The 143,073-nt window shown below is 33.9% G+C and overlaps 13 protein-coding genes, 1 long non-coding RNA gene and 1 other non-coding gene across 17 annotated transcripts in view; 7 read left to right on the top strand and 8 right to left on the bottom strand.

Moving 5' to 3' along the window:
- Nucleotides 1-16,709: 16,709 nt before the first annotated feature.
- On the top strand, nucleotides 16,710-19,681 carry LOC127901864 (uncharacterized). Its single transcript, XM_052439891.1, has 3 exons — nucleotides 16,710-17,289; nucleotides 17,644-18,653; nucleotides 19,622-19,681. Exons 1-3 carry the CDS (start codon nucleotides 16,710-16,712, stop codon nucleotides 19,679-19,681), a joined length of 1,650 nt encoding a protein of 549 aa, XP_052295851.1.
- Nucleotides 19,682-30,162: 10,481 nt separating this feature from the next.
- LOC102629645 (uncharacterized) lies at nucleotides 30,163-31,947 on the bottom strand. The gene is made up of 2 exons (XR_372392.4): nucleotides 31,319-31,947; nucleotides 30,163-30,452 (listed from the first exon to the last, which is right to left on the bottom strand). It is a non-coding gene; the product is annotated as an uncharacterized LOC102629645 (long non-coding RNA).
- A 1,551-nt stretch (nucleotides 31,948-33,498) lies between these two features.
- LOC102629829 (mitochondrial import inner membrane translocase subunit TIM8) lies at nucleotides 33,499-35,181 on the top strand. Its single transcript, XM_006493192.4, has 2 exons — nucleotides 33,499-33,685; nucleotides 34,819-35,181. Exons 1-2 carry the CDS (start codon nucleotides 33,638-33,640, stop codon nucleotides 35,005-35,007), a joined length of 237 nt encoding a protein of 78 aa, XP_006493255.1. The 5' UTR covers nucleotides 33,499-33,637; the 3' UTR covers nucleotides 35,008-35,181.
- Nucleotides 35,182-35,532: 351 nt separating this feature from the next.
- On the bottom strand, nucleotides 35,533-39,046 carry LOC102629360 (probable protein S-acyltransferase 7). Its single transcript, XM_006493191.4, has 5 exons — nucleotides 38,843-39,046; nucleotides 37,962-38,144; nucleotides 37,433-37,726; nucleotides 36,705-36,938; nucleotides 35,533-36,432 (listed from the first exon to the last, which is right to left on the bottom strand). Exons 1-5 carry the CDS (start codon nucleotides 38,933-38,935, stop codon nucleotides 35,890-35,892), a joined length of 1,347 nt encoding a protein of 448 aa, XP_006493254.1. The 5' UTR covers nucleotides 38,936-39,046; the 3' UTR covers nucleotides 35,533-35,889.
- A 7,991-nt stretch (nucleotides 39,047-47,037) lies between these two features.
- TRNAQ-UUG (transfer RNA glutamine (anticodon UUG)) lies at nucleotides 47,038-47,109 on the bottom strand. The gene has a single exon. It is a non-coding gene; the product is annotated as a tRNA-Gln (tRNA).
- A 4,909-nt stretch (nucleotides 47,110-52,018) lies between these two features.
- LOC102628890 (bidirectional sugar transporter SWEET12-like) lies at nucleotides 52,019-54,021 on the top strand. The gene is made up of 6 exons (XM_006493190.4): nucleotides 52,019-52,174; nucleotides 52,286-52,322; nucleotides 52,426-52,636; nucleotides 52,821-52,985; nucleotides 53,122-53,241; nucleotides 53,452-54,021. The coding sequence occupies exons 1-6, from the start codon at nucleotides 52,123-52,125 to the stop codon at nucleotides 53,722-53,724; spliced, it is 858 nt and encodes a 285-aa protein (XP_006493253.1). The 5' UTR covers nucleotides 52,019-52,122; the 3' UTR covers nucleotides 53,725-54,021.
- Nucleotides 54,022-57,557: 3,536 nt separating this feature from the next.
- Nucleotides 57,558-59,464, top strand: LOC102628604 (bidirectional sugar transporter SWEET10-like). Its single transcript, XM_006493188.4, has 6 exons — nucleotides 57,558-57,696; nucleotides 57,806-57,842; nucleotides 57,957-58,167; nucleotides 58,398-58,559; nucleotides 58,667-58,786; nucleotides 58,874-59,464. The coding sequence occupies exons 1-6, from the start codon at nucleotides 57,654-57,656 to the stop codon at nucleotides 59,114-59,116; spliced, it is 816 nt and encodes a 271-aa protein (XP_006493251.1). The 5' UTR covers nucleotides 57,558-57,653; the 3' UTR covers nucleotides 59,117-59,464.
- Nucleotides 59,465-67,782: 8,318 nt separating this feature from the next.
- Nucleotides 67,783-74,576, bottom strand: LOC102628313 (RNA pseudouridine synthase 7). The gene is made up of 12 exons (XM_006493187.4): nucleotides 74,277-74,576; nucleotides 74,102-74,145; nucleotides 73,896-73,973; nucleotides 73,633-73,733; nucleotides 73,439-73,526; nucleotides 72,559-72,637; nucleotides 72,294-72,376; nucleotides 71,613-71,678; nucleotides 70,636-70,692; nucleotides 69,701-69,826; nucleotides 68,984-69,201; nucleotides 67,783-68,188 (listed from the first exon to the last, which is right to left on the bottom strand). The coding sequence occupies exons 1-12, from the start codon at nucleotides 74,446-74,448 to the stop codon at nucleotides 68,083-68,085; spliced, it is 1,218 nt and encodes a 405-aa protein (XP_006493250.1). The 5' UTR covers nucleotides 74,449-74,576; the 3' UTR covers nucleotides 67,783-68,082.
- Nucleotides 74,577-74,656: 80 nt separating this feature from the next.
- Nucleotides 74,657-77,927, top strand: LOC102628024 (membrane-anchored ubiquitin-fold protein 3). The gene is made up of 4 exons (XM_006493186.4): nucleotides 74,657-74,819; nucleotides 74,912-75,128; nucleotides 75,885-76,055; nucleotides 77,608-77,927. The coding sequence occupies exons 2-4, from the start codon at nucleotides 74,999-75,001 to the stop codon at nucleotides 77,661-77,663; spliced, it is 357 nt and encodes a 118-aa protein (XP_006493249.1). The 5' UTR covers nucleotides 74,657-74,819; nucleotides 74,912-74,998; the 3' UTR covers nucleotides 77,664-77,927.
- Nucleotides 77,928-78,093: 166 nt separating this feature from the next.
- LOC102627733 (glutamate-1-semialdehyde 2,1-aminomutase 2, chloroplastic) lies at nucleotides 78,094-80,763 on the bottom strand. The gene is made up of 3 exons (XM_006493185.4): nucleotides 80,494-80,763; nucleotides 79,795-79,968; nucleotides 78,094-79,383 (listed from the first exon to the last, which is right to left on the bottom strand). Exons 1-3 carry the CDS (start codon nucleotides 80,674-80,676, stop codon nucleotides 78,316-78,318), a joined length of 1,425 nt encoding a protein of 474 aa, XP_006493248.1. The 5' UTR covers nucleotides 80,677-80,763; the 3' UTR covers nucleotides 78,094-78,315.
- Nucleotides 80,764-85,976: 5,213 nt separating this feature from the next.
- LOC102627427 (protein TAPETUM DETERMINANT 1-like) lies at nucleotides 85,977-88,837 on the top strand. Of its 2 annotated transcripts, XM_025093427.2 has the most exons (4): nucleotides 85,977-86,049; nucleotides 86,718-86,964; nucleotides 87,132-87,245; nucleotides 88,182-88,837. In XM_025093427.2, the coding sequence occupies exons 2-4, from the start codon at nucleotides 86,862-86,864 to the stop codon at nucleotides 88,529-88,531; spliced, it is 567 nt and encodes a 188-aa protein (XP_024949195.1). In that variant the 5' UTR covers nucleotides 85,977-86,049; nucleotides 86,718-86,861; the 3' UTR covers nucleotides 88,532-88,837. The 2 variants fall into 2 exon arrangements, with proteins under 2 accessions (XP_024949195.1, XP_052295175.1); XM_052439215.1 differs by lacking the exon at nucleotides 85,977-86,049 and having other exon boundaries at nucleotides 86,066-86,964; nucleotides 88,197-88,837.
- A 2,198-nt stretch (nucleotides 88,838-91,035) lies between these two features.
- LOC102608497 (protein MICRORCHIDIA 7) lies at nucleotides 91,036-102,577 on the bottom strand. Its single transcript, XM_015525554.3, has 20 exons — nucleotides 101,831-102,577; nucleotides 100,874-100,948; nucleotides 100,721-100,755; nucleotides 100,555-100,633; nucleotides 98,468-98,560; nucleotides 98,282-98,366; nucleotides 97,802-97,877; nucleotides 96,993-97,121; nucleotides 95,411-95,509; nucleotides 95,182-95,283; nucleotides 94,593-94,754; nucleotides 94,419-94,514; nucleotides 93,290-93,341; nucleotides 93,092-93,203; nucleotides 92,934-93,007; nucleotides 92,395-92,843; nucleotides 92,130-92,227; nucleotides 91,966-92,029; nucleotides 91,526-91,648; nucleotides 91,036-91,436 (listed from the first exon to the last, which is right to left on the bottom strand). Exons 1-20 carry the CDS (start codon nucleotides 102,219-102,221, stop codon nucleotides 91,350-91,352), a joined length of 2,481 nt encoding a protein of 826 aa, XP_015381040.1. The 5' UTR covers nucleotides 102,222-102,577; the 3' UTR covers nucleotides 91,036-91,349.
- Nucleotides 102,578-114,292: 11,715 nt separating this feature from the next.
- On the top strand, nucleotides 114,293-114,886 carry LOC102627134 (uncharacterized). Its single transcript, XM_006493183.3, has one exon. It carries the CDS (start codon nucleotides 114,293-114,295, stop codon nucleotides 114,884-114,886), a length of 594 nt encoding a protein of 197 aa, XP_006493246.1.
- Nucleotides 114,887-132,977: 18,091 nt separating this feature from the next.
- On the bottom strand, nucleotides 132,978-136,105 carry LOC102626861 (omega-hydroxypalmitate O-feruloyl transferase). 2 transcript variants are annotated; one of them, XM_025093422.2, is made up of 3 exons: nucleotides 135,723-136,105; nucleotides 134,263-134,741; nucleotides 132,978-134,080 (listed from the first exon to the last, which is right to left on the bottom strand). In XM_025093422.2, the coding sequence occupies exons 2-3, from the start codon at nucleotides 134,701-134,703 to the stop codon at nucleotides 133,223-133,225; spliced, it is 1,299 nt and encodes a 432-aa protein (XP_024949190.1). In that variant the 5' UTR covers nucleotides 134,704-134,741; nucleotides 135,723-136,105; the 3' UTR covers nucleotides 132,978-133,222. The 2 variants fall into 2 exon arrangements, with proteins under 2 accessions (XP_024949190.1, XP_006493245.1); XM_006493182.4 differs by having other exon boundaries at nucleotides 134,263-134,729.
- Nucleotides 136,106-137,356: 1,251 nt separating this feature from the next.
- Nucleotides 137,357-143,073, bottom strand: part of LOC102626375 (DEK domain-containing chromatin-associated protein 1) — a 7,467-nt gene continuing 1,750 nt past the window's right edge. The window contains exons 3-11 of the mRNA XM_006493180.4: nucleotides 142,574-142,653; nucleotides 142,376-142,435; nucleotides 142,029-142,139; nucleotides 141,866-141,946; nucleotides 141,703-141,768; nucleotides 138,688-139,234; nucleotides 138,168-138,265; nucleotides 138,039-138,069; nucleotides 137,357-137,951 (exon numbers count right to left, since the gene is read on the bottom strand). Coding sequence (XP_006493243.1) covers nucleotides 137,782-137,951; nucleotides 138,039-138,069; nucleotides 138,168-138,265; nucleotides 138,688-139,234; nucleotides 141,703-141,768; nucleotides 141,866-141,946; nucleotides 142,029-142,139; nucleotides 142,376-142,435; nucleotides 142,574-142,653 — 1,244 coding nt within the window. The 3' untranslated portion in view covers nucleotides 137,357-137,781. The remainder of the gene's footprint in view (nucleotides 137,952-138,038; nucleotides 138,070-138,167; nucleotides 138,266-138,687; nucleotides 139,235-141,702; nucleotides 141,769-141,865; nucleotides 141,947-142,028; nucleotides 142,140-142,375; nucleotides 142,436-142,573; nucleotides 142,654-143,073) is intronic.

Genomic DNA, 143,073 nt, shown 5'->3' with positions numbered 1-143,073 from the left:
GAAGTTGTTTGGACATATACATTTGTAATAATTGTCTAAATATCTATTGCAGTTCTTCAGTGATATTTTGATGTTAATACTTTTGTGTTTCTGTGTTATAATGTTTATATATTAATATTTCTCTTTGCAGAAAGCTTCAAGAGAGCCTGACAGATGAAATGGTTGGGTTGGCACGACAACTCAAAGAGAGTAGTCTCCTAATAAGCCAATCTGTGCAAAATACTGAAAAAGTAAGATTCAACAGTATGTTACCTACTCTTATATTACGTTGTTAATTGAAAATGATAATAAATTAGATTTAAACTTCATAAGTAATTTGTTTAAAGAGAGACGAGCAACTGTAACTGAGGAGAAAGTTGTACACGAGGACACTTCTATGGTACCATTCTAGTAGAATCTTATCACGCACTTTTAAGTTCTAGCTCACTTACATAATCGCTGTCAGGATTGGTTGATTACAACGAATGTGTACGAGGTAAAAAATTAATTGGATAGGCTTACAGATGGTGTTTAGGGGCATCCCGATACACGACGTTCTCAAAACTGAGACATATGAGTATATATGTTGGGCATACCTGATGCATCATGTGAAAATCTGATAAACATCAGATTTAATCCTAATATTCATGCAAGTGTCTATTCTCTACATTTAGTTTGACTACTACAATTGTGATTGTTCATCAGATATAGGAATTTAGTACTTGAACATGTGCAAGTTACAACTGGGTCAGAAAGCTTCTATTTCTCTTGTTTTACACACTTCTATGGTACAAGTGATAATGGTTGATAATGGTTTGGGTGCAGGTGCTTGATTCAACCGAGAAGGCTATTGAGCAAAGCCTGGCAAGCACTGGCCACACTAATATGCGGGCTATGAAGATATACTCAGAGAGTTCTAAGACTACATGTTTTACATGGCTACTAATGCTTGTAATGACTTGTATTTTTATCATGGTTGTGCTTCTCATTCGTGTCACCTAAAGTGATGATTATCTCATGCTTTCTTTCTGAGATCTGGCCACAAGGTAACTGTAGAATCACTGTACATATTAGCATTTAGATTTTATTTATTTATTATTTTATTACCTAATAAGGAGATTTAGTTGTTGACTAATTCTAATTTTAGTTAGTCTCCTAATTTAGTGGGATTCCTGATTTGAAGGAATTTGCTTCTGATTTAGTGAGCTCGAATACCGGCTACCTTAATATATATGTATCCTCGTGTAGTTCATTGGAATTAGACTAAATGAGAATAACTATTTTTCTCTGAAACTCACATGGTATCAGAGTCTCATACGATCCTCCTCTGAAAACCTAATCTTGTGAATTTCATTCCCTATTCTCATTCTAATCAATACCCTACAGATCTTCTATCCTTCAAGCCTCATCTACAATATTTTTTTTTTCTCGATTCCTCTGAACCAAAACATGACAAAAATAGGAGCAGCGTTGCAAACCTCCTCCTCTGAGGTCACGTCTAAATCAGATTCAACCCCGATGACAGCCACCCATGGTAACTCTGAATCTGGATCCATTCTCATTATCAGCCATAAATTAAATGGACAAAACTACCTCCAATGGTCCCAATATGTGTTAATGTTTATTTCCGAGGAAGGTAAAGATGAATATCTCACCGATGAGATTGAAATTCTTGAGAAAGGATATCTAAAACACATGCTGTGGAAGAGTGACAACAACATGATTATGTCATGGCTGATAAATTCCATGAACAATGATATAGGTGAAAACTTTCTTCTTTATGGCACAGCGAAGGAAATATGGGACGCAGCAAAGGAGACATACTCAAGTTCTAAGAACACAGCAGAACTATTCTAAATTGAAACTATCTTGCACGATTTCTGTCAAGAGAATCTCTCTGTCACACAGTATTTCAACACTCTAACAAGGCATTGGCAGCAACTTGATATGTTTGATACCCATACATGGAAGTGTGCAGATGATGCAGTCACTTATAGAAAAATCGTAGACCAAAAGAGGATCTTCAAATTCCTGTTAGGATTAAACAAGGAGTTGGATGAAGTAAGGGGACGAATTATGGGGACTAAACCACTGTCCAGCATTAGAAACGTGTTCTCTGAGGTTAGGCGTGAAGAAAGCAGGCGCAAGGTGATGATGGGATCTCAAGAAGTTACAACTAATCCATCACTGCTTGACAGTTCTGCGCTTGCTGTCCGAGGAACCAACACTAGCTCCAATGACAACCGTCAACAACAAGGAAGGCCCTGGTGCGACCACTGCCGCAAGTTTGGACACTGGAAGGAAAGTTGCTGGAAACTTCACGGGAAACCAGCTGATTGGAAGTCAAACAAGCCTAACCGTGCTAAAGAAAGTCGTGCTAATGCAGCTTCATCAACGGAGGAGAAAACTTCAAGTGAATCAAGTGGATTCAGCAAAGAACAAATGGAAATTCTACAGAAAATGATCTGCCTTAGTCTTTCGCAATCTACTAGCCAACTTCAAGCAACCAGTATGAAGGCACAACGAAGTAGTTTTCCTGTTGCTCTTAATACTAGCAGTGACCAAGGTGAATCATGGATTGTAGACTCTGGCGCATCCGACCATATGACAGGGGATGTAACACTCTTGCACAATCACTGTTCTCAAACGGGTAATTCTTCTATTCGTATAGCAGATGGTTCTCTCTCCATGGTCTTAGGAATAGGATCTGCTCATCTAACAGAAGATATAATTCTCACCCCTGTTTTTCACGTTCAAAATCTAGACTGTAATTTATTTTCAGTTAGAAAATTTAGCCAAGATCTTAATTGTGTTGCTAAATTTTTCCCACGCTTGTGTGAATTTCAGGGAATGGAATTGGGAAAGACGATTGGCAGTGCTGAGTTGGTGTCAGGTCTCTATCTATTTAGAGCCAATAATCCTCCAAGTAGACAAGCTGGTTACTCAAGTTGCAACATGTCCGCTAGTGTATCAAAGAGTCTGTCGTCACTTCATTCTTCTATTTTCCATTCTAGTGTCAATAATGTGGATGAAATCATAATGTGGTACTTTCGCCTCGGCCATCCCAACTTTGTGTATCTAGGAAAAATATTTCCTAAATTGTTCATCAATAAAAAACCAAATTCATTTCATTGTGAAATATGTCAATTTGCTAAACATACACGTGCAAATTTTCCTTCAATTCCTCACTTACCTACCTGTCCATTCACCATGATCATAGTGATGTATGGGGTCCATTAAGAATTAAAAGCCTCACAGGGGCTCGCTGGTTTGTGTCTTTTGTGGATGATCTCACTCATCTGACTTAGATATTTCTCATGAAAAAAAAATATGAAGTTAACCATATCTTCCAGAAATTTCATATGATGGTCCAAAATCAGTTCAATGCTCAAATCCAAGTCTTTAAAACCGACAATGCTAGAGAATACTTCAAGTCTCATCTTGAGTCATATCTTTCACATCATGGCATAATACATACCAGCTCATGTGTAGATACCCCTCAGCAGAACAGAGTGGCTGAAAGAAAAAATCGCCACCTTCTTGAGGTAGCTCGGGCACTCTTATTTACATCCAATATGCCGAAGTATTTCTGGGGTGAGGCAGTCCTTACTGCGGCTTACCTAATCAATCGAATGTCTTCTAGGGTTTATAAATTTCAAAGTCCTCATCAAGTTCTCCTCAAAACCTATCCTCACACCAAATTTATCTCCTCAAATGTTCCTATAAGAGTTTTTGGGTGCTCAGCCTTTGTTCATAATCATTTCCTAGATAGATCCAAATTAGATCCTAAATCCATCAAATGTGTCTTCCTAAGTTATTCATCAAACCAAAAGGGTTACAGATGCTACTCTCCCATTACCAAAAGGGTCTACAATTCAATGGATGTCACTTTTTTTGAACATGAACCTTATTACCCAAAATCTGACATTCAAGGGGAGAATGTAAGGGAATCTCAATTTTGGGATGAACTTCTCATCAAAGAATCCTCTGAAATTCAGCATGCATCTCCACCTTTTGTCATTCCCTCGGATTCAAACTACACACCAAACCCCAACCTTGAAATTCCATCGTCTAATAATCCATCATCCTCAAAACATAGGTCTACACAACTTGAATCTTCCCAGCTCCGTGTCTATACTAGGAGGAAAAATGAAAACAAGGAGAGTGAGAACCTTGCACCTCTCATGCAATGCCATGACTCCAACCCGAATTCTAATCCTGCTCAAGTTCACTCAAGTGAGGCCGATCATTCTCCTGAGTTAATTTTGCCGGTGATTGATGATGCAGATGTTCCTATTGCTCTAAGGAAGGGTGTAAGATCATGTTCGAGTCATCTGATTGGAAATTTTGTGAGCTATAACTCTCTTTCTCCAGCATACAGGGCATTACTTCCCTTGACAGTGTACAAATTCCGAGAACTATTCATGAGGCTCTTAAACATCCAGGATGGCAAAAAGCTGTACAGGATGAGGTCACTGCGCTTAAAAAGAATAAAACATGGGTAATCACAGATCTACCAGCTGGAAAAAGACCAGTAGGTTGCAGGTGAATATTTACCATCAAACACAAAGCAGATGGAAGCATTGAAAGACTCAAAGCTCGATTAGTTGCTAAGGGATTTACACAATCATATGGTATTGACTATCAAGAAACTTTTGCTCCAGTTGCCAAACTTAATACCATCCGAATACTCCTTTCACTTGCTGTTAATTTTGATTGGTCATTACATCAACTAGACATTAAAAATGTTTTTCTAAATGGCGACCTTGAAGAAGAAGTCTATATGGAAGTGCCACCTGGAATAGAAAGTTCTCACACTAAAAGTAAGGTATGTAAACTGCTAAAGTCTCTCTATGGACTCAAGCAGTCTCCCGTGCATGGTTTGGTAAGTTTGCCAAGTTTGTGACCAAATGTGGGTATAAACAGTGCCAATCAGATCATACCTCAATTGTTAAGTTCTCAACAGAGAAGAAAATTACAATTTTGATCGTCTATGTTAATGATATCATTCTTACTGGTGATTTTGAGGAAGAATTACAGTTTTTGAAACAACATTTAGCTCAGGAATTTGATATTAAGGACCTCGGTAATTTAAAGTACTTCCTTGGCATGGAGATAGCAAGGTCAAGAGAAGGCATTGCAGTGACCCAATGGAAATATGTATTGGATTTGTTGATGGAAACAGGGATGCTCGGCTGTAAACCAGCAGATACACCAATGGACTCAAGCAAAAAGTTTGGCACAGAATCAAAGAGTGTTCCTGTGGACAGGGGGAGATACCAGAGACTTGTTGGAAGGCTAATCTATCTCTCCCATACACACTCAGACATTGGATTTGCTGTCAGTTCAGTGAGTCAATTCATGAACAATCCAAGGGAAGAGCATATGGAGGCCGTGTATAAGATCCTAAGGTACCTTAAGTTGACACCTGGAAAGGGATTAATGTTCAGGAAAAACAACAAACGGGAGATTGATGTATACACTGATGCAGACCACGCAGGGAACATAATGGACATGCGCTCTACTTCTGGCTATTGTTCATATGTTTGGGGAAATCTTGTTACATTGAGAAGTAAGAAACAATCAGTTGTCTCTCGGAGCAGTGCAGAATCTGAGTTCAGATCATTGGCAATGGGTATTTGTGAAGGTATTTGGATTCATCGATTACTTAGAGAGCTGGGAATGATAGATAAGCAACCTATCAGGCTATTCTGTGATAACCAGGCAGCAATCAGCATTGCTAAAAACCCAATGCACCATGATAAGATGAAACATGTTGAGATTGATCGCCACTTCATCTTAGAGAAGATTGAAAATAGCACTGTCCATATTGTCTACATTCCTACTCAACATCAAACTGCAGACATCCTTACTAAAGCTCTTCCAAGAACTAGATTTGAATAATTGAGTTGCAAGCTAGGCATGTACAATTTGTACAACCCAGCTTGAGGGGGAGTGTAGAATCACTGTACATATTAGCATTTAGATTTTATTTATTTATTATTTTATTAACTAATAAGGAGATTTAGTTGTTGACTAATTCTAATTTTAGTTAGTCTCCTAATTTAGTGGGATTCCTGATTTGAAGGAATTTGCTTCTGATTTAGTGAGCTCGAATACCGGCCACCTTAATATATATGTATCCTTGTGTAGTTCATTGGAATTAGACTAAATGAGAATAACTCTTTTCCTCTTAAACTCACAGTAACAGAGGCCAACTTTTGCCACGTGGCTCTCATGGCTCTATGGCTCTCCTCGCTCTTAATTGAAGAATGAAGACTGCTTTGTTTTGGCTCTATATACCTGTAATTGAAGATTTTCTTTTTTATGGTGTTATGTGTAAAGATAGGGGTGGGTACGGTTCGATCCGGTTCGGTTCGGATCGAAATTAAATAGAACCGATTTAAATCGATTATTTGATAAAAAGAACCAAATAAGAACCGAACTCAATAAAAATCGAACATAAACGGATCTTTTCAGATCGGTTAGGTTCGGGTCGATTTTTTCAGTTTTGGACTTATTTTGAATTTCTAAATTTTAGCTCATTAGGCCTTATGAATGTAATAATTTTTTTCAATAATTAATTTATCCTAATTTCATTACAAATATTAACAATAAATACAAAGTATTCAAAACACATTTTATCACTAATTTCTGAAATTATAACATATATATATACCTGTAATCGTGTGTGTGCATGTCTATTTTAGTTATCTTATGCAACCAATTAAAATTTAACACGTGTCTATTTAAATAAAATTCTAAGAATAATCCGATTTTTCGGTTCAGCTGAGTGAACCAAATACCGAACCTGCATTTCGGTTTTTTTTTACAAACTATATATTTCAGTTATTTTTTAAAATTAAAACCGCTTCGAACGGTACGGTTCGAATCGGTTCGGTTCAGTTTTCTCTAATGCCAATTTTTTTGCCCATGTAAACACATGCTAAAGCAGAAGTAAAAGTGTATTGGCTAGATGTTTCTAGCAAATAACACGTATCCTTGATTATTTTTTATGAAAAGCTTTTACTAAAACACTGCCATACACCACCTGACTTCTTTGTCTTCTTGCAATCACATTTGTTGGCCAGCTGTCAAAATAATTCACTTTCCCTTCGAGGATACATTAATTTCGAGCATACTTAGGTTCGAGAATTGAAAACATAGTTAAATTTGACTGCAAAATTACTATGTCTGTTATCTGTGAACTTGGATATTTTAATTGGGCTTAACTAACTGCGTGAGTTGGGCCCATAGGCCATCAAAGTTAGGGATAGTAAAATGTGGGCTTGAAAAAGTTCAGGTCCAAACTCATTAGCAGAAAAGAAAAAAGGTCGGGTCCATCACTAACCTAGGCCAGACTTGAGCATTCACTTAATTTAATAATTTTTTTAAATTATTGTAAACTTAAAATGAGGTAACAATCAATAAATTATTATAATCAATAATAAATTAAAGAAAATGAATATTTAAAATAAAATAATAAATAAAAAAATGAAGCAAATAAAAATTTAGAAAATTAATTTTTTTAATACTTGATTCTTTAATTCAAACACTCGATTAATCAATTAACACTTAAAAGATGGATTAATATCATAAGTTTAGGTTTTTTTATTCATTATTAATATATAAATTATGAATTTAAATTTTCTTTTTTTATTTTCTATTATTTTTAAATTTTAATTTATTATTCTAATTTATAATTTATTTTTAAAAAATAGAACATTTTGGCCTAGCTTGGACTTTTTTTTCTTTAAGCTCTTATTCAGGCTCTTCATGTGAAGACTCGGGCCAAAGCCCATAGAAATAATCTAGGCTTAGATCGGCTCAAACTTTTTTACCATTCCTAATCAAAGTATTTGACATTCTAAATGGATTTCTACAGCCACCACAGGCCGACCCAGTCTTTTTTACCATTTCTAATCAAATTATTTGACATTCTAACCGGGTTTCTATAGCCACCTGCTTCTCATCTCGTGTACGAAGTAGTAAGTTCTCGTGTGTGTGTGTGTGAGGCCTGATCTGGTATGGCGCGCATGGCAAGCTCCCATTGGCAAAGCTATGAGACCCATAATTCAGCTCCGCCAATGGGATTGAGCTTATGTATGCATATACTCTTCATGATCGGTTGAGAGTTGCATGATGACATAAATTCAACGAGAGGAAGTGTATATATCGAAAGTGAAGCGTACTCTATCATTTGGAGAAAGGCATAACATGGTAACTTAATTCTTTGCACCTAAATCATTCAGTGCTCCGGTACTGATGAATGTGCCAACAAAATATAAGAGCTCTATTTTAGATCAGGGTCAAACTAAAAACAATTCATGCAAAATTACAGGTACCTTCCAAAGCCTTATTGAATTCTGTGTGTTATCTATCTATACAGTTCAATTGTTGTCTTTGTTTCTTCAAACCACATTCTCAAATTCATTTTTCTAATTTAAAAACTCGTTTTGTTCTAAATTAAAATTTTTTTATTAGGGTCTTCAATGATATACCATGTACCATATGGAAAAAAATCTTCAGTCATTCGTTCGTAGACCCACCTCTCTATATCAAATTAACATTTAGTTAGTTATGGAGAAAAACAACATGTAATGTGGGTTTAACAGGTGGTCATATTGTGATGATAAGTCTACCCATTCCTCTTATAACACATTTGCTAATTAGTAATCAGAATGAACTGAAACGATAATAGAGTGGAATCCATATGTGTTAGAATCCAACACGTAATGTGAGTTTAACACGTGGAATGCTTTCTTTAGTTACAGGAATCGAAATCGAATAAATTGTATTGTCATTTATGTGTTTACTTTATCTTAAAATCATAATGAATTGTTACGAGTTACTAAACTGACCTTAGTTGATTATTATCATTATTTATTATGATAATTGTGGTGGTGGCGGTGATGATCGGTGGTGGTGATGATGATGATGATGATTATTATTATTATTATTATTAATCTCGTCTTTAAAAGCAAGGCGAAGGATCTCTGGATTGTAGGGCAAGTTTTAATTAATGCAAACAATCAGATTACAATGACTTGAGAATGTAAGTTGTAATTGTTAGAAAAATATTATAAAGTGTCTATTTTGAGGCTAATTTTGAGCAAGATGAATATTGGAAAAATAAACTTACATAATTGATTTGAAACCTCATTTGTGAGCTCTTTGCAAAGAACTATAGAATGTTCAAATCGGTATTTGGGTAAATGAGAAATTGGATCTCAAAAAGCACCCATTTAGTGTGAAAAAAATGAATCAAATCCCCACATGGGATTTTAACTTGAATCCTATAAATTAGCTTCCAGTTCATTTGCAAAATACACCAAAATCCAAGTGATTTTATAATCTTCTTTCTTAAGCAAATATTCTCTAGTTTTAAGCTTCAGTGTGATAGAGTTTAAACATTTATATGAAGTTCTTTAGAATAGTGAGGTTATGCTGTCAATACTATTCGAATTTGTTTTATCTTGGGAGATAGATGCTAATACAATTTAAACACCATTGTGAAGGTGGTGAATCTATTTTAAGGACACAATATCTTTACAAGCCTCGAGTTAGTGTATTTTTGTTTTATTTCATATTGTTAAATTATATGTTATATCTTTGTTGTTTCAATTTAATTTTATTATTATTACAAAATTGTGATAAGTGTTTAAGAGGCTTATTAATAAGCTCAAGTGCACTAAAATGGTTAAGCGAGATCATTGTGACCCTCCAATTTTTCTTAGAAACCTAATTAGTGTATTTTTACATACAAAGTAGAGTGTCTTATATCACTTACTAATTTATAATAATATGCGAACAATTATAATTTTTCATATGAAATATTTCATCTTATATTCTTAAAAAAATTTCAAATCCCTTACCTTCAACGGCTGGAAGGGATACTGTTGATCCACAATATATAAAAGCTCCTTGTGCTCTTTATTAACCGCGTCAAAAATATCAATGAATAGCTTTTCTACAAGGTCCATCACCTACATGAACAAACTGAAGTTAGATAAGAGTAATAAATTCGAGCCAAATTAAAACAACAAAGAAATTTGATATATCTCAAAATAGTGCTTCTCAAGCTCCATTTCTGCTACCAGCCCTGTGAACCCCCACAAATGGCGATGAGTGTTCGACTTTTCTGCTCTACAAGCAAGGCCAACAGTAAAGACTCTCTTCAAATCACCATTGATAGTTATTCGCTTATGGAGCTATGGAAACTGAGCAAGGCAAGCAAATTTTTCGTGGTACTAAAGAGTAAAAACTGCAGAACCTCCCTCAACTGAAAATCAAGATGGATTTGTCTATGTCAATGAACTTTTTAAGCAACGGGTTCATATCTTTGCACAGTGATGTAGAAGATTAAGTCCACACTTCACATCTCCAGCATGTAATTACCAATTGGGATGAAGCGAACTTCAATTTGCAAAAATTGAATTATTTACTGAAGACTTCCAAGTCCAAGCACCGATGTTTAAGTCTCGTATCCAGGTTGACACGAAGACCTACATGTCTTCATTCCTGCACCATTCAAATAATTAAAAAGTATCTCTCTTGCGCCAAGTTACCTGATTGAGCACGAATATATAACAAATGAACTTAATTAAAAGCTTCACAATTGCAATTTGGAATAATTATATAGACGAAATCAATTCTTCGAATTTCAGCTAACTTGGCAAATCCCATGGATCATAATTACAACTATTAATGTGGGAATGATTGGGACAGGCAAAGGGGAGGAGAAGACCTTGCATTTTAGGTACTGGAAGACCAGTTCTTCATCTGTTGGCTGGAATCTAAAGCCAGGGGCAATCTGGTTACTCCATCTATAACAAATTGGAATTTGTCCATGCTCTGATTCGACCCCGAATGTTTCTTCAACAATTATTCTATGTTTGCTAAAACAAGCAACTAATGTTAAATATTTACAGTGCTCAGACAAGCAAGTTAAGTACTTATATGAAAAGTACGAATAAAGAGATGAAGAGAGCAAATCAATTAAAGAAGAAAAAAGAGACGGTTATTTATGGTAATGTTGACACACTGAAGTAGGGATATTATAGACAATATTATCTTTATTTAAGAGAGTGAATGGCTGACACTTAATACAATGAGTTTAGGGGCATGCATAGATTTTGTGGGTGGAAATTGTGCTATCAAGTTAAAACGAGAGAATGGCCCGCGGTGATGGTTTACGGAGTGATTTTCAAAACTGCGGTGATGGTTTACGGAGTTATTTTTAAACAATTTTATTTAATTAGTCATCTGAATTTGAGTTTTCGTAGACGTATAGACTAAAAAATTGATTTGAACTTTATTCAATCTCCTGTCTTTAATAATTAAAAATAAATAAAATAAAAACGAGAGAATGATTGATGAATATTAGTTGTAAGTAAAAATTAGTCTCTATAAAAAATGTTAGTCACTATACTTAAAAAGTGAACATAAAGAACAATAGTTACATATCTCCCTTTGATTACTATGTAATAGATATTAAAACATAGATGATTACTAATTAAATTAATTAATCTTCTCCTTGTGCCATACCATGCTTAAGGAAAAAAAAACATGATAAACTTTTTTAAAAAAAAAAATTAAGAGGGCATGCCAAGTTGTTGGCGTATTTTTTTCAAGTTATGTACTTTTTTTTGTCCATATGCGTTTAGTCAAATTTAATAAAATCAAAATTTCGAAACTCAAGTCCATATCCAATAATAATAAATAAATAATAGTAAGAAAATATAATATTAATTACTAAGTTAGAACTTACAACATAATTTTTTTTAATACTTAACAACAACAACAATAATAATAATAATTTTTTCTTAATGTTAACTTAATTGTTAACGTGAACTTAAATAGAGTCATAGATTATAGTTCATAATAACATTAATGCATTTTTATAAAATCATGATATTTATAATTTTATTTATTAAAATCATGATATCAATTATTCAATTAATAAATTATAAACATAAATCACTTAGATTTTTTAAATTAAAAATTAAATGAATTTAAAAAAATTGCGCTAATAAAATATATTAAAAGATTCAATTTCAAGTTATTTGTAAAATCATAAAATTTTAAGTTTACTTTTATTAAAAAGTAAAACATGTTTATTACGAGCCTTTTCACGTGCCGTGTTTTAACCCATCTCTAATCGTGTTATACTTCTAAAGCACATGTGCCTAAAATTCTAAGCATGAGCTAACCGCATGCCTTGCCGTGTGTCCTACCAAAACATGCTCTTACCATGCCATGCTGTACAGACATGTGCCATGCCATGTGCTATCCCACCCATTGTCCATCTCTAGGGATGGCAAGGAGAAAAAAAGATAGAGCAGTTGAGAGATACGATACAGTATGTAAAAATCAGTGTCATACCTACAATAGAAAATTTTCATTTCAATAACAAGCACTAATATGAAACTACAAAAGCAGAAACTAATTAGGAAATGTGGAATTGCTTCTCCAAGAAAAGTTAGCCCAATTTTCTCTCAGGTTTCGTACTTAAGTCTCCCATGAGATAAATCTCAAACTTGGCATCCTAACCTGAACCATCAAGACAGAATATCACAATACAAATAAATTAAGGAAATTATACCAATTATTGACAAATTTACAACACAGATAAATGAGAAGTCTATCGATCATTGATACAGTGATGCCAATGGGGCGGATTTTGAGCGAGGATTACTTGAACCTGAACTTGAAGCAATCCCTGAACTCATCCAATATCCAAAAAATTTTAATTGGCGGTAACTTGGGGATGTCCTCAAATATCTCCGAATTGGGCGGAGATTAAAACATGGACCTTTATTAAAAAAAATTAATAATTTTGAATATTTGTCTCTTTTATAAAAAATAATAATTTTAAATGTACATATTTGAAAAAAAAATTACAAACGATCAAATTTTAACAACCTTCAAATAACCAAATGAACTATGTGTCAAACATGCTTATTCCCTATTTATAAGACAAATCAAAATAATTTTAAGCCTTCAACACAAACTTACAGTAGTTTCTCATGAACCATCACGATTTATATGCATTCTTCATACAAGAATTCAGATGGTGTTGAGAAGTATATGTACAAGAACAGTGGCGGACCCAGAAACTAAAATGAGGGGGGGGCTTAGTTTAAAAATTTTTTATTTAATTTAGATTTTTTTTAATGTTCACTTGAATACATTTTAAGTCTTATAAACTCAAATTTTATTACTTTTTTTTTAAATTCTAAATAATAATAGTAATAAATTATTTTTTTAAATGCGTGAAAATATCATTTTTCGAAGTAGTTTCCACAAAATATTTAAAAAAATAAAATAATGTGGCTAATGGAATTTGAACCAAAGTTTTGAAACCATTAAATAGCATTCTTACTATTGAACTACAAGTCTTTTAATATATGAAAAATGTGTCCAAATTCATTTATCTAACTTTTTCAGAAAGGGCTTGACGTACATTTAAAAGAAAATTTAATGGCGCAGGGGGAGCTGAAGCCCCTCCTGGGCCTTAATTGGATCCGCCCATGTACAAGAATGCAGTAACACTCCAGAACATAATAGACTCATTTTCTTGATTACGCTTCGTTTGCAACTTTTAGTTCCAACGGTGCAATGTGGAGTTGCAAACTGTTAAAATTTGACATACTTTTCCTAATAAAATATCATTTAAATGGATACACCCAAGACTACCTGAAACTTGATTGTTTAAAAAATTATGCAATTTCTCCATTAATTTCTCGAAAGTCAAAGTGAACACATATTCTTTTTCGTTTCACATCATAAATCAGGACTTAACTATGGTGCAATTGTGGTATCATACCACAATTGCTTTCAGCTATTAAATATAACCATTAGATTTAAAAGTAAGAGATTTAATGGCTAAAAACAACTCTGGTATGGTACTACAGTTGCACCATAACTGGATCTCATAAATCAATAACAATAATAGCTGTGTTGTTGGACTCTTATAAGTTAAACTAGAACTCTTTGACCTAGTGATCGTTGAAGCGAATATAGAGTTTGTGTATCGAAAATAGTCTATTAAAGTAAAAACATATTTTTATTTTATTTTTTAGTATTCATTTTCGAGTTGGGTACAAGGGTCTAATAAAATCCCCGAACCTGAACCAATTTTTTTTTTTAAGTATTGGGCTCATCCAAAAATGAAACTGAAATTATTTTTAAGGTTTTTTGGGGACCCACCCACCCCGAATTAATCAAGGACCTGCCGGTTCGAAAGCCCACATGTATTGCTGCTGTCCCTATTTCGTATTTTGCACTTACCTCGTAAAAATTTAAAAAAAAAATGATTTGGAGATTACGAAAAATTCATAGATACAAGAATTACAAAATGCCATTTACATAGGCTGTTGAGAGCTAATTTAACAGCAAAACTGAGTTAAAAATTTACTCTTAATAGTTCTAACAAATTCGTTATGTGGCACATAATAGTCAGGCAAATAACTAACCAACCTCCAGCATTGTAAATAGGAAAAAAAATGTTATTCTCACGTGCAGCTTTTTAGTCCCATCTTCAAAAGCAAGGCAAAGAGTCTCTCGGCTATACTGCAATATTCAGTAAATGCAAACAACCAAATTTCAATAATGTAGGAATGTGAGTTGTTGTAACTTTTCATACGAAATATTTCATCTTATATTTCCCCGCAAATTTTCACATTACTAACCTTTAGTGACTGGAAGAGATACTGTTGATCCACAATATCCAAAGAGGAGTGCTAGATGTCAAGCACGCCGAGAGAATGCCGAGAGTCTCTCGGCAGAAAAAAAAAAAAAGATTTTTTTAAACTTAAAAAGTTAAAAGGCCCGTATAAAAGGAAAAAAAAAAAAAGCTCTCTCTCTCTCTCCCTCCTCTCCCACGCTCGCTGGTACTCCTTCTCTTCCCCTCCTTTCGCGCACTACTCTTCTCCTTCACTCGCTCTTTACCACTCCTCGTCTCCTCCTCTCGCTCGCTAATACTCCTGATCTACTCGGTGGTCACTGGTCGTCGGTGGTCGCTGCTCGCAGTGCTTGCGGTGCTCGGTGCTCGGTGGTGCTGCTCGCTCTCATCGTCTCTCTCCGTTTCCCTCCTCTCCCTCGCTCGCTGCCACTCCAGATCTGCTCGGTGGTCGCTGCTCGGTGGTCGCTGCTCGGTGGTGCTGCTCGTCTCTCTTTATTGACCATGTTCTCACCTGCTGCAAATTTGCAATCCCTCAGCCCTTGTAAATTTTAGTTGCCAGCCCATCCACATGCTCCTATAGTGAGATCTGCGCTTCGCGCTCTTATTTTATTTATTTTTTTTTTTACCTATCTTATTCGGTAACTTTTCAATTTCATGCATTCTGCCGATGGCTGTACAACTTTAAATTCAATTTTAATATATATTTTAAACGGTTGTTGGATTATTTTTGTCCGGAACTATAACCATTAGTTGAATACATGTGGTGGTGCCTTATTTGTTGATGCGGGATTCTGGTTCTCCTCTGCCTACGATCAGGATCTCTGCTCGATCAACTTCACCACGACCAGGAGGTCTCCGCGTAAGGCTTCTTCCCCGGAGGTTCCTGCGCACACAGACAAGTCAGAGTACGCCGGTTGTTTTCCCGGCGCAAACCCTCCGACGCTCAAGTCAGATATGAAGGTTCGGGGAACGCTCGCCACCAATCTTATAGCTCTTAGATTGTTTTCTCTCTTTTAGAATCGAAATTGCTAACCCTTTTACCTTCGTTGGCTACCTTTTTATAGGCTTCCTCTGAATCCCAGTTTTCCGCTTTTTCCGAGACGGTCTGGGGCTCTGACTGCTGCGTTATGAGCAAACGGGGGATCTTGCGTGTTACGCCATGGTTCAGGGGAAGGCGTGGCTGTCGTGGTTCTGCGAGATCTTGCGTGTTACGTCACGGTTCAGGGGAAAGCGTGGCTGTCGTGGTTCTGCGAGATCTTGCGTGTTACGCCACGGTTCAGGGGAAAGCGTGGCCGTCGTGCCTAGATTCTCGGGCTGGAGAGCATGTCTTGCCAACTGCCGTCGACCGGGTCTCCTCGCCTATCGACCTCTAGCCGGAATGGCCGTATACCTCTTATAGGGAATTGGCCTCGCGGATGACATCATCGTGGACGAGCAGGATATTTCTGCTCCTGTTCCTCCGCGCACCAGGCTTTTACGGAACACACCGGTTCGCAGGACTCTGCCATCGGATATCTGCTCGTCATATCTGCTCGTCATTCCTGGTCTCGTCGACGTATTCCTCCCAAACAGTATCTCTCCCAAACACCGGTCCCCCAGTTTCTGGTGTTGGGTAATGTAGTGGACCAGCAGTGGAAACTCGATGGTTTTTGCTCGCGTGGGACTGGAAAAGGCTGCCAAGAGTCGTGTCGCATTTAATTGCGGATGCGGTGATGTGGCGGAAATCTACCCTTCCATTTGAATTTCAAACCTACGGTTGCGAGATTCTCGGAATATGCGTCATTAAATGCTGACAGCCCAAGAGTTTGCTTCTCAGTAAGAAAACCCAAAATCTTCAAACACGAACTCGTCATTTTCTCCATTCTTGTCTCTCCGGCGAATGAACCTCGGCACCAAAGCTGTCATCCCTATCTCTCCCTGACCGAGTCCCTGCTTCAGGTATTTCTTCTATTTTCTCGGCACTGGTTAGTTGTAGGTAATTTCCTTTCTCTCTGCTTTGCTTGAGGTTGTAGTTGGCGGTGGTGTTTTGGGTAGAACTTAGGATATGTCGAAGGGTAAGGAGAAGGTCGTTGAGGTTGGTGACGACGAACTAGGTTTTTTGCCTAGTCTGCCCGCTGATTCTGCTTTTGACCCCGGGGCCCCCTTAGAACCCACTAGGTCTAGTGTCGGGACTAGCGCTAGGAGGATGTCCCCCCAAACGACCTCCACGAGCGGAAGTAGTGGTGAAGAGGGATCTTCTGGCTCTGGAGGCACCTTGAGTGAGAAGGGGGAAGGTGATTCTGGTGAGGTGTCTCCATCTGGAACATCACGACCAAAAGAACGGGGTACAGTAGGAGGTAGAGCCTTGTCGCGTGATTATGCCATTGATTACATGTCGTGTACGACCACGTTTGACGAGCTCAATGACCTCCGACTTAGGTATAGTATTCCTGGTGAGATACCTCTCAAGGTCCCGGGAAAGAAGGATGCTCCCAGCCGGCCTCCTAGGGGGTATGTTACCCTGTACTTGGACAGCTTTAATTACGGGCTGAGGTGTCCCTTGCAACCTTACTTTGCCCGGATACTTAACGGGCTAAATCTAGCTCCTGGTCAGCTGAATCCCAATGGGTGGAGAGTGCTCTCTGGTCTGTTCATATTGTGGGACAGATGTTGCCAAAGCGAGCCCACGGTTGATGAGGTGAAGCACCTGTACCAGCTAAAGAGCAGCCCCAAAGATGCCGGCTGGTACTACTTCCAATCTAGCGCCAAGACAAGGAAACCTATAACCGACCTCCCTACTGGTGGTGGTGGGAATTGGAAGAGAAAGTTCTTTTTTGCTGGGGGTCCTTGGGGTCAGGTCGCACAAATGGACGAGAAGGATTATCGGGTCCCACCCCGTTTCACGGTCCCAGGTTGCCTGCTTGCTCCGGATGCCTTGTATCCATAGTTGTTCTTGTTTTATTGGCTTGTTTCTAACCAAGTGTCTGTTTGTGTTGTAGTTTCTTGGGGCGTTCATTTCCCACTCCGACCTGGCCAGCTCAAACGGGTTGAGGCTGTGCTAGTCAATTCCTGCTCGAGCCGGGAACTGTTAACCACATACAACTTGCTCGAGTCTCGCTTGATACTTCCTGGCCATAGGATGGAGGACGCTGTGATTGGGGCTCTGACCCGAAAACGTTCTCGACCTCCAACCACGAAGAGGGACGAGAGTAAGGATGCCCCTACCGCAAAGCGGGCCAACATCGTGCAGCAGGCCCCACTCTTGAAGATTTTACCTCCGGCTCCTGTAAAAGTCGGGGAAGCTAGTGGAGTAGCCACAGATCCTGCTACCTCTTCTCCTCCTGTCGGGCCTCGATCTCGCTTACCTGACAGCCGAGCAGAACAACTGGTCCCTTACCTCAATGAGTTTACTAAATCCGTGAGCAATAAGGACCTGGAGGACTTTGACGGCCGCACCTTGGGTGAGCTGGTGGGGGCCATGCAGCATAGCGCTTTCCACCTCAGCTGCATGACCACCTATTACAAGGCTAAGGTTGGCCGCTACGACCGGAAGATGAAGGAGGATATTCAATTGGCGACGAGCAGAGCTGACGTTGCCGAGAAGAAAGCAGCGGAGCTGAATCTCGAGAATCTGAAGTTGATAGAGCAAGAATCACTTGCTCAAGCAAAAGCCATTACCCTCGAGGAGGAGCTTACCAAGGTCCAGGAGGATCTGCAAAGGCAGAAGGCTATGTATGAGGCTCAGCTCGAATCTCTCCGTGACTCCCACCGGGCTCAGGTCGAGAACTTGGAGAGGGAGGCCGACAACCAGTACGACCAGGGACTTCGGCATTTCTATCGTTGCATCATGGCCGTCCTCGGGAAGCAACACCCTGACCTGAAGGTGGATGACCTTGCAGCTGGTGTCGCTCGGCATATAGATGAGGAGGCGGCCAAGGAAGATGCCGAGGGGGTAGAGCCGATCGTGATTGAGGAGGAAAACTCACATCTTCGTGCAGTCCCTGCTGAAGTGGGCGAGGCGAACACCCCCCCGGACGCAACTGGCGATCCCCCCCCCCCCCCGCACCTGAGGAGGTTCAGCCAACCGATGCTGCTCGGCTCACTAATCTGCCGTCTTTTTGATATATTTCTTTTATTGTAGTGGACAATGTTTATGAAGATTATCCCCTCTGTTAATTATTAACAAATTAATAAAATATTTTTTGATTACTTTCTTGTGTTGTAATTACGAATTAATTTTCGCTTGAGAATCTGCTTGTCCTCGTCTAGACGAGCAAGTTCCGGCTTGGCTCAGGGTTTGGCCGCATGCCTTTGAAGATTTTCCAATGCCTGGGATTCGGTTTGCCTTCGCGCGGTCGAGCAGATCCTGGCACGCTTGGCTTCTGTCTCGCCATAAGATAGGCTTTGAGACTTGGCGAGCCTTTGCATGCCTTGGGAATTTCTTCGAATGTTTTGGGAGTCTGCTCGCCTTCGAATGTTTTGGGAGTCTGCTCGCCTTCTCGTGGTCGAGCAGATCCTGGCATGCTTGGCTTCTGTCTCGCCATAAGATAGGCTTTGAGACTTGGCGAGCCTTTGCATGCCTTGGGAATTTCTTCGAATGTTTTGGGAATCTGCTCGCCTTCTCGTGGTCGAGCAGATCCTGGCATGCTTGGCTTCTGTCTCGCCATAAGATAGGCTTTGAGACTTGGCGAGCCTTTGCGTGCCTTGGATTTTTCGAGGATTGGGATTCTGCTGCCTTCTCGTGGCCGAGCAGATCCTGGCACGCTTGGCTTCTGTCTCGCCATAAGACAGGCTTTGAGACTTGGTGAGCCTTTGCGTGCCTTGAATTTTTCGAGGATTGGGATTCTGCTGCCTTCTCGTGGCCGAGCAGATCCTGGCACGCTTGGCTTCTGTCTCGCCATAAGACAGGCTTTGAGACTTGGTGAGCCTTTGCATGCCTTTGATTTTTCTTACAGTTTCAAGTTCCATCAATTGCAGGTTTTGGGGGTTGTTCTGTATGAACTTGCTTTGACAATAAGGGTGAAAGATAAACGGTAATGAACATGAGCGAAAATAGCTTTCACATGTGTACAAATCTTACTGGAAGTATTTCCGGAGGTGTGCTGCGTTCCATGGGCGTTTCACCCCGTGGCCGTCTGCGCGAACCAGCTTGTAAGCTCCGGGTCCTGCTATCTGCTTGACTCTATATGGCCCTTCCCAATTCGGTCCCAGCACTCCTTGAGTCGAATCTTTGGTGCTCTGATTCACTCTTCTCAATACCCAGTCTCCGACCCTGAATTGCCGTATGTTCACCTTCTGGTTGTAATACCGAGCAACCCTCTGTTGGTAAATGCCTGATCGCTTGGCTGCTTGCTCCCTCCTCTCCGTTAGCAGATCAAGATTCAAACATATCTGCTCGTCGTTCTCCTGCTCATTGAAATGATTTGTCCGGTGTGTGGTCGTTCCTATCTCAGCCGGCACGACCGCTTCATGTCCGAAAGCCAAAGCGAAAGGTGTCTCCCCAGTTGCGGTTTTGTGGGTTGTTCTGTATGCCCATAGCACACCTGGCAGCTCGTCAACCCACGCACCCTTTTTTGCTCCAAGCATGGTTTTCAAAAGCCTCTTGATGGTCTTGTTGGCTGCTTCTACTTGTCCGTTCGATTGAGGGTGAGCAGGCGAGCAATACTTCAGCTCTATCCCGAGGTTCTGGCAGAAATCCCTGAAGCTGTGATTATCGAACTGCCTGCCATTATCCGTTACCAAGGCATAAGGGATCCCGTATCGGCAGACCAGGTTTCTCCACACGAAGTCTGTTGTTTTCTTCTCTGTGATCCTGCTAAGGGCTTCCACCTCTATCCATTTCGTGAAGTAATCTATAGCAACTATTGCATGCGTTGCTGCTCCTCGTCCTTTTGGCAGTGGGCCGATCAGATCAATTCCCCATTGAGCAAATGGCCAAGGGGAGGCCATGGAGGTGAGCTTCTCTGGTGGTTGGTTGGAGAAATTTGCAAAACTCTGGCAGCTTGCACAACTCCTGGTCTTCTTTTGCGCATCCTGGTGCATTGTCGGCCAGAAATATCCCTGCCTTAGAACCTTGTGGGCCAGGGACCTCCCGCCAGAATGATTTTCGCAAATTCTTTCATGTACTTCTCTCAGCACGTAATCCGCGTCGTCCTCATCCAAACACCGAAGGAACGGTAGTGTATATCCTCGCCGATACAGTACCCCATCGATCATCGTGTATCTCGAGGCCTGGGCTCTAATCTTCCAAGCTCGCAGCTTATCTGGTGGTAATATCCCGTCCCTAAGGTATGAAACTATCGGGTCCCTCCACGAGCATTTTTGTTCTATCCGTAACACCCCCAAATTCTGCTCGATACTTGGACTGGACTTCACCTCCAGAGGGACCGACTTTGGCATTTTTGGGTCGGCTACTGCCGCCATCCTCGCCAAAATGTCTGCTCGACTATTCTGCTCCCTGGGGATTTGTATCACCTCCACTGCCTCGAACTTCCCCATCATCCGTCTGACTATCTTCAGGTACTGTTCCATCTTCTCCTCTCTTGGTTGGAATCTTTCACTGACATGATTCGCGACCAGCTGGGAATCGGTTCTGATCTTAACTCTGTCTGCTTTCACGGCCTTAGCCAATTCCAGACCTGCTATCAAGGCTTCATACTCTGCCTGGTTATTTGTGGCTGCAAATTCCAACTTTACAGCATAAGAGATCTCCTCCCCCTCTGGGCCTTCCAGGACGATCCCTGCTCCTGAACCCCGCTCCCCTGATGACCCATCCACAGACACCTGCCATACTTGAGTTTCGTCACCGCCTGTAGCTGCATCTTGTTGATCTAAGCATACTTCGGGCTCTGTGAATTCAGCTACGAAATCGGCCATTGCCTGGGCCTTTATCGCTGCGCGGGGTTTATAGTCAATGTCGAGCTCGCTCAGCTCCACAGCCCACTTGACGAGCCGACCAGAAGCATCTGGCTTGTGCAGAGTTTGACGCAATGGCTGGTTTGTTATTACCGAGACCGGGAAGGCTTGAAAATATGGCCTCAACTTCCGAGCAGCAACCACAAGGGCAAGCGCCCATTTCTCCAACGGTGGGTATCTGGTCTCAGCGTCGAGCAGGGCCTTGCTGGTGTAGTATATCGGATACTGAACTCCTTCTTCTTCTCTCACCAGAACAGAACTGGCGGCCCGATCCGATACCGCCAAATACAGATACAACTTGTCCCCATCCCTCGGTGTGGACAGCAGCGGAGCTTGCTGTAAGTATTGCTTCAAGTTTCGGAAGGCTTCCTCGCATTCTGGGGTCCATTCTGTTTTCTTTCCCCTCCTTATCACTTGAAAGAATGGCTGACACTTATCTGTAGCCTTGGATATGAATTTGCTCAGCGCCGCCAACCTCCCCGTGAGGCTCTGCATCTCCTTCAGGTTACGAGGAGACGTCATTTGCACAATCGCCTGAATTTTCTCGGGATTTGCTTCAATCCCCCTATGGCTCACCATGAATCCCAGGAATTTCCCTGACTCGACCCCAAAAGCACACTTCTCCGGGTTGAGCTTCATCTTATACTTCCTCAGAAGCTCGAATGTCTCCTCGAGGTGTCTGACGTGTTCCTTCGGGATTTTGGACTTGGTAATCATGTCATCCACGTACACCTCCATGGTTTTCCCGATCAACGACTTAAAGACTTTGTTCACCAGACTTTGATAGGTGGCCCCAGCATTCTTGAGACCGAATGGCATCACCCTGTAACAGAACAAACCTTGGTTAGTGATGAAAGCCGTGCTCTCCTCATCCTGCTCGTACATGGGGATCTGGTTGTATCCCGAGAATGCGTCCATGAAGCTAAGCAGACCATGTCCAGCCGTTGAATCAACTAGCTGGTCGATCCTTGGTAAAGGGAAGCTGTCTTTTGGGCACGCCTTGTTGAGGTCTGTGAAATCCACACACATCCTCCATTTGCCGTTTGCCTTCTTTACCAGCACCACGTTTGATATCCATTCTGGGTAACTGACTTCCCGAATGAACCCTGCTCTCAAGAGCTTCTCCACCTCATCATTTACAGCCTCATACCTCTCCTGGTTGAAGCACCTCCTCTTCTGCCTTACTGCCCGAGCACCCTTCTTTATTGCCAGCTTATGACACGCTACCTCAGGGTCAATCCCTGGCATGTCTTCATGTGTCCAGGCAAACACATCAGCATGAGCTTGTAAGCATTTCACCAACTCCTACTTTTGCTCTCTCTTAAGTCTCGACCCGATTCTGATCGTCTTTCCCGGGTTCTCTGGTCCCATGCTCACTGTTTCCAGATCCTCTACAGGTTCTTGTCTGCCAGTCTTGTTTTCCACTCGGGTATCGAGGGATGTTATCTGCATTGCCTCCCTTGCTGCCGAGTAGTAGCAGCTTCTTGCGATCCTCTGGTCTCCTCGTACCACTCCTACTACCCCATTCACCCGGTACTTCAGAGCCAGATAATGGTTGGACAACACCGCTTTGCTCATCCTCAAAAATGGCCGACCTAAGATCATCTGGTAAGGGCCTTCCTCATCCACTACGACAAAGTCCAGTATCACTGTTCTTTCTGTCGGGGGGCTCCCAATTGTGATGGGCAGTTCGACCACGCCCAGAGGAACCAGCTTCCCTCCCCCGAACCCCTTCAAGGAGGTGTTGGTGTATTCCAGCTTTCGGTCGGCTATTCCCATCTCTTCCAGGGTTGACTTAAACAACACATCAACTGAGCTCCCTGTATCAACCAGTATCCGGTCAAACTTCTTGCTAGCGACCGTAGCCCTGATGACTAAGGCATCCTCGTGGGGGTATAGAATCCCTTCCTCATCTTCATCCGTCCACATGATTGGCACTTGCCTGACCCTTGCTCGTTTGGCTGTTGGGGTGTTGAGGAGTACCTCTTTACTGGTCATGGCGTACCTAGCATAATTTTTTCTCGATCTGTTCGAATCTCCGGCCAACGTTGGGCCCCCGGCTATCACTCTTACTGCGGGCTGCTCGCGCCTCAAGATTCTATCGCTCTGCTCCCCTTCATCTGTCGTGGCCACCATCGGAAAAGTCCCATCCATAAACTCGTCCAGGTACCGATTTCTCACCAAATCTTCGACCTGGGTCTTGAGATCTCTACACTCTGTTGTGGTATGGCCATGGGTGCCATGGAACTTACAATAACGCCCTCTATCCCTCCTGTTGGGTAGCTTTGTTATTGGTGTAGGGGGGTGCAGCAGCCCTCGATCCTTTATGGCCTCGTATACCTCATCCAGGGACATCTTCAAGGGAGTGTACAGCCCATAGTCCTGGTTCTGGTCAATCAGATGCACCGCTCTTTTTCTGTTTGCCCCGCTCTGAGTTGGGGGCGGTGGAAGTACTTCTAGTCTGCTCGTCCTGCCACCGTGGGAATGTTGATGAAGACCACCAGATACCGGATCATTTCTCGTCCAAGGTTCCCTAGCTGGGGGACGAGGAGGTTGCGCCCTGCTGTGCTGATACTGTGGTGGCCTCTGATGAGGCTGGTAAGCGGTGACCCTACCTCCTGCTCCACTACCGGAGGCCTGGTGGTCCCTTCTCCTGATCGGCCCATTCCCTGGTAATGCTTTCTTCTCTTTCCTCCCCAACCCTTCTAACTGATCTGTCTTGATCCGTGCAGCCTTCTCCTCTTCGATCTCGATGTCTCTTTTAGCCTGCTCGTATGCGGCCGCATACGTTTGAATAGCTGGGCTTCTCAAATTGTACCACAGCCTTCCTATCTTCACCCCTTCTTTCAATCCCCTTAACGCCTGAGGGTGGTTGAAGGCTCCCAAGTCGAGGACAGCCCGATGAAACCTCTTGATGAATTCCCGAAGGGTTTCTTGCTCCCCCTGTTTCATGCTTTTCAGCTCCATCATGTCATCTTCCGGTGACATCGCCCCACTGAACTGCTCTGCGAATTCCTGGCACATCTGCTCGAAGGTTTTAATGCTGCCCCGAGGAAGTTTCCTGTACCATTCTCGTGCACGTCCCTCGAGGGATAGTGGGAACACCCTGCACCTTTGGGGTTGAGATAGTCCTTGTACCCCAGTTATGTCGTTGAAGCGCTCTATGTGCATCAGCGGATCAGTTCTTCCCGAGTATCTGAGGTCGGGGAGGCGGAAATCTCTCAGAATAACTGCCCTCATGATCTCCGCTGCGAGCGGCGATTCTCCGTCCAGCATTATCCTCCAACCAGGGGCTCTGTTCCTCCCTTGCATGTCGTCAATTATCTGCGCTAGTCTGCGCACTTCCTCCTCCAGCTGCCCTGCACGACCAGGGTCACGTGCTGCAACTTGATCCCACTCTTGCTCTACATCTTGCAAGTGTTGCCTCAACTCTGTTTCCTCTGCATTCACCACCCCGTCGTCCGCGTCATAAGTCTGTCTTGCCGGGGACCGCTCCCTTTCTCTATGAAATTCTCCCCGTAGAGGTACGCTACCCCTCTCACCACCGAGTCTCCCTGTGGTTTGACTTCTCCCCGCACTATCGGGACCTGGTGCCACTCCACCACCTCTCACCCTTCCCTCTTGGGTTACCCTTCGCTCGCTCCACAGCTCATGCAGGATGGTTGTCAAGGTCTCCATCTGCTTTTCCATCCGTTCCATCCGGTCGAACATGACTTTTTCCCGTGCTTCGCTGACTATCTCCCTCAGCGTCACGGAATCGTTAAGCCTCATATCACCCCCTTGTGTACTACTTCCTCCTGTCTCCATTGCTTTTCGCTTACTTCAACCCTCTTCTTGCTATCAACAGAAGCTTTTTGCTCTGGATCCCCACAGACGGCGCCAAAATGTTGATGCGGGATTCTGGTTCTCCTCTGCCTACGACCAGGATCTCTGCTCGATCAACTTCACCACGACCAGGAGGTCTCCGCGTAAGGCTTCTTCCCCGGAGGTTCCTGCGCACACAGACAAGTCAGAGTACGCCGGTTGTTTTCCCGGCGCAAACCCTCCGACGCTCAAGTCAGATATGAAGGTTCGGGGAACGCTCGCCACCAATCTTATGGCTCTTAGATTGTTTTCTCTCTTTTAGAATCGAAATTGCTAACCCTTTTACCTTCGTTGGCTACCTTTTTATAGGCTTCCTCTGAATCCCAGTTTTCCGCTTTTTCCGAGACGGTCTGGGGCTCTGACTGCTGCGTTATGGGCAAACGGGGGATCTTGCGTGTTACGCCATGGTTCAGGGGAAGGCGTGGCTGTCGTGGTTCTGCAAGATCTTGCGTGTTACGTCACGGTTCAGGGGAAAGCGTGGCTGTCGTGGTTCTGCGAGATCTTGCGTGTTACGCCACGGTTCAGGGGAAAGCGTGGCCGTCGTGCCTAGATTCTCGGGCTGGAGAGCATGTCTTGCCAACTGCCGTCGACCGGGTCTCCTCGCCTATCGACCTCTAGCCGGAATGGCCGTATACCTCTTATAGGGAATTGGCCTCGCGGATGACATCATCGTGGACGAGCAGGATATTTCTGCTCCTGTTCCTCCGCGCACCAGGCTTTTACGGAACACACCGGTTCGCAGGACTCTGCCATCGGATATCTGCTCGTCATATCTGCTCGTCATTCCTGGTCTCGTCGACGTATTCCTCCCAAACAGTATCTCTCCCAAACATTATTGACAACTGAGGTTTGATTCGCCTTCAAAATTTGATCTTTATCAGAAATTTCCGAACTTTGAACCTAGATTTGCACACTGGATGGTGGTTTATTGACAGTTGAGGTTTGATTTGCATGTAAAATTGCAGATTTACCGGCATTCTAGGTCTGGTTTTTTGTGCTGGGTGGTTCTGAAAAATTTTTGGTATATTGCCGATTGGGTATAAATTTTTGTTGGTAATTACTTGGTGAAAATTGTCGGTATATGTATTACACTTGGTAATTATTTGGTGAAAATTACTGGTTGGGTATAAATTTTTGTTTGTAATTACTTGTGAAAAAACATGTTCATCATTGAAAATACAATCGTGCAATTACATGTTCATCACTGTAATTAGTTCGGTTTAGCCAAATATAAGCGAAATGTTAGAAAAACTTGTTCGAACAAAATATAAGTCAAACATCAATCACATTCATTGTTGTCTTTGTTACTATGTTGATGTAGCAAATGTTGGAAACTTCCACTTCCAGATCCTTCGTACGTCATTGAATAAGAAGGATAATATGGTTGTAAAGCATACGGCGGGAGTGGTTGCTGTAATATATAAAAAATTAAAACATGATATGAGATTTTAGAAATTAAAAAATATAAGTATAACAAATATTTAATATTTGTATTAAGAATAAATTATTATAAATTTTTACAAAATTTTGATCCATCAATAATTTAATCCATCATATTCTAAAAATTTAAATTAAAAAATAATAAATTGAACACAAAATTTAAATTAAAAAATTCTAAATCGAAACAAAATTTAAATTAAAAATTTCTAAATCCCACCCATCATTTAAATTAAAAAAACTTTTAAATAAAAAAATTTCTAAATCAAACACAACATTTATATTAAAAGAAATTCTAAATCCAACACAAATTTTAAATTAAAAATTTCTAAATCAAATTTATCATTATTTGATTTCTAAATAAAAATTTCATTATCATATAACAAAAAATAATAGAATAAATAAAAAATAATAGAATAAATAAAAAATCACTCTTTACCAGCTGGGTGTTTTACTTCAAGCTGGTGATAAGCTACTCCTGCTAGGCTGCTAATGTCGATTTCCTGCTTCTAAAATGAGAAAAAAAAAACCCAACTCAATCCTTTCACGTGAATGAGCAAATACTCCTGCCCTAATGCCGTTCTCTTTACTTGTGAAATGAGAGAAAAACCTCAACTCAATTAGTGCTTTTCGACAGCTAGAATCAAATGTGGGGGAAAAAGAGTAAAAAACGTGAAAAAAGCAAAAGTAGCAAGAAAAAACAAAAGGGGCAAAAGTTCACGTGGTGGGGCGTGGGGCTGAGAGAAACGGCATTACTGTATGACGTTTCTCTCAGCATTCTCTCAGCATTCTCGCTGAGAAGCATTTTCCATATCCAAAAGCTCCTTGCACTCCTTATTAACTGTGTCGAAAGCATCAATGAACAATTTGTCCACAAGATCCATCACTCCTATGAACAAGCTGAAGTTAGGTAAGTAATATCTTCATGCCAAATTAAAACATCAAAGAAAATTGAAACAGTAAAGAAATTTGATATACCTCAAAATAATGTTTCTCAAGCTCCGTTTCTACTACCACTAAGGGTGGCAAAACGAATAATTGAATCAAATTCGAATCGAATCCTAAACGAATTGGGTCAAAATTCTGTACATTTAGATTCGATTCATTTATTAAACAAATTGAAATCTCAAGATTCGAATTCGATTCGTTTATTAAATGAATATTCGGTTCAATTTGTTTAATAGAATTAATAAACCAATTGAATCAAATTCAAATTCGTTCATTATTCATTTATCCTAATAATAAACAAATCCATAACAGATCGAATTGAATATGAATTTATTTACAAAAATTAAATAAATAATCCAAACCATAAGATTTTTCATATCATTTATATATTGCCTTATTATTATTTATAATTACTAGATCAACCTTCAAATCTTAAAATTTTTCATAAATATTTAAGAATAAATAAGTAATTTAATTAAACGAATAGTAAATAAATTTTAAACGAATAGATTGTATTCGGTTCGTTTATATCTCATTTATTAAACGAATCTTAAACGAATAAACAAATCAATGTCTTCAAATCTAAATTCAATTCGTTTAATAAAATAATCAAATCGAATTTACCCACTTATTAAATTAATTAATTTTTTCAAATTCAAACTCATTTAATTTGCTTCAAATCGAATCGAATAATCGACCGACTCAAATTGCCACGCCTACTACCAGCCCAATGAACCCACACAAATGGCGACAAGTGTTCGAATTTTCTATTCTACAAACAGGGCCAACAATAAATACTCTCTTCAAAGTTCAAATCACCATTAATAGCTCTTTGCTTATGGAGCTATGGAGACTGAGCAAGGCAAGCAAATTTTCCGTGGCTTTGAAGAGTAAAAATCGCAAAATCTCCCGCAGCTTGACCAAAAATCAATGTTGGTTTGTGTATGTTAATTAAGGGTGCGTTTGGAATTGAAGTTGGGCAGCTATAGCTTAAAAGTTACAGCACTAAAGTGTTTGATAAACACTAACTGTTGTAATTTTTAAGCTACGTTGATATGATTTTTCACTTGTATAATATAAAATTTATTATATCTTTAATAATTTTATCAAAATTATTATTTAAAATTTATATTTACTATATATTATTAACTTTTGTTTCATAATCATAACTTTTTTTTCACAACAACTGTAACTTAAAAGCTACGGCACCTCAATTCTAAATGCACTCTAATTCTTTGAGCAATAAGTTCTTGTTTGTGAAGGCCAATACGGTGACGTAAAAGATTTAGTCAACACTTCATATCTTTAGGAATTTTTTTAATTTTAATTTGCAAAAAGATAACCATCGTGATATGATGGTATGCTAATATACTACTATGTCAACTTTATTATATTTATCTTTTATCTTTTTTATTTCTTTGTATTTTTTTTTAATTGTCAAACATTTGTCATTTAGTCATGAGTTTAGCCTTAATTCTTAGATTGGTGAAGGTAGATGTTAGTTTTAATTATATTTGTCTTGTACCAATAAAATATTCTCTTAACATTTTATATTATTTTGTCAGTGTTGATTTTTATAGTTTCGTATGTCTATAAGTGGTCAATTGATGATGTCTGCCAATAGTGACCATGTTATCAGATCATACACCCACGTATAGAATTGACTTACTTGGTGAGCTGGTAAGCTATGATTTTTTTTTTTTTTAAAAAAAAAAAACAACTTCAATCTTTTTGCTTAATAACTTTGCTTTCATGCTTAAATTTAGATTTAATATGGGATGAACTGTCATGTCTAATATATCGATCCAATGTGTGAGGGTTTAGCTGTTAGAGATCTATGAAGTAGAGTTGTCTTCAAGAATTGTCTTCAAGAATCGAGAATTTAGGGGCCTATTTGGTATTGTTTCTGAATTTGTATTTTTTGAAAATCAAAATGAAAATCAAAATGATGTTTTGTAGTTACCGTATTTTAAATTTAAATATGCGTCTTATATCATTTTCTGTATCCTGTATTTTAAAATTGAAAACAGTAATATGCGTTTGGTAGACAAAGTTAAAAATGATAAAAAACAGAGAATATGTGTTTGGTAATATTTATTTCAAAAACAATTTTTACTAAACATTTACATTATATTTATAGTTATAAAATAATTATTTAGCTAATACATACACAAATACAACAAAATAATTTAAACAAATTTATTATAAAATAATTACATGATGATTGAAAAAGATAAAAACTAAGAATATGTGTTCGATAGTACTATTTTCAGAAATAATTTTTACTAAACATTTAAGTTATAGTTAAAGAATAATTGTTTAATTAATTAATACATGCACAAACATACCATTAATAATTTAAACAAAAATAATAATAATCAACTACGAGCCTACACTTTCGCCGTGTAGTAAAATAATTACAGTATGTCAATAGAGTTTGACAAAATTTCAGCATGTAGTTTCTTTACCAACACAAAGCATAAAACTGCTACTACAGAAATAGAGAACAAAAAAGATGGATAGAAGAAAAGCAAGTGCCATGCCAAAGAAAGGATGAACTATATTTGTTTGTCCTTGAAGCTGACTGATCCCAAACGAAATTGCGAAAACCATAAGTCCAAGTTAAGCCATGAATCCATATTTCCTGCATGTGAGTTATTAAAAATGAAATTAAATACATATATATGAATCATCAAAATTAACTGAGATTGCTCCCCTAAACTTAATAACCAGCAAACCCAACAATGAAACTGGTAAGCTAATAATGTGTACATTGATAATTGATGCTACTTTTCAATTTGGTGACCAGTAGTATATTTTCAATAAGGAAGTTCAAATGTGTGACCTATCTAAGCAAGTAAAGTAGTAATCTAGTGAGGGTTATTCACCCAGCTAAACAAACATAATTTTGTTAACAAGCTATCATTTTGAATTGCTAATTCAAATTCGACACATGAATGCACAGATGCACAAGAACAAACAGAATTTTGCACACCATTTATTATAATAATTGAGCAGATTATTTTGCTTTTATTATTATAATTATTTTTTCATATGACCAAACACTTCTCAATCAAATTCATACGATTGTAGTCAATGCGAATATAAGTAAGAGAGCTCATACAAGAAATAAGAATTAGGATCTAAGGACTTTTGAGTCAAAAAAATAATAAAAACTCTAGGAAAAAGGTTCTTTCCTTTGTCGCACAATTCTCATAAAAGGCTTTCCAATCAAATTTCAATTTGAACTACTTTCATTGAGCCACCAAGCACAGAATTTAACTCATTGGATAGGTATCCTAATTTCTTTTATTCTCATATTTCTCATATGGGCATCTAAATAGATATGTGTTTCGTTTCTCACAAATCCAGCCAACATCAAATCGTTCTTTTTCTAACAATCCTTAAATAAGATACAAATGCAGAGCTCAAGAGACAAACATTCTATTTGTCTAAAAAATTGAACGAATATGATTTGGGTTTAAAATAAACAAAAAAAACAACACTCACAATTTACTCAAATCAAAAAATTGAAGACTAGTACAAGCGAGCAGAGATGGAGCATAAATGAAGCAAAGAGCAGCAGAAGCAATAGTCGAGACTGGGCAGAGACGAAGTAGCAACAGCGGAGACGGGGCAACAGTAGCAACAGAGATGGAACAGCAGCCAATTTAGGGCACAGAGAGAGAGAGTTGTGACGGTGGATTGCGGTCGATGAACGAGTAACAGCCACCGAGGGGAGAGAGCTGTGAAGTAGACCGAGATAAAGAGGAAGGAGAGAGAGAGATTTGTGCACGATCCAAGTGGATTGTGGTCGAAGGAGAGGTTTCAACCACGAAGGGAGAGCTGTGACGAGATAACCAGAGGGAGGGGATAAGATTTTGGGGGAGGAAGATAACTTTTAGATTTTGTTTTGGGATTTATTTTTTAATTTAATTTGTAATTCGTTTGAAAACATGTTTAGGACGTTCTCAATTTTATAACTGCAAACGTCAAAATGAATTCTTTGTTTTATAATTTATTTTTTGGATTCAAGCCACCAAACATATGTTATGTTTGTACTCCCAAAACAAAAACGAAAATAAGGCCTAAAAAACGGTACCAAACGGGCCCTATAATTCTACAAATAACACACACAGCAACTATTACAACGGCTGAAAAATGCAATGCTATAAGCTATGTTTGAAGCAAATCTATAATTGTTGTAGTTAAAGGAAATTTGGTTATGAAGCAACATCTTACAACACCACATCCCAACTATTTTTCTTTTCTTTATTTAATTCATTTTTTAATAATATTAATTTAATAAATTTACAAAAATATTATTGTTTTATCATGCGATCATAGTTTGACAATATAGCATAACAAGCACAACACCTTGTTACTAAAAAGGAGCTAAATTACTATAAAATTTTGAGAGCCTTTATAATACATATTACATTCAATGAAATCATACTACATATTCAAAACTCTATGCTTGTTGTAAGATAATGACTTATTATAAAAGTCGTAGATGCAAACATAACCTGACCTATGAAATAAGAAAATGGACACTGCAAAATGTAAATAGCTCAACCCATTGTATTCTTGAGTCTAATATTTGCTTAGCATTATAAAACTAAAGATGTGCAATAAGATATGCAGCGGAACAAGACACGCATCCGTATAGCACGACACGGGATGAGCATGCTTCGTTTAAGGCACTTGATATAGCATGGCCTATAGACAGATCAGATCGGTCTAGATTTTTAGGGTGTCACGATGTTAGATGGGCTAAAGCACGATACATCAAAATGTCCACAAGAACTACAATGTAAATTTTATTTGAATTACACTACGAGTAAATACTCATTTAATACTTATATTTTGAGTTAATTAGTCGTTTAATCTCTATATTAAAAAAAAAAACTCAAGACAACCTGCTATTAAACATGTTATATTCCTACCCTTATTTTTATTTACTTTTACAATATATCCTTGCAATAATTTTTTTGGGGATATTAATGAAAAAGTGTTAACTTACTAAATCAACATTAAAAGAAAATAGAAATTAGAGTAGATTTTTTTGTTATTATTGTTCTTTGAGGATTAATTTTGTAAATTAATTTGTTTATAAAATAATTATTGTAAGGATATTAAACATTGCTTGAAGCTGACTGATATTAATTTATTTATAAATAATAAATTAATAATTAGCAAAATCATTGCAAGGACACAAAAAATACTAGTTCTTTTAGATAGACATTTATTGGTTAATCTACTAATTAACAATAGATAAATTGATTAATTTCAAGAATATTGTAATAAAGGTAATATTGTAAAATCAAAGAAAAAGTAAGGGTAAGAGTATTATATACTTAAGAATAAGGTTGTCTTAAGGTGTTTTAAAAAATGTAGAGATTAAGTACACTTAAATCGAAATATAAGTAATAAACGCGAATTTACCTTGTACTATTATACAACATTAAATTCATTTCAATTAAATAGAATTTTTATTATTAATTAATATTGAATATTTTTATTATTAATTAATATTGTGTCATTTTAAATTATAAATTAATTTATTAATTAAATTTGAATTGAATCTCTATTATTTTTAGTGAAATGTTGTTTGTCAAGTTTTATTATTGCTGATTTTATTTTGCCTAGATGTAAAAATATTTTTAAATATGTTTCAACTGATTCATTAATAATTTAAAAGCTAATTGATAATATTGTCATTATTTTAGGGTTTTTAAAGGTGCTCTGGGCGGCTTTCTTTGAGGGATTTAAAAGAGGGTTTAAGCGAACAGCAAGCGGTGTCAAATAATCCAGTCGTGACTGAAGCCAATGGATAATTCCGCTCTAAATTCAGCTCAAATGCAGCAATTTCTTAATGTAAGTTCTCTCTGTTTTGAGTTTGATTAATTGTTCAATTGAATTTTAGTCCAATGAATTTGGCTACATACATGTATGGAAATTTATTTTATTCATAAATTGATTCCGATTTTTATGCATTCAGTGCGAAAAAGAGAGGGATTGGTGACATAAAAAGCCTTTGAATTTGAGGGTTTTAGGGTTAGCTAGGTTTTTAGTTTAGATAGCGTTTCGGCGTTTAATGCGACACCAAATGTTGTATTTTTTTTTGTGAAGAGAACTGGGTATTGCCTTATCTGGAAAAAGAAATAATAATCAGAAAATAAAATCAAGATGTTGATAATTGGAAGTGCTTAGGTTGTGTAATTTTAGCAGACGTGTGAATATTAGTAACTATAATTGGTGCTGAATCGAGCTGTTTCTGTGTTATACCTATCGGTTTTATTTTGCTTTAGCTTGATTTTCGTATCAGCATTTCAATTCCAGAATCCTGTTTTACTACTTTTTGGGGTCTAGCTGCTAGAAATGAAGTTTGAGTTTAAACACCCATTGATTTGTTGGCTGTATAATTTGATTCAGTTTGAATAGTATAATAGTGGATTTAATGCGAGTGATTAAACCTCTGATTGCTGGATGCTATTGAAATCTAAGGTAGCAAATTATAGTATAACTTATTTGAATTGCATTCAGTCTATGTCTGTATCATTTTGTGGATTGAGCCATTTTTTAGCTTTAGTGTCAGCTTCTTATTCCTTGGCTTAGGCTGCATTTGGAGTGCAGCCCTCTGAAAAGGAGATTAAAGCTAAAAATCTTGTTTTGAAGCTGCGTTGTAGCAGCGAAGCTGCTTGACTCCCACAGTGCAACACTCGTAAATGGGCCTTTAGGATGCTGATTGGTCAAGTCTCCAACTTATTTTACTTAAATTAGCTTGGTTTGTCTATGTTTTAGACTCTCATCTAATCTTTATTGCCAAAAACACAATCCTAGTAAATTGGGTCATATGAAGTGAATGGGATTGATGCTGATTGGTCAGTCTCCATCTTCTGCATCAAATTGTTTTATAAGTCTTATTGTTATTTTGTATGATTAATTCTCAATAGCTTCACCATTTTGTAGTATTTTGGGATTACATCTAACTAGTTGTGGTTTTACAGCAAGAAAAGGAAAAGGCCATGCTTAATGAGATGGTGGCAAAGCTAACAAATGTCTGCTGGGACAAATGCATCACGAGTACGCCTGGGAGTAAATTCAGCTCAAGTGAATCAGCTTGCCTCGCCAACTGTGCTCAGCGTTACTTAGATATGAGCGTTATCATCATGAAACGATTTCAGTCTATGCAGTGAAGTTCATGGAAGCATTGACCTTCGATCCTGCTTACAAGATTTTATTTCTCCGACATCAGTATCTAAAAGAGAAAGAAACTTAGTATTGTTGAACTGATTCACATTGCATCCCTGTAAACTTTTAAATTAATATGGTTTTTGTACTTTCGCTACTTATAATCATTTTTCTGGATACTTTTTTTTTTATGGTACTTTTAATTGTTATGAGTTATACTTTTTGCTTGTATATGCAAATTGATGTGATGTGTGCCGGTTTGCGGGACAATGCTGATAAGGCAAACCTAGTTGATAATTCCAGTAACGAGGAGACTGAAATGTGAATAGATTGTCCCCAATCCAAAAGTTTCCGGTTGAAAAGGCTCCGTAGGATTTCATTATTACAACAGAATTTCGATATTAACCATAGAAAGAGGTAGAAATTTGCTAATTGTGTTTGTACGAGAAAGAAGAGGCGCCTGGTATTGACAGTTTTTGAGCTCTAAACACCTGGAAATGTGTTTGTGGATTGGGAAGAACATGGGAGCATTCAATCTCAATTTCTTGCTTCCTCTTAGGAACATTAAAGCATACACATTGTTTTAGAAATCACAGTAATACCAAACAGATGCTGAAACTATACACAAGCAAACAGGAGGGGAGGGGACAGGAGGAAAGTGACGAGGGCTATAGAAAATTCATGGAGCCACAGCAGCCACACTCCATTCCATTCACTGAAAACCTTCACATTCCATGAAAACCAATCTTCAACCATTTCAGTATTTTACATAGTTCAGTTAACTGCCAAAGTGCACTAGCTCTAGTCATCTCCAATTCAAATCCACACCAATTTTCTTTCATTTTTTTCCAGAATACATCTTTATCTTCTTCCTGTTTTTTGAGTTTTTACACTTTCAAGTTTGTCTGCACTTGTTGATTCTCTCGTGTCAAGTTGCCATTGCTGCTGCCAGGAACCTGCTTTGATGCCTCAACAGCTGAAGCAAAAGTTTCAGATGATATATCCCAGCTCCCGCTTTTAATTCCCCAACTAGAACGCCTATGATGTGAGATACTTCGGCCCTCCATGCCCTCTGGGGGAAGGATCCTACTTAAATCAGCGGTGACATGATCAGCTGATCCCCCAAGCTTATCTACATTGTCATCATTGTTGGTTCTTCCTTCACTTCCGTCTGCTTCTCGGACAGCCTCACCCCAAGCTAGCTTCCTTCCCATCTCTATGTCACTGACAGGTTTCCTGATGTTTGGACTAGTAAATCCACCACTTATTCTTCTAGAAGTAATTGCTGGCTCCTTAGGAATCTTTGCCCTGAAATTGTTCTTAGATGTAGGGATACTGGTGCAGAATACCTCCATGAAGTTCTTTATAACCCCTTTGTTGTATGGGTTGACATGTTCATCATATCGATTTCTGAAGTTTTCATAAGTAGACTGCCAAAACAATTATAAACAAGATTTCAGGCATAACGAGCAAGAAGAAAATTCAATTTGCAGGGTTCGGGTAATATTCCAGGACTTCACTTGTAACTGTAAAAAGACATTAATTCTTGATTTTTCTATTTGAGGGAGAAGTCTCATTGATTTACTGTAAATCATGCACATTTCCCAAATAGATGCAGGGTAGTGCAATTGGTGATGGGAGGACAATAAAGCAAGAAAGGAAATTCAAATAGGATTTCAAGTATCATGAATGAATGTCTCACCTGATTTCTGCTGATGAGATATGAATGGAAGACAGTTAGTCCACCCACAAACCAGACAGAAATGAAAGTGTAGATTATGAGCGCAATAGAAGCAGGACTCTTGGTCATTGCTTTCCATATTGATACATTCTCTCCGTTCATGATCTTCCTGATGCGGATCCAGCAAAATGCATGCACATATATGCAAAGAAGAGTTGTAGAGAAGACAAACATAAAGAAGAATCTGTAATTGCGCTGCAAACATAATCAGAAGAAAATTTCTAGTCAGACATCTATCCGGCGTGTATACTCAAATTTCAATAGTGGTAACAAATGCTTGTGATTGATCAAGTGCAAGTAATAGCTGGATAACAAACGAAGAATATTTGGCAGTTAAGTACTAATTATGTGCATCCCTAAAATATTTTACAATTATTATACTGAACATTTCATTATCAGCAATACTATTATCCTTAGAGATACGATGGATAGCCTGCCAATTACCTAAATATGGACTAACATAACATTTTCCTGGATTGATTGCAGTTGCAGTTACAAGTGTAAAAGGTGGCTTTTGTTTTTCTTCCGCTTCATCTTTGGATGAGGTATCTTGTTTTAGATAATCTCATAAAAAGTGAAACACTCCACCAAGAGGGTGTCTGTGAAAATAAAACTAAGAACCAGATGAAACAGCTAATTCAGGTTTCCCTAGAGCAGACCTCAGGACAATTTCAAGACAGAAAACTTACTAATCCTATGCACTGTCCAACCCAAGGGCAGTGATGATCGAATTTTTGCACACAGTTATTACATATTGAACAGTGAGAGCAACGAGGAGGTCTATAATGCATGCAGGTGTCACAATACTTGATCTTCACAACCACTCCATTGACAACAACATCTTTTGTTCGTGGCAAACATAATTGTGGAGTTTGGCCGGGTCCAACTTCAGTCCCTTCATAACCTTCCAGCTCTGGAGGATTGGCATTACGAGCTATTACACCAGGGTCTCTTCCTGAGGTTAGCAGAAGAAGAATTAAAGCCTGGAAAAACAAGTATATCCATTAATTCAAAAGATTAGCATTAAATATGCAAAATAAGCAATATGATACTTGAATCAGAAAATGGGGCAACTTTATTTCACTGATGAATATCAGAACTTCAGTACAGATTCTTAATTGTTGGCAGTGACGATGATAGCCAAATTCAGAACATAAGCCAGCAGCAGAATAAAAGATGACAAAGGAAAATGCATTTCTAAAAAAGAAAAGAACTTACAAATAATGTGAGAGCAATAACAATGACCATTATTGATATTCCCAGGTGATGTGGAAAATTATCCATCAACTTTCGGGCCACAAAGACGCAGAAAACAGCAACAGGTGCAACAATTAGGAAGATGGTAAGGAAGAGCGATCTGACATCAGGTCCAAAAATAAGCCTCCCCCCAAGAAAGAATACCTGAAAAATGGAATAACCAAGATTCAAAAAACATGAGCATAATTAGTGTATCCATGCGCACAGACGTCGGAGAACATTTCAATGTGAGATTATATGCATTGATGTTTTAATTGATTGAAACTGCAAAGGGATTCCCCCAAGTCAAACATTAAGTTGCTTAATACCGTGCTTGCACTGCCGATTACAGTCATGCCATTTGGGAATGCTCTCCCAGTAGCAAATACATCTATAATAAATTCACGATTACTACGTCCTAGTTCCACTGCATTTCAATGTCCCAAATTCGTTTCTATTAAAGTTACTAAAACCGATTGCAGTGTGAGAACAAAACCCTGATTTTTTAAGCTGATGAGTACAAAAAAGCAACAAATTGATTTAAATGCCTGTATTGAGATTAAGTACATAACCAAGAAAACTAATTATAATAGAGAAATTATCAGATCAACTAAGCTTTAAAAAGAAAAAAAAAAGTTCCAATCAAGAACAACAAGTCAACCACTAAGCCAATTCAATAACAAACTGATTGACTCACTCACAGCAAGATCAAAGCCACAAACATTTTTTCTTTTCCCAAACTAAATTTAAATGCCATTTAGCTTAACACAAAAAAATAAATAAATAAAAAATCAGATCTTAAAACCAAGAACAAATAATAAAATCCAAGATAAAAGAATGTTAAAAGAGTAACAAAAACTTACATTGCTGCCTTTCCAGGCTTGATAAGTTCTGACCAAACCGGACTCACCACCGGAATCCGGAGCCAGAGAAGAAAGAGATGGGCCCACGTACATACCTTCTTCAGTTTCTCTCTCTAAAACAACCCCCCTCCCTCTCTCTCTCTATACAGCAAGGTCAAAAAAGTACTCAAAATTGAAAAGGCACGCGCAACAGCAAGCATTAGCAAAGCAAAGAAAGGCGGCTCCTTTTCTACTCTTTTAAAAAAATAATAATAATAATAATTAAAGGGGGCCATTGACTTTCTTTTTTTTACTTTTTAATTTACACATATGTTAAACCCCCCACAAAATAATTAAGGTGGTTAATTTAGAAAATTAATTAAGGTGATTAAACTATATATATGTATACATACACATGCGTACAGGTATATTCTTTAGACCTTAGTTTCAGTTCCGACAGAGTCAGTTGGCGAGCTTAGATTGACTGATTCCATTGACAAGGCAATACAAACATTTGATTACCACGTACCCCGTCCTTCTTCTTCACGTGTCAGCAACTCAAAAGCATGCGAGCAGACACGATTACAAAACAATGCTTAAAATTTGTTCGTGGCTCATGATTAAAATTTAAAAAAAAAAAAATTATCAGTCATATATTTTTAAATGACACTCATATCAAACATGTGTAAATATTTTTTAAGTGTATCACACGTATACTCTAAGTTGACAAAATACTTCTGCCGTCCACCAATCTGTTAACTTCTGTTAAAAAATTAACAGAATTATGATAAATTGACTATTTTGCTCTTAAAACTCAAAATAAAGTAAAAATATAATTTTACCCAAAAAATTAACGTAAATTTTTAATACATAATTTTTTTATTTTGTTATTAACAATACATTTTTTTATTAAAAAATGAATTATTAATGGTACATATTATTAACAATTATCTATAAAAAAATATCCATATTATACCATAAAAAATTATTAACAATATATTATTTACAATTATACATATTATACCATAAAAATTTTCAGTTGGAGTTTGGAGGAGTAGACTTTCAAAAATTTAGGTTAAATTTTGGAGGAGTAGATTCGGTTGTAAAGTAGTTTTTTTTTAGCAATTATTAACAATTATCCGATAAATAGGATGACATGCCATTTTTATAAATATATATCATATAACATGTCATTTTTTACTAGGTAAATGGGATGACATGTCGTTTTTTTAAATCAAAGTTTTGTCAATCTTAAAAGACTAAATTACCGTTATGATGTCAACGCTTGCAAACGGAAGTTAACGGATTGGTGGACGACAGAAGTGTTTTATCAACTTAGGATATACGAGTGATACACTTAAAAAGTGTTCACATACATTTGATACGAGTGTCATTTAAGAGCATATGGCTGATAATTTCCCTTTAAAAGATTTATGTACACATCTATATATAGGCATTTGTTGAAAAAGATTCTTTTATGCAAAGAAATTACCTATCAATCGTGTATAGTTTTTGTTTGTATGATATACTTTTTGTTTTGGTTGGAAAAATGTGTATTTTGATAAAATTATAAAAGATCCAGCTTCTTTATTTTTATGTCTCAAATTTTATTGTAAGACATTTTTATACGAATGAAAAAGAAAAAAAAATCTTGACTTTTATACGAATGATAAAATGTCTTGAATGGAAAATCATTTTTTTCTCACAAATACCCTCATCAAATGTATTTATTTCCTACCTATTTTGTAAAACCTAATAACCCTTTGTTTTGTTTTCCCCTCCAATCAAAATGATTTTTTTTAAATTAACTATAACGTAATTTACTAATTTCGATGTCAAATTAGAATTTCTCAAGATCTTAACTTTTACTTAGTATTAAGTTCTTAACATAATATTCAATTTGAATTTTAAGCAAATTCTTTTATAAGTATATAACATTTTTTTATGTATATAAATATATAAATACATATAACATATAAATACTATAATACTAGATAATATCGTAAATATATACCTATTTAAAATTCTAAGTATATTACACTTTTCAAGAATGTAAGCGTAAAAATGTCAAATTTAAGATATTTTGAGTTTATAAAAACAAAATAACTTATCACTTACACTAATGCATTAAAAATAAAAATAAAAACACATATTACTTAGACATATATATTCAGACTCATTCAGATTTCTGCAACATTAGAATCATTCAAATTTCAAACAAAAAAATAAATGCTACATAAACGACAATGTTAAATTTCTTCCATCAACAACATTCTAATCCCTTTAATAATAAAAAATAGCACTATCTAATTTATTACCTTAGAAGAAAATTAAAAATTTTGCTATATACCCCTTTTTTTTAAGGGATTATCATGAACAAGAGATCAATATTAATACTTTTCTATTTTTTTATTATAATATAAGAGATCAGTTAGATACATAATTCGCTCCTATAAGATTGTTAGATTTGATGTTATTTTATTCACTAAAAAATGTGATATGATAATTTTTTTGTTTGAATTTTGTTAGGGTAGCTCATTATGGAGAAAGAAGCAAGGAAAAACAGAGGAAGGAAAAGCTTAAGCTAAAGAATAATACAGACTGTTGCAGACGTGTAGCTGTCAGCTCAGATGCCAGCTTAGTTTAGTTAGTTACAGTTTGTTAGAAACACAAAACGTATTGTGATGAAAATTAGTTGATTAATTCTTTGATTAGTTACACTGCTTGAAATTAAGAAATGTAAGTATAAATATCCACAGTTTGTAACATTATGAGTTTAAGAAATAACGAATTTAGTTTCACAACTCTTCTAGAATTTTCTTAATACTTTCTCAAGAAACAAACAACTCTTTTCATAATTCTTTCATGGTATCAGACCCACTCATGACTAGTTCGAGTAGTACAACCGCTAATCCAAGTCACATTATTACAAATCAATCAACTCAAATCTCATTTTCTTTCAGCACTCCAGTCAAACTTGATAGATTAAACTTTATGCTATGGCGCAAGCAGGTTCTTACCTCGATTAGAGGAAATCGACTTGAACATCTTATTTATGATGATCAAATGATACCAGATCGATACATTACTCACATAGAAGCTGATGGATCAATACAGAAAATTGAAAATCCAGCTTACATCCATTGGAGAGCATAAGATCAGGATCAAACTCTTCTTAGCTGGATCTTATCTTCAATTAGCGAAGATATTTTGAGCTTTATTCTCAACTGTGATAATTCTTTTGAGGCTTGAAAATGTATTGAGAAACGGTTTGGTGTTCAATCTGAAGCTAAGCTCATGTAACTCTGATATGAATTGAATATTCTTAGAAAAGAAAATATGACTGTTGAAGAATACTGTCTAAAGGTCAAAGCACTAGCTGATAAACTTGCATGTGCTAGAAGTCTTATTTCTAAAAAAGATCTATTGATAAAAATCTTGAATTGATTAGGACCTAGATACTTAGATCTTGCATCAATAATCACTGTTAATAAAATGTCATATGATGATGCATATGCATTGCTCTTAACACATGAAGCTAGGTTAGAAAAAAGCCAAAATGCTAAAAATGTGTTTAATGCCAATTATGGAATGATGAATGTGAATTACCCTCAAACTAAGGGATATAACAAAAGAGGAGGCTATAATGGATATCAGGGACACTTAGGAAGGGGAATGATGTTTAATGCAAATCCAAGAGGTTTTGCCAATGGTGCTCATGGTTTTGGCAGGGGACAATTAATGCACATACAGTCTTATAGGCCAACATCATATAATAGAAGCATTTCTAATGCAATCATTTGTCAAAATTTATTGTCCACGAAAAATGAATTTGGAGAAAACATACCAGTATATTAGATTTGTCACAAATCTGGACACACTGCAGATGCTTGTTGGCATAGATTTGTTGAAAACTATGTGCCTCAACTTAGAAATTTTGGAAGAGGAATAAGTCAAAGGTCTGCATATATGGCAAGTTTTGAACCACATTTGAGTGTTATTGGACCTTTTGAAACACAATAATGTACAGACTATTCTAGTCACCAGATGCCTGATATGGATTCAATGAATCATTATATAGACTCTTTCTCTACTCCTAACGCTGTCTATGTTGCAGATTTGGCCATCAAGTGATGTCACACATGCTCAAAAATATCAAATTTATTTCCATTCCTACATATCAAATGCATCAGTTGCATCAAACAACATGTGAAGCATGTCAAATGGGCAAAGTTCATAAACTTCATTTTCCCTCCACAAATACTAAAACCACTCAAGTACTTGAGCTTATACATACAGACTTATGGGGATCCTCTCCTTCTTTATCTAGAGATGGTTATCACTATCATATAAGCTTTGTTGATAATTTTCAGCAGATACACCTGGATATATCCTTTAAAATGCAAGTCAAATGCATTAGAAGTTTTCAAACTCTTTAAATTGCAGATGGAAAATCAATTTAGCACCACTATTAAAACACTGCAATCTGATTGGAGTGGGGAGTATAAACCTTTTATAGAATTTTTAAACCAATCAAGCATTATCTTTAGACATTCATGCCCTTTTATACATCATCAAAATGGGTTGGTTAAGAGAAAACACAGACATATTGTAGAATTAGGACTAACTCTCCTTTCTCAAGCTCGGTTGCCATTTCAATTCTAGTGAGATGCTTTCCATATAGTAGTATACCATATTAATAGATTGTCATCACCTGTCCTAAAACTCTTGACCCCATATGAAAAGATTTTCAAGCATAAACCCGACTATGACATGCTCATATGCTTTGGCTGCATATGTTATCCTTATTTGATGGATTTTAACAAACACAAATTTACTTATCATTCTAGCAAATGTATATTCATTGGTTATAGTCCATCACACAAGGGATATAAATGCTTGCATGCTTCAGGCAAAATCTATAATCTCAGACATGTTGTCTTTAATGAGTTCACATTTCCATATGCTACAGATTCTGCATTTCTTAATCATACAACCTCTGATTCTCAGTCTTCACATTCTATTACTTCTCAACAAGTACATCATCTTTCTACTTTACCTATCATACCAATTCTTCTTAGTGACAGCACTAATAATCCAACCTCAGTGAGTTCAGAAAGTAGTGGTACAAGCACTTCAGTTTATCCTGTACATCAAGAAATTAATCAAGAGCTACAGCAAGGTACAATCAGCAATACTTCACCCTTACACACATATCCATCATCCAATGAACTTATACACAATTCATCACTACCTCAAACTCTTAACTCCCCTCAACGACAGTCAAATAATCCCACTATACCTTCCCATCCACCACAAAACACACACCAGATGATAACCACGGGCAAATCAGGTATCTTGAAGCCAAAAGTGTATATTGCTACTCTTATTCACAAAGAACCAAACATTGTACAAAAGGCATTAAGTAATTCAAGGTGGCTGCAAGCAATGAAGGAGAAGTATGATGCTTTAATCAGAAATGGTACATGGACATTAGTTCCAAGACAAGCTAATCATCAAGTGGTTGAGAACAAATGGATATACATAATCAAGTACAATACTAATGGAAGTGTGGCTAAATACAAGGCAAGGCTAGTTGCTAAGGGATTTCAACAAGCAGCAGGTGTGAACTATTTTGAAACCTTTAGTCCAATAATTAAACCAGCACTGTCAGAGTAGTGATAAGTTTAGTAGTAATGAATCAGTGGAAAGTAAGGCAAGTTGATGTCAATAATGTCTTTCTTAATAGAGAATTAACAGAAGAGGTTTTCATGTGTCAACCTAAATGATTTATTGATAATTAAAAACTCAGTTATGTGTGCAAGCTAAATAAATCCTTATATGGACTCAAACAACCTCCAAGAGCTTGGTATGATAAGCTCAAAAGTTGTCTGCTGCATTGGGGCTTTGTTAACACTAGTTCAGATTCTTCCTTGTTTATTAGAAGAAGTTCAACATCACTGATTCTAATACTCATATATGTTGATGACATCTTGATTACAGGATCAAACACTGCAGAATTGGAAAGATTTATAGTTCAGTTCAATACGACATTTGCTCTGAAAGACCTTGGAATTTTGTCTTAGGCTCCGTTTGGTACAGCTTATTAAATAGAGCTTATAACAGTAGAGCTTATAGCAGTAGAGCTTATACCAATAGAGCTTTTGGACAAAAAGTCATTGGGTGTTTGGTTGTCAATAAAAAAAACACTTTTGAACCATTAAACTGTATGATATTTTTTATATTATATATTTTTAGAAAAGCTCTATAGCCTCTACTCCCAAAAGCTCAAATTTTGGGCTTTTACTAGTAGAGGTAAATTAGCTTATTTAAGCTAAAAAAACTCTATTAAAAAAATAACCAAACACCATAAAAAATTTTAAAAAGTGCTTATACGATTAAATAAGCACTTATGACTCTTAAATAAGCCATACCAAATAGGCACTTACTTTTTTGGAGTTGAAGTGTTGTATGATGCAGACTGTATCTATTTGTCACAAAAGAAATATGTGAGAGATTTGTTGTCCAAGGTTGAAATGACAGACTGCAAAGGAATTAATACTCTTATGAGCACTGAAACAAGGTTGCAGAAAGTTGTTCAATGAGAGCTTGGATGTTATCTTGAAGATCCTTCACACTATAGAAGTATAGTTGGGGGAATGCAATATCTAATATTAACCAGGCCAGAAATTGCTTTTGCTGTGAATAAACTTAGTCAATATGTTTCTACTCCTACTCTACAACATTTAATGGCTTGTAAAAGAGTATTAAGGTACCTAAAAGACACTTAAGACTATGGTTTGAAATTTATAAGATAATGAAGCATGAAGCTCACTAGTTTTACAGATGCAGATTGGACATGTGATTTAGATGATAGGAAATCGATTGGAGCTTATTGTATCTATTTGGGCAATAATTTGATATCATGGTCCTCAAAGAAGTAGGCTATTATAACAAGATCCAGTGTAGAAAGTGAGTATAGAGCATTGGCAGCAGCAAGTGCTGAATTAACTTGGCTGCAGTCCTTGTTTATAGAACTGGGGATAGATTGCAAAGAGAAACCAATAATTTGGTGTGAAAATGTCAGTGCTACAGAGTTGGCAAGAAATCTGGTTTACCATTCAAGAACAAAGCATATATATGCATTTTATTCGAAATAAAGTAATTGCAGGAGAGCTAAGCATTCAATATGTGCCAAGTGAAGAACAAGTTCTTGATATAATGACCAAGCCTTTATCATTTGTAAAGTTTAATTACTTAAAAGCCAAACTCAACGTTCATCTTTGTCCGCTGAGTTTGAGGGAGACTGTTAGAGTAGCTCATTATGGAGAAAGAAGCAAGGAAAAACAGAGGAATGAAAAGCTTAAGTTAAAGCATAATACAGAGTGTTGCAAACGTGTAGCTGCCAGCTTAGATGCCAGCTCAGTTTAGTTAGTTACAGTTTGTTAGAAACACAAAATGTATTGTGATGAAAGTTAGTGGATTAATTCTTTGATTAGTTACACTAATTGAAATTGAGAAATGTAAGTATAAATATCCACAGTTTGTAACATTCTGAGTTTAAGAAATAACGAATTGAGTTTCACAACTCTTCTAGAATTTTCTTAATACTTTCTCAAGATACAAACAACCATTTTCATAATTCTTTCAAATTTAATAAAGTTGAATTATCAATAGATTATTTGAGCATGCATTCTAAGCATATATTTATAAGTTTGTAATTTATGTATGGAAGGGGTTTTGGGAATTGAAAAGGAAAAATCTTGAGGACAACAAATCTTAATAAATGAATCTTAGAGAGGGGATTTGGATAGACAACCAACTACTAAGTTGTTTAAATTTTGAAATAGACTCCTTTTTTTTTTAATGAGAAATAGACACCATTTGGTTCACCTAGTAAATCCCAAATAATTGACTGTACTTATCTTTGGGTGATTTTATTATTTAAATAAAAATTGTGTGACTAAATTAAAATCTTCATGAGAAGGGGAAAAAAAGTCTTAAAAAAAAAAACTTACCATTTTTCCCAGTCACATTATCCAGTGCAGTTTAAATTCTAGGACTTGATTTACAATTTGAAAATTGGGCCCAGTTCAATTCTAGGGACTTGATTTACAAGTCTCTTGGCCCAATTGAACACGCTAATGCCCAAAAGAGCCCACATTCTAACGAGTAGGGGGTCGCCATTTTCCAAGGATTTGATTTGCCAGTTCAAAAGGTCCTACCGGGAGTCGAACCCAGGTCGCTGGATTCAAAGTCCAGAGTGCTAACCACTACACCATAGAACCATTTATGCTTAAATTTACACCTAAAATTTCAAATTTGTTAGACATTTTTCACGATGGACGTTCCATTGAGAATAATTTTTAACTTTTTACTCCCACAGTATAGTGAGGGTCGAACCCTAAGTAATAAGTTACTAAATAATTCAAGTTAAGAGTTGTTGACTTTTAACTATTTTAACTTGTTTATTATTAATTAGAAATTACACACACCAACTCGTTCTACTTTAGTATCCAATTAAAAATAATAATAAAAAAAGAAACATGCCGAAAATGTGTACAAATATATTTAAGTCTCAAAAAAAATGAGAAAATGTTGAGGGCTGCGATTAAAAAAGAACAAGAGCATTGATACTTGACGCAAACAGTGACATAAGGGTGACAGAGACAAAGGGGAAATGACATGGTTTTATCTCTATTTTGTTTTGTTTTAATTTTCAGACATCACTTTACACCCTTACGTCACCACTTGGGTCGTATAATATTTTCTAAAACACAACTGTTTAAATTGATTTGTATTATGGGTATCTACTTTGTTATGCTTATATTAAGGCTCTTTGATTGCGCAAAATCAACATGAAATAACTAGTTACGCAATCATATTGATGTTTAATTGCCATCAATTATATACTATCTTTGTATCATATTTCAAAGGAACTATATCAGACCACGTATCCACTCTTCTATATATATATATATATTATATATAGGCGAAGTTAAGAGTTGGCAGCCTGAGTAAGTTTTTGAAAAAAAAAAGTTAATTATATTTTATAAATTTACCTTTATTAATACTTAAAAAAATAAAAATAAATCTAATAACCCACCCCCAAAAAATATACTAATTTCGCCACCGTATATATATATGGGGAAATAACACCCAATATAGAATTCTTCAGGAACTTATAAAAAATGATAACAAGAGAAATTAGACTAGTACTGATTCCAAAATTTATGATATGAGAAAAATATGTCCAATTTCATATAGAATACATATGTATATTTTCCCACAAGCAAATTTATATCCATGTGTATAGTAATGACACATGACATGTGTCCTTAAGAATAAGGTTCAAGACAAAACCTTAATTCACATCACTGGTCATCTACAAACAAAGGCCTAAAAAAAGGGGTCTTTGGCCTTTGAGAACAATGTTCACTTTTAGAAAGAGAAAACTCTTTTTTATTTATTCCTTTAATCTTAATCAAACACTAATTTGAGTGTTAGAGTGTTTTTTTCAAGTATTCACCGGCCATATTCAAGTCTACCTAATCATTACAAGTTCTCCACAAATTTTAAATACGCGTAAAGATAAAAATCTAACCCCTTAACTCTTCAATTTCATGAACGAGAATGTTCTCAATTATTAGCTTATATGACGTTCAATTTGCACATGCCTTATTAAAAAAAAAAAAAGCAAAGATCGTATCTTGATCTACACATATATTTCAAAAAAAGAAGCTACTATCGTGCATTAATGTGATTCACATAACTTGCGAAAGAATTAAAGGAAAGAAAACCCAAGAAGTTTGGATATAAAGTTTTATTCACTTTTTTTTTTCGTTTCTTCCTTTTTATCTTGTTGCTAGCCATATAATATCTTTGATTTGAGGGGACGTTGGATCAGCATTGCGCCACCGCCTAAATTTTTAAATGATACGATGCATTAAAGATGGATGAGGTAGCCACATGAATGTGCAAGCATTTGCACTCCAGATTAGCAATCATTGATGAATCAATAAGGCAGCTGTCGGGTGAATTCGATAAACTTGTTGCTTATTTTGACTCCATTGTAATTTTTTTATATGACATATATACATATGGAGAGAGAGAGCTTAGCTAGTAGCTACCGTTTCATTAAAGTTCCCACTTGATCTTTGCCATTTTGAAAGGTCCAAATATATTTAAGTATTTAACATTATATAATAATTAATAAAAGGGACATTTATTTTAATTATTTCATGCATGCATGCCATTTGAATTGCTTTTTTTTTGTCAAAAAAAAAATTGACTTGTAATATTCTTTATGTAAATGGAAATAAGTGAAATTACTAAAACATTCTCTCTTTAATATTGATGAAGTTCCTTTCGAATAGTGAGGTTAGGTAAAGTAAAAGACCTAATATGGATTAAATTCAAAGATTGGTATAGATTTTTCATATTTGAATATGTATATTTTTCTCTAAAAATCAACACCTTTGTTAACTTTAATACTGAAATTGCAATATTAACTTACTAAAAGATTTATTAGTGGATTTGGTATATTAACATTTTCCTTACCTGCTTAATTATATATATATATATATATATATATATATATATATATACAACATAGATGGCAGACGTACTTTAAATACATACATATATATATATATATATATATATATATATATATATATATATATATATATATATATATATATATATATTTCAACATTTTTTTAAAAGATAGCATTGTGCCTTAAAACATATCCATCCATCTATTAATTTTAAATTTTATGTAACAAATTTCGTTTTATTTTGTAGCTAGCTAGAAATTAATCTTACCTAATCAAGTCTTCTAATAATGGATCAATACACAAACAGATCGATGAGTACTTCATTAATTTTAAGAAAAGCAACACAACATTTTAACATTTTAACAAATTAAAGTTGCGTGGTGCCTTAAAACATATCCACCGACATCTCTATTTGATATTTTATAATCAAAATTTTGTTTAATTTTGTACATATCTTATCTATGCCAATTAATTATATTTTCTCCAACAGCAAAAAGGCTTATATTATTTTTTATCTTGCAATTTATGAACACGATTATTTTCTTCTGCTCTATCCTCAGTATTTAAAGTGATGTCCAGCTGGTGGCCAATTCCATTATGTCAGCTTCTAAAGCATTGATAAAATGGCGTATGAACTTTAAGATTGAATTATTACAAAGCACAATAACGGTCATATGATCATATGAAATATTGACCAGTGAATTTAAAGTAAACTAAATAAGCATGATATAAAGGTAATACAAAATCATTAACTACTTTTTGGCCTCAAGTGGTAGACTAAACATCTCTTCATCTCATTCTTAGGGTCATACAAGAGTCCTGTATCTTTTTATATGTATTGCGGAGGTTGATTTTTGACTTATTTTGATATTAATTAGATCTATGAATCATGTTATAACATAACTAATTTAAAAAGTTCTTATAGAACTTATGATTTTAAAATATCCTAATGTAATGTAACTAAAAAAATACAAAAAAGAAAATTTTGTTTCCGTGATTTTTTTTTTTCTTCAACAATCTAATTACTCTACTAGAGTCAAAGCCTCAAAAGTAGGAAGGCAAATCAGTTTAAACAAGGCATTCCACATTTATAGTTAATAAAGAACTTTAAATAGTACGGCATAATGTAATTATGATTATATTAGCAGAAAAAAACATGGGAATAATTATTGTGGTTTAGATGGTTGAATACGGAGAGATGCAAATTAAGTAAAATTCTCCCTCCAAATTTCGTGTTAGCTAGTCAACTAAAATAATTGCTTGGACATGCAAGTAACTAAACAAAGACCTCGATCGTATCAATTACATGCATATATAAACTTCACACGTGCACACCACAATCAATTGTAGTAACCTTATGTGTTAATTAAATTAAAAAAATATCTAGCATTAAAAGTAGTTAAAATAATGAATAATGATGATACTAATCATAGAAGATATGCTAAGCTATTCGGATCATGAGAGATATACTTAGTAAATCTTATCCTTTCAGGTGCTCTACATTATTCTACTCTTCACCTACCACTTCAACAAAAACCCACTAAAAACGACTAAAGCCAATTTTCAAAAATTACATATTAATTAAATTGCCCTCATCTTTTTTATTCCTTCAATTCTCTAATCCAACAAAGACTTAAAATTAGTATTAATGCTGCAACAGATTAAATGAAATTTGCTGATATATCTTTTTTATGTCTAAGATAGAGGTGTCGTCTCTAATTAGTATAGATTTTTAAGTCATAATTGATAATTTTTTGAATCAGGAGAGGAGCTAGTCCATAATAAACAGGTGCTTTGATCCCATGAGCGCAAAAAAAAAAAAAATCTTAGAAAAAATTTCTAAAATTATAATTTTAACATTTAAAATAGACACTTTGTTGATTTTAAAATGGTATTTTTCGTAACATTTGGGACTCTTGAACTTTTTATTTTAACTCTGCCCCTATTCTGAGCAGGTGAGGAGCATATGAATTCATACTCTCAATAGACCCGAAACAAATCATATAAAAAATAATAAATAAAGGAAAGGTCTTGCTAGGGTATATGAAATATTATTATTATTATAATATTTTGTAGAAACAGGTAGGCAGACACGTATAACTATCACTATATCGAGCGATGCCACTTGTAACAATCAGCTGCTAACTTTGAACCTCCTGTTCACGCGTGAGACTCAAAAGCCTCCACGAGATAGAACGCAATAATGATTACTTGCGTATAAAATTATACATTTATAAAAATAAACAAGGGTTTATAATCACACAAAAAATACTTATCACAACTCTGTTACATAACACCTGTCGGGGCATGCGAAATCTGTGCACTAATAGGTGATTAACTAGTGGAGTGATTAGGGTAGTAAGACTAGATTAATAGTACTTCTGACGGTTGTCTTGTCGCTTGCAAAAGCATCGATCCTTTAGGGTTTACGCTTTATAATAAAGGTGAACACTTTTAGTTCCTGGTATTTAACGTAAAAGTCTGGCCAAACAGATACGTCAAGTTTTGGGTGCACAGGTTCTCTGTACTACCCATATCAATAATTTAACTATATTCTGTCCAATAACATAAAAGTTTCTCTTTTCGTGCAATAATGCGCAGCATTTCTCCCTATATATATTGCGATACCCTCATCGCTTGTTTGTGTCATAGGTTGAATGTGAGTGAAAGAAAAAAAAAAACAAGGCATCATTTCTCCTTTAAGCCTTGACTTTGTTTTTTTCTCATATTCATCTAAGAGCCATGACTATGTTTTCTACTCATGATCCCTCGGTTTTTGCCTTTGGCCTGCTAGGTATTTTACAAATACAAAAATGTCATTGCCTTAATATTATTTTCATGTTACATGCATATGTGTATGTATTTGTTGCTAATATTTTCATTTGTTTTCATGTAACAATAATAGGCAACATCGTCTCCTTCATTGTTTTTCTAGCCCCAATGTAAGTTAATCAATTTAATTTTTTTATATTTTTGTTTCTACTTTTCTTCTATTTATTAACTTTTATTCTAATGACAGTATATATACTTTGCATGCACTTGCAGGCCGACGTTTTATAGAGTGTGCAAGAAGAAATCAACAGAAGGGTTCCAATCACTTCCATATGTGGTGGCTCTGTTCAGTGCAATGCTTTGGATATATTACGCAATGATGAAGAAAGATGCTTTCCTTCTCATTACCATCAACGCTTTTGGATGTGTCATTGAGACCATTTACCTAGCTCTTTACATCACTTTTGCACCAAAGCAAGCTAGGGTATGATATTCAAATACGTTTTATCATCCATCTGCACTTTATAAATCCCCCGTTTACAGTTCTGTAAAATGGGTGGTCAGTTTGCAATTTAAAAAGTTTCGGCGCCCGAGAATTATTTATGATATTGATTAATATTGATACTTTATTACCATTTAATAATTAATAGTAATATAATTCCATACAGTTGTACACTTTGAGGCTGCTTCTGTTGTTGAATTTTGGAGGATTTGGCTCGATTCTACTTTTGTCTCACTTTTTGGCCAAAGGATCGGCGGCACGTCTTCGTCTTCTCGGATGGATTTGTGTTGTATTCAGCGTCAGTGTTTTTGCCGCACCTTTAAGTATTATGGTAAGTCTATATATATATATATATATATATGGAAAGGTGTTACTTTAATTTATTTTTCATTATTTTTTTGAATAGTAAAATATATGAATAAATAATTAACAATTTTGTGCATATTTTATTGTCACTTTATTTGCAGAGGCTGGTCGTACGCACCAAGAGCGTGGAGTTTATGCCTTTTTATTTATCTCTGTTCCTCACACTGAATGCCGTCATGTGGTTCTTTTACGGCTTATTCTTAAAGGACGTCTATGTTGCAGTAAGTTCTTTTCTTGCACAAATTTACATATATACATGTTAGTTCTCATTCATGCTTAGGTCTAGAATTATTTTTTACTAGCATGGAATCCTGATGGTAATCCAAATTCAAAATTTGTAAAATCGTGACGTCCGGATGTGAGCACCATTTTATTAATATATAAATCTCGTTTTAATTAATTATATTTTTATTTTTGTTCTTTTGTGGTAGGTTCCGAATGTATTGGGTTTTATCTTTGGAGTTGTTCAGATGATACTCTATGCAATCTACAGGAATTACAGAAGGGTTGTTGTAGAGGATGTGAATAAGGTACCCGAACACACAGTGGATGTTGTGAAATTGAGCACAAATAATATGACTGCTTCTGAGGAGCAAACTAACAGTAGGAATAATTTTGATGATAAGAATGAGCATGAGCAAGCTAATGATCAGCATGAGAAGGCCCGCGAATCATGCAATCAAGATCCATTAAACAAGTGTTAAGAGTATAGTACGTGTGAGATCATATGGGCTTGTACGTAAATTAATCAATTCCTCCTTTGCCCTGTGTGTGTGTGTGTGTGTGTCTATCTGTGCTTTAATTTTATCATCTTTATCTTTCTCTTTCACTTTATAATGATGATGTAAAAGTTTCTGTAGAAGGGGGGATTATAACGTGACATATGTGCAAATGATGCTCCAATTTCTCGTTCTCGTGTTTTTTTTTTTTTTTTTTCTGTCATGTAAACCCTTACTGGGGCCTATTTGGGTATATATAATAATTTCATATTTCCACTTTCATGGCTAGACATAATCTGATGAAGAATATTTTTCTCTTTTTTTTTTTGTGATTTTGTATTGGGTTTACTGTGAGAATTGATCTTCTTGCAAAGACTCGTCATTATACTTTTTCACAAATATTAATTTATATGATCCTCTCATCAGCCGCAAAAAGATTTACTATACAAGCCAACCAAAATTGAAAATTATATAATATATTTTTCCCCCTAATAATGTATGCATTAGATTTAAGTTAATTAAGCTCATCAAGATTTTGCTAATGGGCTTACATATATGTGACATGATATAAAATTGACAAAAGTACTATAATTTACATTAATGGATGACTTACATAAGCTGAAAGGGCTTCCTCATATCTTTGAAATTAACTCCCGACTCTTAACACCTATACTATTTATAATTGCTTACATCACTTTTACATTATCTATAGAACTTTTTAAGAAGAAAAGATAAAAGGAAATTTCGTCATACCATGAAGTGGTAGGGCTAAGGGCTTCTTTGATAAATAATTATAAGATCACTCTTAAATATCGGAACTGTATATGCTCATGCTTTGTCCCATATTGCTTTCCATTTTTAGAAAAGATATATAATTAAATATCAAGTGTTGAAGCCCCAGCCCCTAAAGTATAGTTACATCCCAATTAATTGCACTTTTGCGACTTAAATTATCAGAATTTATGTATATATATATATGGATATACATCTGCTCGATCGGTCCTCTTACATGCCGTACATAAACTATCTCAACGTGCACATCCACTATGCAAGCTCTATTGTAAAATAGAAATTCTTTTCCACTCTCAAAAAGTTATATTAATTATTTCGTTTTATAAGGATCAAAATCTGCAACATATCAAACCTGTACATGGAAATCATAAAAAGTTTCTGTATCCTGAAATACATTAAGATTTTGCTTTTAGCAGTAATTACGTTCAAATGTGTACTTTTAATTTCTTAGTGGATGGCGGTGTTTGGTGTTTCCTTTACACATTACGTTATGTAATTGGTGTTCTCAGAAACAATTCTATTTTCTACATTAGCTAAAAATAATTATATTAAGTTAAATATAAAGTAAAGGTTTAGTTCTAGTAGTACGGGCAGTCTTCGTAGGACACAAATCCTAGGCTCGAACTTCAATAATTATGAGAGTTAATAAAAAAATAATTAAATATAAAAGTTTGGTATCACTCTCATCTCATGAGCTAGATTATCAATATCAGTTAAAACTTATGAACTTCTTCTGTTATTCGGGGCAACTCTAAGCTTATGAGCGAGATAGATCCGTGGGCTTTAATAGTAAAAAAATACTAGTTTGCACGTTTGTGTGTTAGTTATGTAACCAGTTAGGCACTTAGGCTCGGGAGTTTTTATTATAAAATAGACAAGGTTGATCAATAGTAAAAAAAATACCATCTTCATAGGACTTAAGTCTTATGTTTGAACAGAAACTGTCAATTTCTTCTCTACTGTTATCAATATATATCATTTACCTCCCTATTATTTTTATAATAGTCAATAAGTGCTCCGACAACGTAAGTTTACAATATTATTTTTATTTTCAAATATACTTTTATTTATATTTATTATAGATTAAATAAATCACATAAATGGAAATTAAAATAAAAAAATAAGTATTAAAAACAAGAAATTTACGTTTTGATGTTAACAAAAAAATTAATAATAAATTTTTTTCTTGTACATTTTTATTTTGTAAATATTTTCTTATAATAAATATTTTTAATATTTTTAAAATTAAATGTAAAAAGTACAAGAAAAATATGTTATTATTAATTTTTTTACATCAAAAAATATATTTCTTACTTTTAATACTTAATTTTTTATTTTAATTTCCAATCATGTCATTTATTTAATTTATAATAAATATAAATAAAAGTGTATTTGAAAATAAGAGTAATATTGTAAACTTATACTGTCAGGGGTGTTATTAACTATTAGAAAAACAGTAAGAATAAATTGTATATATTGATTAGAGTACGGAAAAATTGACAATCTCCCTTCGAACTTCAACAAATGTGTTAGTTGATTGAAAAAAAAAATGAAAGAAAATTAAATATATAAATTTGGGATAACTCTCCTTTAAATGAGTTAGATTATCAATATAATTTAAGCCTATGGGCTTCTTCAGTCTTTCAAGGCAACTCTAAGCTTATGAGCGAGTTAGACTCATGAACTTCAATTGTAAAAAATACCGCCTTTCACGTGTGAGTGTGTTAATATAACGAGTTAGGCTCGGGGATTTTTATTGGAAAAAGAGATAAGGTTGATCTTGATCAGGTTGCAAACGACAAGAGTTTTAAAGAGATAATCCCATCTTTGCAGTTCCTGTAGGCTTTTATACTTAAAAGGATCAAATATACGGGCTTGCACATGATGAGAGGTGTTAAAGAAATAATCTCATCCTATGGTTCTGGCCTTCTTGGTTAACGAAGTTCGAAAGCTAGCACATGCGAGCATGGCACGTGAGAATGACTGCATGTAAGTAATTACAGGATTAGGTTTTTGGCATGACGGCTACAGGGTCAACTGAAAAAAGGTGTTTCTTTTTTGGGAAATACGGAATAAATTTTATCACGATGCTGGGCTCGTTCGTCCATCGTCTGATTGAATCTTTAACCTAGCTAGATCAGCAAACTACGATCAAGTGGCATGCACGTCACAAAGTTACTTAGTGGGACTCAGAACAAAGTTTGAGACTCGATCCTCTGAAACCCTGCAAGTGGATTTTAGTTGCTCGCATGATTGCAGCTACAATTTGTTCATAGATCAGCTCTAGCAGTTGAAGCTTACAATTAATAATAAAAGGTCTGAACATGATTTGACGGATTGAATTTAATTATGATATATTTTCCGTTTGTTTATCAAATCTTAATAAATAAAAACGGAATTCTAATTGAAATTTGATATATATATGAAGATGGGAAAAGAATGAGTAATGATACACGGTCATGCCTCATCAAGTAATTAGTTATACGTATAAACTTTTTAGGCTTGACCCTTGTTAGGTGGAACCAATCAGCTAGGGCAGGCTTTCGTTTGATCAATGATTTTATTTATTATCGATGCCGAGAAGCTTAGATTTGATTGGCCACATGTAACATACAAGTGGGAGTGGAATTTTATGAACCATATAGAAGAGAGAAAGAGTGCAAGGTGGGAGTATCGTCAAGTTCCCTCGAGAACTGAAATATGAGTTGTAAGCCTCAAACTTTGAAAGCCACTTGTTGGGGTGGGTGACACATCATAAAGAACAAAGTGGGGCCCTGAATGTACTACGAATGGTACTATCAACTAGGGCGCGGCTGGTTAATGCTGAAGAGTTAACGACCAAATCCGGATAAATATAGCATTAGGGCTAGAAAAAGCTTTTTGGATTATGTTTTAACCTAAAGTCGCTAGCTAACAACTGGAAAGCAAAGCGTAAAAGAGAATTCAGTCTCCTTAACACTCGTATTGTTGCTTGCAACTTGACTAATGCTCATGGCTTTTTCTTCCTATATAAATGCTTCCTACTTCATGCTTATGAGTCATAGCTTGAAAGAAAGAAGAGATAAGAGAGAGAGAGAGAGAGTGATCTTAGCAGTAACTCGTTTAATATCATCCTTGTAGAGATGGCCATTCACCACTCTTGGGCCACTGCTTTTGGCCTTTTAGGTACAAAATATGTTCATGCATTATAGGCACGTTATTACTAAGTTATAAAAAAAATTTCAATACACTCATTGTATACCTTTGTTTTTTGTTTTTGTTGTCAATGTTTTAGGAAATATCACCTCCTTCTTGGTCTGCCTAGCTCCCATGTAAGTTCATGTTTCGGTTATATATTTTTGTTCTTGCTTTATTCATTTAAACCTTCAACATTCGTTATTACTAAAAACGCAATGTGCATGCATGCATGCATGGTGTTGTTGCAGGCCGACATTTTATAAAATTTACAAGAAGAAATCAACGGAAGGGTTTCAATCGGTTCCTTATGTGATATCACTGTTCAGTGCTATGATATGGATATACTATGCTCTCCTTAAACAAAATGCTATCTTTCTCATGACCATCAACACTTTCTGCTGCGTCATGCAGACCATCTACATTGCTGTTTATGTCTTTTATGCACCAAAGAAAGTTAGGGTACGTATCTTCACAAACACACTATTAAATCTTTTCCGCCCATGTATACATATACATATACAGAGTCATGTTCAGGCCCAGATGTCCAGATTATTTTACAAATCCAGATTTCAACTAGATTTAGAGTTGTACTGCGACGTACTCTTATTAAATCTCTTTCGCATACATATACATACTTATAGTTAATTTTTCTAAATTGACAATCGTTAAGGGCTAAAAATTTCATGCAGATCCAGACTGTGAAGCTGCTCCTGCTGCTCAATATATTTGGGTTTGGTGCAATCTGCCTCTTAACTTTCTTCCTCTCAAAAGGAGCAATCCGCGAGAAGATTCTTGGGTATATATGCATGACATTTGCCCTCAGTGTGTTTGCTGCACCTCTTTTCATCGTGGTAATTAAAACTCACTCTTTCATTTTTGCTAAACGTGTAATTCATAGAAATGATTTTGAAGTTCATATTTTTGCTTATTTTGAATCTTTTTTTTTTCTTTTTCACAGAGAAAGGTTATTAAAACCAAGAGCGTTGAGTATATGCCGTTTACTTTATCATTTTTCCTCACAATAGGCGCAGTCGCGTGGTTCTTCTATGGCCTTCTGATCAAGGACTTGAACGTTGCTGTAAGTTCATCAATTAATATTTGCGCCCAGTGCTATCATCTATTTTTTATTTACTAATATTAATTTGCTTTTCTTTTGCATTGACAGATTCCGAATGTTCTAGGGTTTATCTTCGGGGTTCTTCAGATGATACTTTATGTAATCTACAAAAACCCTAATAAGAAAATTGTGGAACAGACAAAGCTTCAAGAATTATCAGAACACGTCGTGGATGTTGTCAAATTGAGCACAATGGTGTGTTCAGAATTAAACTCAGTGGTTCCTCAGTTGAGTGCTATCCAAAATGAAGATAATGAAATCGTGATGAAGAAACAAACTGATCATGTCTAATAATTTTTGTAACTTTCAGTAGCCAGCTAGTTGACTGAATCCACGTGTGATTAATTTAGCTAGCGAGCTATTGGATGCAATGATGTAATTGTTAAATGGACGGAGTGGTCGAGTCTTTGTTAGTCTCTTTTGGGTATCATCTCTGCGTGTAGTTTTATTGATTAATTTGCATGTAATTGAATTGTATGGGAGTCATGTAATAAGCGTTTGTTGTTGGGTCAGTCAGTCAGTCAAAGAGAGCTCTCTCGCTTGTTTCTCTATTCTCTCCAGTCTCTTGTAATTTGTAATAATTGTGATTATGTGATGAATTATTATATGTCCAAAAAAAAATGTATTAATTGCACGTTATGTTCCTTTTCTTCACGTTATAATACCGAATTAAAGGGAATACTCTATATGAATAGATGATGGCAAAACTCCATTTAGGTTGATAACATCTTATCCTTTAATGGTTTCTATGCACATGGCGATAGAGATCATATCAAGTGGGATTGTACGGCCCACTTTGTTAGCATACGTATCATGTTATATCAAAATTTTTAATATGTTAACGGGAGAGATTGTGAGTTTTTTCAATAAAAATATATCTAATATTTACTCTCTTATTGATTTTATAAAACATAATAAATTTAGGTAGTGTTTGGGGAAGAAATAGAATATTAAAAATGAACCGTCACGTGTCAATGTGAAGATTTTATGACTATAAGTAGTCCTCGTGGGGTACTCAACCTATACCAGGTACATCTGATAGTTGAGCTGACACACAGGGTATGCCATGAAAAAATTTAGGTATTAAAGAAAACATCCAAAAATATTACCACAAGTGCTATCTCTATCGCTCAAAGAAAATATTAGATTTGTCAAAATCAAATAAGGAATATCTTGTTGGAAAAAAAAAAAAAAAAGACAGTTGGTTGTCATACCTACAAAAAGCAAAAAGTAGCACGCCAATGACAGTGGTCCTAAACTGTCAACCCTGCAACTGTCCAGACAACTTCTGCAGAGGCATCCTGGACCACGTGCAGCCTATGCCTTGTACACAAAACAACAAACCTTGCTAAATAACTGCATTCTTGCTCTCCAAACATGCTTCTAACGGAACAAAAATAATCATAAAGGTAAAGGATGAGAGAATATCAAAAAGGACAGAAATCACCACTAGAGATGTGCCACATGGCAGGGTACCCAAGATATATTATATAAAGCCAATGAGGTTCCATCTTTCTCATACTCATCACAAACACACACACAAAAAGAGTTGAAGTCTTCTTCAACCTCCACCCACCATTTCAAAGAGCTTGCAAGCTCTCATCACCTAATAAAGTTCAAGTGGTTGACTTGAGAGTTAGAGTGTGGTCGCTGGCTCAACCTCTAACCTCGATTTGTTGTTTTGCAGGTCGAAAGGCATTCTTTCAAACTCTCTCCCCTCACATTTGATCTCTCACCATTATCAGCCTCTCTCCCACTCTTTTTCATCTCCTTCAAAGCCCTAAAATAGCCCACATACCGCGGTTAAGTGAGGTACCCTGGATCCCTAAAAAAATAAATTCATTGTTCTGGTGAGCTTTTGTCCCTTTTTCTTGCACCCAAAGTCCACTTAAAATAGATTGCATTCTTTTACAATATTATTCTTATTTTAAATACATTTTTATTCATATTTATTACAAATTAAATAAATCATATAAATAAAAATTAAGATAAAATAAGTTAAGTATTAAAAAATAAGAAATATGTGTTTCGATGTTAATAAAAATTAATAATAAGATATTATTTTGTACTTTTTTATTTAAACATTTTTCTTATAATGAATATATATTTAATATTCCTAAGATGAATTGTCAAGTAGATGACCTACATCCTTTAAATTTTTGGTACTAGAGGAATTCTTGGATATTATGAAAACAATAGGGATATAAATAATAAATATTGATTTCAATAAGGAGAAATTAGCAATCTCTTACGTTATTGTTACCGGCTTCAACTTGGCCTAATCTTTTATAAAGTTAACTATTCATGATATATAAAGTAGTTGATGAATCACTTGGTTAAAAATTAAAGTTTAATTAAGAAGCTATTAGTTAGATAAGTATTCAACCATTAATTAGGGGTGGGCGTTTGGATCGGTTTGACCCGATCCGAGCTGAACCATAAATTTATTTCGGGTTCAGTTCGGTTCAGGTTGAAGCTTACAACCCGTTGGCGTTGAAAATCTAAACCCGGTCGGGTTGTATTTCGGTTCGGGTTGAACCCAAACCGAATAATCAACCCGATTGGGTCAAAAAAATTAAAAAAAAAAGTTTAAAAACATTAACCTAACCCTAACCTAACAACTCCCAAACACACACTTCTCACTTTCTTAGCCGCCACTTGACTTCTCCACTTCTTCTTCTTCTTCTTCTTCTCATTTTCTTCCTCCACTGCCAACTATCATCATCTTCATTTCTTCTTCTCCTTTTCTTCTTCTTCTTTCCTTACACCGCTGCCAAACATCTTCTTCTTCTTCAATTCTTCTTCTCTTCTTCTTCTTCTTCTTCTTATTTTCTTCCTCCATTGCCAAATAATTCTTCTGCTTTTTGTGATCTCCATTAATTAATCGTTTAATAATTTATTTTTTAATTGTTAGTTAATTTCTTAGTTTTCTTTTGTTAATTGTTGTTATTTTTTTGGTTAATTGTTAAATATAGAATTCTATACGTTAATCAATTAATTTATAAATAAGATTATAGGAAATTTGTGTGATATTTAGTTAATTTTTTCTGTTTTTGGATGAGATAAAATTATGGTTTCATAATATAAACGAACCCAAATTTATAACCCGAACCGAACCGAATAAAATTCAGTTTGGTTTGGTTTGGGTTTGTAGTTTGAACCAGATTGGGTTGAATCTTCCAAAATTAATGGGTTGAAACCCAAACCGAAACCCGAACAACCCGAACCAAAATCCAATTTGGCCACCCCTACCGTTAATAGAAACTATCAAGCAAGGATTCTGGTACAACATTGTTAAAAGTCTATTTTGTACTTACTAAAGTACAATTGAAAAAGAACTCCAATCGTTAGTATATAAAGATAAGTCTAAAGAACACACAGGGCTAAGTAAGATAAAGATAGTACCAATAAAAATGATGGCCCTTGCATTCATTGTTTCTATTTCATTGTGACAAATAGGAATAATTTTCTAATCAAGTTCCCTTACCATACTGAAGTAGGGATGGCAATGGGGTGGGGTGGGGGTGGGGAGGCCTACCCCATTCCCCACCCCGTTAAAATTTTTTGCCTCCATTCCCCAATAAATTTAGTGGGGTGGGGATGGAGAATCCCCATGTGGGGAATGATTTCCCCATCCCCACCCCATTCCCCATTTATCTATTTTATAATATGTATAAATACATTAGTTTAGTAAGTTAAAAATTAGAAACTTAAAATAAAACCATCATCATATTATAAAGTATTTAAATTCTTTTAAAAAAATATTTAAAAGTTTGAAACAATATCTTAAAATGATATTAAAAGTGAAAAATATTTAAAGAGCGTAGCACCTTAAAAGAGAAAAGAAAATATAATAATGTTTCAGAGTTGAAAAATATTATATGATTTTCTTTCATTCATATCTTATTTATATTGCATAAAAATTATAAAAAAATTATTAATTGACATTATAATTGATAAAATAAAAATTATTAAATAAGAATTAAAAATATATTTATATATAATGGGGATTGGGGTGGGGGTGGGGTGGGGAGTACAAAACCAAATCCCACCCCATTAAGAATTTGGGGATTATTTTCCTCCCACTCCCCACCCCATTCTCCAAAAATTATTCAAAATTTTTCCCATTTGGGGTGGAGCTCCATGGGGCCCCAAACCCGTGGAGGATTTTGCCATCCCTATACTGAAGCGAGGAACATGTTAAAATTAAAAAAAAAAATCAATTCAATATATTTTATTTTATAGTATATTAAAATTTATATTTTTTATTTTTATATTGTCCCTAACTTTATATAGTCCGAGATTCTTTATAAAGCTCACATTGATAATCCTAATCCGAAAATAAAAGCACTGGTGGAGCTTGTATTCGACCAGCTGTGGCAGGGGCTCAGCTAGTTTTGGAAAAATTTGAAGAGTAATTTTAAATCAGTCCATAATTACTTTGAATTCGTGATAGTGCTTCAAGTCAATATTAAAATTATTAAAATTGCCTAGATAATTTTGAAGAGTTTCAAATTTTAACCCTCGTTATTTTTTTTTAATTTATTAGTTATTTTGATTCTACAAACATGAATTAGCGTAACCTAAATGAATACAAAAGAAATCTAACAAAATAAGGAAATAATTAAAAAAAAAAACTTAAAACTATAAAAAGAAATAGTTTCTCTATTTTATCTCTCATTTTGTTCTTCTTTTTCTTAGTTGTATATATGCAAATGTTGTATATTATTGTATTGACCATGAACCCATGATATATCGTGGCCTATACAGTCAGTTAAGATACATTCATTGCCTGTATTATAAGTTGAATGTGCCCTAATTGAAAATATTTTTTTACTACGTCGAAAAAGCTATTTATTACTCTTTTGATTAACTAATAGAAGGTTACAAACCCCAACTTATACTTTGTAAATCTACTGATTCATGCCAAAAAAACGAGCATGTCTGCCCCTAGAAACTCTATATTGCTTTCTGAAGAATCCTGATGAATAATAGATCGGCCAGTTATGTACCCTGGCATGTTTTTGTTGTCATTCGATCGTTAAAAGTAACATAACTATGTATTATAATAATAATGATGATGATGATGATGATGATGATAATAATAATAATATCGAAGAGGACAAATTAAGCTAATAAAATGAGTTAGATCTTGATTGAATTGAAGCCAATCCAATTTAGATACATTTAAATATAAGCAGATTCAGCTTTTGATCTTTTGGAATTATTTATTTCTCTCCATGGTGGAATTTATGTCCCACAACCGGTTCTCTGGGTATCTTGTCCTCCATACCGCAAATAATTAATTAATTAGCACATTCACGCTGGAGTCCCTGCTTCTGGTTCTTAGGCTAACCTACGACCATATTAACAACTCCCACTCAGTATCCCGCTCTCCAGTCAAAAAGTTGATCTGCCAAAGTTAAGGCACCGTTCGATATTTTTGTCCAGCAATTGTGACTTGAAAGTCACAATTATATAAGTATTTCATTTAATAAATATTTTCAATTGTGATTTCAAAATTAAGTTCAATTTTTTCCCCCCAACACTTGTTTGATGAACAAAAGCCCGTTTAACTTTTTTTCCTCATAGAAATTTATTAATTTTAAAATTCATAATTACTAAACACAATTAACTTTTATTTTACGATTAAAGTTGCATTTAAGAGTATTTGTGGTTTAAATGCAACAGCGCCATCGTGTGAAACACAACTTTAACCCTAAAAATGTGTTGGAGTAAATATTTTTAGGACAAAAGTCCTCTCATGATTTTTATTTTTTATTTTTTTATCCTAGCCTCTTTTGGTGAAATGAGTGGTTAAAATTGAGTCTTAAATTTTGATGTTAACAATCAAGTTGGCTTTATTCACTTTAGAAGGATTGCAGATTTTTCCCTATTGAAATCAATATATACCAACTATCTCCTACTGTTTTCATAATAGCCACAAACTCCCTTGACAACATAATTTTACAGTATTTTCCTTGTTTTCAAAACACTTTTATTCATATTTATTATAAATTAAATAAATCATAAATTATAAAATTAAAATGAAAAAATTAAGTATTAAAAATAAGAAATATATGTTTTGACATGAATAAAAAATTAATAATAAGAAATTTTTCTTATATTTTTTGTTATTTTATAATTTATGATATAAATAAAAATGTATTTGAAAATGAGGGTAATACTGTAACATTATGCTACAAGGGGGTTCTTGGTTATTATGTAAATAATAGATGGTAAGTGATATATCTTGATTTCAGTAAGGGGAAAATTGCCAATCTCCTTTCACTTTATTTACGATTAAACTAGCTTTTTTCATTAGCTTTGAAATACTATGAGAGATTAGGAGAGAAAAAGACTAAAAGAAGATCCTAATCCATATCTTTATGTGACATTCAAAATTTAAACTTCCAAAGCTTTAAGATAATTATTAACTAATTACACGAAAATGATCTAGTGGGCACCAGTATCCACCATATGATCAGCACCTGGACACGTGGTAAAATTTTATGAATTCCTGTGAATATTAAGTTACAGACTAACCAGACAGCATCATGTGACACTATCCTATCATGTGGAACTATTGCTCACCATAAGATAAGTATCATTAGCCACTAACACAATTCCAAAATTCAATTGATAATTAATTTCTCAATTTTTATAATAACAAAGTTAGAGATACTTTTTTTTTTTTAACTATGAAATTCTTGCTCTTAGATGTTGGTGTGCGGAGGATTCAAATTCTTAACCCCTTGCTTTCACAGCAAGAAACCAATCTTATTCGGCAATTTTTAACTGCATCTAATTCGAGGTTTGGAAGATTCAGCTCTCTCTCATTGATAGGACATATTTAGGCTTGAGTGAGACTAGAACGTAGTAAATCATGCTATTGAAAGAATTTTATGATTCTATGTTTTGGGGATTATACTACTGTGTAAAGCAAATTGATAAAACTCAGTATTGAAATTAATTTACATTGTGGGTGGTCAATAGCTTACTAATATCAAATTTTTAACTACCATATCAACCCTAATTAGGACAAGTCAAAAGATACAAAGGTAAAGTGCCTCGATATATTCTTGAAACAAGCCAATCAACTTTGTGAATTTACCAAATTTGAGGAAAATTTCATTCACAATTGAATCGTCAAGTTGTTAATGAGTTTTATCTAGTGTTGCCAATAGGTGCAGACCGTTCCATAGTCGTAGCCAATATCAAACAAAATTTGGCTCCATTCTAAATCTAAATAGTGGAGAATCCAAGATTCTATATAATTTGCATAGTGTCAAATGACTCGAAAGTGGGTATCAAGTCATATCTAAAATGGCCCACCAAGATAAATGGATGGTGGTACTTCAATCCAAAAGATTATGTACGCTAAATATATGATTTAATTTAGATTTTACTTGCGAATATTCCCCATTAATCAAAGTCCAAAACCAAATAGCTACATATTATTAGCCTCCTTTGTTTTCACTTACCATAGAAGCAAAGGAAAAATCTTGGAAGGGATTTCCACTCTGCAATAATTTATTGCATGTATTGATGAAACAAAATCCTGCCCACATCAACATTTGGAGATGCATGCGGTTAAATAATGTGGAGAGAAGTATCTGAAACTTTTTATAAGTGGATTCCATTACCACTTTTTACATACAATGAAAGCTTGGTGATATTCGTGCTTCTTTCATTCATAATAATGTTCTGCCCCGTTCAATAGAAGCAAATAATTAACTGTATACTCAAATTCTTAGACGATCTCTAAAGAATTTCAACCCTACAAGTTTGTATTCTCATACGGTTGCAACCATGGTGAATGATGAATGTATGGTATGAAAATGCTTAGATGTGGACATCTGCAGTTCACAAAATGTGGACTCATCTTTTTACAACACCGAAAAGAATCTTTATATCTGTACAAAGGGTGAGTCAAAGCTTTTAAATCAATGAAAAAGGATGAATCCACACGTTTGCACACGAGCATGAATCATAATTTATATCAATGTCGATACCAAATCGAGAGTGACTGGTTACTGAAAGTTGCTTTTAAATCAATGAAAAAGGATGAATCCACACGTTTGCACCCGAGCATGAATCATAATTTATATCAATGTCGATAACAAATCGAGAGTGACTGGTAACTGAAAGTTGTGCGTTTGAAGATAATCATTGGTGCACTTACTAATCACAGAGAGGGTTAATAATACACAAATGCGTCATTGTCAAGGAATTCCAACAATCTAACTATGTACGTGGGTACTCTATCACGATGCATAAACAGTGTAAGATTAGGCACCTTTGCAACATAGACTTACAGAACGTGAAAGTTTTGATGTCACTGTTCATCTCTGGCAAATGGCACACATCAAATAAAACAAAGGCATTTTCCAGGAAAGATATTTTTGAAGAGTAAGCATGCAGGCCAAAACCAAATAATAATAATATTTCACCACTAAAGGAGATATTTTCAACTTGCCCAATCGCATGCCTTAGGTAACACACAAATTTACCTCCCACCCAAATACCCAATGGCTCTTTCCATGAGTGAAGTGAGCTTTCGATTAGAGGTCAGTTTATTTTGAAAAGTCCCCGGTTAGTCTCCATCAAAGTGTCAATCACCGCATCAAAGTGTCAATAGCTGTTCCCTGTCATCTTCTAATATGCATTTGTTAGTGGAGTTGAATATCAAACCCAGTTGGTCTCCATCAAGCACAAATTGCTGTCATCCTCTTAAGCTTTTGTTACCGCACTTGAAACCTAAATTACTCGACAACTCAATGTAAAAAGCATTAAAGCAATAGTATAAGAAGCACGAAAGCAATGCTGTTTGTCTGTCTGTCTGTCTGTCATTCTAGAAAATCATTGTTATGTAATGTTGATTCTTCTGTTCCCAAAGTGCAGAGAACGGGACACACTAACTACATTTGTTGTGCTTATGAAAAAAGACGGGAAAATGACATAAAAGTAATTGTATTGTCGTCCTTTAATGTTCATTAAAAAGCAACGGCGACTAAATCCGCCGCATGCATCTAGTTGAACAAGCTATAGAAGACAATTTGCAGACCACCTTCAAGAGAATGAAAAATTGTGCATAAAACCGTACCTTTCAACTGCAAATTTACAACTGAAAAAATGTTCTCAAGCAAAATCCTTTGGCCCTTGGCCTTGGCATGAGACCTATTACCCCGCTAAACAGAGAACTGTAGAATTTTTCTTTTTCCCAGAAGGAAATAAATTAAAAGAACGGGAGAAAATTATAAGCTAAGTGTTGCCCAATCAGGATAAGGGCATTCATATGTCCATCCAGGTCCAGAGTATCGAACACAATGTAACCACAAGCCCTCTTCATGTCCTTCGTATCTACAGTTACAAAAGCAATGGTCAAGAGGCGGCTGAAAATACATCTACCAAAATAGACATGAGATAAAAACAGTCAGCAAGAGAAATCATATCATATCATATCCATATAGCTCGATTGGGGTACAAAATCTTTGGATTCTGCAACTGAACAATAAAGAGTTAAAGCAAGCAAACTAAAATCTCCAGAGAAAGCTTGCCACGTTGCTTCTAGTAACATGATTGAAATGCATCAACTTTCCAGTGTTGTGTAGAGGAGACTTTTTATGATTCTATACACAGATCTTCACCCTTGATCCAAGCAAAACCACTACAGGTCGTACCTTGCAATATTAAAAATGTGATTATGTTTCCTACTTACAATACGAACACACGGTGTTCAACAAGCAAACCCAAACATATGCTCTGTGATGGGCATGTGACATTGGATTAGGTTTCCAGTAAGTATTAATGACAGATTTCCAGAAGTTGCTCATAGATTCACTTGCATTTCATTCCCCAGGTATTTTTATTACCCAAGGAGAACCACAAACTTCCCTCTTGTCGAGATCAAAACTGAAAGAAATAACAGAATACCGATCCTGCTTGAATCAGCCCAATTTTGTCAAGAAAATGTGTAGAAAACTCATCTGATCTGGGGGAAGTAGGGAACCATAATACAAAGTAAATTCTATCTTAACAAATCAATTCTCATTTGGTTTGCTTTATCCTATGATAGCATTACTAATGAAGTTTGGTACTGTCTCATATGGCCATAACACAAATCTTCTAATGAGTTGGAACTTAAAAGCCTCTTACCCTTTTGGAGCCAAATTTGGACAATTTGTACACATAGGATCAATGCTGAAATCTTCACTAGAGCTCTCAGACTTATCAGAAGAAACAGGTGGTGGAGAATGGTGTGAATAAGCAGCAGCTCTATCAGCACTCATTCCTTCGCGATGAGTAACGTGTTCACAGAGGTAAAGCATGTCATTGGCTATTGGATAGCCTGTATATTGCAAATGCACACGTATCTACAAAGCGAGAAAGTTTGAAGTCAGAAAAATTATGCATTTATTGCAACCTAATCAATTCAAAGCTTCATCATTTATTTTCATAACTAAATAAGTTCATTATATTTCACAACTAACAGCTTAAATAAAAAATTCAAGTTATCTAAAAATCAAAGTATGCAAAACTTGTAATCATTGCAGACAATAATATTAAGAAACTACAGAAAAAATGTACAACTACTTCAGTACATCACTGTAACACTGAAGAGTATGCAAAATTACTAAAATTATCAGAAAAATAGCATGCAAGTGATCTATTAAGACAAATAATGCTACAAAAGGTTTAATGAAACTCAGCGACCAATGTTAACAAAAAGGTACAAGTATATAGTGAAGTATGACATATTTTAAATGTGCTACAGAGAATCTGAAAGGAGCAACAAAATCCAGCCAGAGACTTCATTCTATAAGGTGTTACAAATAATATAACACAACACATATAAATTGTAAGTTATCTTACTTGATGAGTTCGGCCAGTGATTGGTTCGCACAAAACAATGCTATGAGTTCCGTTGGTACTAATCCTGGTAAACTTTGTACAAGCAGCCTTTCCCTTCAAAGGCGTATCACCAAGGGAGTCACCAGACTGGAAAAAGCAAAAGACACTTATAGAATCAATAAAAGCAAATACAGTTCTCTTTGACAAAACTCTGATGCCTGATTAGACCATTAAGCAATTGATGAAAATGCATGACGGGAAAATTTTTGGGTGTATTAGAAATTTTTCATGAAAAATTGCTTTCAAAAGCACTAAAAACTTATGCTACAACCAGAACTTTATTTCAGAGTTGCAACTACAAGCATCATGCTAAAAAATTGCATTGTGTGCTGACTGCTGGAGTTTGCATACTTCAAATGCTGATTTCTACCTCAAGCGAAAGAGAAAAAATAAAACAAAATAAAATGTGCATCACATAGAATAACTTGGTTTTAGCAGCCGGAAACAATAACTTTTCGAGAAAAGAAGACAAATCATGTAACTTTTCAAGTACAATTTTTCGGTAACTGCTATGCAATCTTATAGCAAAATGGCAACTTTCAGATCTGAACCACATTCTGCAAGAATTATCAATGACCTACTCATTTGTTACTACCTGTAAATATGAACAGACAAATGCATCGACTTCTTCCCTAGCTGCTTATTGGAAAAAAGTTTCAAGGTCCGGACTCAATATTACATTTGAACTTTCATTTAAAGGAAAATAAATAAACCGTAAGACTAAATACCTACCAGTAGAAAACTCAAAATCAAGCATACACTTAATGTCAATAGTGAAGAAAGCACACAAGTAGAAATCCATCCCTCAATCCCTCTTCTAGTCCTATCTCTATTCAGTCCCATTGTCAACAGAAACTATACCACTACAATTACAAGGGACGAACAAAAATCCTCACCTCTGCAGTGCTCCTTCCTGCACTAGCATTATAATTTATGTTTACATCAACAACTTGCTGAAAAGAATTAAAAAAAAAATTGAAAAGAAAAAAATGTCAGATGGGGCATGAATCTCAATCATAACATGACTAAAAGGATAATTAGCAACAAATTCTACTAATGTAGTGTATTGTTTATATGAAACCTTAACAAATTATCAGCACTACAAATGGCAGATTATAGATTATATAGGTTTGTCTGAATCTTATCCTGCCAATCAATTGCAGCCAAAAACGAAACTTCTATAATTAGGCTGCAATTGTAACATCCATCTTTTGCCTTACACTTATTATGGATTCATCTCTTCCATCAGTCAGAATTCAAACATGTAATTGTGAAAAACAAAATGAAAAAGTTACAATTTTCAAACATGTAAATCTAGTTTATGATGTTTTAAATAAATGTATAATTCCAAATGACGATGTCTAAACAAAAAGTTATGCAGAATAAAGCTTCCTACTCATACAATTAAAAGTTTAAAGGACATTTTCAAAGGGGATAAAACATCTATCGCATATTATGTGAAGCAAGGGTCGAGCACAAAAATGCAAAAATTCACAAGGAGAGCTCAAGCAAAAATAGTGCAAAAGGTTACAAGGGGATCATGCTAGGAAGAAGCAAAAGTAAACAGTTTTAACACCAAAATGAATACTATATTGCTGGTATATAAATGGATACAAGAGTGCTGGAATATAAATTACTAGACTTCCATTGAAAATCGAAAACTTATAGAAGAGCTTTTCCATAACTTTAATCTATTTTTGCATTCTATTAATTAGAGCAAGCTCTAACCACACTTCATGTAAGCATCTTACGTCTACTTTACCCTCCTTAACTTTTATTGGAGGAAAATAACATGCTGTTCACATGTGGGTTGAATCACCATTGAAAATTCAATGTGGATTACATTAAACGCCTAACAAAATCAAGAAATTACCTCACCCTCTGGAAATACCCCATTGACCCTTGCAATATAACGTTTTATCACCTTCCCGGCTTCAATCTGCAGCGATTACAGTAAAGTCTCACATAGTACGAAAAACACTTATTTTTGCAAAATATAACAAGAAAACACTGATTCTATTACCTAAAGACAGCTCTAACAACTATAGCACGAGGATAAAGTATTGAAAATAAAAATTAAAAAAAAATAAAGAGAAAAAAAAATAGTTGATGCTCCAAATCACATTCTATTATATTCCAGTCAAGGACTATGCAGTGTGCACTACATGCCATAATCTCAAGGTCATCTAGGCTCTCTATAGACTGTGCATTAAGACCCTCTAGCTGTATTGTTAATACATTCAAGATTCTTAACTTTGAGCTGTCACCTATGCATTCCTAAAATTTGGCATACATAGTCAGAGATATTATACGTGCAAATTAACAAGCTTCAGTATTAGAACAACTGGAGTTGGAGGACATCTTTACAGTGGATAGACCAGCTTCACATTAATCATGCTAGATAAAACTCAAGATATGATGAACGTGCTGAAGCACATTCATGTATAAAGTAAAAGACATGTAAGACCATATATCTTGATACGCTTCTTATTGTAAGCGATTCAAAGCAAAAGCAAACTAGTTTCTCAGTGAAGCTCCTTCACACAGTGCATACCTGTTGTCTAAAAAGGTCAGCTTTAGAAGCATTTCTAGCCAAGATAAGGAGTCCTGAGACAAGACGATCTAGTCGATGAACCGCTAACACATTTGTGTCAAGGAAAAGATAGAAAACCTAATTGCAGTATTCTTTATAATTAAAAGGGAAACAGATTGAGATAAACAAAAAGTAATTCATTTCCAATCAAAGTAGAAAAAACCAGATGACATGATACGTGTATGGTTTCAATATTTACTTCCATACGTAATACATCTTTGGATACGAAATAGGGGTGCGAAGTCATGCTCTGCCTGAAGAATTCCCACAACCGTGTTCTTCCGATATTGACCACATGGATGCACCTATATAACATTTAAAACTCACAATATAATACATGAAAGAGCAAACGAGGCTAATACATATCAGATATAGGAACTGGAGTGAACTTAATGCTACCTCCTTACATAACAGATAAGGCACAAATGTAGAGTTTCAGAACTTTTGCGCACAATGGACTAGATGTAAAAAATCCCATCCTAAGAAAATTTGATCATCCAATTAATCATGGTTATCTGGATCAATGAAAAGGTAAAACTTTAAGAATTTAGAAGAACCGAAAAGGTAGAATTTCTTGTCATAAAGTTAACGGATAAATTCAAAGCTCGCTTAATAAAAAAATCTTTGAAAAAGTTTCTCCTAGACATCAATGATATAATTAAAAATTCATGACAAGCAAAATCACAAATAATTTAAGAGTCCCTCCAACTCTCTATCCAGTGGATGGGATTTCTAATTGCAACCCTATGCATGCAATAAATATAGATGAAGATGTATGGGTAAAGCTACATTGCTACATCCAGTGATATACAAAAGTAAGATTTCAATAATTTTAGCACTAGTCCATGCTAAAAATCAATAGACATAAACCATGGGTCAAACAGGGTTCCCCAAAGTCACCAAACTTTAATTTGAGAAAGGCCAAACAGTAGCTATTAAGTGAAAAGTGCATCCAAGCACATGGAAACAAAGAAAGAGAGAGGTTGAGTGTTAGTGAAGTTAAACAAGTTATGAATGTTTAACTACAATGTCAAGTTCCAAGATTAATGCTTACGGTGAAAGCAGAACATCAAAAGAAGCACATCAACAAATTATAACCGACTTACAGGAACAGATGGCGGTTTGCAAACAGTCAATACATCTGGTTCTTTCTGAAGAATTGAAACATCCCAAGCCATCACTGGTGGTTCATGCCTACAACCTTTGTAACATCAATGCAGGTTTTACAATTTTTAAATAAATAAACCCCTTTATCAAGCAAACAAAATAATTCTCAACCTACTTAATGAGCCAAACAAACCTGTGTAAGAAGTGGCTAATTTTTTGCGACGATTTTACTGTGTATGAAACCGGCACCATCTCTTCATCAACTTGTATCCGTCCACATTTGACAGCACTTACCTGCAGTGTTCATCATATTCATAAGCTTAACTGCTAGAATTAAAAGACGAATAATAAGACACTAAAACACACAAGAAAATACAAATAAAAATTGCATAGCCTGATGCGTTCAATGTGCCAGGCTTAATATCTATTCACGAAAAGGGATCAAAGTAAGCATACATAGTAATCATAAGGTCGGCCTTTGAACTCCTCCGCGAACAAATCAACAATTGTTTTTCCAGCCCAGCGATTCTTTACCTGGAAACGACCTTAACAAACTTAATCAACTCAAACCATCGCTAGGGTTTAAGACCAAAATTACACATTCAAGAATTGCATATATTTTTAAAGGAAGTACTTCAACGCAACTCAAAGAGAGAACTAACATGAGAAATGAACTCGAAGTAGTACGGTTTGACGTTGCGCCTCCCTGCACAACTCCCGCCAAAATTTGAGTTATTCTTTTAATTTTTTAATTAATTTTTTATTTTCTTAAATAAAAAAAATTAGAAACAGTCTAAATGAAACAAAATTGACTATTTCAATTAAAATTTAATTTACCGTCGCGAAAAATGTAGTCCTCTTTCACTGGTGGATTTGCTGGCGTTTGCCAAACAATCTCCATGTTGTTACTACTGTTGCCGTTGCCGTTGCCGTTGCCGTTGCCGTTGCCGTTGCCGTTGCTGTTGCTGTCGTTAGCCTTACTCTTTTCTTCTTCTCTCTTCCTCTTCATTTTTTTTCCTTTTTTATATTTTCGGATTGTATTTTTGAATAGTCACTCGATAACGGCCGGAGCTAGATGTAGACAACGAAAAATGAAACGCTATCGTTTAAAGGGAAGAAAGAAAAAACATCATCATAATAATAATAATAATATAAAACGACGTCGGCTCAATGGTTTCCAAATCCCGTAAAAAGTGTCGTTTTTAATTATTATTGTGTCGGTTTGCTTTGTGAACACTTTGTCTTCTTCAGCTCACCAGCAACAACAAGCGCCGATCCTTTCAGAACAACCATAAGAGGAAAAAAAGTATATTTAAATTAAATATTACTTAAATTAAAAAAGGAAAGTTTTAGCTCGATCGTCAGCTAAACAGATACAAGGTAAGGTATACTGTACTTTTTTCCGGAATTTTTAAGAAATCTTTTTGGATAAATAATAATAATTATTATTTATTGAATTTTACCTAATTCAGAGGCGGGCAAGATCTGATGAGCTGGATCGAAGAGGGTTCAGTGACTTGGAAGTGATTGATTCGAGAATTTGAAGTCAAGTGAATCAAATGCCGGACGAGGAATTGATTGATATAAAGTTCAGGTTGTATGATGGGTCCGATATCGGTCCTTTCCGTTACTCGTCGGCGTCAACGGTCGACATGCTTAAGCAGCGAATCGTCTCTGATTGGCCCAAAGGTTTAATCTTTAATTCAATTGTCTTTAATTAGTGAGCTGATCAAAATTTTGAAAGAAAATGCAATGATATAGTACAAGAATGTTTCAGTACAATTTCATACGTTCACTAGTTTTGATCAATAATTGGTTAAATTTCAAAGCCATGCTAGTTAATACGTTCACTAGTTTTGATCAATAATTGGTTAAATTTCAAAGCCATGCTAGAAGTTCGTTACGAAACATTCTTGTACTATATCATTGCATTTAATTCGTTCACTAGTTTTGATCAATAATTGGTTAAATTTCAAAGCCATGCTAGAAGTTCGTTACGAAATCTTTGTGAATGTAAATGTTGTTGTTCTTTGTTGGAATGGCACTTTTAGTTGTGCGCGTACACAGAGAAAAATAAGCGGGTTTTGTTAGAACTGTGTGTATGATGCATTGATAAGAGTGTAACTTAGTGGAAACTTGACAAAAGTTCCTGATTAGCAAGTCGAAATTATTTAGGCTGGGTCAATTATATGTTGTCTTCTTGAAATTGTGAACCTTCCATTTGATGAATGGTGTGATTATATTACTCGAAGCATTAAATTTTGATTATATAGTGTTGGCTTTGAATTGATATAGGCATGTTATTGACGCAGAAGATGGAGCGCAAGCAGTTGAATTGATTTAGAAGAACTCTTTTCAATTTCATTTCGTTTTTAAATTTGCTTGTGTAATAATCTTCTTGTGTGTTCTTTCTTCTCATTTTTTTACCTATTTTAATTTCCTTAGGCAAGACAATTGTGCCAAAAGCAGTGACTGAAATCAAATTGATAAACTCTGGTAAAATCTTGGAGAATAACAAGACTGTTGGTCAGTGTAAAATACCCTATGGTGAGGTACCAGGTGGTGTTATTATAATGCATGTTGTTGTACAGCCTTCTCTAGCAAAGACTAAAACAGGTAATTACATCTTCATCTTAACAAATTGTTCTATTTGTATGAATGTACCTTTTTGTTCGTCATTGGCCTGAAGTTTAGCTTAAAAGATAGACAACTACAATGATGCATGAATAATATTTGAAAACCAAAGCAACTATGTGATGTCATGAATAATATTTGAAAACCAATTTGAACCTATATAAGTAGTATGTGGACCTTATCTGCGGATAATTGCTACGAATGTTACGGTACCCATATTTTGGGTGCATTTGGGATTGAGGTTGGGCAGCTGTAGCTTAAAAGCTACAGCACTAAAGTGTTTGGTAAACACTAGCTGCTGTAACTTGTAAGCTATGTTGATATGATTTTTCACTTGTATAATGAAAAATCTATTATATCTTTAATAATTTTGTCAAAATTATTATTTAAAATTTATATTTACTACATATTATTAACTTTTGTTTGATAGTTACAACTTTTTTTTCACAGCAGCTGTAGCTTAAAAACTACAGCTCCTCAATTCCAAACGGGACCTTTATATTACATCTCCAATGTTTAATTGCTAGCCTGTTTTACTGTGAAGGTTTTATATTATTCTGTGATTGTTTCTAGTTAGAGTACTCTTTGCAACTTGATGATAACATTAACGGTTTACTTGAACTGTAACAAGGAAGAAGAGAAGATAAAATCATATTGCAATGTGATGTAACAGGAGTTATTTGAATGGTTTAAACCAACAGAGGGTTTAGTTACTTTTTATACCCCTTCTTTATTGTGGTCAAAAGGTCCTTCAGCCCCTTTTTTCCTCTTTAATCCACAGATTTGTTTAATGTAAGAAGATAAGTACCCAAATACACATGTTAGACTTATCCTGCATATAATAAGTAGTCAAAACAAAATCAGTTTATGTGTTGCTGACCTGACCTAAGAAATGGTAGATAGCACTAAAGGTGGATGCTTTTTGGCTTCTTGTTCTCTCTTTACCTTTTGGCTTTACCTTGTGGGCACTGATTAGTCCATTTTGGAGTAATGTTGGAGCTTGATTGGACAATACTAATCCAGATATACACGTGACGCAGCAGGTTGCCAATTTCAGGTGTTCTTTCATTAAATACTTTGTACTTCATGGAGAATTTGAACTTATACAAATCAACCAATTGATGTTTCATGCGTCTGGAATAGATTATGAATTGATACAAGTTACTAGCAATCGTTCTTACCAATGTAAACTATATATGTACTTGTATGAGTACTTTTTAGTTTTCTGCGTGGACTGCATAATTGTTCCATGACTTCGTAAATCTGCCCCACCTGTTCATCACCTGCAAACATTAGAATCTGCTTGTCTTTAGATTGGCCAGCACCTATTGCATGGTTGGACTGACTTTTAGACTATAACTTATTTGCTGAGGGCCAAATGCCCTATCAAATCAAAGTTTATTATTAACCAGTCTGCTGGATCTGTATATGTTTTAAGGACATCGATTGGGTTGCCAAATTTATCTTGCAATTTCATTAGGCATTTTGCTGAGAATTCTTATCTGAAATATTTGCCATGGTTTTGTCTGAACAGAAAAGAAGATCGATGATTCGCCCAGGAAAATTGTCTGCTCTTGTTCTATATTGTGAAGGAATGAATTTTAGTTGGAAAATTTGTTTATCTTGGTTGAATGTTAATACAAGCCTTTCCTCGAGGTGTCATGTCTTCATTGTTGCTGTATTCTTGTGTACAAGTGCCCAATGGAATCTGATGATTTGCTCTTTTTTTTTTTTCTTTTCTTTTTCCCCCTCATTATCCTGAATTATTGTGACAGTTATCGTAGCTGTATGGGCTACCATATGTAAAGACATTCTGCAATCATTGTTCAAAGAAATGGCTCTGTAGTTGAATTACTTGTATAATGAATTAGTATTGTCACAGACAGTATTGCCATGGCCTATGAGACCAGCTGACTAGTTGATCAAGGATCATAATTTTCTGTGCATATACTAAATCCGAGCACATTATGGAAGTGACAATAATGTTTGGTCTAGCAAGAGAATGCGGAAACAGATAAAGGAAGAAAAAAGCACCAGCTGAAACACATCCTGGCTTCAACTGCAGATAATTCACTCATCAGCTGCAGAAATACAAGAGGTTTCCTAAAATTCACACATTCGTGTACTGGGGGGGAAATTTTTTCAAAAGAGGAACCGCATCTTCACCTACAAAACGGGCAGCTGTGAAATGTTAAAGAGAAGGGGTGGGTGAAGGGTGGCATCAACTGCATGAATACACACTCTAAATTTGCCTGAGAACCTTCTCAGCGGCTGTTATTGTGTGTTGAATATCATCAGATGAATGCGCCAAGCTTGTGAACCCAGCCTCAAACTGTGAAGGTGCGAAGTATACACCTTCCTCCAGCATTCCCCTGTAAAATCTTGCAAACTTTGTGGTATCACTCTTCTTTGCATCCTCGAAGTTGTAAACAGGCCCTTCGGTAAAGAAAAATCCAAACATCCCACTTATATACCCTCCACAAATGGCATGCCCAGCTTTCTTTCCAGCATCAATGATGCCTTGAGTAAGTTCACCTGTGATCTTATTCAAGTATTCATAAGTTCCTGGCTCCTTCAATCGTTTAAGGGTGTGTATCCCAGCAGTCATTGCCAATGGATTCCCACTTAAGGTCCCAGCCTGGTACATTGGGCCTGCCGGTGCCACCATCTCCATAATATCCCTTCTTCCTCCATAAGCACCAACTGGCAGCCCACCTCCAATGATTTTACCAAGAGTTGTCAAATCAGGAGTTACCCCAAAATACTCCTGAGCTCCACCATAAGCTAAACGAAATCCAGTCATGACTTCATCAAAGATCAGGAGAGCACCATTCTCTTTGGTGATACGGCGGATGGCATTAAGAAAGTCAGGCTTAGGAGCAATGAAGCCAGAATTCCCAACAACAGGTTCAAGGATAATTGCAGCAATTTCTCCTTTGTTGTTCTCAAACAGATTTTCCAAAGCCGAGACATCATTGAAGGGGGCTGTCAAAGTTTCATAGGTGGCTCCTTTAGGAACACCAGGGGAGTCGGGAAGCCCTAGGGTGGCAACTCCACTACCAGCCTTGACAAGAAATGGATCAGCATGGCCATGATAACAACCCTCAAATTTGATGATCCTCTCTCTCCCAGTGAAGGCACGGGCAAGGCGAAGCACACCCATGCATGCTTCTGTGCCTGAGTTAACAAAACGAACCATTTCTATGCTTGGAACAGCTGAGATTACCATTTCTGCAAGAACATTCTCTAGAAGACAAGGAGCACCAAAGCTGGTTCCTTTCTTCATTGTTTCACCCAAGGCTGCTAGTACCTGCAGATAACTTGGAAATACGATTATAAGCTGTGGCATACACAATTGCTAATAACTGAAACAGTTAAATGACAAATCATGAGAAAAGAAAAAAAAATGGTTGATCCACCTTTTAACAGTTCAAGGTTGCTGCACAGATTTATGCCATTAAAATAAATGATAATCTCAATTATCAAGGTCAAGTATTTCTCATTTCCTCCTAATGAAATGTATAAAAGATAAAGAATACCTCAACACTCATCAGAAACCATTTCTATATTAGAGCAAGATATGAAAAACTTTACTTTCCCTAAGAAATGCAGTGAACTCAAGGCAGCAGGGCAAATCAAGAATCACAGAAATTGCAAATTCTTGAAGCGAAAAAACAAAACCAGGCACAAATAATTAGATACCTAGGAAGAAGAAAAGAACCTGATCATCTGCGTGACCAATAATTGCCGGCCCCCAAGAACCTACATAGTCAATGTACTCGTTGCCATCGATATCCCACATGTGTGAGCCCTTGACGGAATCAAACACAATAGGTTGACCACCAACAGATTTGAAGGCACGTACAGGTGAATTTACACCTCCAGGCATCAATTCCTACCAAAAATGTTAAATGAGTTCATCATCAGAATACAAAACAACTTCTTGAACATTAAGAATATGAAAGAACTAATGCATTCTAATAGGGAAAAAAAAAATTTGAATTACACCACTGGTGGACTGCAAAAACAAGCCTGACCAACCACTTCCCATATGTTCAAAGCAAATTTTCAAAATCAAGCCACGCGGTTCAATTTTGTTACACAAATGAGCACCAGAAACAGATTTCTTGCATTAACAACATTTTAAATCTCAAGGCAAAGAGAACTTTTGATGGTAGCAACCCAAAATTTTCAAATTTCCCAGCTTGATTATTTAGTAAAAACATGAAACTGATTTGAACTTCAAGTGAACCCATATCTTAAAATCAATCAAATAACAACATCACAAACTTAATTCTCTCCTGTACCAATTCATCACACATCAATAATAAAATGTTAGAATTAGCAAGTCAGAACCCAATTACAATGAAATTAAAACTACATCAAATCTAAAAATACTAAGTGAAAGAAAATCTAAGACCTTGGCGACATTGAAAGCTTCTTCAGAGTTTTTTAAAGTGAAATTTTTCTTCTGCTCCTCAACAGAGACCGACATTTTAACACTACAGCGAGAGGATCCAGCAGAAGAAGAAAATCTCTTGGTGAGCTTTGATGAACATGAAAGCCCTAACCCAACTCCTACCCCTGTAATTGTAGCTGCCATTTTTGTGTCACTCTCTCTGATGTCTCTTTCTCTTTTCCTCGGTCAATCAAGATAAGAAACTGTAATTGTAAGAAAGCATAGCCATCTTACAGCCTGCCTTGGCCGCTTATATAGGACAGTGGCTGAAACGGGTCGGGTTCAAAATTCAAATTCTGTCTGGGCTGGACGCCTGCATCCGGTTTCTGTTGATGAAATTATTTCAATTTATAAGCAAAATTCGTAAGCCTTGTTTGTCTTACACTTAGAAGTCTTTTTACTTAAAAGTCTTTTTAAAATTTATTTTTTTTAACTTATATCTGAATTGCAGATAATTATATCTGAATAAAAAAAGTAAACTTTGAAGACTTTTTTGTATGAAAAAAGTCTGAATAAGAAGTAAATATTATACTTCAAACCTATTTATACGAAATATACTTATTGTTTTCATTTACAAGAACATAAATGTCAAATAACTAAATTTTAGATGTTTGTTATTTATAAAAACAATAAGATATCACTTACATTTAGATATGAAAAAAAAAATGTCATTCAGTCTCATTTAAACTTTAAAAAAATTCAGACTCATTCAAATTTCAAACAAAAAAAAAAATGTTACCTTAGTTGTTGTTTTCTTTCTTTTTAAATTGTTACAATTACATACATACCCTTGTAGTATTAGCTTGACAATCTACTCTCACAAATATATAAGGAAATACTCTTATTAAAATTTGAGAAAATAAATCTTGTGAGCACTTAAACCCACACCATTAGAGCAGTTTAAATATGTGGATTATCATTGAGCTACATTTATTAATTGATATTCTCAACAATTTTATTTTAAGTAATTAAAATTATTAAATGATAAAATTCTATTATTTATAAATGATTTATTTACTTTTCTCATTATTTATTTCATTCAATAAATAAATTTCACATAATTTGAAAAGAAAATTTTTAGAATACTATTGGACAAGTGTAACATTTCTTATCTACTTATATCAAAGAATGTTGGTCAAGTTTCTTGGGCCAGCAAAATAGCACCAATCTAATATGTAAACTATATCAGCCTACTCTATGACAAAGCAGACCCAACTAACCCAACTTTCAAAAGCAACAAATAGAAGAATCCATTATTATTTTAGACCACTCCTTGTCATGGTGAATTTGGCCATCACTAATTTTATAATTTGTAGTCTCCTATGCTTATAGTGATGGGAGACTTGAGCTGAGTTAATTTGTCCATGAGTGTTTGGTGACCAATAAAGTAAAAGAAATTAACAATGAAATGAGAGGAGTTTTTACCCAGAATTCGATCCAAGCCGTTTTCTTGGCCATTGACTTTTCTTTCAATAAATATTGGACCTTTCTTTCATTAAGAGTGATTTGATACCTGTAAATTTAATAATTTGGGCGTCTCACATTGATGATTAATTTCTCCTATCAATATTTATAGTTTTTTTTTTCTTTAGGTGATTGAATAGGTTATTTCAACTATTACTTTCATTAAACACGTGCTTGTTCATTTTTACAATAGTTACTATTTTGGGGTAAGGTTTTGATGTTTCTTAGTTAGGGATTGTAAATTGTAGACTTGGGTAGGGCTTTTACCCAAGCCCATAGTCAGGTCCTCTAAAAACTCTATAAACTTGGATGGGTTGAGCTTGAGCTGCGTCTGGAAGAGCTTGAACCAAGCTAAGGCTTTCATTAAATTTTTAAGAGTCAGACTATTAGCACCCCTTCAAAATCCGATTGAAACCACTCTTTCAATTATATTTTATTTAATACTAAAAATACCTTCTTTTTTTTCTAAATGAACACTCTTTTCATTTATGAATTTTTTAGTTTCTAATATTTTCCTCACTCTTTCAGTTTTAATATTTATATTTCTCTTTTCAAACTTTATTTATTATTTAATTTTTAAAGAAAAAATCTAAAAAAAGTAAGACAAACATTATACTTATAAAATAATGAATATTTTAAGGGTCTAATACAATTTTATTCCACTTATAAATTTTTTGTTTAGCAATTAGTTTGAGAATCCTTAAAAAATTATTTGCAGTGGAATAAAATTTTATTTAACTTATTTTTCCACTATATTGTATCTTAATTAACTTGTTATGTTTATTACAAGAATTTTGTTTTGGGTTAGAGGATTACTTCTTAAATTCAGATTATTTTACTGATAATAAAAGATATTTATATTGTGCAAGCAAAGTAAAATTGAAGAGAGAAAGAAAATATAAATGGTTTAATTCTGTTTATATTTGTCTTTAAATGTAATTGTAATAGAATAGGGGTTTTATAAGATCAATGAAGGGGTGCCAATAGTCTAACTCAATTTTTAATGAAGCTAAAAATTAAAAATAAAACACTTCAATTAAAGATGATTATCTAATACATAATGGACTAATAGTCCAAAACACCAAATACTAACAACACAATATAATAAACCACAAACAATGTTCATAAAATATAAAATGTAAATTAATTTTTTTTATAAATCGGCTCGGGCTTCTTATATAAGTCCTTAATCATACCCCTTCACAGTGGGTTTTAAAAATTTTAGCCCATGCTTAGAGCCTCGTAATGAGGGTCGGGTCAGCCCAGACTTTTCTTGCCCACTCCACTCCTAGAGTTTGTAATATATATATATATATTGAGTGATGATACAGCCATAAATTCTTGTATAAATTTATCTTGTATAAATTGATGTGCCATTAATTCATTGGTTAAATAAAAATATAAATTAATAGAAATAAATCATGTATACCAAGAGATATTTAACTCAACTAATGAATTAATGTCACATCAATTTGTACAAAATAAATTCGTACAAGAGTTTGTGGCTATATTATTACTCTATATTTTTATCCTAATGGAGTTTCAATTAGTTCAAATAATAAATAAGTTTTTTTTTATAATATTTCATATTTGCTCTAAACTTGTATGTTTATGTGAAATTTCAAGAATTTTTTTTTAAAATTTTAGTCATAAGATAAGACAAATTCTCCCCTATATATATTGCCACAACATTTGATATATTCTTATTACTAATAATATTATTTCAACAACAATATTTACACAAAAGAATTTTACAGAATGACGACAGAATCAACTTTACACCCTGTCCAGGTTAATGTTAATTGAAAGGATAATGAAAAAGTTGACCTCGGTTGGAGTTATGATTAATTGAAATAAAAAATAAAAAGGATTATCAACTAAATTTTCCTAACATATCAATTCACCATCAAAGTTTATGATAATTGTATTTTACTATATAATATTTCGACTATTATTATTTTATCACTAAAACCTTAACAATATTAAAATTGCCAAGGTAATAAGAATATTTGCGAAAGTTCAAGCTGAAGTTATTTTTTTATTTTTCTAGTTCCTTTTCAAATATTTATTTATTTTCTCGAGATATGATTTATGAGTTTTCTTTTCGTTCTCTTTATTTCACTTATTAAAATTTGTTTATATTAAAAAATTCCCAAAATAAAATTTTAGATTTTTTGACGAAGTGACAATAATTGAAAATTTTTTATTCTTCCTTAAACAAACTAATTCATGATATTATTTTTACTTTATGCTTCCATGAAGAAACTAACTCATGGTATTATTTTTACTTGTACAAACAAATCTCTCCTAAGTTGTAATCTCCTCCCTTGAATTATTTAAATATCAATATAAAAAAGAATACATGCATGTCACGAGCTCATAGCATTTGACATATTCATATATTTATTATTATTATTATTATTGAATTTGGTCAAACAAATTCATGTAATATCATAGAAAGCGAGGATTCAGAATTCCAATGACATTTGTCTTTGGTCAGCTCCCGATTGCCCAATTCACTGATTTAGTAAGGAGGAAACACGAGTCATCCTTACTGTAGCTGTAGGCCTAAATTCGGCAACATTCAATTTGTTGCAGTGCCTGCGGGCTGCGGCCTCATCACTGACCTCTCTGCCCCAGCACGCCCCCACATTAACACCCTTTGTTTTTTATTCATCACACAGCACACACAAACAGCACATTTGCTTTTACCGTGTAGTGTGCTCAAATAGAAATTGCTTTCGGTATCATTCTTCTCCGGTGACAATTTTGGATTTTTTCAAATTATTTGTTCATAATTTCAAGCCTTGTATGGATACAAAAGTTGGCAAGATTTTTCCAATCTTTCAATTTTTTTTGAATTGGATTTGTAACATGGGCCAAGTTTGCATATAAAATAGTGAAAATCAATTAAGAGGCCATACTTTTGACATAAAAAAAAAAAAACTAATCATCACTCAATTCTTATCACAACATTGGTCAATATGAGATTCACGTAACGAAAATATCTTTCTTCCACTCATTTACATTGAGAAAATAGAGAGATGTTTCTTAACCTTACCACAAATGTTGCATTAGCAAAATCTTTTAAACTACTTACAATCTTTTATATTAATTGTATGTAAAATTATGAAAAAAATTAACGATCCAGCCAAGTATCATAGCCACTAGATCCAACCAGTTCAACGGTTATAATTAAATAAGGATTAAAAATACGAAGGAATAAAGAGATGATGACATTCACAATGCTGTATATTAAAAATATGGTGATAAATTTGCGAATCATCACCAAGAATGATTTTTACAGTTACGTGATCTAATTAATAAAAGGTTGACCCTCCATTTTCACCAATTGATTCTTCCCCGGCATAGAAAGCAAACATTGATATAATAAAATGATATGTTAGAATTTATTATTTAATAAAATAATAATAACCCAACAATTAATTGATACATTTACATGCTCTGAAGGACATTCCAATGGAGCCTGCGGATTTTGACTAGAAAGCATTCGAGTATCAAGAATAACTATAAAAGGTAAAATGGATGAACATCGATAAGTCAAGTTAAGAAAAGGTAATTTTCATCAATGCGGTAAAAATGCCCTAGTTTACGGTAAAAATTTATTGCATAAGCTAAAACGAAGCACTGGTCCCAATTCTTGCTTGAATGAATGCAAATGAAAAAAATTGAGAAAGCAACATCCCCAGGCCCAGGCGTTTCCTATTTCCATGTTAATAATAATATAATATTACGTTCAAATTTCCCTAATTTTTAATCTCAAAAAAAAAATTTAATTAATTAATTACATCAACATCATTCCTGTCCACACCGCAGCCGCACGTGACGTGCTGTCTCTAATCATACTACTCATTATTATTTAATAATAAGCCAGTAAAAACTCGCCACGTGCGCAATACAACCATCGTTACCGCCAACGCAATTCCTTTTCTGATCCATAAATCAACACTTTCTCTCTCCTTAAAGGCACGGGCCTCGGTGTTGATTGATTGAATCTTCTGTTAGATCGATCGCTTTGCTCAACATTTACAGGTGATTTGTCTTGCCCTCTCTCTCTCTTATTGTTATAATAATAATTATTATTATTTTTATTATATGTTTAAGTTTATTAAAAGAATATTTAGATTAAATTAACTGGATAATAATAATTGCGTATCGATACTTTTTACGGTTCAGTGTTTAAAGTTGTCCATTTTTGGCCTTTACAAAATTTGCTCTGCCGTTTTTGTCTCTGTAGCGTTCTTTTGTTATACGTTTTACTGTTGCGTTCCTGGTTTGTCGACTCGACTCGACTGTAAATTCGGCTTAATTTATGATTATTTTATTTTTGTTTTTTTAAGCATTTCGAATTTTATAAAAAAAACGCATCGTTTTTGGCGGAGCGAAAACTGATGGAGACCTGAGACTTTGAAACTCTGTGTTTACGCCTTACACAAATGGTGAATGTTTGTTTCCTCGCGTGTGCTTGATGATCATTTCTAGGTCTAGTTCGCAAAATCGCCGTCGTTTTATCGTTTTAGCAAATTCTTTTTTCAGCTTAAAAGCTTTTTGTCCCACTCGTGAGTGAACTTTCTACTTTTCTAAGTCAAATCCACACCGCTAGTCTCTCATCTGACGGCATCTAAGCTTTTCTTTTTGACCGATGTTTGATTTGATGGTATAAATGCTCACTCCTCACTTGACTCTTCTTCGATGCACAGAGAGAGAGAGAGAAGAGCTCGTGAGTGAGAAACGTTGATTCAAAGGCGTGTGAGTTGCTTTTTTTTTTCCACCGGGTCGGACTCAGTATTGTTTTTCTTTATCTCCGAGTTATCGTCGCTTTTCGACTCACTTTTTTGAAAAAAATGAGAGGCTCTTTTATTATGAACCGGCGGTTGTTCGTCGTTGCGCTGGCTCTGTTCGTTGGAATGCTTCTCGCTCTCGCTCTTGCTTTTCTCTCAATCTCAGGTTCGTAAACTTTTCATGAACATGAGGGTTTGCATGTTTCTTCTTCTTCTTCTTTTTTAAATAATTATTATTCTTTGTCCGTTTGCGTTAATTAAAAAAATAAATATATTTTAAACGGATTAAAATACCTTTATTTATTTATTTCAATATTTTGTTGTTTGTTGCAGGAGATGATGATGACATGGGTATTATCAAGCGCGGTCGTTTCATTAGCTCGAGCTCAGAGGGAGGGAGCTTCCCGCTTCTTCATGGTTCTCATCGCAAGCTTCTTCTACGCAGTGGTAAAACGAAATAAATAAATAAAAATAAGACCAACAAACTCCATTTTTGATCTTTTAAGTTTTCTTTTTCTTCTGTGGGTCATGAAACAAGACGAATTTTGTTATGAAACGTTGCTGAGATGATGCGTACGATTTGCTGTTGTGTGTTTTGTGGTCGGATTGGCCCACGTCTTTTTTTTTTTACTTCTCTTATGCTTGAGTCTAAAGTGCGCCGTTAGGGTTTTAGATATTGAATGAGGATAGCTATTAACTAGTTGTACTAGTAGTGGTTCTGCTGCTATTTTTTGTTTGGCAAAAGTGCTGCTGCTATTGAGAGAGTATCTTTTTTCCTTTTTTTGGATGGGATCGGCGGATCGCCGATCATTATAATAATATATCCTATCAGCAGCTTTCATCGCCTGCTTTTTGTGTGACCTTTCTGCTTGATTCCTGTGACTGATTTGCGCACCGGGTCTCATGCGTGCATTAGCAAATTCTCATTTTTCTTGATACCTTGCATCTGGGTTGGGTTCTGCATGAGTGACTTTGAATGTGAAATGAAGAAAAAGTGATTGAATTTTCATTGTTAATTAATAAAAAAAAATAAGAGAGGAGCAAAAGGCATTTTCCTTCAATCGTATTAGCCTTTTTTGTGTTGCTTGTGTCGCTTTCTTTGCATCCCAATAATTCCTGTGAATCACCTCCTAAAAGTGTATTTTGTCTGTAAATGCTTCCTGCATTGGTGGGTTTTGTGCTTGTGGGTCTTTTTCTTTAGCATTGGAAATGTTTCTCTTTTATGCAAAAGTGTCACATGTATTCAAAAGCCATAATAGTAGCTGGCTATAACCTTTTAAGCCTTTCACTATCTCTCAATTCATTATAATGTCCCTGTTCTTTTGTTTTTTTGCTAATGTGCCTAGTGCCTAGTGCCTAGTTTAATTAATTAAACATTAACAGCCAAAACCAAAGCAGCAAAGAAGAAAGAACCAGAGAGATGGGGAGAGAGATGCACTAAAGAGGACATTGTGATCACCCAGGGACCCACTGGGATTATGCCAAATGGCATACCAACGTACACCGTTGAGATCATGAACGCTTGTGAAACTGGGTGTAATATATCTGAGATTCACCTCAACTGTGGCTGGTTCAGCTCTGCTCATCTCATCAACCATAAGATCCTGAAGCGCCTCAGCTACAACGACTGTCTTGTTAATGAAGGCAAGCCTTTGGTCAGTGGCGGCACTCTCAAATTTCAGTACGCCAATACTTTCCTTTACCCTCTGACCGTTTCATCCGTAGTTTGTTAAATTCTTAGTAATTGAAGCAGCAGCAAATTAAAGAAACCTTATTATAGATAGATGATCGGTTGGTATATAATACTCAAATTGCCCATGTGTAGTTTTGTTGTTATGCTCTTGTTACATTGCTGTAAAGGGTACGGACTATGGTCACAAGATAGAGATTTTGAATTTTGGGTGTCAGCTATATGCCTATATCTGTTGTATATAGAGAGAATTAGATTTTGTTAACTGTGATTAGGAGAGCAATAGAATTTGCTTCTATTGTTGTTAACTGCTGTTTGGTTTATAATGTTCATTTTATTTTCATTTTAATTCCTGCAATTTTGTGAACTTTTCTATACAGCCCTTGAGCTGAGTTGACTGCCCCTTATCTGTGTAATGAATCAGTCACTAAAATTGGTCAATTATGGCATTAAACAACTATTTTAAATTGACAAATGACACTAATTAAAATGGACAATAAGTAAGCAATCTAATCTTTTTCTAGCTCTGCTATATTTTTGTTGTTAACTTGATGGACACAAAGATAACAAGCAAATTACAAGTGATTAGTTTTATTAAAAAAATTATATTCTTTATTTCCTCTCTCCTTGGTTTCAACAATTTTCCTTACACATACGTGTCCAGACATATGATCCTCACAAATGAGGGATGTCTCTACTCTATTCAAATTTCGCAAGTGACAAAAACTTATAAATTAATTCTACACAATTTTTTACTCAATTGAGAGAAGTTGAATTTATGAAAACTCGAACCACAGCTCTCATAGTCCTTAACTTTAAGAGTAATGATTTACCACTGAGCTAAAATCCTAGTGGCACTAAACTTTAATGCTTAATTTCCTTTTTAAAAAATAAAAATGCGTCACATATAATTTAACATTGAGGATGCACTTTTCTTTTTTACATTTAAAGTGTAGAGGTGTATAATCCTTTTAAAAAGGATTTCATTCATTATAAGGCTTATGAAAGTATCAGAAAATAATTGTTGAATAGTCCTCCAACCTAACTGTAAAAGAGCGGATATTGGTTGTTGTGTATTTGTCTTTGTTGTTTCTAAAGGAAACTTGTGTGAGCAGTTGCACGGTGACACCTGTTCTAGTCATATAAAATTTCATTAAAACAATTTACAGTACAATTGGCATTTCAATGTACAATACAAATGGCACTATTGAATAGGAGCTAAAGAATTGCACGATTGGTGCAAATGACGAATCACAAAATTTTGACGACCGATCAATTTTGAAGAATATCCTGAATTACCCAATATACTCCTTGCATCTACGTGCTTGCTTATTAACCAAACGAACGATTTTGAATGCGTCAACTTTTTAAGTAACATAAGAGTGCTTTTCACGGGTTAAAAAAATTACAATCATTTTACACTTCATTAACTGTTAATTTTAAATGGTTACAATCTACTTACATTGATGTACACCGTAAAGTAGTGTTTAAAGATAAGGTAAATATTCCTATTAATCATTATATTTTGGTTTAAATATCTATTTAGCGTTTATATTTGAAAAAATATCTCAAAATACTCTAATTCTTAAATATCCTGTATTCTTATCTTTATTTTTTCTTTACTTTTACAATAATATCTTTATTATAATATTCTTGACATCAATTAATTTACCAAAAAAAAAGTGAACTATTTATTAGTAAATTAATCAATAAATATCAATTTAAAAGAATCAGTATTTCCCACACCATCACAACTATCTTACTAATTATTATTTATAAATAAATTAATACTAGTAAACTTTTAAGTAATATTACATACCCATACAAAAATCTTACTAATTAGTTATTTATACAAAAATTAATTTACAAAATTAATCCTAAAAAAATAATAACAAAAAATATTTTACACTAATTTTTAGTAATTTTTATTTTACTTTTAAGGCAGATTTGATAAGTTTATTTTTTTTTCTTTTCACTAATATCCCTATGAATATTATTGTAAAAGCTAAAAAAATAAATAAGAACATGAGTATAATACAATTAATAGTAAGGATGTCTAAACATTTTTTTTTTAATATAAGGACTAAACGACCACTTTAACTCAAAGTATAAAAACTAAACGGTTAGTAAAGATGTCTAAATATTTTTTTTAAAATATAAGGACTAAACAACCACTTTAACTCAAAGTATCTTTATCCTTAAAGGCACACTTAGTAAAATTTTTTCTCATGAAAAATTAAGACGAGACGAGTTCCCTTGTTGTAATATGCCATATGCTAATTTTTAAATTATTGATGAAGAGTTTTAGTAAACAAGATATGTGAGTAAAATTACAGGAATCATTAATAAATTTAGTAAACATCTCGTTAATTAATTGGGGGCAGGTTTAATTGCAGATTCTAAAAATGCCATTTGTATTTTTAGATTATAAAAAACACCCGCGTTTTAATAGTAAGTTTTGTATTATTAGAATAGATGCCACTGCGAAAACTGATCATACAAGTTTCCTTGGCAATAGCAAAGACATATATACAACACATTTACTAGTTTTGGAAGATAATCCTAGCTACTGTAATTAAATGGACAGAATGCAGAATTACAACATTGACACAAAATTTGGCAATGGTGCCAACCAGCTAAAAGTTAATTATTTACCAGCTAAAGCCTCCATCAGTCATTCACATTTTCACATAACCTATTCTAGAATTCTACACCGAGTTAAATGGTAGCATACATACAACAAAAAGACATTTGGTAACCTAGCATGCTTAAGTTACCTTTTATATTAGAGTCATGAGGATCGAAGATAACAACAAAATCACGATGCAGGAACTCACAAGTGGATGAAGATGGCACTGTCCTCAGTGTCCAGCTCTGATACTGGGAGTCTTCATCTTTTCAAGCAACTTAATCTTGTCTAGTAAATCTTGAATGGTATCAGAGGCATCCTACAAGTAATAATAGTAGTATTCACACAGTTTGTCCCATTTAGAGTTTCGGAGAGAATTATAAAGTGCATGAAGGAGAGAGAACTAACCTTTATCTTCTTTCTCAAATTCTCCTCCTCCCTCTCTCGTCGGTCCCTCTCCTCCGCAAATATATCAATTAGACTCTCCTGTTCTTTGTTCAATTCCTCAATTGTTTGTTGCATCACTTTGAGCTGCCAATTGACCAGGCAGAAATTCAAAAAAAAAAAAAGGAGAAACAACAAATTTATTAGCTTCTTCCATATGAAAAACCGACTACAAGTGCAAAGCAGCTAAATATATTTCTATGTTGATCACTACTTTTGGCCCAAGCAACCCCAACTCAAAATATCACAAAATTAGATAGAAACAGCAACAGCCAAATGCAGATCCTATAGTATGTCCACGATACCAAGGACAAACAAAAAATACCTACACGGTACAAGTCATTGCTGACAAAAGGTCTAAATAGATACAGCATGATAAAATTTGAAAGAGTAATGGCACATACCTGAGCTTCAAGTGATCTACACCTTTCTCGTTCTTCTTGAAGCTCTCCTTCCTTCTTCTCTAACCTAGAAATAGAAAGATAAAAATGCACGTGACATGCAGCCATGAACTACAAGGACAAACATTAGACAAATCTCAAAGTTTCAGAAAGGCAGAATAACCCACCTTTTCTTTAATTCGTGATTCTCTTGCTTCAACTGACCTAGATTAGCACCTAAACTACAGTCTGAAAGGAAATGCTCAGGGTAGTTCACTTCACTTCCCTGTGAGTTAGACAAGAGCGATCAGAAACCTATCTACAGCCATGTTACCCTTCAATTTAGTGACACATTGTCACACTGACAGACAATCCACAGAACAAAAAGCACCCCTACAGACACACGGGCGAAGAGAGGAGAGACACTGAAGAGGAATAAAGTTTGAAGATAACCTTTGACTGTGATGGCATGAATGGTCGAACAGAACTTCCACCAGAAGCACCATCTTGCTGAGATTCACTGTCTACCAAGCATGCAGACGGATGAGTCCTATGCAATCCATCTTTCCCAAAAGATTTTTCAGCAGCTAATATCTTTTGACTACTGCCATTAGCCCCTCTAGCAGTTACCATAACATGCATGTCATCATCACTGGCATCCTCTGCAGAAGGCGACAGTGGCTCAGAAACACTTGCCCCTTCTCTATATTTCACAGGAGTCTTCATCTTATATTTGCCTTTGCTGGACTCATGTCCCTTCCGATCTCCATAATTTGATGCTTCAGGTAATCTTTTAGAGTCTTTTCCTTCCCATCTCTGATTTGAGTGCAACTGATGTTTGTCCGAATGTGATGAATCTGTTATCTTGTGCCTTGAGGGATAACTCTTCTTAGAAGAGATTTCTACAGATCGAGATATGTTAGTATGGCTTAGAAACTGCAAGAACTGATTTTATCAAGTGCAGCAGTAATCTACACTGTATAAAAATATACCTCTGTCATAAGAATCTTTTATATATTTCTTATAACGTCTTGGAGCATATCCAATTTCATGACAGTTATTGTTCCTATATAAAGTAGGAGTAAAACCTCAAAAACAACCCAGGAACTCAGAACAAACAGCTACTACTAAAAACTAAAGCACCACAGACCAGTAGTCCTTTTGCATTTGTATTAAACGTGCCTCAAGTCTTGCAAGAACAGTAGTTCGTTCAAACCCCTGCTTATCATGGGCTGGTTCAACAAAATTAGCTTCCAAGACACCTATTAGCAGTGATGAAATGCATCAGGGGTGAAAATTCAAGTAAGATTATTAAGAGGAACTTGAGACTTTAGTGCAAACATAGTACCTATAACCCCACGACCATCACTTCCCGAAGCATTCCAAAGCCTCCAAAACGGCTGAAACCACATCACAGCTTCCAGTAAGAACAATTGAAAAACATTTTGGAAAACCAAATAGTTTGTCAGGTAAACTACAAAACTTTCCAAATTCTAAGGATGTTTAAATTTATGGCAAACTTTTCTAGGAGTATCAACCGCTGAAGTCCCAAGAGATTATTCAATGTTGCATTCCCCCTGCTAATACAACAAATAGTAACTCCTATATGCAGGCAGCTAATGAGTAATGAGAAAGATGTCATCTAATAGGATGCAAAGAGAAGTCTTCTAAAACATCTGCTTCTAATAAGAAAAAGAAATATTAAAAAGTACAGATTTTCCACTCAGCAGAATTTGAGTTTTTAACCTATCCCTAGTTTGAAAAAAATTGGGATAAAAGATTGGTGTGAAAATGTCAAGGATAGTCTTAGAAAAGAAAAGTATGTGATGTTTTTGAAAGATAAAAATTAAGTAACATCCCAGTATTGAAAGATGAGAGCTTAGAGGAAATGCACCCTAACACTACTAGATGAACAGCGCATATTACTTTCTTGGGAAGAGAGTACATAATTACATTTGAAAACAAGTCAAATACATCAAAATCTTGAAAAATATTGGCCATTCATCTCCACCATCACAATCATACAAAAGCAACATAAGAACCCGGTTCAAATATATTAGTAAATTTAACTCAAATAAACAACGTAGACAACCTTATAACAGATTATAACCACCACAAAGACTACTAAATCTTTGGAACCAAAAAAAAACAAAAGTACAAATCAGTTTAAGTTATCTAACCAAAAATGATAACAAGTTTGAAAAATTATCTCAATCAAACTCAGTTTGTTTTTATGTCAATAGCCCATCAAATGATAACTCCAAAACACTCAAAGCAGAATCAACAGTGCAGAGAACAACCGGATAATCATAACTTTTTATTCATCATACTGTAAACCATGACCCGAACACACACAATCACATGCATGCATAGCAAGGAATTAGTTCTAATTGGAACTCTTCATGGGTAAAAAATGCTACATTACCAAGAAGCTAACAGTTCATTTCATACCAAATAGAAATCAAAGCACAACAAACCTTAATGAGTCGATTCTTGTGATAAACATTGAAACCCTGAACATCAATGTGATGCTTTGCATCCTTCACAAACCCAATAGTGACATCTACAGCCATCTGATGAAAACAGCTGCAGTAGTCAATATCAAATTAACACATCCAATAGCAACACAAAAATCTACACTAAAGCATTACATGTAAATCTGTCGGGATCCCAGAAGCTCCAGGCTGTGGCCGATATGTAACCTTCTTAGACAACATCATATCATTCACTATATTGTGGTGCTCAACATCTTTTCCCCGGATAATGATCCGAAATCCAGGAGGAAGTCTTAGATAAAGAATCGAAGCATAACTCTGAGAATTGACAGAGGAACATGTTATAAGAATACGAATCAAAGAACTGAAATCCCTTTTTTGTTTCATATCATTGATTTCCTTGTTCATATTCATTCTTAATCCAGTGCAGTTCTACTTAATTTTTGAAGCACAGCAGCTTAACTGTTCAGTACACATCCAACATTACTTGAAAGCTGTTATTTATTAACTACCCAACCATTTATATTCCACAAGTAGTAATTTCATTCTACAACAGCTGTCGATTAAAAGCCATAGCACCTTGATTCCAAACATACCCCTAGTCAAATGTAGTGACTAGAATTAAACAAAAATATTAAGGAATTATACAGGAAAACTATCAAACAGTCGTGTTATTTACTTCCGCTTTTAAGTTTAGAAAATTTTATCATATTGATAAAGCAAAAGCATAAACTGGAATGGTCACCCTTAATGAATGTCTATAAGTCAGGAAATGTCTAGAATTGGGATAATGCTGTGCCATTTTTATATTCTGCTCATCTCGATTAACCCCCCTGAGTTGGATATCCTGCCAAATCATACATCATGGAAATTAACTCTCACAAGAAAAGTTCAGAAAATAATTCAAATCTAGCTACCAAAAAAAAAAAAAAAAAAAAGCAATCAAAATTAGACAAAGGAGATAGCCCACTCACATGTTTGTCAGAGTCAAAATCAAGTTCCAAAAGTCCCTGATCATCCTCCCAAAGGTTGTATATAATTATGCGTGTCCCATGATCTTTCATCAGATTAAACTACAAAGTAAAGAAAGAAACAACCAAGTCAGAAATAATCATATTTCGACAACAATAGAGGGCAAGAAAACCCAAAAAAAGAAAAATAAAAACCAGCAATTATGTAACCTAGCTCTAAACCACAATGAAGCAATGGCAAATTGGCAACACTTACAAACCATACCAGAGGCAAAGTGCAAACTTAATGGCAATGTATTAAAACATGCGACACTTTGCATGTGCGCACATGTGTTATTTAAGCTACATGGTCAAAGTTTAATAATTAACCAGCAATCCAAACACGAGAACATTTTAAGCTTGGCCATACGAGCACAAGGATTGACTCAATTAGAAAGTGCAGGATAAAAAAAGAATTTATACCGACATCTTTCTAGAAGAGTCATATAGACATGTCCTCAGCAGAAACCCCACAAATTAGATTACAGCAGAAATTTAAAGGAATAAACTTGATTTGGAAAATCAAAATGAAACTTAACATTGGACATTACACAAATATAGTTTATGGGAAATTTTGAAAAATAAATAAAACCAATGCATTTCATGATCAGGAGATTGCCAGGGAATCAACAATTACAATCACAGCATCATAATCACAAACCTGTAGTTGGCAAACTACTTGCAGAAAAACTTGCCAAACACATTAGACATCAGAAACCTACTAACCCTCAGAACTAAAAAAATAATATAAGTGAAAACGGATCTCTGTAAAGCTGTTTAATAAACCCAAAATGATAGGTACTATAAATGTGCTAGGCAATTCATATAACCTCATTACTCTGCAGAATTTCCGAGAAAAGTTAGCATGCGAATTTCATTTCCTATTTTTCTTAGCTATTTCTCAATATTGAAGTATTTATGAATCAATCTATAAGAATATTTACAAAAAAATGAACAAGTTGTTCACAAAAACCAAACTGCTCCTATGGTTACAACTACAGAGCTTGAGATCAAGATAAATCATAGAATCAAAAGCGCATGTCCAACTGACGTGGGCATTTGAAGTTTACACATTAAAATATATTCCTAACGTTTTTAAATATATTCTTGTTGTGTTTATTCAAATATATTTCGTGCTGATAAAACTTATATACTATTTCTGGGTCCTTAAATATCATCTTAAACTTTTGGGTCAAGTAATAACTTCACGTAATATTATAGCGGGTTGACCAAGTGCCATTGTGTTTGATTTCCACTATTGTATTGGTTAAATTAAAACTTTGAGTTTTTTTTTATATTAAAAAAAATTGTGTTTGTCATTATGTTTATGGTTGGGTTAGGTTGGGTTGTGTTTGATCCATACATGAGGAGACATGAAAGCTTAAATACTTTCGTCGGCTCTTGCCTATCAACTTAAGCTCAAGTCAAAAGTTAACACATATTCACCAACCAAAAAACAATAGCTTGAAACTGATTAAGAAGAGGAATTAAGAAGACATTTACATATCATAACATGTACTTTGTTCTACACAAAATAGTAAATCACCTGATGAAGCAGGTCTGCTTCACTGGAGAATGGAGACCATTGGACTATCGTTTCCACATTTCTGTTCCAATCATCGAGAGAAGACCGAATTATCTTCTTCCACTCTTGCTGACTCCCTTCATAGTCCAGCTATTCATTTCAATTTATAAAGAAAGAGTCAATAGCACTAAATGTGAACACAGATTCTGTAGGAACTTAAAACTAAATGAACCTCATTCCAAAATCAACCCAATAAAAAGTTTAGTAATAGGGATATGGTATATGAGCAGAAAAATGGTTACTACTCATTATTATGTGCCATGAAATCATGTAAACTATGAATTTTCAGAAAGTATACCATACAACCCAAATAGTGAATTTAACAATCAAGCACCAGCAGACAGTGATGAATAGATCCCAAAATCAGGTGCTTCACGGTTTTTCCTTTTCAAAGGAAAACACCAAAGATGGTTTAATATCACGAACAACAAAAATGTAGACGGTGTGGCATCACAGGCTAACAACCAATGTCAACCATAAACACACATGGTACAACATCCCACATTATCACTGAAAAGTAAAACTCCAATGCCAAAATAAATAAATAAATAGTCACTAGAACACCCAGAAAACAGATAATTTTTTTTTTTCATTAACAGACAAAAGAGATTAATAACGCATATATGTCATATTTGCAAGCATTAAAACCTTGCAGGCATTGATTGTATAAAACTAATTGATTAATCCAAATAGAAAACAAGAACTTGCACATAGATGATGAATATGTGAGACCTACTCCAATACACATTAAAACTTTCAATTGTCATTACCATAGGCACTACAATATCTTCCTTTCCCGTGCTCCTCAAGAACGTGTAAGACAGCAATCCAATACTCCGTGTAGGGCTAAAAGCAACAGCAAAAAGTTCAATTAGTTCAGAACAAACAAAAAAGAAAATGCAAATGGTTTAGCAAATAAAATATGAAACAGTTGAAACTTAGAATAAACAATTAGAACCCAGAGTTTACTTCGTGAAAGTCTCACAAAATAAAAATTTTCCAGAAATTATAAACCATTTTCTGGTCTCAGTAACATCTTAAAACATAAAACGGTACATAAACAGTAGTTCATTCACACAATACCTTCATCTTCTTTTTCACATGATTGAAGATCTTTCAATGTTTGTCTATTAGAAACACAGTTTCCACTAGCCATGCTGACAATTCACAAAGGTGGGACAGACTTGCCTTTGTATAAGGCACTCAAAGAGCAGCATAGAAGACATAATATAAACAGACCAAAGACAAACCTTTTTCCATCTTTTCCGCAGCAACATGAGAATACAATAACATCTGCCCCAAGTCTCATGGTGCTTGTCTTAAATCCGTTGCCATCTGATTAAAGGATATATATAATTTCTACAACTAAGAAATAAACAGGTTTGAAAAAACAAAAAAAATTAAAATAAAATTCCACCAAAGGAGTAGAAGTTTACATTGTCCAATAGTGTTAGCTGCTTTGCTTTTCGCAGAATAACCAAGGGACATGCAGTGCCGCATTTTATCAGGATTCATGCCACCACCATTATCTGCAAAGCAAATACAATGAAAACTCCAAAGAGATGGCAAATTAGAACACAACTGCAACATCTTTGAATTGGAAAATAAACCGTCCAAAAATAAAAACATTTCTAGCACCCTTGAAAGCTAGCAATCCATATGACCATACAGTTGACATGAAATGTTAAACTCTAAAATACATATGCAGATAAAGATTAACCATCGCAATCTCAAAATAGTTGACAAGAAATTTTGTGACACAATCAGATTTTAATATTCACATATAACCATGCTCATATACACACACACGCGTACATATGAAAAGACCAAGAAAATTGATAATTTTGAAAAAAATAAAAATAAATAAAAGAAAAAGAGCAATATTAGATCTTATTTGAGTAGCAATATTAGATTCTCTTATTCGTCTTTTACTTTTGCAGCAGTCTCTTAGTTCACAAAGCAGTTCTTTTAGCAATCTGAAATCACCGCAGCCAGTATGCTTTGTATTGTGGAAACAAAACAATATTACCTTCTTATACAAATAACTCAGAAAAGCAGTTTAAAAATCACATGGAACAAAAGGTAATCATGAAAGACACATGGTTGATGTTTGACAAGACAGTCCCTAGAAAGCATCATGCCCGCTACCCTTAGAAAGTTCACATATCACAGAGAGAATTGGAAAATATAAAGCCTCAGACAAAATAGAGTTTGTTGATGTTTAACAAGGCAATCCCTAGAAAGCATCATGCGCATTACCCTTAAGAAGTTCAAATGTCACAGAGAGAGTTGGAAACTATAAACCTCAGAAGATCTATTTAATGACACACAGAAGTTGCTAGCTGAAGAACTTAAATGTTTTAAGTGGTAAAACATCAATATGCTTATCACTACACCATATACAAAGACATTGAGGTAGTTGGATATACTCCATCCACCTCCGTCCATCCTCACCTTGTCTTAATTTCCTTTTCACACTGGTATGTGAGCTTTCTGATAAAAGTTGACCGGTGTTTACTTACAGCCACCAATGAATATCACACAAACCAATCCCTAAGGTTTCAGAAGCATTTAGGATCTTGGTGAAGTGGGTTAGAAGTAGAACAGATTACAGTAGTAATAACTTGAAACATTCTTTGATAAGAAGCTGAACCTATTTATTGAAAAAGTGGAATAATGAACTGGCTCAGGAATACATAAAGCACCTAAACGAATCACCCTAAAGGGGCAACCTAAAGCAATAAAAAGCAATCAGAATATCTGTGTATTTTAAAAAATAAAAAATAAAAAACACACTGTCCTGAAAACTGAACTGCCCTCTGCTGATATTGCAGATATCCGGAGTCAGAATAAGGCAAATAAGTGTCATTGAAGTTGCTTCAGTAAGGGATCGAAAGAAACAACATTAGATTTTGGTCAAATTCCATTATTTTGGCCTTCAAATTCAAATTTTTGCCACCTAGTGTACTTTTGTAGGAAACGTGGATTTCAATGCCGTTTGTTTCAATTTGTTTGCTTAGCAAAGTAATTTTTATCTTTGCGAATACCTCAAGACTGTAGGAATTGGTTTGTTTTAGAGTACTTAAACAGTTGTAAACATAAACGCGTTATCATCTTCATCTTAAAAAAATTGTCCAAGTTTTCTCCTTGAAACTTTGTGCTTCTTTTTTTCTCTTGTGTTTCCACTATCATCTACCCATATCAACTAGCTTGAAACCCCTTCCGAATTCAAACAAATAAAAAGAAAGAATTACCTTTGAAATCCTTAGAATCAAAGGCCCATAGAGATGTCAAAAGGTGAATTTGAATTTAATGCAACTAGGCCCTCAATCTTATCTTCGAAAAGATAACTATTCTGTTCTATGCAAATGACCCCAACAAAGAGATAGGGCAGCACAGTTATATAACAATTTGGTGTTCTTTCCCATTTCAAAAGCGCAAAAATGATATTGCAATATGACAGACTACATGGTTATAGTAATAAGCCTGGATTCAAGATTAAAAAGGAGGGAATGCTAAATACCTTCTATCAGCAACATTCTGCTTCCATCCTTCCTATTTATAAGCATATCTATATTACTATATGTAGCTCCATTGCATACCTGCCACCAAAAGCAAGAAAAACTATTGGCACAGGAGAAAGAAAATGCACATCCTCCATCACATGTAAAGTATTTAACACAAAATACCTCATCCAATGAATTGTCCAATAGTTCAGCAAATGCTGCAACGAAACACAAAAAGTCAGTCGAAGAATAAGAAACCGGTAATGACTCCAAGAATAACGTATTGAATAAAAACACATATATAATCAAGATTTGTACACAGATTGATAAACTCACCTCCAAGAGCCCATTTATGACTGGTTGCATTGGAATGCAGAAATTTGGGATGAACCCTGACATGATCCATGCCACCTGCTCATTCAGAAGAGATATGAGATAATGGCCGCAATATGTACCAAAGAAAAACATACGATCTCTAATTTCATGGCCAATCTTCATAGTAGAGAAAGTTGGTAGCAACATGATGAAAATGCCAAAGATGGTAGCAACATGATGCAGGGCGTACAACTTAATTATAAATACGACACTAAAGGAATGAAATTCTTTTAGTTAATTCCTTCGAGCAAGCATTGTTGCTAATGTGTCCAAAATAGAAGTTTGGAGATGCATTAGGTGGAACAACCGTTCTTCTAGCAGCATTGTAAGTAATCCCTACACGTTTCATGTTTTGGCATAATTGGAGGAGAAAAACAAATCCTCCTTGTATTACTACTATTGTTTATTTAGTGAAGAAGCATGTGCTGTTGCCTCATGGATATATTTTTATTCCCAAACCACGTAAATCCTAGTTTCCTCATCTTGTATCCCTTGGTAAGTTTTTGTTGAACAACAAAATGACCATAATCTAACACTTGATAAAAGTTTCATGCTTAAATTTTTTTTTTTCACTTTACTTTTCATTTCCGCACTTTTCTACTACCAAGAAAAAACAGAACACTTAACAGATAGTTAATTCACCGATTTGTTGTGTCACATATGCCCACCTACCAACACAACATGATTCACACTATTACTACTCAACTCATCAAGCACATTTTGAGCATCAAATCATGTTATCTTGTCTTATCGGTTCAAGCACAAACTGAACTTGTTTTACTACAATTTCTAGCTCTTGGTCAAACCGACTGCTGTACTTCGCTAACATTTACCAAGTTTAATAGCTTAACATAAACAAGTAGCAAGCAATAAACATTACGCTAAACATAAGAAGAGAAACATTGATGATGAAATTACCAGTGGAGAACTCCCAACCACCAGACGGAGCTCCTTCATAATCCCCAGCCTTCCAAAACTGCTTACAACTCTGCAATCCCACGCTCACCGCCTTATCGTTCCCCGCCGCCCCTGGAAGACGTTCAGGCGCCGGAAGTGGCTCCAGAAACCCTACTGGCAACACCACTTCCAAATCTTGCGGCATCTTTCTTCTCTTATTCGGCCGACCACTCTTATCCCCCGCTCCCTCAGCATCCTCGTTGACATCGTCCGAGTCGGAGCCCGAGTTCGACTCACTACTGCTACTAAGTTCGATAAACGGAACAAGTTTGTTCGAAACGCTGTCGTTTTGCTTTGGCTCCGCTGTGGTTAAACAAGTTTCTAGAATTTCGCGCTTCACATTCACATTCATGATTTTTAATTTTCAAAGAAGAAAGTAGAAAATAGAAAGTCGGAGAGAGATTCAATTTTTTACGAAAGGGAGGAGAGTTTGATTTTCAATCAATTTATAAAAAGGAGAGAGAGCTCTTTTGCTTCTAGTTGTATGGACAAATGTGCAAGTGTCATGCGTGGTTACTGGTTTTGTAGTTTCGGTGCGCACCAAATTTTCGTAATATTACTGCTCAGAGTGTTTTGGTTAAGAGTGTAGGTAGCGCGGTGAGAGCGGAAGCCGAAGCACAAGCGGCGCGTCGTGAAAACTGCTATCAAATCAAAGCGGAAGCAGGGAGGGGCGAGAGAGAGAAAGAGAAAGAGAGACGATGGTGTATAGAATTTATTGATTTAATAGTTGTATTTATTTCGCTTTCAGGGGCGCGTGGCTTTTTAACTTGGTGAAAACTGAAAAGGTACCAACAACTGTATTTGCACTTGTAACGACAACAATCACTGCGTTTTTTTTTTGTCAAAAGACATATATAGCCACTCTAAAGGACAAATTATTCCTTCAGAAAGGCATTTTTCAATCTTCACACCAACTTTTCATGAAATCATTATTGGCTGAGGGTGTAAAGGTCAAAGCATGTGCCCTCACGTTGTCACGTATTAGGATTTGCACGGCATGAATCTTGTTCCTAAATGGTAATTACCAATCCGTCAAACGAGCGATCTTAAAGGGAAGAAAACAAAATAGCTTGCGATTTCTAACTTAATTAAAATTCTATAAAGAGTCTGAAACTGCATTATTTAATTATTATTCTATTTACGTTACCTTCTATTTTGGGAAATATAACTGTGTTAATCAAACTGCATCACTGGTAATTAAGTTCATCATTACCAATAATTGAGTTTGAAACATGGTTCATTTATTTTTTTTCAAAAGGTTGCTATGGGTGGACGTTAGGTAAAGTTCAGATATGAATTTTTTAGTTCCATACCTACCACAACCTTTGAGTACATATGCTCGCAAAAGAAAATTATTTAAAAACTGCCAATCCTAGAGGGCAATGTAATTTAAATACATTAAAATTTATTTTAAATAATAATATTAATAATAGTATTAGAATCATTTTAGTAGAAGTACATGATAATTTTGTTGAGATCAAGCAATGTTTTCTAGAGAGGGGAAAGGTGCTCTTAGAAGAAGTGTGTAACAATTCTGTTCACAAATATCTACTTGAAGCACATATTAATTTTTCCACTTTGCTTATGGAATACAGTTAGGGATATCAATAGGAAGGAGACCAACATTCCTGTACCCATTCTCGATATTTTGCATTTATTTATGTTCTCTCCCATCATTGTCAAAATCACTTGGGAGGGGATGAACCCCGAATAATAATAAGAGATCCCTCGAATAATAATAAGGGATCTCTGATTCCTGAATAACTAATAAGTTTTTTGTTTTCGAACTTAATTATTCATATTAAAATTAAGTTTGAGAATATATATTTCATTAACATTAATCCATTATAAAAATCACTTTACAAGATACAAGTCATCAGAATATTTATCTTCATCGATATTCATAGTTTTATAACAAAAAGAAAAATGTATTACTTTTGTATCAACAATGAAATAATGGTGCGTTTACTAATTAGTAATCGAAATGAGTTGGAATCGGAATGGCGAATAGGAATCAGAACAAATTGTTTACTTTAGATATGGAAATTAGAATCAGAACAGGTTGTTACAAGTTACTAAACTCAGTTAGTTGATTATTGTCATTATTTATCAATATTATAATTATTATGATGAATAATTTATTGATGATGATGATGATGATAATTGTCACTATTAATATTAATTATAATTAATACTTATTATTATTGCTAGTAATAATAGTAGTAGTAGTAGTTAGAGCTGGCAAAACGGGTCATCGGATCGTGTTCGTGTCGTGTCAAATTTAGGTCGACCTAAACCCGACCCATTTAATAATCGTGTCAAAATATTGAGACACAAACCCGACACGGAAAAATAATCGGGTTACCCAATAACCCGTTTAATATATATATATTGAACAAAAGTTACATCAAATATTTACACACTATCATACATACGTATGTACATAACTACTTACATACATACATACATACATAATTTATCGATATTATAAAATATACATATCTACCAATATATTACACATTTACACTATTGAAGTTTTAATATTATATATATATATATAATATTATATATCAATATTATAAAATATACATGTCTATCAATTTTTACACATTTACACTATTGAAGCTCTAAATGCATGTAAAATTTTATAAATAAAACACTGTGTTTATATTCACCCTTTTAAAGAAAAAAAATCATCTCTAATATTTGAGTTTTAATTATAAGAATATGTAAATTATTTTTAAATAGAAAATATAATCGGGTCATTGATCGGGTAAATGGGTCAAGAATTTTAACCCAAACCCGACACGGAAAAAAATCGTGTTGACCCGGACCCGACCCATTTAATAATCGTGTTAAATTTGACTACCTATACCCATTTATTTATGTCGTGTTCGTGTCGGGTAATCGGGTCGTGTCAAATTTTGCCAGCTCTAGTAGTAGTAGTAATAATAATAATAATAATATTTATTATTATTATTATTATTATTAAATAAGGAGGGATAAAATGATAATTTTAATAATTAAGTGGAGGTAATATGGTCACCTTAGGGAATGAGATTTCAATTCCCATCTCCCCATAGGAATAGAAACTGTAGTAATCATTCCTAATTTTAGGTGAGGGCAGCCACTTTGATTCTCATTCCACTTCTCGTTTAAGTAAGTAAGAACATCATTTATTCTCATTTCTTGATTCGAATTCCCATTCTCAATAAGTAAACACATTATAAATAAAATGGACATAGACAATTAAATTAATGAGATAAGGAGCAATGATAAGATGAGGACGAGATTGGTACTAATTGCAGCATGAATAATTTGGAAAGGATAAGTGAGATGGTGAGAGAGTGGGTTAGGATTTGATTTGTGGATTGTAGGCTTGTGAGGTTATGGGCTTTGGATTGTAGTAAAGTCTAAATTATATTAAAGTCTTTATATTAATTAATATTTTTTATTATTTGTATAAAATATTTTGATATTTGTTATTGAAACCAATATTTAATATTTTAACATTTAAATTTTATTATGTGTTCACTTATAGTTCTAGAAAAATAAAATGGGGAAATGGGAGGGGACCGGGATTTCACCTCATTCTAGTCCCTTCTGTGAATAAGAAATTGGATAAAAAAATCGTCTTCTTCTCTTTCTTGAATAAGAAATTAGGTATAAAATATTCTCTATATTCTCCCTAAATAAGAGTAATGAGAACTATCAAGGAAATACTAATAAAACTTCAACTGATCCTTTGCACATTCATAGAGGCCCAATTACAAGAGATAGAGCCAAAAAGATGCAAGTTGCTTTAAATAGATTAATTGAAAATTTGTGGACTAAAAATGCAATTGAAGATGCAAGATATGATGAATTAAGCTTGGAGAAAAGATAAGGCATTGTGGGAATTATTCAAGTTATTGGGCAGCCAAATATACAATTTAGGTCAAATGCAAAAATGGTAAATTCAGAATAAAATTAGTATTGATTGAGTTGGAACTAATGTGCAGGCTATATGTCGTTGGAAAGATATTAAGTTAACTTTCCAATGCAATTTACAAAACTGAATTTGGAGTTCTGTAAAAGGTGTTATGACTAATTTATTACAGTTTGTTCAGGCTAGGGTTGGCAATGGGACGGGATGGGACGAGATTTACCAATCCCAATCCCGTCTCGTATATGCAAGTGGGATGAAAAAATATCCTAATCCCGTCCTTATATTTTTTTTGGGACAAAAATATGTCTCAATCACTTCCCAAAAGAGATGGGATCCTGCAGGATCCTATCCCAATTTGAAAAATTTACATTCTTAATCAACAATGAGACGGAATGGGATGAAATTTGACAATCCCACTCCCGTCCCGTGTATGTAATTGGGATAAAAAAAATGTCTCACTCCCGTCCCTAAATTTTTTTATGGGACAAAAATATGTCACAATCCCTTCCCAAATGGGATGAGATCCCGCAGGATCCCATCCCATCGGGAAAAATTGCCATCCCTAGTTCAGGCTTAGGAATTCCAACCACTCTTTTGTTTATTTAACTTCATTTATTTGTTGTATTTCAAGTTTGTTAATGTACTAGGTAAGTCTACCTTAAATGATGGTGGACTAACATTAAATTTGTCAATGACTAGCGTTAATAATGGTGGGTTGACAAAGACTTTTGAAGCATCCTTTGACAAAGCTATGCTTGGAAGGTTGTTTCAATGTTTCAATGTGTATGTTTAGGATCTTGGATTTTTATTAGCCTATTTAAACTCAAAAACATTGCTATGTAAGATAATAATTGAAGGAGATTAATGTTATTTGAATTTGAAAGATCATTCTTTCTTTGGTTTTTTTTAGAACTAGTGAATTTATAAGAATTTGCATTCTTGCGGCGCTCAAACTAAACTTATCACTCACATTCTCATCTTCATCTTGAGTTGACGTAAATATCATTCTTTATGCCTATGGTTCATGTTTTCTTAAGCATTAGGTCAATGTTTTGTTTGTCTTAAATCTAATTAGAACTTTCTTAGGCAATTAAAACTTAAAATTAAGTGTGGGTTTCAAAGTTTCACTGTAGGGTTCGCATAAGGGAAAGATCCCCCATGGCCTCCGTTCCCATGGAGATTTCTGTCAATCTTAGATAGAGATAGAGAAAGAGAAAATAAATGGAAGATTTAACATAGTAGTTTTGATTGGAAAATCAATTTGATCTATTTTGCACTCTTCGCTCAACAACAAAATAGATTAGATTATATAGGATCAAACCTATGAATTTAAGGAATGATAAAAGGGAATGGTCAGGTTCTGTCAACATGCAAAGAGTAATATAAAGTAAGGGTGAATTTTCAGTTGGTTTTGATAATTGCTATAAAAAAATTTCAAAAAAAAAATCAGTGGACTCATTCTTGGGTAGAGTTTCTGCCCTTCTTAGTAAAGGCCCATCCTAACTTACATTAGCTTGAAACACAACTTGTTCTCTCATGTGCATGCTCTTGTTAAAGCAAACATGTGATTGCTTGAAATTCTTATACAAAAACGTATCCAAAATGAAAAACAAACGACAAAAAATCATCAATGATGTTAACTGTGAAATACCAAGTGGCAGACCCTGAAAATAAATTCAAAAGGGACTTAATATAAATTGATAAAAAAAATTCGACAAGTAAAATATTCATTTTCATTGATACAATCATTTTTAAAGCTTCTTCAACTATTCTCAATGTGTTTTCATGTTTTGAAAATGTCGAATAATAGTTTCACTGTCAATATAAGCAAATACTCTTTTTCTATGTACACAATTAAATTATTTGATTACCCATCCAGTTTCGAAGTCAATTCTTCACAAAATTCATGGCTGAAAATACTCTCACTACAGTGGCAGTGGATAAAATTAAAGCCAACCAATTGGTAAACTAACGGAGACACCTTGTTCTTTTTAGTCATTGTCCTTGCAAGTTCACCAATCCCTTTCAATCCTGAAAATTCTGTACTAGATCGCAAATCCGTAATGTAAATATCAAGTTGCATCTCAAGTGCTATAAGATCTATTGTAGAAAAATCTTTAAAATAAAATCCAGCTAGTCACAATAATTTTTCCTTGTCAAAAGCTGCAAACAAATTATTTGGACATAGACAAGCCAAATAAATAAGCAACTCAATATTTGACTCATTGAAACAATTATTTAGCTTTTAAAGTAGCATGTCTAAAACAACATAAAATAACTCAACTCAATGCCGGTGTAAATTTGTGATCTCTCGAGCTTTACGGCGCGAGTGCCTTGGAATTAAAAACAAATCATCCATGTTTGAAACACCAATATCATGCTTGCTGCAGAAAGTAGAAACTTGACCAAATAAAGAATCCCACCCACTGTCTCTCAATTTCTGAAGGTTATACTTGTAAACTTCAACCAATTTTACAGCATTCAAAATATCCTATCTTTCTTTTGTAGTGCTTGTGACAATTCATTTGCATAGCCACGAATATTTTTCATCAAGAATAAACAAAATATGAAATCAAATGATTGCATCAACTTCAATAGTGTTTTAGCTTGAAATCTTTGTTTATAATTTCCTTCAACTTCAATTATCTCAAGCACATCAACCATAAATGGAAACATAGAAATTATGCTTATTAACGTACCATAATGAGAAGATAAGCGTGTATCAACATAACACTTTAAAGTAATATCCTGATTTAGACCTTGTCCACTTGAAAGGTCATATTTACCCAATGCTTCAATAACTGCAAGAGCATGTTTCTCATGTAGAATGTCATGACATTTAACTGACACTCCAACAACATTAATTGGCATTAAAACTAAACTGAATAAATAATTAACTTCTTCATGCTTTTTTGCCACAAAAATAAAAGTCAACTAAAGTTGATGAGCAAAACAGTCAATATAATAAGCAGATTCATTCTCCTCTAAACTGGGTGTCTTCAAACCATTGAACTCATCCTGCATATTATTTGTCCTATCGTAACCTTACCCACATAACATTGACAAACTCAATCCAAGCCTTGAAAATATATTATCAAGAGACTCTTTAAGTGAGACAACTGTAGTGTTAGAAACATGTTCAATGCCAACAAACACATTCAACCACATATCCATTCTTATCCACATAACATAATACAACAACCATTTGCTCTTTTGTAAATATATCACGAGACTCATCAATTATAACAGAAAATAATGCACCATCCATTTCTCTAATAATAGCATTAGTAGTTTCAGTTGCAACACAACTTACAATGTCTTTTTGGATCTTTAGGGGTGTCATTTGTAAATTTAGAGGGGTGTTTCTGAAAGTAACAACATTAACATCTTCATTATGATCAGCAAGGAATCATAGAAACTCAAGAAAATTCCCTCTGTTGCTTGAACTATCAAACTCATCATGCCCACGAAATGCTAGCCCTTGATTTTAAAAGAAATCGAATACAATCAACAACAATATTCAAGCGAGTTTCATATTCACTTTGAGTTTTCTCAGACTGTCTGTCAAAAAATGTTGCAATATGTTGTTTCTAATTCATCAACCTTTCATATTTTTGCCTAGCTCGGTTATGGGCACTATTGACACATCCTTCATGAATCTTTAATTTTTCTTTCTTTTTCTAATTTTTAAATCCTTTCCCAGTAAAAGTAGCATCGCCCGCTTGATCACCATTATCTTCTTTGAAAAGATAACAAAAAAGGCAATATGCATACTCTTTTTTTATACTATATTTCAGCCAAAAACTAAATTCTTTGAACTAATTCGAAACAAATCATTGTTGTTGATTTCCAAATTTCTCAAATTTAAAATTATGCCTCTTAGGTTGAAAAGGACCCCTTTATAAGTATGTTGTTTGAACTTGATCTTGAATGTTACAATTATAATTATTAATACAAGGTCGTAAGCCAAGGTCAGCAGGCAAATTTTGTAAATTGACTTCATATGAACCATCACTAGTTCCCTCAAGAGGAGATGAGAGTCGTGGTTTCTTTTTAAAATTTTTTTCCACATCTATTTCAAATCAAATTAAATTGTCTAAATCCTAACAAAATAACTACAACAACTCAACAAGAATAAATAATTTAATACAAATTCGATATTACAAAAACATTATTTTTCAATACACTTAAAGGGGCTCACAGGAATGATAGAATATTAGACAACATGATTGCAAATTTTATCTTTTCAATTGTTTATTTATTTTCATTAAAAAAGTGATTGCTTTTATATATTAAATAATAAGCCACTTTTACATTTCACAAGCACCCACCGTCCCACAACTTTCTATTTGAATTTTTAATGTTAAAGAATTGCTCACTTTTAACAAATGAACATTTACTTTTGGAATTTTGTATATAGCTAATTAGCTATCAGAATAAGATTTGATGAATAGAGTTATACAGATGCAGAACATTAACTCTCCATTCGGCCAAAATCATCAGTTCAAACTTCAAAACAGCATTCAAGCACAATACATGTTTCAATCTATGGCTGGTTTAGCAAGTGGCTGGTCTAGCAAGGGATGAAACTCATGAAAGGCTCAACAATAGCGGCGGCGGACAACAACGAGTTGGTGGCAGATTGGCAGTAGGAATGGAAACGTTCGGCAGTGGCGGTGGTCAAGTCTAATTGTGATTTGGTGATTCATAGTTTCATGATATTTGGATTTTTTTATTCCTTTAATTTTTTATTATTAATATAAAACGGTGAATTTTGTAAGTTAATTTTAAATTAGAATTTGATTAAATTCAAAAGTTTTAATATAAATGGATTTACTTTAAAAGCCCAAAATACTTAATATTTTAGTATTTGACTTAACAATTAGCAGAGGTTTTACGGGTTTAATTTAAGAAATTTTAAGGCCAGTCTCTTATGGGCCTCAATTAGTGTATAGTGGAGACGGAGAATTTCGATTTAGTGTACTATGGAGAATTTAGATTTAATGCACTGCTAATTTGATTTTCACTACTTGTATGGTAGAATAGAGTAATCAGTAATTTTGTATTTATCATCCAATAAATGAGTGACGTATAGTATTAGACTTAAATATTAGGATCTTTAGTATTAATCAGTGGTAGGATATATAATTTCCAAACCTAAAAGATTGGCTTTTAATCTCATTACCACAGTTGCCCAAACATACATTACATTATAGGAGAGAATAGAGCTTTTATAGGTGGAGTGACCCGTCTTGTATATATAAGATCATGTATCACACTTTTTTAGGGAATATGGAACAACTCAACTACTTAACAATCCCCCCCCCCCCCCCCCATTAAACCACCCTCCCTTGATGGAGAGGTACAATATGCCCTAACCTATTCATTTGACACTGAGTCCACCAATTTCTCGATTCCTAAGACCTGGTTAAGTGATATCACTTGAAATCTTATTGAGAACATGCTTAATATAGTAATATACCTTGGTGTTCAATTTAGAAAATCAGTTTTAAGTGAAGTGACCCATCCTACACTTAAGCTCATATGTCACTTATTTTTCAGCTAATGTGGAATAACTCAACTAAAAGAAATGAATCCTTTAGTCATATGAAATTTACTTATTTTAAGAATATAAAATAAGTAAATTTTATAATACTAATAATAATATAATTTATTATTAGCGGATAATTTATAAAATATTAATATTAATATTTATTAATATATAATACTTTAATTGTATTAATTTTTTTGTTTTGGTTTTTATAACCGTCAATTAGCGGATCTCCAATAATAAGAATCTCTTTCTAATCTTTTGGTTAATGGAGTTACATTTATGTGGTGCGAAAAATAATTAAAATATATATATATATATATGAAAGATTATGTTAAAAAAGAGTTGAGGCTACGGTCCAGAAAGGATTTGTCAATGAATGGTTTATGCAAAACTAAATTTAAGTGGTACAATAATTATGGGTCAACTCATTCACTTAAAGCACAAAAGAAAGTATTGGTTTGACAAATGGATTTAGAATATGGAAACATGGGTTGTATTTGGTCTCATTTGTCGGCCTAGTGGCTGGTCCACACCTTCACCTTATAGAACTTGCAAATTTCTGAGGGCCACTCCCCACTTTGTTATTATGATCAAGAGTTTAAATTTTGAGTGTCACTGAAGTTCAATTTATTTATTTTTTTAATTTTAAGAGTAGCCTCGAGTCTCCATAATTAAAAATGGATCCCTGCAAAATTTTGATGCAACTATGAGTACACTTGTAATTTAATACTAAAAAGTGAAAAAAAAAATGATAACAACAAGATAATATATGAAAAAAATGACTTCAAACATTTGAAAAATATCTTAAATCAAATTTAAGAAAAAAAAATTCTAAAATGCCTACCACATCTTGTAATTTTATAAGGTGGGTCACTATTTAAGTATCATCATATAGTCAGAAAATTAATAAAATCTAATCATCTGACAGGATAACGAAGTTATAGCACACAAAATGATGTGGTCTTGTACATGTCATTCATGTCATGATTTATTGATAATATTGGTTTCACAATATTTATGATACAAATTTTATGTCTAATTTTGTACGGGTAGTTATTGTCAAATAATTTATGATTACAATACTTATTTCTTTTCGATTCCTATTTCTTAATGCTAATAAAGTTTTTCAATTCCCTACTCAACAATTCGTATGTGAGAGGCCAAGATTCATGCATTTGTTAATTGTTGAATTTGTATATTTGTTCAATTCACTTTCTTATATAAAAAAGATTTATATATATACTTGTTTATTTATTTTTCAAAGGAGTTGAAACTGTCAGTTGTCTTCATGTGATTTGTGTCTATTGCTATTTATGGAGATCATGCCTATTAATTAATTTCTCCAGGTTAAAAATTTTAACAACGCTTGTTCTTCTTTAACCCCATCGCATTAAAGAGTATGAGAAAATGAATAATTAAAACTTTAACTACTGTAGTTAATTTAAAAGTTTTAACTAATTACAAGCATAAATAGATTGAGAAATTCATGCGAGACAAATGATAACGACAAGAAAAACATCTTGTCGATTTATATATGTCAAGACTGCATACATAAGCTGTTTATGCATGTGGTAGTGAGTTTGATTCAAATACCACAAATTTCGTCATCATGTTGAATTCATGAAACCTTATCCAATTTTCATGCATGCTTCCAATTAAAATCTAATAAATTGATCACAAATATACAAAATTATATTGTATAATGTCAACTATATACTTATAACACGCCACCAGCATTTTCAGTAGCCATCTCCCTTTACTAGTATTCCATTCTTTTAATAGAATTTCCTTAGAAGCTACTACTTGGTGAAGGCTTCTTTTGTAGTAGAAAACAAAATAGAATTCGAAACCCTATTCGATTGGCTGTGCTATGCAAAATTTAAATCCTATTTACAAAGCATTCTATTATTGTTATTTTTTTTAAATTTGAAATGCAAACCATTTTATTATTGTAGAACTTCATACATTTGTTCATACACAAGCTCAACCTAAAATGTGAGACGGGCGCACCATCTCAGCATATTGAGGTAGTGGATTATGAATTAACATTATCAGCATAGTGTATCTAACCAGTCAGGATCTGTTATTTGGAAAGTTTAATTGCTTGTAAGACTCACGATTTTTTATTTTAAATATTATGAATTAACATTATATTAAATTTATGGGTCCACTACAAGACACATAAGACTTGCCAATTAATAGATGTTAATTGGTCGAGTACACTACCTCAATAAATACGCTTGCTTCACAAAAATTTTCTCCAACCACAACGTATAAAATGATAAACCATCGTATAAAATTAAAATAACTAAAGTTTCAGAATAAAAAAAAGGTAAAAAATTCAGGATAAACTTGTTGCCATTATTGGAATGCACACAAATATTCATTTTCCAGGAAGTTACTAAACCTACTCCGACTCTAAAACGTGGCATGGTAATACGAATAAAGCTGTAGATTTTTTTAAAAAAACCTATATATCTTTACATTAGAGTTTCGGTTGGGTCTGTTGCGGTCCAAATCCAATGCTTAGGTTCCCACATTTTTCTCTCTTTAATGTGTCTAGTTATGTTCAGTGTATATAATATTATTAATTTATTATTATCAATCCACTAGCCACTAGGCAGCGTTGAAGACGCAAAGAAGTGGGGCTTATCTGTCGCCAAATGACTTTGTCTTAGCTGAAGAAAAGTTTTGTTATATTCAAAATCAAGCAGCTAGCTAGCGTTTGTGCGTTGACAAGTGCACTTTATTCTAATTTTAAGGATAGCATCTATATATGGGTGCGGGGCTAGCTAACTAGCTATATATTATATATAACAGTGCCGCCTTTCCTATGAAAGAATTGCCCAGTTACAAACGCTAGCTAGCTTTTCTTAAAAAACCGCATCTCTTGTGTTATAGGATCACATGTCTCCTTCTTGAGCCAACAGTTGAAGCTAGCATGGATATTGTAAAGCAGAAATGGAAAAAGAATCTGATTTTGAAGACATGGGAACGCTGCAAATCACTGGGTTCTAGTTCTAGTTCTGGTTCTGGTTCTGGCAGCAGCAGCAACAACAAGAAGCCTTCATGTGTGATGATGATGATAAAGAGCAAGTCATGGTCATCCTCACCTGAGAGAAATAATAATTATAATAATAAGGGATGCCAAGTTGCTCCAGAGGGTTGTTTCTCAGTCTACGTTGGACCTCAAAGGCAAAGATTTGTCATCAAGACAGAATTTGCAAACCATCCACTGTTCAAGATTCTGCTTGAAGATGCTGAATCAGAATATGGGTATGAGAATCAAGGTCCAATTATGCTTCCTTGTGACGTTGATTTGTTCTTCAAAGTGTTGGCTGAGTTGGAAAGCACTGGAGATGAAGATGATGATCATGACATTGCTAATAAGGGTTGTTGTAGTCCACTGGTTCTATGCAGTAGTCCAGCTCGTAGGCCAAATCACAGAATTAGCAGCAAAGATTATGATGCTGGTGCTGGAGGTGCTTACAGGCTTCTCAGTCCTTCGCGATTGCTGAAGATGAATGGCTTTTAAGCTTTAACTGTATAAATGTTTTTGTATGGGGATGCACAGTTTTAGTTGTGATTCTATTGTTCTAAATCTTTTCTTGTATAAAGTTTGCCATACAATCAAACATTAGAAAGATTGAAGAGAAAAAAAAAATGCAAAATTATTTATTTCTGTCATTCTCTGATTTTGAGTGTACGTGTTAACTATTAGGAGTTATAATTTAATTATTTGACCAATGAGATTGTATCAGGGAAATTAAAAGGAGAGAATGGTTTACCTTGATTTTAAAAAATTTAACATGGGTCGTGTATTCGTATTTCTGATATGAAGTTGAATTTATTGGATTAAATTAAGCTTGACTCCAAACGCATAAAACAACTAACGTGTCTTTGAAATATTTTTGTCATATGAGAAAGGAAAATACAAAAAGAAGTTGATGAAACCTAAAACCCTTGTCCTTTTGCTATTAAGTGCCCGAGGTTTCGTGTTCTTGTAAAAACGACAACAAGATGAATTTGGGAATTATTCCATTATCATGAAGCATGTGTGGATCAAAGCATGAACTTAACGTCTTGCATAAACAGATCTCTTGATATGATACTTTCATTATTATCATTATAATTAACCTTGTAGTTGTAATTATCCTTTCTAATTATCTTGTAGCTAGTGTTCACCTCGTCAAACTGAGGTTTCGAAAATATCCCTTTCAAGCTTTATTGTTTTAAGGTGTCAGAGCACTAGAAGTCTAATGATGACTCTAGTGTTTAACGCTTATTAGTCTCTTTTTCTTACTGCCGATGGCTTCTTATTCAACTTCCCTTGATGGCCCAAGCATTTTTTTCTGCTGTTTTTCTCAAGGAAAAAGATGGAGAAATAACTGATAAGATTAATCCTGCATATGAGGAATGGATTCAAAATAAATCAACTTGTTCTTTCTTGGATTAATGGCTCTCTTTCCCAATCCTTGCATAGTACCATTGCACCTTATACCTCTGCTCGTGTTGTCTAGTCTTCTTTAGAACAACGGTTTGCTTCCCAAAATCAACAATGAATCGTCGAGCTGTGTACTGAGCTGGTTACCACTAAACAGGTGATCTTCCTATTTTTTATTTTCTGCATAAAATTCATGCTATTGTGGATAATCTCACACTCCCCTGGCGGTCCTGCTTCTAATATGGACTTGCTCTCAATCATTATGAGTTATGTTGGTCCTCTCTATAAAAGTACAATTGTCTCTGTTCAAACTCACGAAACTATCTGACTATTTGAGTTCCAATTTAAATCTCATTTAATGTGCCATTGTCACATCAGCTGTGTCATTAATATTTATTACTTTAAATTTAATTATAATTTCACCCTCTATTATATGAATTTTATTTTCACCTCTAATAAATCTCCGCTTATCATATCCCTAATATTTCCACAAAACCTAGCCACAATTGACACAATTCAAAAGTGTTATTACTCTCAAGTATAAGAGTGTCTAATTATAATATAATCTAATAAATTCAAGGTTGAGACACAAGAATTTAAAATCTAATAATCAATTTATTAAATAAAGAAAATTAAATACAAGAAAAGAAATTAATAAGAATCAATATAAAAATATACTAAGGTTACGAAATCCACTCTCGGATATTCAAATTATGGTTATAACACTCACTCAAATTTACATTTTGCATTTCTTTTGCCAGTTACTTATTATGGCATTTAATTTTTAACTAACTATTTGTGTGGATAAATAAAGGATCAAGTATCTAATATGCGACAACTATATCGGAGTGTCAACTTTGTTAGCCTATATGACTATAGATATTGATTTTGATGATAAAAAATCACATGTATTGATTAAACAAAAATTTATGAATTGTGCTTTTATAATAAGAAAATGATGTTATTGAATTAAAGTATTTTGGACTAAAATAAAAGTATTTTAAAACTTTTGATATTGTTTTAAAATTTCAGATTTGGACCTATTTGAAAATATTTAAATATTTTGGATCATTCTATAATTTCACATAGTTTGGGTGAAATCATAATTTCAGAAAGTTTTGGGATTGACAAAGTATTATTTAGAAATTCTGAAATTGGACCTATGTGAAAGCTTTCATAACGTTTTGGACCATAATATAGTTTTATAAAGTTTTGAGGTCAAACTATAATTTTAGAAAATATTTTACTGTAGCAGTTATTGTAGCAAGCGGCTAACCGGATATGGTAAGCGGCAATCTAGATTTTGGACAGTAAGCTTATGGAGCATAAAGGGCTATCCGGATATCATAAGCGGCATGCCGGATGTTCTGAAATTCAAATTTTTGTTGTAATGGTAACATAAAAGCGACTAACCAGATTCTGAAAGCAACAAGCCGGTTATCATCAGAAAACACATAACGACTAGTTTTTGGACTAAAACTATATAAACTCAAATCCAATTCATTTTCAAGCTCTCTAGTAAGCATAAACAAAAAGCACACAAGATATCTTGAACTCTCAATTCGTAAATCATAAAACATTGAATCATCTCTTGTTCTTCATTTTGAATATCTACTCTTTGAGAGAGTTTTATTGTAATTTTTTATTTCCTCATAAATTTGTGATTGTTTGAGTGTGTGAAGCACTTGAGTGAAGAGATTGGGAGATAATATCTTTGTTGTAAAGATTCATTGACACCTTGAAGTCAATTGTAAACATTTGAAATCTTGGAAGGCTTGGATGGTGAAATTCTCAAGCTTGGATCGCTTGGAGGCGTGGACGTAGGCAGGGATTGTCGAACCATGTAAAAATTCTTGTGTTTGTTTCTCTTCTCTCTTACTTATTTGTGATTGTGTTTTTATTGAACTTATTGCTTTCGTATTCATTAAGGCGTTAGATTGGATTGTTGTGTGGTATTGTTAGGATTTTTTTAAAAATATCAATTCACCCCCCCTCTTGGGTTGCACACTTGTATTTCAAACTTTATATCAAAATACCATATAAATCTGAAGAGATCTATACTTATAAATTAACATGACATAAAAGACTTCTTGAGCTTCAGCTTTTTCTCCTTATCTTAGAAAATTAGCTACTCATATTGCAAAACAAAACACTTATTTCATTTAACAATCTTCTGAAATATATTATAAGAAAATTGATTACACAATAAAACAAGAAAATATAAGAAAAAATAAAGAAAGAATTCCTCAACTTCCCTCTAGTTCTCTTCAGCCCCCCCCCTCGACAAAATCTTCATCTATTTATAGGCGATCATCAGCTTCAACTTCTTTTATTCTATTATTATTTTATATTATTATCACATAAACAAACCAACAATAGATGGGTGATGGTCAGGTGGCAAAATGACCATCTGAACATCACCAGCATGATTGCTTACTTTTCTTTATTATTATTATTATTATTATTATTATTTAAATTTTTTATTTAATTACATTACCTCAATAATGCATTCCAAATGGCTCCAATAATTCTTCTTTATCTCCCTTTTTTAGTTCCAACTCATCTCTATTCTTGAAACATATCTACAATATAAAATTAAAATAAAATTAATAGATTACAAATTAATTTAACATAAAAATATATTTGGAAAGGATTAAGATAATTTAAGAATAATGAGCGCATTAATTGACATTGTAAGTGAAAAACTGATAATTTTATCGTTATTAAATGTACATTTTTTAATATCAATCAACAATCTAGAATTATTCAACAAATAGAATTCTAAGGTTTTTTTTTAATTTACTTTTAATGACTGAAATGGAGGAACTTGAATGAATAGAATTGGAAGAACATTTACTCGAAAATTTGATTCTGAGAAATTGTTTTTTGTAACATTATTTATGAATTTCTTAAATATATTATTTTAAGTTATACCCTTGCTAATGTAAGAACGAAATAGAAAAGGGGACAAATGTTGAAGAAGAAGTGGAAAAGCCCAAATTATAATGATCTTTGATACCACTGTTGAGTTGTCTCAGTTCTACAAATTGTATGGAAAACTGATGGGGTTTGAAATTATCAAAAGAACTTCACGAAAATATGAGGAAGGGGTGTTGAAATTTGTGAGTTTCAGTTGCTCACAGAATGGCAAGTCAAGATGTAAATCAAGACATGCATTTAAATTGCGTCCCACAACCAAAAAAAATTGCAAGGCTAAAGTTAGTGTTATTGTGATTCGTGATGGAAAGTGTAAAGTGAGCTCTATTGTTTATGAGCATAATCATGAGCTTAACACACCAAACAAAGCTCGGTTCTTAAAATAAATAGAAGTATAAAAACATATGTGAGGAGAAAGCTGGAATTAGGCAAAATAAAAGTTTTTATTCTTCAGTTATTGAAGCAAGGGGATATTTTTAGGGAAAGATACCAGAAACTACTTGAATAAAGAAAGACGTTTACGACTTAGGAAATGAGATGTTGCTGCAGTACAAGGATATATTTCAATAATGCATGTTGATAATTCAAACTTCTTCTACGCTACGAAATTCAATTTCATCGCTGAATGTCTTAAATTTTGACGCAAAATCATCCGCCAATTTTTTTTTTTTTAATTTTCACAATTTGTAGCGACAAAAATATATTTTGTCGCAAAAATTAGTTTTAGCGACAAAATTTTTTTTCTCGCTAAAACATGGCCATTTAAGATGTCAAAAGTTTTAGCGACAAATTCTATTCGTCGCTAAAACATGATCTTTTGACATATCAAATAATTTTAGTGACAAAATTTATTCGTCGCTAAAGCTATTTTTAGCGACGAAGTATATTTTGTGGCCAAAACAAGGTCTTTTGGCATACAAAGAGTTTAGCGATGAATATATTTCGTCGCTAAAATAATTTTTACCGACGAAAATAATTTTCGTCGCCAAAACATATTTTTTGGCATATCAAAAAGTTTCAATGACAAAATGTATTCATCGCTAAAAATAGTTTTAGCGACGAAATAGATTTCGTTGCTAAAATTACTTTTGGAAAACTATTTTTAGCGACAAAAACTATTCGTCGTAATATACTAAATTTTCATCGTTAAAGGTTTTGGCGCCAACATATATTTAGCCACTTAATTTTTTGGCGACGAAACTAATTTTTTGGTCGCTACATGTACTCTTTAGCGATGAATTGTTCGTCGCTAAAAGTAATTATTAAATATTATTTTTTTATTATGACTTTAGCGACAAAAGTTCTTTTTCGTCACTAAAAGTTTCGTAGCTAAAGATTAATAGATTTTGGGCTGATGCAAGGAGTAGGGCTACAAATGCAATTGTTCATTGTTTGAGTTTAGAGGAATATTACGTCGGCATATACTTATTGTGCTTATTCATAGAAGAATTTTCTATGTTCCTACACAATACATTTTAAGGCAATAGAGGAAGGATGTTAAATGAGTCACAATAAAGTGAAGGTAAGTTACAATAATTGGAGCACTAAACTTGAATGTCTTTGAGTTGATAAGATGAGTAGTTCATTTTATTAAGTGATAGATTTGGCCGCTGACAATGAGGATAAATAAAATATGGTGTTGGAGGTAATGAATGATCTAAAAAAGAAACTAATGTCTAAAATAGATATTGGTGGAAGAAGCTTTTGTAACAACAACTTGATTGATGACATAATGAAAGGAAAAGATCTTCATAATATTTAAAATGAGAATTTTAAAATTATTACTCCACTAGTTGTTAAATCTAAAGATAGACCCATATTTAAATGGAAGCAATCAAAAGTTGAGCAAAAAAAAAAAAAAAAAGTGAAGGTAAGAACTAAACTAATCAAAGAAGCTTGTAGAATACTTTTATGTGTTTGTGTGTATAAATCTTTGCTAATTAATATTCTTTTTCGTCAAGGATATTGAAAGAAATAAAAGCAATTATGTTGTTGGCATTGATATCCAATCTATTTCTAACCATTAGGTTCAAATTCTTACGACACAAGAGAGCACTATTGTACATGTATTATTATTGATTGGCAGTTTTTAATACAAAAGTTAAACATGTTGCATTAATTACTGTACTAATTATGAATTCCATTATTTTTTATTTTCATTTTCATCTATTACTTGTTTTATTTATGTTTTAATAGTGATTTATCTATAATTCTAATGAATTGTATGTAGAATCCTGAGATCCGTCCTGGTATATAAGGAGATGTACTTGCAAACGCATTATATGGAGGAGTAGATAATATGATTCATTCAGAATTTACTTGTGGAAATCACAATCAAGTAATTCATCCCTCACCAACTTTTCTTTTAGTTATTTAATATAATCATTATGGCATAAAACATATGATTGTAATTATTTTATTAAATTTGCTTTTTGTACAGGACAACACCAAGTTTCAAAGAAATGGCAAAAATATATAGTCTGGTGTCAATAAACAAAAGCTAAGTTTTGGGAATGATCTGGTGGAGAAGAGCTTGATTTCTGGAAAATTCATGTCATTAAGTAATATGGTTATTTTGTATTAAAGATAAAATTTATGTTAATTTAGGTTTTCTTTCTTTTTGGTCTCTGTTTATTAACTCATTCTAAAATTTATTTTCAAATTATGTGACTAAGTGGAACAATTTCTTTTAAAGAGTATTTCTCATCCTATATAGTTGATTTTTTATAACTTCCATTAATAGCATCTGCATTTTAACAAAAATTGAAGCATACATGGCAACTTACATATTGTGCATAAAAATCGCAATCAATTTCGGATTTCATCTTAACTTTCTAGATTATTTGTATAAATTCTAACAATAGTTACACAACAATATGTAGTTCATATATAATAAAGGATCATTGCATCTTGTACCTATAAGTAATGAATAAAACATAATTTGCAAAGTGTATAGCCAACATATATTAAGTAATAAAAATGAGTTAAATCCAAGGAATGCATAGGAAATTCAGGACTTGGTGTTAAAAGTTGATGACCGAACACCTTCAACACAATTACAGGGAAGAAATTAATGTGCTAGATCCAGTGAAATCAAAAGTGGCACAGGCCAAAAGCTTAAAATAATTTCTCATAACGACAATTGACCAGAAGCATCACATTTAAATAATGTTGGCATTTTTCAATCATTAGGAAAACTTAAACTTCTTTGGTGCCTGCAAAAATTATCAAGGCGAATATTGTAAGATAGTGATGAATGACAAAAAAAAAAAAATGGTGAAACAAGATAATGCACAATCAAGAGGTATAATTCTAGCTTTAAAGTCTTTATAACTGCATGATTATGTACAATTCTAGAATCTTATTCAATAAATAGAATCAAGAGGCTATGCAAAAGGCAATTGAATTTTTTTTTCCTAATGCACAATCAAGAGGTACAATTCTAGATTTTGAAAGAAAACAAATGAAAGAGTATAATTCAATCACAATGGAAGAAATTAAAAGTTATAACCATAACCACCATTCATATTGAAAGATAAAATGAGAAAGTATTTTTTTTTCATCCTATAAAAGTTATCGTTTCAGTTTTGTTTGTCAGCAACCAATGGACCATGTTATCAAATGATAAAATTTATTTTATTAACAATCTAATTAAACTGGATTATGATACATTTTTCACTTTCAAAAGTTCAAAGAAGTAAAAAGCCTATAACAAATAATATGAAATATTTCAGCAATACCTTGAATCTTAACAAAAAATTTAATTATTTGTTATCGAAAACACAACTTAAAGGCCTGAGCATAAAATCTAAAATAAAAATACACTCATAAATTAGAATGATAAAAGAATTAAGCACTACCTAAAGTGGGAGTTTAAGAATCAACCTGACACAAATTTTCAACACCCCTTCATCGGCTTTATGTGAGGTTCTTTTGATAACTTCAAGCCCCATCAGTTTTCCATACCATTTGTAGAACTGAAACAACCTATAAATGATATCGAAGATCATATATTAGCAAGCGTCATAATTTTTTTTTTTAAATCTTAGAATTCTATATGTTGAATAAGTTGGGATTACGGCTAGGTTTTGTGGGAATATTAGGGATATCGTAAGCTGATATTAGGAATATTTGTGAAAATAAAATTCATATAATAGAGGGGTGAAATTATAATTAACCTTAAATTAATAAATATTAATGGAACAATTGATGTGGCAATGCCATATTCATTGGGACTTACATTGAAACCCAAATAGTAGGATCCCTATCATTATTGATTAAGGAATGAGAACTTGATTTCCATGGGGGTTGATAATCAAGTTCTCATTTCTTAAACTCCCTATTGTACCCCCATTAAATTTTTATAATTCTCAAATTGTCCTCAATTAATTTTTGTCACTTTTGCATTTTAATCCTTTGAGAAGTTTTGCAATATTTACAATAGGTCCTTTATTATTATTATTATTATTATTATTATTGTTATTATCATCATCATCATCATCATCATCATCATCATCATCATCATCATAACAATTATTATAATAAATAATGACAATAACCAACTAAGGTCATTTTAGTAATTTTTGACAATTTATTTCAATTCTAAGACAAAATAAATACATCAATGATAATATATACTATTTTGATTCCAATTCCTACAGATAAAATAAATAATTTATTCTATTTTTTATTTTGATTCTAATTCATTCTTATTTCAATATATTTTTCTTACCGATTAATAAACACACTATTAATCAAATACTGTGTGGCTAGTGGCTTAAGGGGGAGCAAAGTTTTTTATCTGCTGGGCTTGGTCTATCTAAATCACCAATGGGTCTTTTCTTCACAAGTGGCCCGATTCTGCTATCAGCTTTGGCATTAGTGTTCTGTCCTTGAAGTTTCTATTTTCTGGTCTTGGGCTTTTCCTTGGCTGTTGTTGGCCATCTTCTACCGCTTCCTCATCTTAACTAGTTTGGACTTGCTGTCCAAGCTCATTAAGCTAAATTCTTGGGTTTCATTTTGATCTTCCATTTTGCCTTTTTTATACCGCCGTTTTCCTTCCGGCTCCCCCAAAACTTTCTACATCTGAGTTGGCTTGTCTCTGGTCTTGTTGCTAGATTTTATGGTGTTCTTGATTCACAGGCTCTTCATCCCTTTTACTATTACTTCGATTCCACTTTTCATCACCTCTATTCTGTCTAAAACGATCTACGAAAGCGATAGCTTTCACCCATTAACCAAAGGCAAGATCTTCTCGTTTCTAACCTTCGTACTTAAAGCACTTTCTAAATGAATGGCCCCTGGCTGGCAGCTACAACAACAGCAAACGTCGGTAGTTTTTCATAACCTCACCCCTCTTGGTATCTTCTCCTCCCCTTCTGGTTCAAGAAAGATGATCTTCTTTAAAGGCTTAGTAATACTCACTGCAATTCTAAAACAAGCGACAACAAGATGAGGTCAGGAATTATGCCGTTCTCATGAAACATGTCTTGATATGATACTTTCGTATTATTATCATTATAGTTAACCTTATAGTTGTAATTATCCTTATAGTTGTAATAATATGATACTTTCATATTATATCATTCAAAACTGTTTGTTGCTATTTTCATGGGAATTAGAGACATTCACAGTAAACATTCATCTAGAAATTTCTTCATATTGTGTCATCAAGTGTTCTGATGCCAATTATTTATTTATTTATTATTTTTCGTCGGTTTCATGTTTACATGTGATCAAAACTTTACTTTTATGAATACTTAATTTTAACTTCTAATATGGCTCATTGGGTTACACTAGACTTGACTTTTGAGCTAGCCCTCGGAACCTTTGAAGTGGCATGTTCGCATGGAGAGCTAGCTAGAATCCGCAGTCTCAATAATCGGTACATTCATAAGATCATATTATAGTTGCTCTTAATGACAATGCCTATGTCAGAGCCTCTCCTGCTATACTTGGCAAGCTCAGCTTGAGGGACACCACATTTCTTTAAATTGGTTTCTGTTTCCTATTATTTTTTGCAACATATATTAAAAGAAAATTTAATTTGATTACCCCTTGATGGTCATGAAGTTGAATATAGCATTTGTTAGAACTTTCTGTTGGGTCAAAGCTTCTTTCAATAACAACCAACGAAAATCTTAATGATAAATCCAAATTTATTTTGCATTTACTGAAAATTTTCATTCTTTCAAGGGCAGAACTCAGAGGGGGTGACAGTAGAGTATAGTTCTACAAACCCATCTGTTGATGACTGGAGTACCAATAATGGTGTAACCAGAAATTTGTGTATAAAATGATGGGTTATGAAGAGATTGTCTTAAAAAGAAATAATAACTTTTTTTTTTAAAGTTATATGGGCCCATCATAGTTCTATATAAACAATTTTCTCATGTCATATTAGTTCGTATATAATTGTTTGTACTGATTGGTTGTGGCTCTGTCATTACACTTGTAATATTTTCTTCTTCCAATTTCATATAAAAAAATATTTATCTATATTTTAGAGGGTAAATATTCATTGTATCCTTATATTTTGAGTTAAGTGTCTATTTAGTCCCTAAATTTAAAAAAAAAAAGAAAAAAAGACACTCCTATTGTTAAATATGTTACACTCCTATCTAACTGTTTTTTTCTTTTTACAATAATATCTTTGTAACAATATTCTTGAGGATATTAATAAAAAGAAAAAAAATCTTTCAAATTACCCTTAAAAGTGACATAAAAAATTTACATAAACTTTTATAATAATATTATTATACTTTTAGGACTAATTTGGAAAATTATTTGTTTATAAATAATTATTAGTAAGATTGTTGCACAATACAAAAAAAATACTAGTTCTATCAGTTAATTTCTTAATTAATGTCAAGAATATTATTGAAAGGATATTATTACAAAAGAAAAGAAAAAGTAAGGTTAAGAATATAACATTTTTAACTACATGGGTGATTTAAAGTATTTTTTTTAAATATAGAGATTAAACTAAAACTTAAGTCAAAATATAAAGATTAAACAAGTATTTACCCGTTGAACGGGTTGATAAGACATATGCATTTAAAATCTTTCCAGCAAAAGTAGTTGAAATTTTGCATCATTTTCTAAAGGTAAATATAACAATTTCAAAAGATTATATAAATATCTGCTAATGAAAATAATATCGCTATATCTGGATCATTAAGGCAAACCCATTAATTGTTTCATATTAAGACATACAGTATTGTTGAAGCAAGAGAACTATGGAAGGATTTAGTCATGCATGAAAGAATTAAACCAACTATGGAAGGTGTGTTACTGCACTAAATCCTTCGGGTTCCATAAGGGTCAGATTTGTATTTAAGCATTAAAATATATTTCACCAATTACCCATTACACTTGATATGAATAATTTAATAACTTAAACTTTAAAATTTTAAAGAAAAAATTATTTAAAATTAACTATTTATGTAAAGTAATCATAAACCTTAAATTTCCAAGTATTTACAGTCGTGATTGTATGATTTGCATTGAATGTTAGTCAATTTTCTTCACCAAATACGAATTTTTTTTAGGTACCACAAATCTCATTCTATGTTTTTTTTTTCATAATTTTTATAGACTGCGTCGTTTGATGATGTTAACATTCTTTATATTAATTATTATTTTTGTATTATTGTATATGTGTGCTTTGTAAATTATTATAAGAATTATTTTAAATTACAAAAATAGCGGGTTAAATAAAATTCACCTAAAAGTTAATGGGTGGGTTCGAGTAAGTCCTATTTAATAGACACAATGAGAGTACAACATTTTCTCTTTGGATTTATATCTATTGGGCTTTAGTTAGGTAATATTCAAAAATAAAATTACAAAAATTAAAATTCAATTTTACATTTTATAATTTAGTAAAAAAACCTAACCTAAATTAACATCACAAACTGCTTTCCTTCCAAAAGTTTTCAACAATGGGACGGTGATTCCCAAAATTTTCTTACTTTGAAGTAAAAAAACAAATGGTATGAGAAAGAAGGGATGTTTGGCGAGGAGAATTTTGGAAGTATTCATAGTGGCGTGTCTTTTGGGTACTTTTGCCACATTATATTGCATTATAAAGTATTGCATTATTTAATGATCGTGCATGGTATAAACATTATGTTTTATTAATGTTATACAACATTTAGTGTTGCACTGTACTGTATTATATAAAATAATATTTTATATTTATACAAAATTAATATTATGTATATTTGTTAATATTTCAATTGTTATTATATTACATTTAATAATTAATTTTTACAAATAAAAATAAAATAAATCACTGATAGTCGCATCAACTACCGCAGATCACCGCAAACTGCTGCTACCAACACAACATTTTGGTTTTGTTTGATGTTGTTTTTTGGTAATGTTGAAACCCTCATCAGTTAAGGATAGCAATAGTACATGGTCTACCAGATACAAATTTTCAAAGCTTTGAACATAGATCTATGGCGAAAGAAACCTTGGTTTTCGATGAAGCATTTTTCATTGCAACATTCAAGCAACAAGGATTACAAAGATACTAAAATCAATTCGAATGGATATCTAAATTTGGGGACTAGTGGCTTCACTTACAACTATCAGTGGCAATAGCAGTGATTTAGAGCTATTGCCAATTACTATAATATAATAGGCTATTATATTATATTAAATAATACAATATCATAAAAAATTTAAAAAAAAAATTTAAAATGCATACATAATATAAATTTTCTTTTATGTATTAATTATTATAATATAAAAAGATGAAAATCAAAAGTAGAATATAATATAAATTATATTATAATACAATAGAATATTCAATTATAATTCAACTTTTGTATTAATTATCCACAGCTTTGGCTATATATAATAACAAAAGCTAATGCATCTAATTGGTGCATTACACAAACCTGAGTAATGCACCGTGTGTTTAGGCCCAGCCCTCACACATGAGGGCTTGGACAAGGGCCTAAGAAAAAAAACTCGGACAAAGTTCAGACCTATTATTTTTTTAAAAAATAATTTTATAAATTAAAATAATATAATTAAAATTGAAAAGTAATTTAAAAATAAAAAAGAAAACTTAAATTCTTAACTTATAAATCAATTATGATTTAAAAAAGTTAAAATTATGATACTAAATTTTCTCTTTTGTGTCAATTAATTAAGAGAGCGTTTGAATGAGAAAATTCAGTATTAAAGAAAATTAAAGTTATGAGCTTTTATTTACTTTATTTATTATTTTAATTTGAAATATTCATTTTCTTTTAATTTATTTATGATTACAATAACTTGTTGATCATTAATTTATTTCAAATTTACAATAATTTAAAATTTTTAAAATAAATAAAGCCCAAGTTCAGCTCAGGCCCGCACGCTTAATTGACAGTGGGCCTGAATATGGGCTTGAAAAAGCCCGGCCCAAGCCCGTTGTTTGCCATCCCTAGTATATCTGCATCAAGGTGCATTATAATGCTCTACAATGCGACTTGGTGCAGTGTAATGCTTTAGAATGCAACTTTCAAAATTTTTAAACAGGGGTCAGCAATAAGTCAGTGCAAAATAATGTTTTAACACTATGCTATGCAAGGTACTAAACTTATGTTTGTGCTTATTTAACTTAGATTAACTACATGACTTTGAAGCTGTTTTCTTTATTACTGTAATTTGTAGCTGAATAAATTACAGACACTAATTGAAATCTCAACCATTAAAATGGGTACATTAAGAAATTTCAGAAACAATCAATTAATGAGCGGAAGCATTCAAAATTATGAGAACAAAAATTATAAGGCTTGATACACATAAAATCAGTAGCTTTATCATACTGAATTCAATCAATCATATCCATAATTTAATGGAATAGAACATCAAGAATAAACTGAAATTGCACATGCAATTACTCCATGAATTTTGGCTTGATGAAGGGTAATAATAACAATCATTGTGTTATACAGTGTTCAATAATCGTAACATATTAAAATTTCGTGGGTCATAAAGAAATTGCATATGAAGATTTCGGTTGGAGACATGTGATGGCCATTTATATTGTCTTGATCTTAAAAATAAAATAAAGTATAAAAGCCCATTATTCATTATAATGGCAACGAGATTCATGAGCAGCAATTCATGAGAACAAGAGACCGAAATCGCAATCTTGACAAAAGCCTTAAAAGTAAAACTTGCAATAATATGCCGATTATATATATATATATATATGGAAAATCATGAATCTCAAACAAGGCACTGATACCAATTGTTGGGATTTTTTACAATTTTCATAAAATAAAATAAAAAACCCTAATTTATATAAACTTCAATCTCTAAAATCATAAAATATCATGATTTTCAGATTATTATAATTGAGAGAAGACATATCTTGATCCATAACAATTTTCTTGATCAAGTTTTACTATAAAAATTAAAGATTTGACAAAATCGATTTCTCTCTCTTTTCTAATAGATAGAAAATTAACGTGATATCTTTTTTATATGGGTGGACAGAGGACCAATTTTAATAAAATCATAATTCTCATTTTCCATTAAAGTGTGTTGTTAATTTTTCCTTAATAACCAATAAGATTTCAGCTCATAATTTATTCTATTATTTAAACCCAAATATGACCAATTCAACAATGTGGCACATGGGCCACTAATAAAATACACCAACACAATGTTCTTAGAAATTTTTACATGAATTATATAACTATTAAACAATATATAATTAATAAACTCATTATAAGTCTCTAAAAATTTCATCAAATATACATGAAATGACAAGTTATAATAATTTTACCAATACTCAGCTCTATTTTTTTTCCTATAATAAAACCAAAGAAATAAAAACAGAGGAAACAATAATTCCTCTTCATTTCCTAGTTCATGTTATGTATCTTCTCAATTTTATAGATATTTAATTATCGGAGTAGATTTAAAAACTGATAGTAATAATTGGGAGATTATGAATGTATTGGTGAAATAAATCAAATGATCTATCTTATCGAAATAAGGGGTAATTGTAGGTTTTATTTTGTATTTTAAGGTGCTCTGACTCTCATGGATGGTTTACAAATCATGCATTATAATTGCTTGAGGGGAAAAAAAAGTTGACAATCTAAAGATGACTCACGGTTTCCGTAAGAAGGAGAGAGGAGGATGATTTCCGAGAGTGAGAGTAAGATAATAATAATTATGTATTTTTCCTGATCTTTTAGGAAATTAGAAGGATTGTAATGTTAATTACCTTAAGTAAATACATCCCCAACATTGGATTCACTTTTGCAATTCTTGCATTAGATCCAATGGATCGATTACAGAATGATAAAAAAAATGGGGGTACGAAATCTTGCAAGCTAGCTGCACCCATTTCTTTGCCATCATTAAAATTTAATTAATCGACAAAATAAATTGCTGATAATGAATAGGATTATAATTTTTCATCAAAAAGACAATATGTGACAGATCGAGGGTTGATTATTTAATTTTAAGGTGATGTAATGTGTCGATTCTATTATTTGAAAAATTGATCTCTACCCGGATGTTTCCTTACATGACACGTAGCATACACTATACACATGTTAAAATGTACACGATACTTATCCTAACGAGTGCTGCTAGGCATCTAGAAAGGTGAGAGAAGCACGAGAGAATCTATTTCCTTTATTATTTTTTATTGATATTTTAATTTTTTTAATTAAAGAATGACGAGAGGTTTTGGGAGTAAAACGCCCTTTTAGATACCAAGCATTTTTAGGGATGGCAATGGGGTGGGGTGGGGGTGGGGAGGCCTACCCCATTCCCCACCCCATTAAAATTTTTTACCTCCATTCCCCACCCCATTCCCCAATAAATTTAGTGGGGTGGAGATGGAGAATCCCTATGTGGGGAATGATTTCCTCATCCCCACTCCATTCCCCATTTATTTATTTTATAATATGTATAAATATATTATTTTAGTAAGTTAAAAATTAGAAATTTAAAATAAAATCATCATCATATTATAAAATATTTAAATTCTTTTAAAAAAATATCTAAAAGTTTGAAACAATATCTTAAAATGATATTAAAAGTGAAAAATATTTAAAGAGCGTAGCACGTTAAAAGAGAAAAGAAAATATAACAATGTTTCAAAGTTGAAAAATATTATAGGATTTTATTTCATTCATATCTTGTTTATATTGCATAAAAATTAAAAAAATTTATTAATTGATATTATAATTGATAAAATAAAAATTATTAAATAAGAATTAAAAACATATTTATATATAATGGGGATTGGAGTGGGGATGGGGTGGGGAGTACAAAACCAAACCCCACCTCATTAAGAATTTGGGGATTATTTTCCCCCCACTCCCCACCTCATTCCCCAAAAATTATTCAAAATTTTTTCCATTTGGGATGAGGCTCCATAAGGCCCCAAACTCGTGGAGGATTTTGCCATCCCTAAGCATTTTCCTATCCTAAATATTTACTTACCCTTTTTTTTCGTCTTTTCTAATCAATCATTAAATCTAATCTAAGAATAGACGAATCGCTTAGACGCGTGGGTACGGGATTAATAAACACTATAGAGTTGTTGTTTACTGCAGATTCATTAAAACCAAAAAATTTCAAAAAAGTTTTTTAATGAACATCGGCTAGCAAGGCAACAATTTAATGGACAATCCAACTGGGAAGCTGCCCCTGTATAATTTAGCCTTCAAAATAATTTTTTGTTATGATTTGTGCTTGTAGTTTAATATGCTAATAAATCTCGATTTTTAGGCCCTTTATCTTATATTTTCAAATAAACACATATGTTAAAGAGAAATTCAAGATTTTATCTTGATTCGCCATGATTCTAAGCTTTTAGCTTGGTGTGAAGTTTCTACTAGCTGCTGCTGACTTGATCCAAGCCCGTATAACTAGCTGCTTTCAAGTTGTTCAAAAACCTACACACAACCAGCAAAAGGAGAGAGGGAGGGAGGGCTCTACAATCTTGGCCAAATACCAATTCTGCGAACAATAAACTCTTAATCGGTAGGAGTCACTTAAATATTGTGGCCGGGTGTAGGAATATCTCATATGCCAGTATAAATTTTTCACCCTATTATGATCTAAGATAACGAACTAAATGGTACAATTGTCCACAATATACTACTATATAAGATGTAACATAATTAGACTTATTAATAAATATGTGATTACTTAATAAATAAGTTTATAAAGATTACTCTTTAATATTTAATATTAGTAACGTATTAATTCAATAAAATATAAAATAATTAGAATGATTTATGCTGCTCCACAATACTTGAGAAATAAATCCAACATATTACTTTTGCACTTTAACTCAATAATTATTTTTTTTTCAACTTCATCCTCCTAATAATTTAATTATATAAAATTGTGGCCCCTTAAAAATTTCTATCTTCGCCATGGCCCTGTATATATTCCTCCATTATACTTTTATTCTGTAAGTTACTATTTTCTTATTATTTGTATTATTTATGTTATATTTATTAGGGCTAATTTTGAATTATCCGCTCGTGAATTAACTATTTTCAAATAATTTTTCTTATTTTTAAAAATCTCAATTTACCCCTTATTTTCATTAAGAAAAATAAGAATAAATTCATCAATATACCCTCATTTTTCTCTTATCTTTTGAATAAAAATGGAGGTAACTTATAATTTTTCAAAAGTAAGGAAATTATTTGAATATAGTCAATTTACAAAAATATTAATCTAAAATATACCATGTTCATTGTATTGTACAAGATCAAGGGCAAAACTATGTTGCAACAGTGGTATAATTTACAAAAATATTAATCTAAAATATACCATGTTCATTGTATTGTACAAGATCAAGGGCAAAACTATGTTGCAACAGTTGTATGATACCACAGTTGCAACCAGCCATTGGATCTATAATTATACAATTACATTAGTAAGATCCAACGGCTGAAAGCAACAGTGGTACCATACCACTGTTGCAAACATAACTGGACCCCAAGATCAATGCAGTTGTGGGCATTTAATGGATGCACTAGGTTAGTCATTTTTTTTTATAATTAATGGATGTTCAAAAGATACAATGAAAATATGCGATGCGACTATGCGAGTAATGAGAAGCATACAAGTATGTGCATCTAATCTTTTCCTCGTGAGAATTATCAGAAATTGCAGTCCTGTTAATCAAACAAACAAAATTCGGCAGCTGCGCAGGGAATTATATATATCGAGGCCTTAAAACACTTAAAATTCATTAAATGTAACACACACAATGTGAACTTTCGATTGAATTAACTATAAATTGCTGAGTTATTGAACTTTTGATACCAATAACATAAACTTACAGGGTACACAGACAATATATAGAACTAGCATGTTACACAATTTAGCACTTCCATACAGCCATGTTAGACGCAGCTAGCATATCTTATTCTCACATATTTATAACTAATTACTCGAATTCCTCAGTAATATATATTATTTATCAATCTTTTGATGTCATATCTCCATGAGTTGCTCAAAGATCTTCATGGCAGAAGCCGGCAAACCCAAAAGCACATTTATGTTTTTCCTCTGCGTCCCATGAGATAGGAACAGAATCACTTCCTTCTCAGGCAATGCCACAGGCCCTGAGAAAATTGGCTCTCCCCATCCGAAATCTATTGTGTGGAAAGAGAGTCTGTACCAAGTTGTGATTACCATAGTTGCAGCCAATGAAGGCCTAGCCCTTGTGATCTCAAAATAGTCGATAGCCGATCTCATGTAACTGTCTGTGACCATGGAAACAGCATTCTGCACTAATCCTACAGTAAATGAAAGTGGATTCGTCAGTAGCTCCCCTGCTTTACTCAGGGAGTACGTTAATACAATCCCATTTCCGAAGAACCCCTCAGGTAACGGTGGCTCGAATCTTGACCGTCCATCAACAGCAAAGAGGAGCTTTGTTTGTTGATCCGGCTGCATGCCTAATGCCTCACATCGAGCTCTCCACACAAAAGCTGAGAGTGCTTCAAACGTTGTGCACTTGTTTAGTACTTTGTCCTGCATGGCTATTTGCTTGAGCTGTTCAAGCTTTTCAGGGCCGAAACAGAAGTACCTATAGAGCATCTCTTCTTCATAAAGCTTGTTGGTATTTGATACATCTTCAATCTCGTCAAATTCAGGATGCGGAAACTCGATTTTAGTCGGGTCTCGGGATTTCAGAATCGTTCTATCCAGTACGGGACCAACCTTCAAAGGCAAGCCTCTAGCAGTTTCACCCCATGAGTTCATAAATTCCATAGCCGCAAGCCCATCAAGCATACAGTGGTTCATGCTCATCCCAATAACAAATGCTCCACATTTGAACTTAGTCACCTGGAGGACAAGTCGGCGACTTTATTCTACTCAGCCATAAGAAATGAAGAATTAAAAAGACATATAAATGCACACGTGTCAGAAGATTTTTTTGAAGAGATCAGCACAGGTCAGGTCAGCACTGAATTCAAATTCAATAAGGTTACTACTAATATCGAAAATGTGAGAGAAATGCATCAAACCTGAACCACCAGGGGAGGTATTTGAAGTATGTGTTGAGCGCCAGGAATTTCATAAACCAGCTTACCAAGAACGAGAGGGTCAGGTTTTGTTAAGTCTCCAATATCTTCAATACCAAAACTTGCTTCAGCTTCAACAAAAACAGCACCCTCCCCAGTGCAGTTCACTATGAGCTTCCCTGCAGAACTGATCGTCAGCCGCCCGGCAAGCGGATAGCACTGGACAAGCAGTTTTGACAGAGCATTCTTGACAACTTCCGCAGCGTCCTCATTGCCTTTTGAGTCAGACTTAAAGCAGTAACAAGTACGAACAATCACAGCAATGTTCTGGTCTAGGTTGTTGAGGAAGTAGAGGCCTTTCGGTGTCTCCTCGGCAGGGAGAACCAGAGTCGGTTCTCCTTGCTTTACAGTTAATTCAGTTGCACTACTGTCAGCATTTGCCATTATTACACAGCTTTAAAAGCCAAAACCTGGCAACAATTCTGAAAAGTGTTATGTTTTTTTTTTTTTGAAAAGGAAAAGTGTTATGTTTGGGGGTCATCGAAAGAATTAATTAGTGCGTGTAGATAACAAAAGTATCAACTTTATGAGCTATAATACAGAAAGAGAAAGTGACGTTTCTCTCTATAACAGATTAGAAGCCTCTCTATTGCAGGTTAGAGGCCCAAAAATTTATTGGAATCTTTAAAATCAGCTATGTGATGTTGTTCGTAGTTTTTATATCTAAGTTTAAAATGGATTAGATTTGCTTTTTTTTTTTCCTTTTTCTTTTTCCCCTTTTTTTTTCTTGGCAGACTGCGATGGTAGAAGGATGCAAGCAATTAATTAAAAGATTAAACATGAAGGCAGCAAACTAATTACAATTAAAATTAATAAAATCTATAATACGAAAATCCATTAGCATCTTTTGAAATAATAGAAGCAATAAAATGAGATGTTATTTCTAACCAAACAAAAGAAGAATAATTTCATTAATTTAGATTCAAATTTTTCAAAGGATCCACAGTGTAGACAAAATGACTCAAACCCTCGACCTAAAAAATGAGATGAAAAGATAACCAAATACTCAATACACAAAGTCCAAACCTATTTTCTAACCCATACGACCCACACTAAGTTTTAAACTCGGGCAACCAATTAAATAAAATTACTTGAAGATCATTTGGCCAAGCTCCGGAGAGTAAAAAAAATAGTGAATTTATTACAGCATTGACCTCTTACTTTAACTACAAGTGGCTAAGCCATCTTGATTATTCCTGAACTCTATTCCTTTTTCAGAATAATATGTATATATCATCAATGATATATTATATATCATTCACCTCAACAAAATAAAAAATAAAAATAAAATAAAAAGATCTGTGTACCATATATAATGAAGAAAAAAGTATAGCATAATTCTGGAGACAAAAAAAAAAAAAAAAAAAAAATTGGTTACAACCTGTATATAAATAGAAACATACCTGAAAACAAAGTGAATAGCAGTAAAGCTGAAATGTGTGGACTTATCTGGGAATGGGATTGAACTTATATAGGCAATAAAGATGCGCAAAGACTCAGAAAATTTCTTTTGGTGAATAAAATGCCCCAACATGATAGAGACAGGGGCTGATTCATAGAAGGAAGATTTTTCTTTTGAGTATTCATTTGGGTATTGGACATTGTTGCTTTCTGCAGATTCTGCTAAGATATCATATGGTTTGCACTAGGCTACTTGTCACAGAACCAAAACGTCACCAGCCAAGCAATAAGAGAAATGCCACATTATGAGATTGTTTGTTGAGATTTGCGTCCAAACTTGGGTTACTTAATGCAGTTTTATATTCTTGTTTGAAAAATTTTGCACTTTTATCTTTCACGCATTAAATTATATGCTGTACTTGCTTCACTTTGACGATGTTGAATGATCCAGTGATGATTTGGATTTGTTTAACAATTTCGTATGAAATGAAACCATCTAATGGATTATCTCAGCAGGTCATCACAGTCGGTCCAAAAGCTTTGGATGGAAAAATTATAAAAGGTTAAAATAGCATTAATTATATTCTTAATACCCCTACTGGTTGAAACTTTACTATCAAACTTTACTTAACAAAAGGTTTAACAAATTAATGTGTATCCAAAATCCTGACTGCAAGACACCACCCTAGCCTAATATAAAAGCAATTAAATACGGAAAACTTTGACTATCAAGTATTGAGTGTCCACACTTGAAGCATGTTGCGATTGCAGTAAATTGTTAAATAAGTCGATGTAACACTCCTCAAAAGGTATATTGTAAATTCACTTTAAAAAGTGATTATCAAATAATCTGGTTTTTAATTTTTTTTTAAAATTGATTCACATAAGTTGCTGTAATGAAATGGGCGTATAACATTAGTGCTTAGTAAAAAGTACGAATGCTCTGATGACATCAATCTTGCAATAAAAACAATCTTCGAGCCTGATTTTGAGTCGGTAATCACAATTACACACGTAAAATGATAAATAATAAAACACACGTTATAATTTTAATCTTGTAATTATAACTTATGAAGACATGTGGTTAGACCCTTTTGAGTTAGGTTTTTAACGATTTCAATTTGTGTTTCGTCATAAACAATTTTACTTATTTGAACCCATTAAACTCTTCAATAGTTTTATGTTAAAATAAAAAATAATTTTAAATGACTACTTTGTATTACAATGATAAACCGCTTAGGCCCAAGTTACGTTTTTGTTTATTTTGAACATATGTTCCTAATTAAACGATTTTCTTTTAGATTAATCACATATGCACGACAAAAAGATTTTTTTTCTAATTCACAAGACAATCTCTCATTTGATATTTTTTAAGGTCTGTTAACAATTATTTGTGATGATTATTTTAAATTAAAAAATAGACATGAGCCGAGTTTAGATAACACCATACATGTAATAAGTAACAAATGAATTTGAGTACTCATTTTTACCGAGCAACTTCAAATAAACATAATTTAACACAATACCCAAAAAAAATAAAAAAACACCAAAATGCTTAAACACAAATTCATTGCCGAGCCTACATAAATGACTGACAATCAGCATAGCACCATGACTAAATTATCACATTATCAAATAAATGCTGCAAAATTTTCAAATCCATAATTAATTAGCATGGTATGCCAACAAGCAGGTTCTCAGAAGCACCATTCCTACTAATACACAATACAAAGTTGCAGCCCAACTAAAATAACCATTCACTACAAATAAATATAAAAAAGCAAATCTAACTATCAAATACAATTGAAAGATAATTTAATGGAAAAAAGAACACTAGGGGTAAAAATCCTAACAAAGGACAGGTCAGCAGTAAATTATGAGTAACTAATGCATATGGTACAAACAAACAGAGTTGAAAGTTTCATCTGGAAATGACCACTAGATCCAACACCACCACCACCAGTTTATCGTTCACAGGAAACTGTCGAAACCTCGAGATATCTGGTAAGCACACCATGTACCTCGCATGAACGTGTCTTTGTAGTTTCCTAACACAACTGATTAAGCATCATCATCCCCGTCATCTTTATCAGCATCACCACCATCCTCGGCATTATCCTCGTCTTCTTCTTCCCCTTCATCTTCTTCATCGGTCATGTTATTTATGACATCTGTAATAATATCCTTCACCTCTGCTTTTCTATGCATTAGATCTAAACCAAAATGGGTACCTAGTACAACCCACATTAATACAATTAGCTCACTCAGAACTAAAAACACTCATAATTGAAATGAACAGATACATAATAAAACCCTACCAAGCTGGCGGAGAATATCAGACAATGTTGCCTGCATCAGAACAAATATTAAAAAATTTTAGAAGGCGGTGATTCATGACACTGTAATTCATCAAAAGACAGCAACATCAGTATATAGGAACTACTTACAGTATTGAAGTCAACTTCCTTCAGAATATCTACAACTACAGCATGCATCTCTCCTCTGGTGGGTTCGGATTTAGCCTTCTTGCTAGTTTTTCCTTTACCTATCATTCCAGCATGAAACTTGAAACACTTCAGTTACCAACTTTCATTACCAGAAGATTTTAAACACCAATTTAGTCTGAAGAACGAAACTCCATACATGCTAATGGATCCTTATTATCCAATCACTTCCTATTGTTCACTTCTCTAATAACATAACTAATTTTAAGTCCAAGGGAAATCTTGTACTACTTATAATTTATATGTTTTCCTTAATTTCCAGAAATTTCTTAGCACCAAAACAACATTCTCTCTTTAAGTAATTGACATCTACATTATGTTTATATAATACTTTTTTTTTTAATTATCAACATGATAGAGCGTAATCCAAACTGAAAGGTGGACATTTCCAGATAAATAAAATTAAAAAGCAAACCCAAAATTTCAGCATCAAGATTAACAGAGAATAAACAAAGTAATGCACCTTGATCCTTAGCAGAAACCTTTGCTGGTGTCTTGCTTGACTGCTTCTTGCCAGTACTCTTTTCCTTGGCAGAAACACTTGTGTCCTTTGCACTTTCCTTTTCCACCTTTTGTTTTTTTGATGTGGATCCCTTTGATTTAGAGAGTGAACCAGATCCATCAGCGTCCGTGGCGCCTTTCTTTGAAGTTGAACTAGAAGACTTTTTAGTGGATTTTGGAGGACTTTTCTCTGTTTTTGTTGAGGTGCCCTTTTTTGCAGGTGTAGGTTTGTCTTTTGCTTTTGCCCCAGAACTATCCTTAGCATTCTTCTTGGAGGAATTCTTTTTACTCAGCTTCTTTCCCTTTGGCTCATCTTCCTCTTCTTCTGATTTAATCTCCTCAGAATCACTCTCTTCTTTTGGTACTGCCTCAGTGTCATTCTCTTCATCAGAATCATCTTTAGTGTCTGGTGACTGTACTTTGTCATCATCATCTTCATCTTCTTCCTCTTCTTCCTCTCTAGATGACTGCTTTCGTTTTTCCCCAAGCTGTGTTGTTTGCTTCCGTTTCTATGAAGAAATAAGAATAACAATTAAAACCAAATGAAAAAAAAAAGTAGTCGCTCAAAAAGAAGAGACATCGCAGGTTTTATGGTTGGATAACTTAACAGAGACAGACAAAAAACTAAGATTAAATTATGAATGCGACAGCCATCCTGTAAGTTTTCACCTTAAGATAAAGAGAAAGAACCCCGAGAATTAGGAAAGATCCTGTCACCTAACTTCACAAATTTAATAATTCTACAAAAAGGAGAATATACATATGTATTGGCTTCTCATGAGATGAATCAAAAATCAATAACAGTGAATGCGCATTGAATATAATCTATATAGGCTGTGTACTGTGAGAGAGCAACCTAAGCACAAGATTTCTATACATTACCATTATCCCATTAATAATTCTTCAATAACGCATAGCAACATATCCAGCACAACGACAACTAAATATTAGCAAAATGTTCAGTTTACCACATTAAGATTGTGGAGGATTGTTAAGTCACTTAATAACTGCTTGTGAATTAGACCCAAAAGAAACTAAATTTAGGTGTGTTAGATAAAAAAAAGGACCACCCAAACAAAGTTTGGGTGCTAATTCGTATAAAATGTGATTATTTGACAATTCACAGCAATCCCAAACATGCAATTAGAAAACACATGACAAATCCAGAACCCTACAAGAGAATGTTTTTCTACCACACCAGATTAGTGCCTTCTTCTGAACCAGAACAGTCTACTCAACTATAATATTATTACAATCCCAGCAACAGGGGAAGGACAAAGAAATATCATATCATAAAACAAATAATGTAGATAAAAATATTCATATCTAAATCAACCTAGAAGCAATTACTATAACAATGTTATTCATCTTTCCATCCAAAACTTAATAGGACAAACTTCTGTTTATATCCCCCCCCCCCCCCCAAAAACAAAAAAATAAATCTGTTAGTATCACAGTCAAGTAACTTATAGTGACTCTTATACTTTTAATGCTGTTGCATAAGCAATGTGCTAAAGACCTATCTATTATACCCAAATATAAACCAATTAAAATAATACCAGTTTTAAGGATGGCGGTATCCTAAAACTTAAGGATGAAAATTTAACAACCCAATTAAAATAAGACTAACACACAAGTTTATTAATGCGCTGTGCAAAAATGTTAGGACTAAAACAAGAGGCCCAAACAAATACTTTAATCATTCAAGGTTCAAATAATCAACTAACATTTTTTTAAAGTTCCCTTAAGTGCCCCTTAAGTAAAGTACTTAAATCAAAACAAATGAAGCAACAAGGTCAAAACAATATGTTTGTTGGGCGCTACAAAGAACCAAAAGATAAAACAAGTCTAGTACATTCCAAGATAATGACAATAGTATTAGAAAAATAATAATAAGTAAAATGAACAGCAGTCCACCGCCACTACAGCAAAGCAGGAAATGAATGGATGGTTGAAATAACATAAACCAAATGAAGAGGCAGAACTTACATATGTAGACAGAGAATTACATAGAATAACCAGAAACATATTAAAACAATTAAACTGAGATAAACTGTGCAAGCAAACAGAACCAAGAAACACACTGAGCAATTAGAGTGTAAAAACAATGGAAAGGCACTCAAAAAAAAAAATTCCTTAAAATATGGAAACCTATGATTTAATAAATAATTATATATTAGACAAATCAAGTAGTCCTCATTAAATCACAAACTCAGTAAATTCAATAAAGAGGCAACTGACAGCAGAATATGTGGCTAACTAAAAAAAATGGTACTAATGACTATTCCAGCTTAACATCAAGAGAGCCAGCCTCAAGATTCCAGCCAATAAAAGATCCCAAGAAGCAACATAATATCAGAACACTCAGGGCCACAACTTTGTAACTGTCATCAATTAGGGCATCCAACAGAGCATAACTAGAGTGGTTCTCCAGAATCACTGGTGCCACAACTTAAGAACAGTTCAGCAAGTGAAAATGTACTTGCATTCTGTTACATACTAATTTGGCATGAATATTGCTTGCACATGGATGGTAATTGGTAAGAAAGCCATCACATATTTTCAAAGTCATAAAATTGGGAAATTGTCAGATAAACCATGCCTCTGAATCTTACACATACACAGACATTCCAGCCAATCACTTATTATCTTTTTATTTAAAGAATAGGCTCATTAGTTTAAACAGATAGAGTTAACTTGGAGATCATACATGATTGATTTTTCAAATTATCATCACACACATAAGATCCTGAGGTTGAATTTTGTGAACCATTAAAGGAAAGTTCAAGTACAAATACTCAACAGAAAATACCTTTGAGTATCATTGTTTTTTTTTCCTTTTTAATCAAAATCAATTCAATGTTGAACATACCAATTGATTGCTCATGTCCAAAAACAGTATCCATTAAAAACATCACAAAGAAATTAGTTAATCATGATTAAAAATATTTCCTACACTACTAACAAGAAAACAAACCTTGGCATCAGATGCTTCACCATGACTTGCATTTTTGCTTGGTGTGACCTTACGCTTTTTACCTTTCTGAGAAGATGAACCACAAATTTCATCAATATCAAATTTAGAAACTAAACATTACTTAAGGCACTACATATGCAAAAACATGCAAATATTAGAGAACCTGCTCCTTGTCAGCAAGCAAAATGTCAGTCGTGGCATGCGGGCATTCCAGGAATTCCAATAACTTCACAGAGAGCTCTTCCTAAGAACATGAGCCAGCCCAATTAGAACTATAAACCATAACAAGGTACATTAAACGAGGAACAACCTGGTTATTTTCTGACCTTTTTTACAACAGCCTTATTTATTGGAATATTGAGCACATCACAGAAATCCAACAGTTTTTCTTTAACACATTTGTCAATCTTCTCCTTAACTTTTGCCCTGTGTTTTTCCTGCAGAAAGGACTGACTTACTTTGAAAGGGTTTCCACCCACAACAAAAAACTTTAAGCATGATTCCACATTACATTGATCCAATGTGTCCCAGAAGAAAATTCTTTCCTTTTTGCGATTAGGAAATTAAAATCAATTTTCAGTGCAAACACAACCACATACATTTACATACTAGAAAACCAAGCAAACTTTATTTACATGGAAGGGGTAAATCTCCAATATATAGCAAGACTTACCTCATTATCAGACCAAACAAAACCTGAAAACTGGCCTATATTTTTCTTTAAAGTTTGTGCCTGCAAAACAAGAATCACAAGGACACATCAGATGTATTATTAGCAAATCAGCATAGCATTTGATTATGCCAAACGAGTGTACTGTACCAAAAAAGGGTAAAGCAAACCAAATCAAGAACAAAGCCAAAACTCAGTCACCTTGGCTTTCTTTCCAAAAAGTATTGTGTGAAGCATATGCAGATTGTCGTCTGGCTTTCTCCTGGACAACTTGAAAGCCACTGAAACAGCTTTAAAATATCAGACAAAAAAAAAATGCCAGTCTACTGTAATAACAAAGTTAAATGAAAGTTAAAACATGTTCAGCAAATCATATCCCTGGCAAAACAATCAGAACGTGTGTGTCCTCTAAAATGTGTCCTAGAACCATTAACTATAATGCCTTAGGAACAATTCTATAACTTTAATAAGTTAAAAAAAAAATCCAGAAAATCATCTAAAGGGTAAAAGAATCTGATGATATCTTTCTGTCCCCAAATGTGTACTAAACTGTAAACTATAATGCATTGTGAACATTTTTAAAAGATGAATGAAGACATTATGACATCCATATTCATTGTTTTGCAGCATCAGCTTTTTCCATCTTCTATCAACCATATTCCAAAAGTTTGCTAACAAACAAAATCTACAAAGATTCATTG

The sequence above is a fragment of the Citrus sinensis genome, chromosome 4 (assembly GCF_022201045.2).
Source record: "Citrus sinensis cultivar Valencia sweet orange chromosome 4, DVS_A1.0, whole genome shotgun sequence".
NCBI lineage: Eukaryota > Viridiplantae > Streptophyta > Magnoliopsida > Sapindales > Rutaceae > Citrus > Citrus sinensis.
The sequence above is the reverse complement of the archived record's forward strand: the minus strand, read 5'-3'. Positions and strand labels throughout refer to the sequence as shown.

Excerpts from the sequence above, each read along its gene's own strand:
- LOC127901864 (XM_052439891.1), top strand. The coding sequence starts at position 16,710 with ATGTCGAAGGGTAAGGAGAAGGTCGTTGAGGTTGGTGACGACGAACTA. Across the intron at positions 17,290-17,643 it reads TGGGTGGAGAGTGCTCTCTG|TTTCTTGGGGCGTTCATTTC; the intron begins GTCTGTTCATAT and ends TTTGTGTTGTAG. Across the intron at positions 18,654-19,621 it reads TTCGTGCAGTCCCTGCTGAA|GTTTTGGGGGTTGTTCTGTA; the intron begins GTGGGCGAGGCG and ends CATCAATTGCAG.
- LOC102629829 (XM_006493192.4), top strand. The coding sequence starts at position 33,638 with ATGGATAATTCCGCTCTAAATTCAGCTCAAATGCAGCAATTTCTTAAT. Across the intron at positions 33,686-34,818 it reads AAATGCAGCAATTTCTTAAT|CAAGAAAAGGAAAAGGCCAT; the intron begins GTAAGTTCTCTC and ends GTGGTTTTACAG.
- LOC102629360 (XM_006493191.4), bottom strand. The coding sequence starts at position 38,935 with ATGTACGTGGGCCCATCTCTTTCTTCTCTGGCTCCGGATTCCGGTGGT. Across the intron at positions 38,145-38,842 it reads AAGCCTGGAAAGGCAGCAAT|GTATTCTTTCTTGGGGGGAG; the intron begins GTAAGTTTTTGT and ends TCCATTTTTCAG. Across the intron at positions 36,433-36,704 it reads ATCTCATCAGCAGAAATCAG|TCTACTTATGAAAACTTCAG; the intron begins GTGAGACATTCA and ends TTGTTTTGGCAG.
- LOC102628890 (XM_006493190.4), top strand. The coding sequence starts at position 52,123 with ATGACTATGTTTTCTACTCATGATCCCTCGGTTTTTGCCTTTGGCCTG. Across the intron at positions 52,323-52,425 it reads ATTGTTTTTCTAGCCCCAAT|GCCGACGTTTTATAGAGTGT; the intron begins GTAAGTTAATCA and ends ATGCACTTGCAG. Across the intron at positions 52,637-52,820 it reads TTGCACCAAAGCAAGCTAGG|TTGTACACTTTGAGGCTGCT; the intron begins GTATGATATTCA and ends AATTCCATACAG.
- LOC102628604 (XM_006493188.4), top strand. The coding sequence starts at position 57,654 with ATGGCCATTCACCACTCTTGGGCCACTGCTTTTGGCCTTTTAG. Across the intron at positions 58,560-58,666 it reads CTGCACCTCTTTTCATCGTG|AGAAAGGTTATTAAAACCAA; the intron begins GTAATTAAAACT and ends TCTTTTTCACAG. Across the intron at positions 58,787-58,873 it reads TCAAGGACTTGAACGTTGCT|ATTCCGAATGTTCTAGGGTT; the intron begins GTAAGTTCATCA and ends TTGCATTGACAG.
- LOC102628313 (XM_006493187.4), bottom strand. The coding sequence starts at position 74,448 with ATGAAGAGGAAGAGAGAAGAAGAAAAGAGTAAGGCTAACGACAGCAAC. Across the intron at positions 74,146-74,276 it reads GGACTACATTTTTCGCGACG|GGAGGCGCAACGTCAAACCG; the intron begins GTAAATTAAATT and ends GGAGTTGTGCAG. Across the intron at positions 72,638-73,438 it reads GCAAACCGCCATCTGTTCCT|GTGCATCCATGTGGTCAATA; the intron begins GTAAGTCGGTTA and ends AATGTTATATAG.
- LOC102628024 (XM_006493186.4), top strand. The coding sequence starts at position 74,999 with ATGCCGGACGAGGAATTGATTGATATAAAGTTCAGGTTGTATGATGGG. Across the intron at positions 75,129-75,884 it reads CGTCTCTGATTGGCCCAAAG|GCAAGACAATTGTGCCAAAA; the intron begins GTTTAATCTTTA and ends TAATTTCCTTAG. Across the intron at positions 76,056-77,607 it reads TCTAGCAAAGACTAAAACAG|AAAAGAAGATCGATGATTCG; the intron begins GTAATTACATCT and ends TTGTCTGAACAG.
- LOC102627733 (XM_006493185.4), bottom strand. The coding sequence starts at position 80,676 with ATGGCAGCTACAATTACAGGGGTAGGAGTTGGGTTAGGGCTTTCATGT. Across the intron at positions 79,969-80,493 it reads AAGCTTTCAATGTCGCCAAG|GAATTGATGCCTGGAGGTGT; the intron begins GTCTTAGATTTT and ends CATTTTTGGTAG. Across the intron at positions 79,384-79,794 it reads TTGGTCACGCAGATGATCAG|GTACTAGCAGCCTTGGGTGA; the intron begins GTTCTTTTCTTC and ends AGTTATCTGCAG.
- LOC102627427 (XM_025093427.2), top strand. The coding sequence starts at position 86,862 with ATGAGAGGCTCTTTTATTATGAACCGGCGGTTGTTCGTCGTTGCGCTG. Across the intron at positions 86,965-87,131 it reads TGCTTTTCTCTCAATCTCAG|GAGATGATGATGACATGGGT; the intron begins GTTCGTAAACTT and ends TGTTTGTTGCAG. Across the intron at positions 87,246-88,181 it reads CAAGCTTCTTCTACGCAGTG|CCAAAACCAAAGCAGCAAAG; the intron begins GTAAAACGAAAT and ends AAACATTAACAG.
- LOC102608497 (XM_015525554.3), bottom strand. The coding sequence starts at position 102,221 with ATGAATGTGAATGTGAAGCGCGAAATTCTAGAAACTTGTTTAACCACA. Across the intron at positions 98,561-100,554 it reads CAGAATGTTGCTGATAGAAG|ATAATGGTGGTGGCATGAAT; the intron begins GTATTTAGCATT and ends TTTGCTTTGCAG. Across the intron at positions 98,367-98,467 it reads AGCTAACACTATTGGACAAT|ATGGCAACGGATTTAAGACA; the intron begins GTAAACTTCTAC and ends TCCTTTAATCAG.
- LOC102627134 (XM_006493183.3), top strand. The coding sequence starts at position 114,293 with ATGGATATTGTAAAGCAGAAATGGAAAAAGAATCTGATTTTGAAGACA.
- LOC102626861 (XM_025093422.2), bottom strand. The coding sequence starts at position 134,703 with ATGGCAAATGCTGACAGTAGTGCAACTGAATTAACTGTAAAGCAAGGA. Across the intron at positions 134,081-134,262 it reads TACCTCCCCTGGTGGTTCAG|GTGACTAAGTTCAAATGTGG; the intron begins GTTTGATGCATT and ends CTTGTCCTCCAG.